The sequence below is a fragment of the Mauremys mutica genome, chromosome 4 (genome assembly GCF_020497125.1).
Source record: "Mauremys mutica isolate MM-2020 ecotype Southern chromosome 4, ASM2049712v1, whole genome shotgun sequence".
NCBI classification, from domain to species: Eukaryota; Metazoa; Chordata; order Testudines; family Geoemydidae; genus Mauremys; species Mauremys mutica.
The window spans coordinates 116,868,229-116,983,699 of record NC_059075.1 but is presented as its reverse complement, the minus strand read 5'-3'; the positions used below and the strand labels follow the sequence as shown (position 1 = coordinate 116,983,699).

The window sequence follows — 115,471 nt, the reverse complement described above, 5'->3', positions numbered from 1 at the left end:
TCCAGCACCAGAACACTTGATTCAGGGGAGCTGCACCAGTTCAGAAGTGGGTGGCTATTGCCCTGTGGATGCTGGTTACACCAGACAGCTATAGGTCCATTGTAAACCACTTTGGGGTTGACCCATCCACTGTCAGGGTTGTGGCTGTGCAGGTTTGTGAGGTAATGAACACTGTTTTACCCACAGGTGGTTGCCATAAGAAAAGTTCCAGCACTACTAGTTGGTTTTCAGAGAATGGAGTTTCCGAACTGTGCAGGGCCATCGATGGCACCCATAGCCCAATACTTTGCCCCCTGCACTGGGCAAGTGAGTCAGTGAATTGAAAAGGTTACTAGTCAATCGTCCTGCAAGGCTTAGAGGATCACAGAAGCAGATTCCTGAATACAAACGTGGGAAAAACTGGAAAGGTTCAAGGCACCACAGTGCTGAGCAGATCAGGATTGTACCTGGAGGGGGGAAAAATAACTTTATTCCCTAGAAAAAACTGTGTGTCTCGGCCAGCTATTTTGGGGGGGAGGGGGCCACATACTTGCTCTTGACTTGGCTCATTAAATCGTGGCTCCAACATTAATAACCCTGGAACATTCAATTATTACATGCCAAGTAGTTGCAGGATGGATGTGGAGTGCGAGTTTGGTGGGCTGAACCATTGGTGTTGCCTATGCAGTCATCTGGATGCCAATGTGGCAAACATCATTCATAGAATTGTTACCTGCAGCACACAACATAACTTTTGTGAGGGAGAAGGGGCGTGCTTCCAAGCAGAGTGGGCTCAGTGCAAGTCTGGTTTACAAACGCTGGCATGTGCACAGCCATCCTGGGTCAAAGCGGGCAGGGGAAATCAGGGCTGCCATATGTGCACACATCCTGGCACAGCAGGGAGGCAGGATGACAGCCAGGCCAGAGCAGTGTCGGTGCAATGGCTCCTGCTCACCAATTCTTCCATATACATATGACCATATCAGGTTTTCTCTTTTTCACAGCATCTAGCTCTCTCTCTGTTTCTTCATTTACATTGACACTGCTCAAGCTGTGGGGGAAAACAAGCCAAGGAAAAGTGTTAGACATAATGCCTGAGCAGAGTTAGCCGCACACCATTGTTTTCAGTGAAATCATCTCTGGAATGGACACAAAAGACTATTGCAGTGAATGTTCAGACATAACTATCTGGGCCCATCTTCTTTCCCCATCCCACACATTTTTGGTCCACACCGGTATTCACCATCTGCACTGGTTTCCCTCTGGAGTCTGACCAGGCCCGACCTTGCCTGCTGAAGAGGCTGCTGTTGAGTGACGTGTGGAACTCTCGGCCCACTTAGAGGGAGGGAGATGCCAGCATGTGACATTTATAGCAAGCAAGAAAACGGACTTCAGCGAATTTATTTGTTTCTGAATTGTTATTAATCTATAAAGTTATTGTTCTAAATCTAAATCATTTTGAAAGCTGCCATCATGTGTTTTGGTTGTAACATCCCAGAACCAAAGGCTGTGTGGGGGAGATCTAGGACTGCATAGAAAACTGGACATTGTTTAAATGTATTTGCTATCCCAACGCTCCACAGAACTTGCTTCCATTTTTTAATTCCCATCAGTCTTTTATCTTCCTTTATTTCTGGTCCTTTTAGTTTTATCTCTTGTATAGATTTGCCTTTTCCCCTTCAGGCCCGTGGTCTAGAAATTTCAAAACATTCTCGTGTAGCTGTGGATTTAAGACTCCTGGCTGTCTGTCTGTGCTGGATTTAAATGCTGCTTAACCTGAAACCCTAGTAGCTTTTATGAACTAAGAAGATCTTTTAAATTGTTTAAAACTGCCTGACATTGTTCTGGAGGAAAAGGCAGATGTCAGTTGGCTAAGGAGCAGATGGACCTTCCAATCCTACCAATATCTGTATGATCTGCTGACTAGAGAGACAACTAAGATGAGGAGAAGAGTGAAGGAACTGGGTTGCCATCATAGATAGAAAAAGAAATTAAACAGAATCAATTAGGTATTCACTTTGTATCCTTTCCCTCTTTTCCTTTGTCTGTTTGGCTTTGTCTAGGAATTATTTCTTGAAATGGTGGTAAATTATCATTTGAAAGGAGGGTTATTTTAATTAAATTGTGAAGCACCCCAGACTTGTATTCTCTGTCCTGCTTCCTGAGTATAATAACTGAGATTCTAACATAACACTATGCTGCCTTTGGAGTGCTCAAACAGCCACTTTATTATTTGTTATTCCAAGCACCTGGAGGCAGACAGAGACTAGAAAAACCCACCTCCTTATGCACTGGAGGTTCAGATTTTATGTCCAGTAACTTCACCAGTAGTTCTGGGAGTCTCCATAAAACATCTCACCTGTCTGCGTTGTTTTCAACTCTTTTTATAAGACTGTACTGTAAGAGAAAGCTGCAGAGGTGCCACTGAGCGTGTAATGGATCTTCATCCAAACTAGCTTAGGACTCTCCCTGAGGCCACTTTTCAATTATGGGGGGGAGGGGTTTCTGTTGCAGTTGTCAGGAACAGCTGAGGTTTGAAAGTGCTTCAAAATCCACTTGTGTAATTTGCTAAGCCTGGAAATTTCCAGGCCAGTAGAAGGTCCAGGGTAGAGTTTGTGGTTCAATTTTGGACTCATTTGGTCAAGGGGTTCCCAATGTTACATCATTCCCCGTCCACCACATGAAAAACTTACTTTCAAAACTCAATAGTCTTCTAACACTTCTTAGCACAGAGCTAAGGGAAGTCCAGTCCTCCACCTGCCTGGTCAAACCCACAAACAAATACCCCCAAACACACAGAGTGTGTATCTTAATTGTTGTGTAATGGAACCTGCATGTGTGTTGTATCCATATGAGCCAGGGAGTGGTTGTGAGGTGTGTGTGTTCACTTGTGTCTTCTCAGTCATACACCAGGCTTAACTATAGCAGCAGCATCTGTCTAGGCACATGGAGCACCTGTTAAGGCTTTTGAAAATACCAGGTGATCGGCCATGTTGTCCTTAACCATCTCTCTGTCCTGCTCCTTTGTTCTCCCCTCCTGGCTGGATAGTCCGGGTCCTTTGTTGTCACTCTCACCACTTTTCGGAAAAAGCCAGGAGCACCCAGAGAATGGGGGGAAAACAACCTCCTCCCCCTTTTAGCCAGCCAAACGGTTATTTTGCCAGCACATGCCTCTGAAAGTGTTGTCTGGAATGGATAAGAAACTGGGACCATGACAAAAATCTCTGTGAAACATCCCTGAGGACTCCCCACTCCCACCCCCCTCAAGCTCTGGAGAAGGGGAAAATTCTTATGCATTAGCAGAAATTCTAAAAGTGCAGCATTATTTCTTGATACGTGATCTTTATTGAACTGCAGCAAAACTGACACAAACACACATCCAGGATAAACTGCTGTTGGAGATGGATACAGAAAATGCTGACTTAATAGCTCTGGACTTGTGTAAAACTACAAAGCCCTTGTAAATATACAGGTAACAGTATGAAAGATTGTAGCAGGACAGTTCCCCTTCAGATTTAGGGATGTTTCTTGTGTCTCCCTCCTGCACTGACAGACTGAAAAAGAGAGGTTACCAGACCCCTCCAACCCATAATCCCACATCTCTCTCTCTCTCCTAGGCCCTGATCTCCTTCCTCCCGCCCTCCTGTCCCCCCTCCCCGAAAACAACTACCCCATTGCACAGTGAGAATAGAGCAAACCCAGCTCCTACTCCTAAGTCTCCTGCCTTCATGCTGGACAGTTAGCCCACACAATCTCTGCCCAGCCCCCTGCCACAGATGTTGACATTTGCTGCTGGAGTCCCTGGGGCTGGCGGGGTTTAATTTTAACAGGGGCAGGTGTTCTCTCTCCCACTGCCCAGCTGCTCCCTCAGCTAGTGACAGGGCAGCCAGGTCAGAGCTGCATTGGTGCAATGGCTCCCGCTCACCAATCCAGTATCTGTATAACCAGATCAGGTTTTGTGTCTTTCACAGCATCCAGCTCTGCCCGCATTTCTTCAGTTAAATACTCCTTCTTCATGCTGTGGGGAAAACAGGGAAGGAAAAGGACGTGTTAACTCTTGCTGCAGACACACCACCTGAGCCCACAGACCCTGAACCCCAGCGATGCTCCCACAGGATCTGTGTCACTGTCACTGCCCTACCTGCTGAGCTCACTGCCAGCAGGTGCCTTTCCCTTGGGGGAGGGGAGGGGAGGGGAGGAGTCTCTCAGTTCATTCCTCTTTCCCGCTATGAAGAATGAACCCATGTATGGCCATCATGAGCACTTGGTTTCTGTGAGCAGAAGCTATAAATGCGAACACAAGGAAAAATTCTTCATCTTTTGACTGTTTGAATTCTTATTTTTATTCTCATTTTAGTTACCACTGGTAAGTGTCCACTCCCACACATGCCTCTTTCCTGCTGTGTACATCCTCCAAAGTTCTGCTCCATTTGTGCTGAATTGTAACGTGATCCAACTGGTTCCCTGTTCTGTGATTTGATCACCTCCATCTCTGCTTCCTTTTGAAATTATAGACTGTAACTCACCTGTACATGTATCTTTACCTGCTTTAACTTCTCAATAACTCTCATTTCTTTTTCTGGGGTATGTCTACACAGGAATGGAAGCCTAGGGTTAGTGGGACTGGAGTCACCTGACCTGTGTCTGGAAATGCTGAGCTTGAGCATCTACTCTGCATTTTAACCCTAGGATAAGAATTTTCTGACCTGTGCTTGAACCTAGGACTCTGGCAACCACACTGCAGTGTGCAGACCCCAGTCAAAGTAACCCAGGGGTCGGCAACCTTTCAGCAGTGGTGTGCCAAGTCTTCATTTATTCACTTTAATTTAAGGTTTCGTGTGCTGGTAATACATTTTAACTTTTTTTACGTTTTTAGGTTTTTTAGGTTTCTCTCTATAAGTCTATATATAATATAACTAAACTACTGTTGCTGGTAAAGTAAACAAGGTTTTCAAAATATTTAAGAAGCTTCACTTAAAATTAAATTAAAATGCTGATCTTAAGCCGCCGGCCTGCTCAGCCTGCTCCCAGCCTGGGGTTCCATTCACCTAGGCCGGGAGCAGGCTGAGCGGGGCCTGCGGCCAGAACCCTAGGTTGGCAGCAGGCTGAGTGGGGCTGGCGGCTGGGACCGCAACTGGCAAGGGGCCGGCAGCCAGAACTCCAGACTGGTGGCAGGCTGAGCGGGCCCGGTACCCCAGACCAGCAGCGGGCCGAGCTGCTCAGCCCGCTGCCAGATTGGGGTTCCGGCTGCCGGCCCCTTGCCAGTTGGGGTCCCAGCCGCCGGCCCCGCTCAGCCCCCTGCCAGCCTGGGGTCCTGGCCCTGCCCACATACAGTGGGTACCTACCTTCTCCCTCGTTCTGGCCCATTCTCTTCCCCTCTCTCTCTCTGCACTGAGCTGAGGGTGGGGGTGCACTGAGCATAGGGCTGGGGGTTGGGCTGCAGGGTCTGGCCAAGAGCTAGAATGAGGGAGGGCGCTCAGGGTTGGGGCAGGAGGTTTGGGTGTGGAGTGCTTACCTAGGCAGCTCCCATTTGGTGCAATGGGTGCAGGTGGGAATGTGGGGGGTGGTGGTGCAGGAGCTCCCATTTGGTGCTCAGGGTGGGGATGCGGGGGGGTGCAGGGTATGTGTGGGGAGTGCAGGAGTCAGGGCAGGGAGTGTGGGGGGGCTGGGTATCTGTGGGGAGTGCAGGAGTCAGGGCAGGGGGTCTTGAGGGGGATGCATGGATCTGGAGTACAAGGGGGGTGCAGGGGTCAGGGCAGAGGGCTGGGGGCGTGAGAGAGGGTGCAAGAGACAGGGCATGGGGTGTGAGGGGGTTGGGTATGTGTAGAAGGTGCAGGAATCAGGGATGGGGTCATGGGGTGGGATGCAGGGGGCTGGAGTCCGGGGGTCAAGGCAGAGGGCTGGGGGAGTGGGCTGGGATCAGGGGGGTTCTCCTAGCCTCCTGCCCTGAGCGGCTCACAGCAGGGGGCTGCAGGGATACGCCTCGCTCCTACCCCCCTTCTCTAAGGCCCCACTTCTGCCTCCCTTCCCCGCCTCCTTATCAGTCTGAGCAGCGAGGGCACTGGGGCTGCTCTTCTCCCCTCCCTCGCAAGGGCCACCAGCGACAGGGAGGGAGAGGAGGTGGGGCTCAATGCAGCACACTGGGGGAAGAGGCGGGGGAGGGGGAAGCTTGGCTGCTGGCGGGACCAAGCTTGATTCCACCCCCTGCCAGAGAGAGCAGTAGGTGGGGGGTGGAGAAGAGCAGGCTGGATCGGGCAGAATTTTTAATGGCACGCTGCTGCCTGCCAGAGTCCGGCTCAGCCTGCTGCAGTGTCAACACTCTAGCCCTACGAACGTGTTGCACTCTACTTACTGCCCCCCCCCCCCGCCTATTTCCTAATGGTGACGGTGCTGTTGATGGGATTCAGGTGCCCATAAGGACACACGAGTACAGAAACCCCATAATTAGCTCCTTTGGTGGCTGTCTCAGTAGCACGACTATAACTTGTGAAGATACTGAACTGTCATCTAATTTGAGAACTGGCATGAATATGCCCAAGTGCTCCTGTTCAGAGGATAATTAGGACGTCAGTCTCCAGGGCTGGTAAACTAATAAATGAAACTTTACAATTGTTAATTTTTAAAGTGGGCCGTTCAATGAAGGTGGTTTTATGTGGTTGTTCTTTTATGTATTTTTGTTTTGAAGTTTGACATAAAATGTAGGTTTCAGAGGAAAAAAACCACACTCCCACCCCAGCCTGGTTGCTGCTGGCTATGGAACGGTGACGTGTATCTCCAGGGCTCGGGGTGCAGTGTGCTCCACCATCCCAGCACTGCCCAGGAAGCAGGAATAAGGGATCCCTGGGAGTTTGTGAGGAAGTTCTGAGGCTGGCTCCCTCTCACTGCCCTCACAGTGTGTGCTGCCTGGACACCTCTGCACACACAGTTCAGGGAGTGCAGGGGGGGCAGAGTGGGGACTAAGCAGCTGCCCTGTAGGGAGGGGACCAACCAGGGTGTTAGGGGTCATATAACCCTCCCTTGGGCTGTTTGTGGAAGGGCACCTGGGCAGCATGCACCAAAATCTAGCTGTGCTCTTGGGACCAGGAAGCAGCTTTCTTTGCAAAAAGCTTCTTCTGATCAGTCTCCATTGAAAACCCTGCAGGTTCGCTGACAGGGTGCTGGCAGACCGCTGTTCAACAGACAATGGGTTAATGCTGATCTGAGCTGCTGCAGTTTGCAAAGGGTGACGTGGCTTCTGTTTGCAATAGAGTGCAACAGACTGCACCACCAATTGTCGGCATAGACAGGACAAAGGTAGTTGCCCCAAGGAACTCTGGGATACATCTGGAGGGACCACGTGCACAGAGGCAAGAAATAGGGCTCGGACCCTAGGTCCCAGCTTAAAACAGGCTCAGATGCTCCAGTCCTGCAGGGTCCTTGACCCTAGGTTTCACTCCTAGATTAACACAATTGATGTGTGGACATAAGGGCAATTAGGCTTGAGCCTGGGCTTACATTCCTGTGTAGATAAACCCTTAGAAATGTATCTCTCAATAGCTTACTATAGGATTGGATGCCAGTGTCTTTGGTGTGAGATCTAGGATGCAAATTGACCTTGGTGAGTGACTTGTCTCTTGGGATGTGCCCATGCTCTTAAGTCCCTCCCAGACAGCTTGACAGTTCTGTTTTAAGGAAAGGGATGTGCTAGCATAACCCACCTTACCTACTATGTCTCTGTCCCTCTCTAGTGGCTGGACCACATAAAAGAGTTGTGGTAAAACCACTAGAGTTTGCAGTACTGACATTTCCCACCCCGACCTGAAAACATGATGAAAGGCAAAAAGTTGCAAATTTTCCCTTATTCAAAATGGCCACCATCGCCTATTACTGCCAGTGAGGCTCAAGCCAGCAATATGGCTTCCATTTCTCTATAGTCCATATGTTTGTGGAAGTGAGGCTGCTCTTGATAACGTTGGCTGTCACCTCCTGCTGTTTACAATGAGATAGAAGCCATGCCCACAGGCAAAATGGCTGCCACTCTGGTTTGGAGGGTCTGTGACAGGGCACAGGGTCTGTGAGGTGTTCCAAGCACAGGGCTAAATGTAGATGGAGCGAGTGAGGGGGAGCAGGGAAATGGGGGAGTGAGAAGGAGGCAAATTTAGGGGTGCAGGAAAGTGGGCTGCAGGGCGATGTGGGGGACAGAAGGGAATATATTGAAGGGGGGTCTGGAGGAAAAGGAGTATTTGCGGGGTGGAGCGCTGTCTAGTCTCTGGCAGAGACGTGAGGGTTGAGAGATCAGGGGTGTGCTGCTTCTTGGAAAAGGCTAAAACAATCCCATAATATGTTTACTGTGAGTTTATCACTTATACCAGGGGCGGGTAACCATTTTTGTATCAGAGGTCACTGACCCACTGAAAAAATGAATGGCGGGCCACACAAATTCAACTCATCTGCCTGAGGGGGCACGGAGGCTCGGGGTTCCCCCCACAGTAGGATAAGCCAGGGGTGCTGAGATTCAGGGCTTCTCCCTCCACACATGGTGAGACAAGCTGGCGCTTGCATCTTCAGGCCCACAGGGCTGGGGGGTGCTGAGACTCGGGGCTTCCCACCTGTGATGAGCCAGCGCTTTCAGCTCCAGTCCTGCGGGCAGGAAGCCCTGAGCCTTGGCACCCCCCAAGGAGCTGGAGCTGTAAACCTTGCCTTGCCCCGCTGCAGGTGGAAGCCCAGAACCTCAGTGTCCCCCTCAGCAGGCAAGTTTAACGTGTGTAGCCCAAGGGCTGAACAAAAATGAGCAAGGGGCTGGATCCGGTCCGCGAGCCATAGGTTCTACATCCCTGGCTTATAGCTTTATATGAATAAGTTTCTAGTTCTTTAATACGTATATCTATAACTCATCAACCCTAACAAGTAGTGTAAGTTGTATGTGAGAGTGGGAGGTCAGTGGTCCTTAAACTATTTACAATCCAGCCTTTATATTATCCAAGGAAACCAATTTGGAGGGGAGAAAGTCAAGACGGTCACTGGAAAGCAGATAAAAAAGTTCCTCTACATTATGGATGAGGAGAAATTAAATGCAGTCTCCATCTGAGCAACCAGGGAGAGACGTGAATTTTTGTGTACATTAAAGATTGATTTTTCAACCTGATATCATCTAACACACACTGGCAAAGGAGTAGAGCAGAGTTTAAAAGTCAACAAGTAGACTAAAAAACCAACCACAGTTAGATTATTTTTTTTAAGTCTAATGATTTTCGGGGGTCTAACTCATGATTTTTGATGTGTTAAAGTTGGTAGTACTGGGTTGTTGGGTTTTTTTGGTCTTAAAATAATTGTGTCTGTAACATCAAAATATGCTGCATCTGGGATTTGCTAAAAACCACGGGACTCTGTCCTCAGCTGCACCAACTTCACAATCAGCGCTGATGAGAGACTGAAGTAACTGGTTGCAAGCCATCTCTGCACTGCCCTGATCCTGGGCCAGGTGTGGGACAAAACAACATCTGGTCTAACACAGAGGAACCTTAGGGCTGACATACGTTGCCCCAGATGCTGTGCCGGTCTAGGAGAGGTGGAGCACTATGCACTCTGCCCCAGACATACACCTTCATGCTCCTCCACACCTCTTAAATAGAGTCAGAGTGATGCAGGGAGTGGGTGGTACAGAGCTCTCTATACCTGCTTTCTACCACCAGAGGATTACCCTGAGTCAGAGGGATCCTTAGCTGCCCCTTAGGGCAGCTGCCCAGCTGCTGTCCCTGCTCCACAGGGGCTGAAGCCTGAGCCCACTATGTGCACTGTAGGATGCTGTGATCCTTCCTGGTACCCTGAGTTTAACTCACAGCATCAGTATTACCAGGCACAGACTAAAAGGAGCAGCTGTTTCTTACCGCAGTCTCTGCAGTTTGCAGTTCGGGTGTTTCAGTCCCTCACACAGCAGCCGCACTCCGGCATCTCCCAGATTATTCTCACCCAGCTGCAGCTCTGTCAGGCTCTGGCTGGCTCTGAGAACAGCAGCGAGAGCCCCACAGCCAGTGGCTGTGACACCGCACTTCCACAACCTGCAGGAGAGAGAAAGGCAGAGAAGGGGGATCAATGCATGCACGCGGTTCATCACAGCTGGTCTGACAGGTGGCCCCGCCCACCAGCCCCTCTGTCTGACCCATCAGCATCAAGAATGAGTCCTGCTACAGACTCTGTCCCAAGTACCACCTCTTGTCCAATGAGAAACCAGCAGTGGGTAGGACTTTCTGTCTAAACTCCACCCCTTGCCCTTTGCCCTTCACCAATCAACAGTGAGAATGGCCTAGACACTTCAAACGTCAGCCACTGACCAATGAGGTTTGGAGTAAGACTCCCTTCCTAAGCACCGCCCCCTCACCCTTTACATTGACCAACCAGAATTCAGAAAGGGTAAAATGTTGCCCTTTAAATCCTGCCCACTCCACACTGATCAACCCTGGGATGGTGCGACCCAATCAGAGCAGCCCCATCGCTACAGGGAGGCTGTAGGGGAGCCCCCTCCCCAGGCAGCTGGGACAGGCTCAGAGCAGCAGGTGCTGGGAGATCCTGCCCGTCCACAACCCTGGCACTAGCTCTGCTGCTGCCCTGCAGGATGCAGCTGTCTCCTATCTCTGCCCCCAGCTCTGAGCCTCAGGCCTGGGGAGAGGAGGCAGCTGCGATGCCCAGCACTGGCAGCATCACACCCACCATCCACTGAAAGCAGAGATCAAAGTGGGGGGAGACAAAGAGAAGAAGATCCCCGTGGCAGGGGGTTCCCCAGGATTTGGAGAGGGAAGAGCCCCTGAAAGGAGGGCGACTGTGTGACCCTGTTGGCAGGGCCAGATCCAGAGTCTCTGTAGGGATTATAAAAGCAGAAGTTCTGCTGGTTTCTGTAACCCCCCTGCAGAGTCTGGGCTCCTGATGGAGCTGCCAGCCAGCTGAGTGGATAACCATGGCAGCAGGCTGGTTATAACCATGTGAACTTCAAGGACCACCTGCAAGTATGGCTGTCTTTGTCCTCCTTCGGGGCCTCACAATGAGCCCCCTGCACACCCAAGCATGATCCCACCCCCACCTGCTAAATCTTGCACACACATTGAGAAACCCCTTCCACCAGAGTTGTCATCTGCATGGCCTCCTTCATCACCTCATTTGCCTTATAATATTGTTACTCTACCCAATGGGGAGGTCTGATGGGACCCCTGGGGTACAGCCTGGGGTACTGTGACTGTGGGACCGCTGTGTCCTCCTTACTCTCTATTTTGGGTTGTCTCTCACAATGCCTTACTGGTGGCAAGCAGCAAACCCCTCCAGGTGCTGCTACCACTCAGCACAACCGCATGTGGAGCTCCATATCCAGCTAGATTGTGTGAATGCTCCCAGAGCCACTCATGAATCACACAGAGAAAGGCATCAGGCAAATCCTCCCAGCTTCAAGAGTTGTACCTTAGGAAAACACTGTGTTGCACTGCTCAAGACCATTTCTTGAGAAATGCAAGTTTATTAATTGGAAATTAAATAGAAAGTGGACATACACCAGCCTTTGTAACCTGAGCTTCCTGCAGCCCCCATTCGCCTGGAGTGGTGAACCGTGGCCAAAGGGAGCCGCGATCGGCTGAACCCGCGGACGTGGCAGGTAAACAAACCGGCCCGGCCCACCAGGTGCTTTCCCTGAAAAAGAGCAGCCCCAAGTTTGAGAACCAGTGACTTAGATAACGTGGAGTCAAGGCTGCCTGGTGATAGCTCATGCCCTTCCAGAATGCTGAGTTCAGCGAAACTCAAACTTCTCAAAACAGGAAGCACAGAGTTAATGTAAATACCCACACAGCCTTAACTCTGCCCCCTTTGAGCAATGGCCCAATGTGCCACATATGTGCATTCTGCCTTTTCATTGTGATGCAGAGACTCTACTTGCACTTGCCTTACACTCAAACACTGGGCATACTGTCCTGACAGAATACCACACTGGTAAAGTTTAACCACTTCATACCCTTTTCCAATCCCTTTACACTTGCACACAGGATACGCCCTAACACTATGCCTTTCCCTACCTATCATTCAATCTACAGACTGGACTCAGATTCCCCACCTCCCTACTGACAATATCCATGGCAAGAAGATCCTAGTGCCCTGCTGCCGACACAACCTCCTCAGTTCTGTACTGAAATGATGCCAGACTGGAACCTCAAGGTACACATACATCTTTTTTCTTTGATAGCACACAAGCAGACGCAGACTCAAATCCCCTCGTATCACAATCCCAGCTATCCTAACTGCTCCGATTTATTCATCCAGCAGTCAATAAAACTTAACGCTATGAATGTTTTGCCAGCTCTGGGGGCGGGGGGGGGGGAGTTTAGGATGCGTCCACATTTACCTTAATTCTAAAATTTGATTTTTGCTGAACTCAACATTCTGAAAAGGCATGAGCTATCACCGGGCAACCATAACTCTGTGTTAATGAAGCTTTTTGCCATTTAATTTAGATTGTAGGATCTTCAGGGCAGACACTGTTTATGTGTATTGTTGCTCCTTCGTCTGACACCAGTGTCCTATTCTGACTTTAGTCTTACTCCTCTGCTGAGCAGTAGTAAGTGTCCAGGGCCTTGCAGATTGGAGGAGAAATCAGTGACAAGGAGTCTGGATGCACTCTAAGTGTACCTGTAACTCCTGCTGCTCATGCAGTTACCTCTTTCCCAAAGCTGTGTTTATACAAAACCCCGCATAACCGAAATGCTGAATGTCTCCCCAAGGCTAAAAGGTTGCTTACAACTTAAAGAAAAAGAACTTGGACACCTGTAACTGCGCCACCTAGGGGCACCTGCCATAACAACATGTCCAGAGCCTAGCACAGTGAGGTCCTGATCTCAGCCAAGGCATTTTACCACTACTGCCATTCACTAATAAATAATACTATAACTACTGTAAATAAAATGTGGAATTTATTCTGCTACCACCTGAGTTGTTGATGGTTGGCTGGATGAATAGAGAAGCTCATTGGAACAACTTTTCACTGAGATATGGGAACCCAAACAGGAGACCCCACCACATCAGCTTAATGTTGGCTAATGAGCTACACCTGGACTATCAAACCGGTGGGTCATGAACCATGACTAAGGAACAAACTTATGGTACATCTGTTTATCAAATCAATACTGCATTTGATGTTCAACAGGGAGATTCACAGAGCTGGGTAAACTGTGGAACAGGTTCTGTAAAAGGGCCACATTTGGTAGCTCAGTGGCCAGAGTGTTTGGCTCCAATCGAAGATTTGATGAAAGACCTCCTCATGCACACTTTTTTCTACTATAAATAAAGAAAATCTGTGTCACACAAACTTAAATCTTTCTGTTTAGTCTTTACTTGAAAGAGGTCACATAAACAAGCAATTCCTGCTGAAATACCCCTATGATCATGCTCTGCTTTGGCTCATGCCTCAAACTTGATATTGAATGTAAGCAGGGTGGAGAAAAATTGATGTTTCTTTTAATAAAAGAATCACAGACATTGTCTGATTCTTTTACTTAAATCAGATTAATTTAAATAAAAATCCAATTTAAATATATTTTGCTTTTAAAAATAAACATTTAAATTAGAAATTATAACATCCAGTGTTAAAGCATAAACTTATTATAATCTGTATATAAATAATTAAATAAAAATGATATGCAAGTAGTATGTGTTTGCTGATAAGCTGGTGGAAGTCACCAGCTGAGCACCAGGAAGCCCTGAGAACACCGGCTCAAGAGAGGTATTGGCTTCTGGCTCCCTGCTGCAGAGCTGGAAACTCTGGAAGCCCCAGCTCCCTACCTCTAAAATTCCTGGCTCAGTCACTGTTCCCAGAGCTTCTAGGTTCGTGGCTCACCATCAATCCACTAGAGCTGATGGGGAGCCAGGAGTTTAAAAGTGATGGGAGCCATGGCTGAGCTAAAAGAGTGGTTTTCAACCTTTTTGTTCTCAGGACGCATTTGTAAACCTTGATGGCCTGTCACAACCCAGTAAATAGCTTTAGTGCAAAAATGTCTGGCTTAGTATATATTTCTAACTCACGATATAGAATATCCACATTAGCATGATATGTACTAAATGCAGCAAATATTAAAATATAGTAACTCCTCACTTAATGTTGTAGTTATGTTCCTGAAAAATGCGACTTTAAGTGAAACGATGTTAAGCGAATCCAATTTCCCCATAAGAATTAATGTAAATGATGGGGTTAGGTTCCAGGGAAATTTTTTTCACTAGACAAAAGACTGTGTGTGTGTGTGTATATATATATATATACACACACACACACACACACACACACACACACACACACACACACTATAAGTTTTAAACAAACAATTGAATACTGGTACACAGTGATGATGATTGTGAAGCTTGGCTGAGGTGGAGGAGTCAGAGGGTGGGATGTTTCCCTTACTGCTAAATGATAAACTAGCAATTGGCTGAGCCCTCAAGGGGTAACACTTTCACTCTGCAAGGCAGCAGGAATGGAGGGAGGGGGTATGTGTGTGAGAGACAGAGATGTGCATTTCCCCTTTAACTACACTGCCTTGTTAATTAGATCAGCTTGCAGAGACCAGCTGCTGCAAGCTCCCTCCATCCTGAGCCCTGGTGTGTCCCCCCTGCTCTATGGAAGATAGGTTAACCCGGGTGCATGAGCACGGGGGAGGAGGACACCCTGACATTAGCCCCCCTCTTCTTTCCCTCCTCCAGGCACAGCAAACAGGAGTGTCGGGGAGCAGCTCCAAAGCAGAGGGCAGGAGCAGCACATGGCAGCCGGTCCACTCTGGTTCCAAGCCCCCACCAGCTAGCTGCAACTGGCTTCTCTTCCTGAAAGCAGTAGTCAAAGCAGGAGGCTGCTGAATGACGTTAGAATGGAGCATTGCACAACTTTAAACGAGCATGTTCTCTAATTGATCAGCAATGTAACAATGAAACAATGTTAACTGGGACGACTTAAAGTGAGGAGTTACTGTACAGCACTTAAGAATTTGTTGTATAAATCCTATGTTCCGAGCACTGCAACCTGCCAGAATGTATCAAAGGGTCGTATGGGAGGCCCTGACCGGGGGGGGGGGGGTGTGAATCACGTCCTGGCCCTGGGGGTGGGGGAATGAGAGGTGCTGGGGGGTGTACAGCCCACCATGCACTCACCCCGCAGCAGCGGCTCCTGCTCCTTCAGTCCTGCAGGGCTGGCTAGCTCTGTGATCTAGATGTAACCTGGTGCATGGGGTCACACTGTCACTCACTGAAATTTGAGTGAGCTCCCTCCAGTTGGGCCAATTCAGTGGCAAAACTTTTACTGTTTTCAAGATGGAGCAAAATTAAGTCTTCAGGGACAACTATTTACAGAGTAACTGATACTCAGTACTATAGGAGGTGGTGAATGAGAGATAGGTCCCCCTGCACTTCCCCTTCCCATGTATGTCAGAGAAAAATCACTGAATCAGGCTTCGCCCTGTCCACAAAGAGAATGGCAACCCCTGCGCTTGCAGTGGAATCATAACTCAGAAAACCTCCCCTCTGCAATCCGATCAATCTGGTTGCCTGCATCTCTGTGCGTCTCTTGCAAAAATGAAATGTCTACTTTTTTCTGGGACAGGAGCTCAAAAAGAGCCCTATATTTTTAACATCCCTGTGCCCACTCATGTTCAGAGAGACACATACAAAAGTAATCCTCAGACTAGTGCTCATCAGAAAAAATAAGAAAAAAAATCACCACATGTTCCTATATTCATTAATTCCCAATGTTTCCACTGGTGAAAGAGACATGTGATTTGGTGACCACTTTATTCATTCTATACCACTTTTGTCTGAAAAGCTCAGACACAGAGACACATCTCATAGTATATTGAACAGACAATAAAAACAGATTAAGATCAGGAGACCAATCTGCCAATTTTACACCACGTTTCCCCTTAGTCTCATCCAGAAGCCTACCAATAGCGTCCGGGCTGTATTCCCCACCCCCCCGTCATGGAGTTCAGGACCCAAAGAATCCATCAGTTTGTTGTCCCTCAGACTCAGAGTCACTACTGATCTTGGGATGTGAGGGGGGGCTCAGAGAGACCAGAAAGAAGGGGCTGCTAGGACTGAGTGGCAAAAATACCTGAGAATTCTCTATGCCTCCAACCAAAGACCAACCCTCAGAAGCACCCACAGCCACCATGTGCTCCCCGACTGCACTGACTTAGTTAATCCATTGGGGCCATCACTGGCTTTTTTTTATTCTGGAGTTTTGCCAGCAAGCCCGAATCCACAGCCAAAGCCATGGAAACCACAGTGACAGGCTCAGCCTCCATTTCTCAGACAGGCTCAGGCTGAGAGTTCATTGAATCAGGAACCACAAAACCAGTAATACCATCTCCCTCCAGGTGTAAAGTGGATACTACCCCCCAGAACCAACATCCCCAGAGATATCTGGAGCCTACTGGCACTCAGTCCCCGCCACAGCCACCCCACCCTGTGCTTTACTCTCAGAACCCCCGACATTCCCAGGCACAGGATACCAGGGGCAGCCTGCCTCTTCTTAGGGCACTGATTGACTCAATGTATCAGACTCCCACAATGAAAACAGGCCATGTTCTCAGTGGCAACAAACATGATGTTGTCGCACTCCCCAATCCTATACTTCAGGGACACTTTAAATACTTTGGAAGTTCTGTTTAATATCAGATAGACCTGCCTACGAAAGAACAAGACTGGCTGAAACTCTGGGATTTACAGACCAAAGGAATCCTCCTAGTAGGGCTAGTGATCTTACCAGGCCTTTGCTCAGATGCCCATTCCTAAAAATGGAGGGACATTAGAAACAGCGACTGTAACAGCAGGTGTTGAGAGGGGCACAACAGGGACAAACACACCCTAATCCCCTCCACAACCACCTGCTCAAGGAGGCTACGTGTGGCAACAATCACAACAGCCTTGCTCATGCGGGAGGCAATACTTCAAGTTCTTAAACCTAGTGACTTTCCCACAGCTAGAACATGCTCCTCCACAGAGGCAGAATCTGGAGGCAAAATCCAAAACCCATAGCCACACATTAAACCCTCAGAATCTGCAATGAACTGCTCTGTCTCGCTGGGCCCTCAACTTGGAGGTAATTGTCGGGTGTGGGTTCAGCTTTACTTAGTTTCCATCTTCCAAACATGTTAGTGCATGTTATAAGCCACTGACACATGCTGGAGACATTGAACTCTCAGCTTCTCCCTGTAGCTGCCAAGAGCAGTCACCAGCCAAGCATCCTGTCGAGCTGTTTACATTAAGGACATCTGTAAACACACAGAGGAACCCAAATATTACTTACGACAGACTCTGTAATTTGCAGTTTTGTTTCAGTCCCTCACAGAGCAGCTGCACGCCGGCATCTCCCAGTTCATTATCGCTCAGCTCCAGCTTTGTCAGGCTCTGGTTGGTTCTGAGAACAGCGGCGAGATCCGCACAGCCAGCGTCTGTGAGATGACAACCCTGCAAGCTGCAGGAGAGAGAAAGGCAGAGAAGGGGGATCATGGAGTGAACAGGACTCGTCACATCTGATCTGACAGGTGGCCCTATGCACCAGCCCCTCTCCCTGACCAATTAGCATTGAGAATGAGCCAGAAATTCTCCCCTAGGCCCTGTTCCAGGCCCCACCCCTTAGCCCATGAGTAATCAGAGTTAGGTGGGTCTTCCTGCTTAAGGCCCACTGCTTCCCCTTCAGAGATAACCAATCAGCATTGAGAATGGCCCAGACATGTCAATCCCCAAAACTCTGCCATTGACCAATGAGGAATAAGATTTGCAGTAAGGTTTCCTCCCTATGCAGCTCCTCGAACCCCTTCTACTGATCAACCAGAATTCAGGATGGGTACAAGGTCCCTTAAGTCCTGCCCACTCAGCTCTCAACCAGTCAGTCTGGACTTTGCACATATGAACCCCAGGATGAGGGGGAGAGATAGCTCAGTGCTTTGAGCACTGCCTTACTAAAGCTAGGGCTGTGAGTTCAGTCCTTAAGGGGGCCCTTTAGGGGTCAAGGGCAGAAATCTGTTTGGGGTGAAGGGTGGGGCTGAGGGATTCAGAATTTGAGAGAGGGTGGGGGCTGGGTGTTTGAAGTGCAGGAGGGAGCTCTGGGTGTGGACTTACCTCAGGCAGCTCCTGGTCAACTGCACAACAAAGCTAAGGCAGGTTCCCTGCCTGTCCTGACACCATGCTGTGCCCCAGAAGCGGCCAGCGGGGGGGCAGGCAGGATGCTTCATGTGCTGCTCTTGCCCACAAACACTACCCCCCCCCACCCCTGCTCCCATTGGCTGGCAACTGGCCCGTGGAGTTGGGGCAGTGTGCAGAGTCTCTTGGTCCCCTTGCTTAGGAGTCAGACCTGCTGGCTGCTTCCAGTGTGCAGGACAAGTGGGGACTAGCCTGCCTCAGCATTGTAGCACCAGTGACCAGACTTTTAAAGGCATGTTCAGCAGTGTTGACCAGAGTTCACAGGGTCCCTTTCGACAGCGTATTCTGGTAAAAAAATGGACTCTGGTCACCCTATTGGGCACACTGCTGCATGGGGGGTGGGGGTGGAGTTTGCTGCCTAGATTCAGGGTTCCAATCCTGGTAAAAGAGTGGGGAAGTCGCACTTGCACAGCGTGGCTCTGCATGCTGGAAGATGATGCTCATGAAAGAATTGTGAGTCCAGAGCTGGATAAAAAGTTCTGCCATAGTTTGCCCAACCCAGTCTACAGTCTTTGATCTCAGTTTTGACACTAGCGTGTCCCTGGATCTCATTTATAGCACCAATTCATTCCAATTAAAAGTGTATTGATTAAACACAAGAACGAACAAGAAGACAAAACAGTAATGTATATTGAAAATCTGGCTGAGTGATTATGCAAAACAAACAGTCAAAACCTTCAAAATCTTTCTTCTTTGGAGGCAAAATATCAGAGACACTTATTTTCAGAACAGCCTTTCCTTGATGAAAACAAAATGACTAAATTTACTATCAGTCCTGATGTATAGAAGGCATTTACTTACCTTTTTTTAAACAGATAGACACAAGGCAGAAGAGAGACAGGATAGAAAAGATGGGTGCAATAAGGGTTTTATGGATATTTTTGGAGCACCGTATTGCCGGTTATTTATGTGTGGATGCTTTTTGGCTGGCAAGTGGATCATGACACCTGCTGCTTGGATCCTAGTTTACAATCTGGTTAGGGATGTTATCTGAACGGATCTTTTCTTCTTCGACAAGGATGATAGTATAGCTGATTTCAGGATTTGATGAAAAGCCAAAAGAGCAAGAGGGAGAACAGAAGGAAAGAAGGGGGCGGGGGGCAGAAAATAACACAATAAAATGAAGGGAGAACAATGCAGGTTCTTATGTGCTTCTGCAGTGCTAGTAGTTACATACCCTACTGCTGGGCTGAGGATTGGACGTCAGTTCACACTCACAGGTGAAAACAAAGTTCCTTGAACAAGTTCAAGGCCAGCCGGCCTGCCTGCCTCTCAGGAAGAAAGTTCTTTAGATGAGCTGAGGTGAGTTGCAGTGCTGGCAGTTTGGAGGATGAGCTGGGATGCAAGGTGGGATGGGAGATGAGAGGGAATGCTCCTCTGAAGCGATCTGTATATTTTTCTCTCCAAAGTCTCTTTTTAAGGAACCCCAAAATAGGAAAAGTGGGCATCATAGTTCATCTCCCTTATCATTTTGTCCACTAATTAAGCCTAATATATGTCATACCAATTTTTGGCTCCACATCATGTGTTTTTCACAAGCATAATTTCAACAGTCCTTGGATTATATGAACATGGCCTTTTGGGTTTAGATTAATCTATTTTCTCTATCTGGTTTTCTTGCACATCTGATAAGATTCAATGTTGTAAATAGCTTGACCTATTTTTTGTGGTTATTGTAACATCTTATGGGTTCTCACATGCTTTTTACATCGGAGGTCACTATGGGGGTACAGCTCATAGGCCTAATAATCACACCCACTCCCATCTGTGACCATCAGGCCTGGGGAGGAGAGGCAGCCGCCAGGCCCAGAACTGGCAACATCACATTCACCTTCCCACTGAGACCAGGGATCAAAGGGGGGAAAGACAAAGGAGAAAAGAACCTCAGAGCAAGTGTGATCCCTGATATTTGGGGAGAGAAGAGCCCCTGAGAGGGCGGCGACCATGTGAAACTGTTGACAGGGCCTGTTTCATACTGTCTGTTGAGCTTATAAAAGCAGAAGCTGTCATAAATATAAAGGCAAGGAAATGCATAAGATTATCTTTTGGCTTAGCTTGTGAATTTTCCCTATGCTGAGAGGGAGTTTTATTCCTGTTTTATGTAACTTTGAAGCTAAGCCTGGGGGGAATCCTCTGTGTTTTAGATCTTTTTATTTAACCAGTAAAGTTACCTTCTATCCTGATTTTGCAGGTGTGATTCTTTAACTTTTTTTTTTAATAAAATTCCTTCTTTTAAGAACCTGATTGATTTTCAGTATCCTAAAAACCAGGGATTTGGTCTGTGCTCACTTGTTACCAATTTTTTAGTATATTATTCTCAAGCCTCCCCAGGAAAGGGGGTGAAGGGGCTTGGGGACTATTTTGGGGAAACAGGGACTCCAAGTGGCCCTTTTTCCTGGATTTTTGTCAAAAGCACTTGGTAGTGGCAGGAATTCCGTCCAAAGGGAAGGAAAGGATTTGTGACTTGGGCAAGTTTTAACCTAAGCTGGTAGAAATAAGCTTAGGGGGTCTCTCATTCGGGTCCCCACATCTGTACGCCAGAGTTTAGAGTGGGGAGAGAACCCTGGCAGAAGTTCTGCTGGTTTTTGTAATGCTCCAGCAGAGTCTGGGTTCCTGACAAAGCTGCCACCCATCTGAATGGGTATCCATGGCAGCAGGGTGGCTATGAGCATGTGCACCTCAGGGACCAACCCCAAGTATGACTGTCTTTGTTCTCCTTCAAGGTCTCACAGGGAGCACCCTGCACACCCAAGCATGAGCCATCCCCACCCCCAACACCTGCCAAATTCTGTACACACATCAAGACACCACATCCACCAGAACTGGACACAGCAGTGACCTCTCCATCACTACAGCTGGCTTGAAACTATGGTCATCCTATTGAAGGGAGAGCAGAGTCCCCAATGCTTGGGAAAGAAAAAGCCATTGAATTTGTACAAGGGAGAGAAGCCCTCAATCCCTGGGTGAGCCCAGAAGTTCTTTAAGAGAGAACAGATCCCCCAAGATATTTTGGATGCAGGAGGAGAGGAGCCCCCAGTGGGGTGAGGGACTCTAAGGTTGGGGTGAATATGGGGAGAAAAACCCCATGGGTGTATGTGGGAAATTGAGGCGCTAAGCCCTAACTTGGGGGACAGAGGCTGGGGACAGAAGAGGGCATTCAAGATAAAGTGATGGAGAAAATCCACATAAAATTTACAGATAAAACAAGAGAGAAGACACCTGAGCAGATCAGGAGAAAGATACCCCAAAGTGGGGAGAGGAAATTTAAGGGGAAAGAAGGACCACAATTGGATTCCAAAGGAGAAAACCCATTCCCCCAACAGTAGCAAAGGGATGTTGTTTTATTTTATTAAATTTTCCCATCAACATTTGTTATTATGGGTGACTGAACCTGTGACAGGTTGGACCCCCTGGGGCATCCCGTGGGGTGCTGAAATACCACTGAACCTACCTTTCTGCCAGAATGGGTGCCCCTTAATGCTCTCTTTCTTAGCCACTTTTCCACAGCTGGGCTTACAACTCAGGTAGGACTACCAGGCCCAAATTATTACTAGTGGGATTATGAAATAACCCCCTTCCCTTTTACCATGATATGTTCAATGGAAGAGATAAGGTTCAGGTGGGGTAAGTAAAGATGCACCATGGCCCGGAGTAAGAGAGAACTTCAGGGAAGAGCAGTGAAATGGGCAATTTGTCTTATGTTAATCCATATAACTAATTACCTGTGATGCTTGGGAGATAGGTCCATTTGGAAGTCTCCAGGATTGCCTATTGTTCATCCAGGACTGAATGGTCAAGAGGCTGCTAGAAAACTGTATATAAAGACCCTTGGGACCTGATCCCTTTTTTAATCTCAGATCTGCTTAAGGTTTCATGCAGGGGAACCCTAAGGCATAAGCAGGGCCTCCAATGCGGGGTGGGCGGGGAAGGCAGAGGGGGAAATTGCCCAGGAGCCAGGGTGACTTAAAAGGGCCCAGGACTCCCAGGGTCACGGCCGCTGCTGTGGTAGTGGCGGCTAGGAGCTCCCTGCCGCTTTTAAATTGTGGTGTGGCGCAATGCGATGGCAGCGGGGGTGGGCCACCCGGGGCTCCCTGCTGCTTTTAAATTGTGGCACTGAAGGGCTACTGGGGGAGGCAAGCAGTGCTGTCTCTTTGCCACCTTCAACTTTAAACCCCATTTCATTGTCAGGCTGCTAAATTCCCATTCCCCACAAACGAAGCTTGTATCACTCCGAGACCCTGGCTTTAGGGATCTAGCAGCTTCAGCACTGCAGTGATCAGCACTGATTAAGATCTGACCCTGAAGTGGCTTCCAGGAGCCAGCTAAGACCCCCAGGGGATTCCAGTGAGTCCGGCTAGAGTCAGGAGAGGAACCTGTCCCACTCAGGCATGAATTCAAAACAAGATGACTTTAGGTTAAGCCAGCCACCACTACAGTGCTGCCACACTCCACCTCAGGACACACAGATCGGGCAGTACCACCCACCTTGGGAAGATGCCAGGGATAGAGGTGGGGATGGAGGAGCTTGAGAGTGTTAGGATGCAGGGGACTGGGTTAATTGTTAATGTTTTTTTCATTATTAGATAACCATAGCCCCTTCCTTCCCCAGACCCTATTCTCCTGTGAGTAATACAGTTCCCCTCTCTGTTACTCATGGTGTGTCCTTCATTTGCTGAGGTTTATTTTATTTACTTTATTGTCCCCATCATCCCCTGTGCACTGGGCTTTACACTCCTTTCCTGTTCGTAGTAGTATTACGGATTTCTCAAGGAATAGCCACCCTGTGCACTGGGCACAGTGAGAGTCTCTTTGAGAGGAGGGTCCAGGGGCACCAAAGATGCTAGCTCCACTCCAGTGTGGTTTCCCCTCCCAGGGGTTCCACTTGACTCAGTCCTTCCTCCACAGCTGCCTACTAGCAGCCCTTTATAAGTTCAGGTATTGCCCAGCCCTCTTTAATTAACTAGACTGGGCTCACCTACTCTGGTCCAGGGGAGCTGGGCTCAGTCTATCAACCCTGTGACATACCCCCCACCTTTCCAGGAGAAAAAATTATGTATTCTTTTCCTTTTTGTAAGGTGCCCCCCCAAGGGCTATTCTAACCCCATACAATGCAAAAACACCTGTCCACCTCAACATTCTGCAACATCAGTTATTACAACCTTTCAGGGGCAAAGTTTTCTTAAACTTAACCAAAATTATTTCCCTCAGTGGTGTAACATAATACCTGTCCCTCCCCATAATGGAGTGTTCTCTGAGTCCCAGAAACCATAGTCAGCTTCCCCCAAGCACAAACTGTGGGTCCCAATAACCCTGAGTTTTATGCAGTAAGGCCAGGTTCACATGTCCAGGATCACTGGGTACAATCTCTAGGTGATCTTATCTCTGTCACCTGGATTTCAGTGTCACTGCATGTCTAGGCTTTTCCATCTCTGCATGAAGAATCTCCACTTTAGTCTCAAGTTCATGAACCATGCAGAGTAAACAGTTTCTCTCTTCCTCAGAGAACTGGAGATCTGTGGCCCATTGTTCTTTCTGGAACTTTAGATCTTGTAAATTCACTTTCCTCCAACTCCACTCACTCTGTAAGCTCATTGGCCCTTAGGAGGGGGGCCATAAAACAGGGAAATGCTATTTCTTTCCCTGCACTGGAGTCCTGTTTCCAGCCCTGGTCCCCTATTTGGGTGTCTACTTATGGAGTGGTCCTGTCTGATTCCCCATGCTAGCTCGTTCAATGGCCATCATGGCTGGGACTCATGCTGATGCAGAAACCAAAGTTGAATATTTCAGCTCAGATAGGGACGTTTACAATTCCTTGGTGTCAAAAGTCATTAAAATGATCTAAAACAGTCTGGTGAGTGAAGGATAAAAGTTAGCACTTTTTAATAAATATATTTTTATTAAGAGAGAGTTTTTAAAACATATCTTTATCCCCAGGGCCAGTGCAAAGATGTTTTGCGCCCTAAGCAAAATTTCCACCTTGCGCCCCCGCCACCGCATCCCCCCACGGCAGCTCCCCCTCCTCCGCCCTGAGGCTCCCCCCCTGGCAGCTCCCTACCCCCCACCCTCTGCCCTGAGGCACCTCCCCCCGCCCCAGCTCACCCCTGCTCCGCACACGAGCACCCCGAGCACGCCGTCACTGCTTCACTTCAGCTTAAGCACCGCAAGCCTGGGAGGCAGGAGAAGTGAAGCAGCCACAGCGTGCTCGGGGTGGAGGTGGGGCAGGAGTGAGCTGTGGCAAGGAGTTCCCCTGCGTGCCACACCCCCTCCCACTTGCTGCAAGCAGCCCTCCCTGTGCTCCCCTGCCCCAGCTCCATCCGCCTAAATGCTGGCGGCGACCGGGGGGGCCGAAGATCCAGCTGCCGTGGTCGCTGCCAAAGAAAATGGTGCCCCCCCAAATCCTAGCACCCTAGGCGACCACCTAGCTCGCCTAAATGGTTGCACCAGCCCTGTTTATCTCCCAAACACCAGGGAACGGTGGAGCCTGCTGTCTGTTGTGGGACAAGCTTTACTTAAGATTTCCATTTTCTAAACAGGACAGGCTGGGTGCATGTTGTGAGCCACCGATGGAGGTGTTGGAGAGACACTTAATGCTTGTCTCCTCCATGTAGCTGCAGGGAGCAGACATCAGACACCAGCCACACACCCTGTCAAGTGCTTTATATAGAAGATACCTGTAAATACACAGAGGAGGCTAAATGTTACTTACCCCAGTCTCTGCAGTTTGCAGTTTGGGTGTGTCAGTCCCTTACACAGACGCTGCACGCCGGCATCTCCCAGATAATTGTAACCCAGGTCCAGATCTGTCAGGCTCTCGTTGGCTCTGAGAACAGCGGCAAGATCCTCACAGCAAGCACCTGGGAGATGACCACTAAAGAAGCTACAGGAGAGTGAAAGGCAGAGAAGAATTATCACAGTGTGAACAGGGCTCATCTCAGCTGTTCTGACAGGAAGCTCCACCCACCAGCCCTTCTCCCTGACCAATCAGCATTGAGAATGAGCCAGAAGCCCTGTCCCAGCACTGGACCAATCCCCACCTGTGTCCAATGAGTAACAAGTTTTAGGTGGGACTGCCTGCCTAAGCCCAACCGCTTGCATCTCACCCTTGACCAATCAGCATTGAGAATGGTCCAGACACCACAATCCTTAAACTTCTGCCATTGACCACTGAAAAATAAGGTTCTGAATAAGATTCTACCCCCACGTTCAGTAAGGGTTGGTAGAGCCCCTGAGATATTTTGGAGGCAGGAAGAGAGGCACCCCCAATGGGGTTAGAGACTCTAAGTGTGGGTTGAACAGGAAGAGAAAAAGCCCATGGGTGTATGCGGGAAACCAGGGAAATACACCCTAACTGGGGAAGCTGGGGTGGGGCGGGAAGAGAGTGTCCATGATGAAGCAATGGAGAAGAGCTCCACAAGATTTAAAGGTAAGAAAGGAGGGAAGACAAGTGAGAAGTTGAGGAGGAAGAGACCCCAACATGGGGAGAGGACACATGAAGGGAAAGAAGGACCCTAACTAAGATAAAAAAGAGGCAATGAGGAATGGTGTTGGCGGTAAGCTTTGGGAAGGAGGTAGCTGTTCCAGCAGTAGGAGAGTTCATTCTTTGCCCTGGGCTCTGACTAGAGTCCATTCTTGAGACAGAGTTTCTCCTTGGGAATTTGTTGCTGGGCTCAGATCTCTTGAAGAGGTGCCCACCCTATGTGCTGTGTGAATATATCATTCCAAAATGGGTGAATAAATGTGAATATGACAAGTTTCACTTAGAGTTTATCCAGACCCCCTGTCACAGATTTCTCCTCTGATCTGCAAGGTGCAGAACATCTGCCACCACTTGGCTGAGGGTAATTCAGGTGTCAGAGCAGAACACTGGTTTTATAAGAAAAAGAAGCAACATAGACACAGACAGTCCCTGCCCTGATGATCCTACGATCTAAACAGACCAGACAGATAAAATGTGAGGGAAAGGAAATATTATTGTCCGCATTTTTCAAATGGAGAGATGAGACCTATAAGAGATTGAATGACTTGCCCAATATCACTGAGAGTCTGAGTTTTGATCCAGAGATTTAATTACACAACCAGCCTTTCTCTTCTTTGTGTTTCTCTGTTTCAGAAGGGCATTTTTAAGGAGGAGCTACTTAACAATCAGGGGCTGAACAGTAGGGCTTGAGCCACTGATGGCTTATATTACTACTTACTATATTGATACCCATTGTGATTTGTTAAAGTGTGTTAGAAGAATTCAGTCTACTGACCAGACCAGACCCAAGGAAACACCTGAAGACTATAAAAAGCTATAGGAAGGGAAAACAAAATTCATATAAGGTTTCCCAAAGGTGAGCAAGGAGTGGGGCGGGGAGTGGCCTAGACATTTTTGAAATGCCATGTGCCATTTCCAGTATTTTAGAAATCTGTCATATCTTTCAAAGGCAAAATTCTATTCAATCAAAATTACAAGAGCTTTCATGGTTTTCATCTGGAATTCTGCACTGGGATAACTGGCTAGAATGACATATTATGATGTACTGTTAAGAGAACTGTGTACACCAAAACCACATGACCCCAAATATATTTGATTATTTGCCAGCAGGTGCATACACAAACATTCTAAAAGCAAGCATCAACTCAGTGAGAGACAGGAACACATGCACAAGTAGTAGCAGCTCCATGCTTACGTTTCCATGCAGATTTATAGCTGAGGCAGGACTGCAAACCCTTTATTCCCACTAGTCTACCAGCCTGGACTCATTTGCGGCACTCCAGTTAACCCACCACCTAGAAAATTTCATTTTTACTACATTAGGCACATGACTGGTGGTCATTACCAGGGTGGAAGTAGATGCTGGAAGTGGTGCAGTTTTTCTGTACCATGTAATGTTTAAAAGTTATTGGACACCCAATCTGAAAAAACAGTTGAGAAGAAGGTAATAACTGGAGATATACCAATCTCCTAGAACTGGAAGGGACCTTGGAAGGTCATTGAGTCCAGCCCCCTGCCTTCACTAGCAGGACCAATTTTTGCCCCAGATCCCTAAGTGGCCTCCTCAAAGATTGAACTCACAATCCTGGGTTTAGGAGGCCCATGCTCAAACCACTGAGCTATCCCTCCCCCCAACAGCAGAAGGAACCTAACCCAACCAGTACAAAAACTAACTCCCCCCCCCGTGCTGTTACTCATACCTTCTTGTCAACTGTTTGAAATGGGCCACCTCGATTACATTGAAGTCATTAGCACTACAAAGGTGATTTTTCCTCACTTCTTGTCAACGGTTGAGAATAGCCCACATCCACCTTAATTGAATTGGCTCATTAGCATTGACCCCCCACTTGGTAAGGCAACTCCCATCTTTTCATGTGCTGTGTATTTATACCTCCCTACTGTATTTTCCACGCCACGCATCTGATGAAGTGGGTTTTAGCCCATGAAAGCTTATGCCCAAATAAATGTGTTAGTCTCTAAGCTGCCAGAAGGACTCCCAAGAATGAAGTACTCTGGCTAGTACTTACGAATCCGTTGCTTGATGCAGCCTGATTTACAAGCTACCTCCTGTGCTGTTCAGTGATCATGCAGAGCCAGGGAGTCTGACAGAGCTCTGCTACATTCACTGTCTAACTGATCTGCATTGCTTAACGGGAGCCTCTGTACAACATAACAGCCAGTTCCGACAGGTTCACCACCCGGTATAATCTGATCTCCCATTTCCGAGCAACCTAATCAAGAAGCTACTGAATAACTGCATCCACGTCACCTGGCCGTTGGCAATATCCAGCCAGATTTTAGGCCTGGTCAGAGAATAGAAATGGCACTACTGAGGCTGAGAGTGCTTCGCTTCCAGCTCCCACACGTTTCATCTGCTTGGTCTCAGAGGAGCACAGACATCTCAGTTCATTGATTGTAATTTCATCTCCTATGTCAGTTGGGCTAGACCCACTAGGTTTGTATTCTCTGGATAACAGTAGTGCCTGCAGAGCAATCAAGAACAGGCCTCCATTGTGGTAGGCCCTGAGGAGTTTACAATGTAATTAGGCAAGACAGACAAATGCAGGGGACAGAGCTAGAAGACACAAGCAGAACGAATGACATGATTGTTTGTCATTTTGTTTATTATTTTGCTTGGTGGCATTTTTTATTAATTTTTTTAAAATTCTTTGGGTGCAGTTTGTTATGCGGGGATTAGCTTAAAGGAAAGAAGAGGAAGGGAAAGGGGATGAGAAAGGGAAGGAATGAGGGGAGAATGGAGGGCAGGTGGAGGGAGACGGATGTGAAGACACTGTGAGAGAGGAGGAAGGAGGAGTTGCAACAAACTAATCAGCACATGAGAAGAATGTCAAGAGTAACATCGTGCAGCAGGCAGCCTGATGACATCAGTGTTCATTGGTCATTTGGTCCATGCTGAGGCTGATTCTGTGTCTGCTCCTACTGCCTGGGAGTCTCTCTGGGCCCAGGCCTGGCTCCTCCTGGGAATTTCATGGAGGATTAAGACTTAAACTGGCAGCAGAAACTGACTGGATGCCAGTGAGGGGACTGGGGTATTGACTTGATGCAGTCATAGCAGCATAAACAATGGAAGGGGTGGACAGTCTCTTTTGTACTATCTGAAATGTAGACATCATTTTTACATTCAGCTTTAGGTGCAGTGAAATAGAGAAATTCGGTCTGGAGAGGAAATGTGGATTGAATAATATGGCTAGGTTCTCGTCTGGGCAGAATGTGTGACGTTTTTGAGCACACTGGCAATTCCTAATTAAACTATGATTTAATTTTAAAATGAGAATTACATAATGAGAGACTTTAAACAAGGTAAAATGACATTCCAGTCACTTGGGACAGTATGATCTTAATCTCATGCACAAAAAAGACACTACAGAGGTAGAAATTAATAAGAAGCTACTGAAAAAAAATCCTAGCAAATGGTGAAACCGAAGAAAAGGAGAATAAGAAAAGAAGATAAAAGGCACTAGAGATGAAAGGCACAGAGAACATACTGGGAATGGCGGAAGTGAAACAGAACAGGAGAACCCAGACACCTGAGGAGTAATCTAAATATTAACCAGAAGGGAATTATTGGAAGTCATCCAGAACAAGCAGATGAACAGTAAATATTTCAACACTGTAAACCAAATAGTCTGAAGTTGATTTAATTGGAGTGGGCGAAACTCTGTGGTAGCTATGTTCCGTATTAAAAATAGAGAAAACAAAGGATATGAAGGAGGAGCACATAAGGGGGTCTCAGAGATGGAGGAGACTGGGAGAAAAGAGAAACGGAATCAGAGGGGCCCTCTGGGGTTCTATGTAAATCCTCCCTATGTAACCAAAATGACCAGATGGTAATTTATCCCTGAGGGTGAAGGTTGATGTCCCATATATGGAGAATGTATTTCCCTTGGATTGTTCTTCTTTCAGTCCAAGTATTATTGGGAAAACACAGTAATTTGGGGACATATTTATATAATATTTTGGTATTTTATTTTTTGATTGAAATGAAGGGGAGAGCAGCAGTATGGAGGGAAAATAATAAAGGGAATAGCTGTGGAAGTTTACAAACAGAAATCAAGATGTAGCCAGGCACACAATTTTAATACAATATAATTGGAAATGAGAAAGATATTTGCCGCACCAACAGCATCTGTGCAGACAATCCTTGGTCATAAAACAGAATAAAAGACTAGCTGAATTGATATCTTTAGTGAAAAGACAGGGAAAAATCTAAACAAAAACAAACCCCTCCTCTCTGTCCCCTTTGTGACAGAATTACCCGTGTCCACAGTTTACACGAGGGGTGAGCAAACTTTTTGGCCTGAGGGCCACACTGGGGTTCCAAAACTGTATGGAGGGCCAGGTAGGGAAGGCTGTGCCCCCCCAAACAGCCTGGCCCCTGCCCCCTGTCTCCTCCCACTTCCCACCCCCTGACTGCCCTCCTCAGAAATCTGACCCATCCAACCCCGTTCCTTGTCCACTGACCGCCCCCTCACAGGGCATCCCACCCCTAACCACCCCCCTGGAACCCCACCCCCTCACCAACCCCCACTGCTCCCTGTCCCATGACTGCCTCAACCCCTGTCCACACCCCTGCCCCCTGACAGGCCCCTCCAGGACTCCCACACCTATCCAACCACTCCCTGCTCCCTGTCCCCTGACTGCCCCCCGGGACCCTCTGCCCCTTATCCAACCCCCCTGCTCCCTGCCCTCTTACAGAACTGGCAGCTGCGCCACCCAGCTGGAGTCAGCCATGCTACTGCGCTGCCCGGCAGGAGCTCACAGCCCTGCCTCCCAGAGCGCTGGTGGTATGGCGAGCTGAGGCTGCGGTGGAGAGAGGACAGCAGGGGAGGGGTTGGGGGCTAGCCTCTCCAGCTGGGAGCTCAAGGGCTGGGCGGGATGGTCCCGTGGGCCGGATGTGGCCCATAGTCCATAGTTTGCCCACCTCTGGTTTATACATTATTCTAATAATCTTTTTCTAAATTGTGTCTTGTGAGGTATCATTTGAGAACTCATGACTTGCTGGTCATTATTGTCCTGGTAAAATGTGCATGGCAACATCGTGTGTGAAGTTATAAGATTCCATTGTATGGTGTTACTAACACATGTTCCAAACTGAGGTTGGCTAACAGGTCAGCCTCAAACAAAGGAATGTGTGCTCTGCACAGTTTGCATTCAGGCAGGAAACAATCATCAAGCAGGAAGGGGAGATAAAGGAGGGTGAAACTGGGGAGGGAAAAGCAGCAGGGGACATCCTTCCATGTAGACATTTTGTCTCTTGAATCCCCGCTGGAAATGCTTCTCAAAGGGGGGAAAGGACTATAAAAAGAAGGGGCAGACACCCCAGGATATCCTTCTGTCTCTCTCTCTGCCCATTGCACCTGACAGACAAAGGAAGCAGTGTGGGACTGGGGGAGGGGTCTTGACCTAAGAGTTTGATCTGTAATCATCTGAAGTATGTGGTAAGAAAACTGTGCTTTGAATCTAACATAGCTTGTTAGGTTGGCATTAGTAAACATGTTATCTTTATTTTTCTCGTAACCACTGTTTACCTTTATGCCTCATTACTTGTACTCACTTAAAATCTCGCTCCTTGAGGTTCAAAAACTTGTTTTACTGATTTATTTAATCTAGTGTGTTTAAATTGATATGACTGAAGGACAGTTTGAAATAGTAAAATGGCATATTATTTCTATTAAAGAAATGATTGACTTGTACTGTCCATGAGAGGGCCGGGCAGTACAGACCATGCATTTTGTGGGAGAAATCTGGGCCTGAGGGTGTGTTGGGGTCACCCTGAAACATAACCAAAGCTGGTGAGAGCCAGAGGGTAACCCAAGTGTGGCTGTCAGGGTGGAGTTACACACACAGACTCAGGGTGTAACTTGCATGCTGGAAGGCTGATTGTGAGCAGTCCAGGTGGAAGCTACTTCAGCAAGGCATCGTAAGGCAACCAGTGTTGCAGGGCAGGGTTGACACAGCTGCTCATTAGTTTGCATTGTACAATGGTATGTCACACGCACAGACACACACACACTTTTTTAAATCTTCAAAAAACTAAATTATTATTATCAATGGTTTTGCCCTTTAAAATAGCATCTTGAATGTCAAAGGAATAATGTCAGAACTGGCAAAAATCAAAGAAAAAAAACAAACAAACCACTTCCAGAACATTTTACTTTAAGAGTCAGATTTTCAGAAGGGGCAAATTATGGGCATGAGAGATAATTAGTTTCTGCAGATTTTTTTTCTTTACCTGAAGAAACAACAAGAAGAAGGGACATAATATTTGCTAAACATTTGCCTCTTTCAGGTTAAAGACTAACTGAAGGAAGAGGAGGGACCTTTTATTAAAGGGCACAATGGCAGGGGGCTGAATAACAGTGCGCCCAGTGTATGCTCCCGGTGGAGTTTAAGATGTTGACAGCCTGATGACTTATCTGCCTGACATAAAAAAAAAAGAAACAATTTAACTCGTTTTTAAAAAAAAATATGTACAAGTTTAGCTATTGACTTTATGTCAGGACATTTTCACATTGCCAAACAAACCAATTTACTCCTGTCTATATCTTCTTGGAGCTTTCTTCTTCCTGCACAATTTCCCTTCAACCAATTGGGAGGGGTCTCTTTCAGAGGGCTCCTGAAGAGTGTCTGTTGTTTCTGTGGAGTCTGCTGGCTGGGTCAGACTTTGCCCACTCTGTTCTAATAGCGAATTCATGCCTGTGACAACTCTTCCAGCATCAGCTTCAATAAATGCATCTATTCCCCTGATACATTATCAGATGGTCGTTATGTCATTCGAGCCCCCAGTGTATAAGCAGTAGCATCTGTGACCAATATGAAAGTGGTTTTGAAACATGGCTAGGCCAAGACAGGAGCAGTCACAAGAGGCTTTTCCAACTCTAAAAAAGCTAAATCACACTCCGATGATCACCGAGATGGTTTTCCTTTCTCACCCAACCTATGCAATGGCTTCCTTCTCAATCAGAATTTACTAGATCCACTGGCTCACAGTGTGCAGCTGTGGTTTCCTCTGTTACTATTTGCTGATTGTCAGAACCATTCAACAAAGAACAGAAATCCTTTCCTGCTTCAGATCCACATGAGTTTTAGCAACTAAAATTCCCTTTCCCCCAGAACCGTGGGTCGCAAAGCAAGTCTCAGCCACGCTCCATCTTTCCCTTGCTGAAAAGCTAGTACAGCATGTAGCTGTTATTTCTGCACCTAGAGGCAGGACAAATTGCTCACTGCAAACCAATTGTCTACAAATCATTTGTTTCAGCTGGGCCACCCTTTAAAAGGAATTTCCACAGACTGTGTCACACTGTCCAGAATAGCTCACAACTGTGAGTGCCTACCCCAAGGCAAACTGTAGAGAAAGGGCAGACACTCCAAACTGGTGGTATGTTCTATAATTAGATTTCAACAAGCCAGTTACAAATGTGAACTCCTGGATCGCTATACCAGTCCTACCAGGGAGTCACAGACAGTCCACTTAGACTGGGGAGTCTATCTTGCCACCCAGACAAACTGAACTGTAGTGAGTCGGCCTGGCTCCCGGCCGCACCTGAGAGAGAGGAACCGGAACAGCCACCTCAGTGGGCGGAGCCACCACCACCTGTCCCCGCCCCCTGGAAGTCAAGGGGCGGGACAGGAAGTATAAAGGCCCGGCCCCAACACTCAGTTGGATCCCGGTGGCCGGAGAGGACAGACGCTCCTGCCCGAGCTCCTGCTAGACCGAGCCTTCCCCGAGCCAGGTATCCGGAGGTGGACGGACCGAGCCTTCCCCGAGCCAGGTATCCGGAGGAGGACTGGCCGAGCCTTCCCCGAGCCAGGTATCCGGAGGAGGACTGGCCGAACCTGCCCCGAGCCCGGTACCCCGAGGAGCTGTTGGAGCATCCCCCCGACCCGAGTCCGGAGGAGCAGCCCGAGCTAGCCGGCTCTCAGCACGGCGAGGAGCCCATGGTGTGGGACCCAGCGCCCGACCCCAGAGACGAGCAGGTACCCGAGGAGGGGGAGATGGAGTGTAGCCCGGGGGTAGCCGACCCCTGTCAGGCTGTAGGCACCGAGGTGCCCATGTCACTGTGTTGCGGTCAGGACCCCACTGACCAGCGGCAGTGATAGCCGCTACTAGGGCCCTGGGCTGGGACACAGTGGAGTGGGTGGGCCTGTGTCCCCCCTGCCACCCCACTCACGGGTGGCAGCCTCCCCCTCAAACCAGCGCTCCGGCATAGAAGCCTACACTTACCTGTGGCTTGCTCAGCTCCTGCCACAAGGACCTGAGCCCTGAACTAATGCTGTAGCTCAGCTCCTGCTCCAAGGACCTGAGCCCTGAACTAATGCTGTAGCTCAGCTCCTGCTACAAGGACCTGAGCTCTGGACTAATGCTGTCTGCTCAGCCCCTGCCTGAGGGTCTGAGCTAGAACTGCTGGTTGTTGCCCCGCCCTGACTGAGGGCCTGGGCTTTCTGACTGTGTTATTGCTCAGCTCCTGCTGCAAGGACCTGAGCCCCTTGAATTATTGTTTGTTGCCCCGCCCTGACTGAGGGCCTGGGCTTTCTGACTGTGTTATTGCTCAGCTCCTGCTGCAAGGACCTGAGCCCCTTGAACTATTGTTTGTTGCCCCGCCCTGACTGAGGGCCTGGGCTTTCTGACTGTGTTATTGCTCAGCTCCTGCTGTAAGGACCTGAGCCCCTTGAATTATTGTTTGCTGCCCCGCCCTGACTGAGGGCGTGGGCCTTATTGACTGCTTGCCTTTTGTTCAGCCCGCCTGAGGGGCGGAACCCCTGGACCTTCGGAGACTGATAACGAACTTAGGCCGTGTAGTGAGGCGGCCTGGCTCCCGGCCGCACCTGAGAGGGCCGAGCCCCCGCACTGGACTGTTACATGAACTTTCTGACCAAAGGTCACTTACACCAAAAATCACACCTCATCAGGTTGCTTCTGGTCCTAAGAGACCAGTCACATACCCCAGAGTATCAACTCATACTCTGGACTTTACATCAAATACAAAACTGGCAGCCAATTTTATAGTAAACTAACTAAAGGTTTATTGGCTAAGAAAAGGAAATGAGAGCAATTGAGAGGTTAAAGCAGGTAAAATATATTAACAGGTGAGTCACAGTTTGTAATTTCAGATTGTGGCCATGATGTAATAAACTGCCAGTTTCCTAAAAGTATTTTCAAGGTACCCAGATTGTCTCTGGGGATCTTGGCTTTGCATCTGGTACACTTCCCTGTAAGAGTCCAAACAGTCAGAGATGAAGGATTGTTCCCTGAATCCATATTTATAGATTCGTCAGTCAGAAAACAGACTGACAGCTTCTACACGCATGGGCTTTTCCTCTCATAACAGTAAGTGAGGAATGCCTGTAGAGTCTCTGACCTCCGGCCATTATATACAATGGTCACTTGCTTTGAAACTAGCATTTCAGAAGGCTTCTTTGAAATGAATGAAATATGAAATCCCTCTGACTAAGAAAAGCTTCTGAGAGATTTGTTGTACATCAGCACCACCTACTGGAGAACCACACTTGTAATTCTCTCTGTGCACTGATGGGCCAAGTGTCCAATAGAAAATCAGAGAGTAGCTCTTGCCAGCAAGCCCTGCAATCAGGGTATATAAGACTGAGGTCACTGTGTGGGACTCCAGAGTTGCTAAATCTATTGAAGAAGCCGCAGGACTGATAAGCGCTACCGGGCACTTGATAACCCCACAGACTAACTCTCCCCATTCTAGGGTTACACAAACTGAGAAAAACAACAAGGAGTCCGGTGCCACCAGACTCCTTGTTGTTTTTGTGGATACAGACTAACACGGCTACCCCAATGCAAACTGACAATAAACTGTGAGATTTAATTTCAAAGATTGTATTTCTTTCAGTGTTCTTTATACATGTATACATCCAATGGAGGATTGGAGCACTGACCTGATGTGGTCATAGTGGCATAAACCACAGAAGAGGTGGAGAGTCCTCTTCTATTGGCTGGAACATGTGCAGTGTTAGACTGAGTGTTAGAATCAGTTAACTACAGTGATCCAGGCTGGAGATGAGAAGTAGACTGAACTATGTGGCTAAGTCCTTGTGGCAGAATATGTGAAGTTTCTGAGCAAACTGGCGATTCCTGTTTAAACTTTCTGTCACAGGTCATATCTCTAGGGCATCCCTGTGAGGTGAAGGTGGGCGCCTCTCTCATCCCTAAGGTCCCTTTCTGTCTGGAGGTGTTGCTATAGCGCTGGTTTGGAGTGCAGGATGTGGTCTCCTGGCGATTAGTCTTTGGGAGGTGGCTTCTCCCCCTTTAAGGCCTGGCCACACTCCAAGGCAGAAAAAAAGCAAACAAAATAATCCTGCAACCCACAAAAGAGTCTGGGCTAACCTCATTGTTCCTCAAAATGTAACAGGCGAATAGTCTCTGAGAAGGGGGCTGGGTTCCTAACACCCTGAGCATCAGAGGCCCAGGCTGAGCACCTGGGCTGTAGTGAAAAGCGAAGCACAGTAAAGATGGGTCCTCTGCTTCTCCAGAGGGCTCAGGCAGCAAAATCTCTTCTGCAGCTTCCCTGTGGAGCAGGGGATTGCTAGTTCTGCTTCCTTCTGAATGCCACCCTGCACTGGCCTTTGATCCTCCATTTTAAGGAGCCACCCCTCTCCATGTGCAATTGGTGTCACAATTGTGCCAGGTTGGGGCTGTGCCCAGAGGAGTTATTTAACCCCTTCCTGACTGGGGTGGGAATCTCCCACATACCCCACCCCTAAAGATGGAAGTTAGGGTCCCCCGATCTAATCCTGATTTCCCCACCAGTCCCAGTAAGGGCTAGCTCAGCCCTCTGGAGCCCCAGGGTGGAGCAAGCTCAGTGAAGAAGGGAACTTTGGAAACTGTAGCTGCAAAGCTGAAATAAGTCTTTATGCAACATCAACACAGAGATTTTTTCAAACTCTTATAACTTTGAAAATTGGGGCAGATTTTCATAGGAACAGAAATAGGCACATCCCTGGTATGAATGCTCCCCCCTGCTAAATTTCAAGTTCCTGCTCCAAAGCATGGGATTGATAGAGCTTCTCACTGAAAAGTTCACCAGAATTACTTGGGGGAAAAGTGTGTTTCCCCAGCCTATGGATGAACAATTGAGGCTAAAATTTCACAAATATCCAGCTTGAAGCAGCATGGAAAATGTAGGTCAAAATGCTTCAGGTTAGTAAAGTTATAAGCAACAGAAAACAGGGTCTACTGATCGAAGTCTCAGGCTACAATAACGGCAAGTAGCACTTCCAGCTCCACTTAAAATATATGCACTCTACAAAGCAAAACACAGCTTTTCGCATTAGCAAATATAAAACCTTTCAAAGGCATGATGCATCCATTGTACATCCTATTACAGGTTGGACAGAGCCTTCATAGTTCTTGTAATGAAATATTCAAAAGAAAGAGAAAGATACTCTATAATACAAGAAAATGTAAAAAGCTAACTGCAGAATTCTAGCCCTGGGTGACATATTCAGTGCTTTCTAACTTGTAAATAACCATGCTGTGCCATCTTGGGTGCATATTTTGAGGCACAACTTCTGTGTAAGGTGAACAAGCTGCAACATTAACTGCTTCCTAGAAAGAGTGTATGTACACCTCCTTTTCATATTGTACTGCTTCATCTTTTATTAATAAACTAAGCTAAACTGGATTATTTGGTCTCTTAAATACTTTTAATATTGAACCGGCAGTGTTGCCAAGCAAGTGGCTAGACATCAGTGACTACTGTTAGACTGAGTGGATCATGAAGAGCACCAGTAGCTTTGGGCGTCGGTGCTTGCAGTGATGAGGAGCTGCATTTTTTTGTATTTAATTAATTTCTTCAGTCATGTTTGTTAGTTTCTTAAACAGAATTTCCTTGCATGGTGTCAAGTATCAGACGGGTAGCCATGTTAGTCTGGATCTGTAAAAGCAGCAAAGAGTCCTGTGGCACCTTATAGACTAACAGACATTTTGGAGCATGAGTTTCGTGGGTGAATTCACCCACGAAAGTTCATGCTCCCACCCACGAAAGCTCATGCTCCAAAACGTCTGTTAGTCTATAAGGTGCCACAGGACTCTTTGCTGCTTTTACAGATCCAGACTAACATGGCTACCCGTCTGATACTTGACACCATGCAAGGAAATTCTGTTTAAGAAACTAACAGACATTTTGGAGCATGAGTTTCGTGGGTGAATTCACCCACGAAAGTTCATGCTCCCACCCACGAAAGCTCATGCTCCAAAACGTCTGTTAGTCTATAAGGTGCCACAGGACTCTTTGCTGCTTTTACAGAATTTCCTTGTTTGTTTAAATTTTGTTATTTTTTCAGTTGTTTTGTTTGTTTAGTAGCTAAACTCAGTTTCTCTCTATCTTGTGTTTTCCTTTGGATGAGAAAGCTCTGGGCTCAAAGGAAGAATATCCTTGGGGTCCTTCATGTAGCCCAGAGAATGCTCACCAAAGCTCTTCCCCATCTGCTATAGTAGAGTCCCTTGGGGATGGAAGGATGGGAACTATCAGAGGGTGATGGAGAACCATGGAACCTGTGTTCATGCACACAAATCAGAGGTTAGTGAAGAGTGCCATGGTGTAACATTTTATGTTTTTGCACAAGGATTCCCAATGCACCAAATATTTTTTTAAGTTGACACATGTTTGAAGTTCTAATGCTATAACATTGTATGTTTCATTCACTGTGTCTTTGTAAATCTGAGGGGTGGGTGTTTGGGGCCAGGCTGAGCCAAGACCAATGAGTCTCCCCTCAGCTGCTCTGAGGCTGGCATGCAGCAGGGATACAAGTGGCAGATATCGCTAAAAAAATGGACAGAATTCTCTTTGGAATATTTTGCTTAATATTTCATGCATTTTTAATCAAAATAATATTTTTTTCCAAATAACTCAAGTGAGTGGCTTGGCAGGTGACAGAATCAGCTTCATAGAGCTTAAGGCCTCAAGAGACCATTAGCTCATCTAATCTGCCCTCCTGCACATCACAGGCCATTATGTTTCTCCTAAAGTTTCCTGTGTTGAGCCTGGTGATTCTGAGTTATCAAAACACTTGTGGAAGGATGGGCAGGGACAATATGGAACTGCACTGGGAGGAGAATCATTGTACAACTGCAGCTGCCTTTCCAGTGCTTGTGCTAAAATCGTGCAGAGGGTTGTGGCGGTGGAAAATATGGGACTGCATTACCTCTGAGCAGGTTAAACACCAAATGTGATGGGATCCCTTGTGCACTGCTGTACGCATGTTTGTGTGTGGCTGTGCAGAGTTGTTACGGAGTTATGCTATTGCTGCCAAGCCCAACCACCTGTAGCAGACAGTCTCAACTGTGCTCCACAGGGAAATCTCACTGGAGACGTCCAGGTTCAGAATCTTGGGCATTGTAGCAGAGTGTTCTCAACAGCTAGAATTCAAAGCAAAATGCAAGATCACTTCTTCGCTAAAGCTCTTACCAGGAACAACATCAGGGACAGCATGAGATGGAGATGGTTTAATAAAAGAAAAGAGAAAAAATAGGAGAAAAGAAAATTGGATTGGTGTGACACAGAGCTGCCTTGGCAAAGGGTCCCCTGTTCTTTGCAACCAGCTCTCATCTCAGGCCTGACAAACTCAATACACCAAACACTTCTTATAGGATATTTATTCATCAAGTATAACATGTAACATATCTACAGAACGCTGTGTTGTCTACCCTTGCCACATCCCAGAATATTCAATGGAAAAATATCAAAGACAATGGCAAAAGATCAAAACCACTTGGCGGTGAAAAGGAACATCACAGCAGGCAGGGGATCACCAGCTAGTTCTACAAATGACTGAGATTTCTGGGGAAAACCTGGTTCATTAGATAAGAAAGGTAACTATTGACAAGTGTAGACCCTGGATCATGCGTTAAGAGTTTTTTTTCTGCATTGTAACCAGTTGTTTCTATCACCTTCTCTCTTTCCTGGATAAATATTTATTCTTTCTTAAATAAACTTACTTTTGTTTTCTTATAAGTGTTCACAAGTGCTGTGTCAGGGGCTGGATATCACAGAAGAATGAATCAAGGACTCAGTGATTATGGTGCCCCTCTTGTCCTCCTACAAGGCAAAGCTGGGGCTGGCATAAGCCCAGAGGAGAGTGCTTGACTGAGTGAAAGGCTGGTGATGTCATGGAGCTGACACCCAGTTACTACTAGTAAGACTCCCTCTAGCTGTAGGCAGGGGGGTAACGAGGTGACTCTCAGTCCCTGAGAAACATCAGACTGGGGCAGAGAGGAAAAAAATCTTCTCCTCTTCACCTTCTCTCACTGTGTAAAGCACTTTAAATAGCGAACACCCGTGAATACACAGAGGCGGCCAAATGTTACTTACTCCAGTCTCTGCACTTTGCAGTTCGGGTGTTTCAGTCCCTCACACAGCAGCCGCACTCCAGAAACTCCCAGTATATTATCACTCAGGTCCAGCTCTGTCAGGCTCTGGCTGGTTCTGAGAACAGCGGCAAGATCCCTGCAGCTAGTCTCTGTGAGACCACAACTCCACAACCTGCAGGAGAGAGAAACACAGAGAAGGGGGATCACAGTGTGAACGGGGCTCGTCACAGCTGTTCTGACAGGCGGCCCCGCTCACCAGCCCCTCTCTCTGACCAATCCACATGAAGAATGACATAGAATTTCTGCTCCTCCACCTCTCACAACCCCCACCCTACTGCAATGAGGAACCAGAGTGGGGTGAAACTTCCTGCCTAGGCCCCATCAGGGATAAAATGTCAGGCTCCTTCTCAGAATTCTGACTGGTCACAAAACAGGAGTCACTGGAGAAAATCTGATCCTCCACTTAGGACTCTGATCCCTGATCTTCTTGACTGGTGAAAGACAGGTCTTGCTGGAGGCCTAGGCATGGCTAAAAGTATGAACCAAAGTAAGGCTGTGGACAAAAGTAGGCCATGTCAAAATAGTAACTCTAGATATCAGATAACCCGGTAAGTCCATTCCTGACCTGTGAGGCTGGTTCAGGAACCCAAAGACCCCATCTGAGATAAGGAGAGAATGGCAGGATAATGGATGAGAATGTTTTGTTCAAACTATCAGGTACAAGGATGGTAAATAACAACTTCTGCAGTGTAATATGTAACTTATTTGTATCAATGTATAAAAGGAGAAGTCATAAGAGGGGTAGCTTTGTTTTGGCCCTAGGGGACAACATTATGTTGATTAAGCGGGTACCCTGTCATGGGCATACATGTGTCAGTGTACCTGTAACCTCTGATAGGGAAATACCCCCCCTCCCCAAACTCCCCTCGCTTATAGGCTCAGAATTTAAGCGTACCTTAACCCCCCTTGCCTCGCAGGCCCAAGGCCTGTAGCTAGAACAATTGCTATATAAGAGCAAAAGGTTTAAACTTCTGCTAAACTTGTTTATCCATACAAGGGGCACTGGGGAAGCAAGAAACCAGGAAAAGGGGAACTAGGGAGAGGGACAAAAGAGGGCCCCATATGTGCCAGCTCAGCTTGTGACAATTAGAATGTGGCAAGAGCCTTTGCACAATGTAACCACAAAGTAGGGGTCATTAGAACAGTCAGACCACCAACTTGACTGCCAAAGAACAATAACAGGAAAAACCTAAAATGGAAAATAGTGAGGTGGCTTGCTTGTTTGCAAATATTAATTCCAAGTAAGGCAATGTATCAAAATATAGTTTGTGGTTTTAGCCTTTATAAGCTTAATAAAATTTGTAAAGGGCACAGCAGCAGCCTGCCTTCTGCGTGAGGTCTATGCTGTCTCTCCCTGCATATATGCTTGTATGAAATAAAGGTGCCTCAGGCTGTCTGATCTAAAATCAACCGTGTGGTCAATTTTCCACAACACCTCTGAGCCTGGGCTCTGATAATGTCGACAACGAACTTGGCTGAGCCTTCGCCAGAGAACCGAGCCTGTGGTCTTTCTTTAAACACTGAGATCTGCTGAATCATGAAGCTGCAAGCTATGCTGGTACAGTTAACACTGGAGCTCCACAAACAGCCTAGGAGCAGCACTGACCCACAGCAGCACAGGGCATCATCATCTGCTCTCCCACTTCTGAGCAGCCTGATTAGGAAACTACTGAATAATTGAATCCAAATTCACCTGTCCATTGAACTATCCAGCTGAGATTTAGGCCTGGACACAGAACAGAGATGGCTCTGATGATGCCGAGAGTGCTTTGTTCCCAGCTCTCACATCCTTGGTCCTGGGCTTTGTGAACTGCAGTGTCCCAGAGGAGCCCAGCAATCTCAGCAGTTCACAGATCAAAATTTGGTCCTTCATGTTACTGGGGTTAGATCCATATTTTTATTATTATTTGTATTACAGTAGAACTCATCTTTATCTGCATCGCTGTGTTCCTCCATTGGAGCACAGCACTGTATAACTGACATCTTCAGGAATCTGGTTTGGAGTCTGGCGTCGATGATGCACCGGTTAGTAGGTTCCCAGTTGAGAAGTGATTTTTCTGCAGAATCTGTCATAATGAGAACTACTCCCTCTGAGTGGTTGTCGTAACTATGCCCTGAGTAAATCAGATGTTTCTTTTCTTGCCTAAAGCACTTCTTATTCACATCTCTCAATCTGTTCCCACCGATACCCAGGCTTTCAAGTCTATAGTTGTCCATAACTCTCATGAACCAGCCCTGAAATGTTTTCTTGCTGTTAGCATCAAACTTTTCAGGGCTTTGATTTCCAGAGACTGGCTTTCATCAGGAGCCTTCCTGAAGCACAAAGGGGCAGCAGTGTTCATTCTTACCGGAATGGCAGCCTGGTTCTGTTTCTATAACCGGTGAGGTGTTCTTAAAAGTTCTTACATGTTTAGCTCTGCACTCAACTCTCTCCACTGTATCCAAGCTTGGGACTGACAGACACAGGCACAAGATGCAGCAATGCAGAAGTGTATTAGTAACACAAACACCAGTCTAGCATAGGTAGACACTTCAGACTGCATTTTGCCCCTGAGGAAAGGGGCTTGATGAACACTGAGGCAAGGTGGGCTTAGGGGATTGGGGTTCCCCAAGGAGGGGAGGATCCTCAGTGTGGGGGCACTGCTGCAGGGCAGTACCCAGGAGAAGGGGCACTGTGGGCAGGGAGGGACATGGGGCCTGAAGTACAGTGGTGGAGAAAAGGAAGAAGCAGGTGGCAGCAAAGAAGACACTGGCCAGCAGAAGGTGGACCAGAGCTGGATGAGCTAATTTCCAGACAGGCCAACAGGAGATGCCGAAGCAGTGATTTCACTGGGACTCATCGAAAAACAGGGCCCCATTGTGCTAGGAGCTGTACAGAGTAGTAGCTAGTCCCTCCCCTGAAGAGTTTATGATGTAATTAGACAAGACAGACAAAAGGGAGGGGACAGAGGCAGAACACACAAACAGAATGAACTGTGCAATGGTGACCTTTTGTTTGTTATTTTGCTGTGGGGGGAAGGTGAGTGAGTCTTTGCATTTGGGTTTCAATTCATTCTTTGAGTGGGAGTTGCTAGGTGGGGATTAGCTAAATGGAAGGAAATAGGAAGGGAGGGGGGAAATGAATGAAGGGAGCATGGAGAGAGGCTTAGGTGCGCAGACTGTGAGGTAGGGGAAAAGATAGGGTTGCAACAAACAGCCAATAAGCACAAGGAAGAGAATGTTGAGTGACAATTTGTAGCAGGCAGTCTGATGACATCAGTGTCCATCAGTATCTGCTACTGAGGCTGCTTCTCTGTCTTCTCGTACTGATTAGGAGTAATCTCTGGTCCTGGGCTTGGTTCTGGAGTTTCATGGAGGATTAAGACCATGGCATTAAGCTGGCAGCAGAAACTGACTGGAAGCCATTGTAGGGATTGGAGCACTGACCTGATGTGGTCACAGTGGCATAAACCACGGAAGAGGCAGAGAGTTCTCTTCTATTTGCTGGAACATATGCAGCATTAGACTGAGTGTTAGGTGCAGTGAATCACAGTGATCATGTCTAGAGAGGAGAAGTAGATTGAACTATTTGGCTAAGTCCTTGTCTGGGCAGAATGTGTGAAGTTTCTGAGCAAACTGGCGATTCCTATTCCAACTCTATTACAGGTCGGATCTCTAGGGCACCCCTGTGGGGTGCGGGTGGGCGCCTCTCTCATCCCTAAGGTTCCTTTCTAGCTGGAGGTGTCTCTATAGCGCTGGTTTGTAGTGCAGGGTGCGGTCTCCTGGTGGTCAGTCTTTGGGAGGCGGCTTCCCCTCCTTTAAGGCATGGCCACAAACCAAGACAGAAAAAAGCGATGAAAATAATCCTGCAGCCCACACAGCAGTCTGGGCTCACCCCGCTGTTCCTTGCAAAGTAACAGGTAAATAGTCTCTGAGAAGGGGGCTGGGTTCCTAACACCCTGAGTGACTGAGAGATCCAGGCTGAGCGCCTGGGCTCTAATGAAAAGCAAAGCAGAGTAAAGATGGTTCCTCTGACTCTCCAGAGGGTTCAGACAACAGAATTTCTTCTGCAGCTTCCCTGGTGAGCAGCCCCTGCTCTGTGGAGCAGGGGATCACTAGTTCTGCTTCTCTCTGAATGCCAACCCACACTGGACTTGGATCCTCCCTTTTAAGGAGCCACCCCTCTCCAGGTGTAATTGGTCTCAGCAGTGTGCCAGGTTGGGGCTGAATGTGCCCAGTGAAGATCGTTAACCCCTTCCTGACTGGGGTGGGAATCTCTCCCACCACATACCCCACCCCTCAAGATGGAACTCAAGATCCCCCGATCCAATCCTGATTTCACCACCAGTCCCAGTCAGGGCCGGATAAGCCCTATGGAGCCCCAGGGTGGAGCATGCTCGGTGAAGCAGGGACCTTTGGAGACTGTAGCTGAAATAAGTCTCTACTGAGCATCGGCACTGAGATTTTTCAAAGGCTTATTACTTTGAAAATTGGGGCAGATTTTTGTAGGAACAGAAATAGGCACATTCCTGGCACAAATGCTCCTCCTGCCAAATTTCAAGTTCCTGCTCCAAAGCATGGGGGTGATAGAGCTTCTCACTGAAAAGTTCACCAGAATTACTTGGGGGAAACAGTGTGTTTCACTAGTCTATGCATGAACCATTTAGGCTGAAATTTCACTGTAATTTCCTTTAGAAGCTAGAGAGGAGGGTGCTGTGGGCCAAAAGGAAGCATATCCTTGGGAGTTCTCCATGCAGCTCCAAGAATGTTCACCGAATTTCTTCCCCACCTGCTATAGTGGAGTCCCTTGGAGCTGGAAGGATGGAAGCAATCAGAGGGTGATGGAGTATCATGGAAAAGAGGATTTAGTTGGGGTGGGGGAGTGCAGAGGGTAGGGTTCATCCAGGTGTTAATTTGTTGACTAATTACCCTGCTCCGTGTTCTCTTAAGCACATCTGAGGAGTGTGGAAATCGCTGTGGATACTGTCAGCAGGCAGTCATTATGCATTGTGGGGCGTCTGCATTCATGCATTTAAATCAGGGGTTAGTCAGCACTGCCCCGGTGTAGCATTTTATGTTTTTGCACAAGAATTCCCAATGCACCAAACCATTTTTTTAAGTTGACGTGTGGTTGAAGCTCTAATGCTATAACAGTGTATTTCTCGTTCACTGTGTCTTTGTAAATCTGAGGGGTGGGTTGTTTGGGACCAGCCCGAGCTGGCCCTCAGCTGTTCTGAGTCTCCCCTCAGCTGCTCTGAGTCTGGTGTGCAGCAGTGATAGGAGTGGCAGATATTGCTGAAAAATGGAAACAATTTGGAATATTTTGCTTAATATTTCATCCATTTTTGAACCAAAACTAAGAATTTTTCCAATTAACTCCAATGAGCGGCTTGGCAAGTGACAGAATCAGTGTCACAGAGTTTAAGGCCAGAGGAGATCATTAACTCATCTAGTCTGCACTCCTTCACATCACAGGCCATTACATTTCACCCAGATATCACTGTGTTGAGCCCAATGATTCTGAGTTATCAAAGGGCTCGTGGAAGGATGGGCAGGGACAGTGTGGAACTTCACTGGGAGAAGACTCACTGCACGACTGTAGCTGCTTTGCCAGTGCTTGTGTTAAAAAGTGCATGTAGTTACACCCAGCTACTACTAGTAAGACTCCCTCTAGCTGTAGGTAGGGGGTAATGAGGTGACTCTCAGGCCCCGAGAAACATCAGAGTGGAACAGAGAGAAAAATAAATCCTCTCCTCCTCTCCATCATCTCTCACTGTGTAAAGCACTTTACACAGAGGACACCTGTAAATACACAGAGGAGGCCAAATGTTACTTACCGCAGACTCTGCAGTTTGCAGTTCAGCTGTTTCAGTCCCTCGCACAGCAGCTGCACTCCGGCATCTCCTGGATTATTAGCACCCAGGTCCAGCTTTGTCAGGCTCTGGCTGGTGCTGATAACAGCAGCGAGATCCCTGAAGCCAGCAGCTGTGAGACCACAACTCCCCAAGCTGCAGGAGAGAGAAACACAGAGAAGGGGGATCACAGTGTGAAGGGGGCTGGTCACAGCTGTTCAGACAGGCAGCCCCGCCCACCAGCCCCTCTCCCAGACCAATCCACCTGAAGAATGAAGTAGAAGCCCTGCTCCACCGCCTGTCCCAATTCCCCACCTATTCCAATGAGGTACCAGTGTGGGGTAGAATTTCCTGCCTAATCCCCAACCCTTACACGTCACTCTTGACCAATCAGCACTGTGAATGGCCCAGACACCCCAATCCTTAAACCTCTGCCACTGACGTAAGACTTCCTCACACAGCACCGCCCCTCAGCCTTTCCACTGACCAACCAGAATTTAAGGGGCAGCTGTCTGGGCACCCTAAGTCCCACCTACCTACCTCTCAGCCAATCAGATTGGACTTGGCACTGATCAGCCCTGGAATGGTGTGACCCAATCATAGGAGGCCCCTCCCCATACACCTAGGCCAGGCTCAGAGCAGCAGGAGCTGGAAGATCCTGTCCCTCCGCATCCTTGGTGCTAGCTCCTCTGCTCCCCTGCAGGACACAGTCGTCTCCTGTCTCTGCCCCCAGCTCTGAGCCTCAGGCCTGGGATAGGGAGGCAACTGCGAGGCGCAGCACTAGCAGCATCACACCCACCTTCCACTGAGACCAGGGATCAAATGCTGTGGGGATTGGATGACAAAGAGGAGAACAGCCCCACAACCAGAGGGACCAGGGCCTGTTCCAGAAACATTGGTGGGGTTATTACAACAGATTTTTTTTTTACTGTATTCTGCATCCCCCCCTGCAGACTCGGCTTCTCGGGAACTTCCAGCCAGTGGAGTGTGGAACTATGGCAGCAGCCTGGCCATGACCATGTGCATCTCAATGACCAGCCTCCAGCATGGCTGTCACATACTGCCACTCCTCCCTCCCTCCAGGGCTCACAGGGAACCCTCTGCACCCATGACAGCTGCCAAATCTTGCACACATGTAGAAACATACTACCCACCAGAACTGTCACCAGCTCGGCCTCCTCCATCACTACAGTTTCCTTGAAAATATGATGTGACACAGTAGGGACTATCTGCATGGGGGATGGGAGAGTAGGGGATGACTTTAGGTGAGGGACAGGACCTGAGCCTGTAACCTGAGCCAGGAAGCGGGATGGAAGGAGTCAACACCTTTGCCTAGGAAGCTGGACGAAGGAAGACAGTCTGCTGGAGAGGTTTTTAGTTTCAGTTTTGGGCTGGCTGGGAAGAGGCAGGGAACCCCAAGTCTGGGGTCTAAGATCCTTGCCCCGAGAGGGACCTGACTGAGAGGTCCTGGTTGTACCTACAAGCCCTGCTTGGGACTGTGTTCCTGTTGTCTAATAAACCTTCTGTTTTACTGGCTGGCTGAGAGTCACGATGAATCATGGGAAATGGGGGTTGCAGGGCCCGGACTCCCCCACACTCCGCGACATATGGTCACTCCACTGAATGGGGAGGAGAGTCCCAATGTTCCAGAGAGAAAAAGAGCCCTGAATTTGTATGAGGGAGAGAATCCCCCACTTCCTGGGGTGGGGCCAGGTTCAGTCAGGATTGGTAGAGGCCCAGAGATATTTTGGAGGCAGGAAGAGAGGCACCCCAATGCAATGAGAGACTCTACGTTTGAGTTGAACCGTGAAAGAAAACGGCTCATGGATATATGTGGGAAACTGTGGAGATAAGCCCTAGCCAGGGGAAGTGGGGAGATAGTCTTCTTGATGAAGCAACAGAGAAGAGCTCCACAAGACTTAAAGGTAAGAAAGGAGGGAAAACAAGTGAGAAGTTAAGGAGAAAAAGACACCAAAGTGGGGAGAAGACACATGAAGGAAAAGAAAGACCCCAACTGGGATTAAAACAAGGAGAGACACCCCCCAAATGAGGAGTGGTGTTGGGGGGAAGCTTTGGGAAGGAGGCAGCTGTGCCAACTGTAGTAGAGGTTATTCTTTGCCCTGGGTACTGATTAGAGTCCATTCTGGAGGCAGATTTTCTCCTTGGGAATTTGGTGTTGAGCTCAGATCTCTGGAAGAGAAGCCTCTGCTGTGTGACCCCCTCATTCCAAAACAGGTGAATAAATGTAAATATGACAAGTTTCACTTAGAGTTTACCCAGACTCCCTGTCACCGATTTCTCCTCTGATCTGCAAGGTGCAGGACATCTGCCACCACTTGGCTGAGGGTAACGCTGGTGTCAGAACAAGACACTGGTGCTAGAAGAAAGAGCAACAATACACACAGACAGTCCCTGCCCTGAGGATCCTACAATTTAAATAGACTAGAAAGACAAAAGGTAGGGAAAGGAAATATTATTGTTGTCATTTTTCAAATGGAGAATTGAGACCCATAAGAGATTAAATGACTTGCCCAAGATTACACAGAGAGACTAAGTTTTGATTTAATTACATGACCATCCTTTCTCTTGCATAGAGCTGAGCTTAGTCCCTCGTGTTTCTCAGTTTCAGAAGTGCCCCCATATTTTTTAACCAACATGACCTCTTTTTTTCCCCTCATAGGCTCTTAAGCAAGAGCCACCTACCAATCAGGTATTGAACATTAGGGCCTGAGCTATTGATGAGGCTTCTCACCATGATACCATATTATGATTTGCTAAAGTGTGTTGGAAGAATTCAAAAAGATCTAACTACTGACCAGACCAGACCCAAACAAACATTTGAAGAGCTGTTGGAAGGGAAAACAAAAATTCAAAATGGGTTCCCTAGAAGTGAGGGAACTCTAGTGTGTGTGAGTGTGGGGGCGGGGAAGAGTTGGACTGACTCAGATGTTTTTGAAATGTCAGGTGCCATTTCCAGTATTTTAGAAATTTGTCATACATTTCAAGGGCAAAATTACATTCATTGTTTTCATCTGGATTTCTGTACTAGGATGGCTTGCTAGTGTGTCATATTATGATGTACTGTTAAGAGATGGGGATACATCAAAACCATGTGACCCCAATAATTTAGATTAGATTATTTCCCAGCAGATGCATACACAGTCCAAGAGCAAGCACCAACTCAGTCGGAGACAGGAATGGATGCAAAAGCATTGGCAGCTCCATGATTAAGTTTACATGTAGATTTACACTTGAAGCAGGACTGAAAACTGTTTATTTTTACTAGATTACCAGCCCAGACCCATTTGGGGCTCTAAGGGGTAACCCATCAGTAATAAAAAATTCATTGCTACCATGGTATCAAGTATCAGAGGGGTAGCCGCGTTTGTTGCTTTTTACAGATCCAGACTAAGAGTCCTGTGGCACCTTATAGACTAACAGATGTATTGGAGCATAAGCTTTCGTGGGTGAATACCCACTGCGTCTGATGAAGTGGATATTCACCCATGAAAGCTTATGCTCCAATACATCTGTTAGTCTATAAGGTGCCACAGGACTCTTTATTGCTACCATGTTAGGCACATATCATGCAGTCATCACCAAGGTGGACATAGATGTGGAAAGTGGTGTGATTTTTCTCTAATGATTAAACATTATTGGTTATCCAATCTGAAAATAATTAGAAAAATCACAAAAATGGCCACAGCTCATAAAAACATTTAATTTTCATCATAAGTGGCAGAAATCTTCTAAATATGACTGATAATGCAACTACGTAGTCAAAATAGCACTGTTTTTTGATAGTTTGGGAAATACTTAGACCCAGGTGATAGATTGCATGTATTTTCCTATACTTTTTTCCTTTGGTTGAAGCAAAAGTCTGTAATAATAGAACAATGTAAGCTTGTAGACTGGACTGATTTGAGAACAGTTTTTATGTCTGCAATTTTTATGAAGATATGCAGATAAGAAGACTCCTACCCCCTAGTTATAAAATGTTTTTGTTATTACCACTTCAGCTCTGTGGCCATCAGGGATAACATGACCCGCTCCTTCTCAGAATTCTGCCAATTCACAAAAGAGGAATCCTAGAAACACTAGAGGAAATCTAAGCCTCCACTTATGACTCTGATCCTTAATTCTTGGAGGCTGATGAAGGACAGTCCCAACACCAAATATGAGCCCCAGGAGAATACAGGATGGGTTGCGGAGGATTGCAAGGACGAACAGGAATCGAGAGGACTTGCAGCCAGTGGGAGCAGGGGATAGACCAGAGAATCATACTGTCACCAGGAAAAGGCAGGTCTACGTGATTGGGGACTCCTTACTGAGAAGAATAGACAGGCCTGTAACTAGAGCTGATCCGGAGAACAGAAGGGTGTGCTGTCTGCTGGGTGCTAAGATACGGGATGTGGACCTGAGGCTGAAAAGGATCTTAATGGGAGCAGGAAAGAATCCGTTGATTATCCTTCATGTGGGAACGAATGATACGGCTAGGTTCTCGCTGGAACGTATCAAGGGAGACTATGCCAGACTGGGGAAGACGCTTAAGGAAATCGAGGCTCAGGTGATCTTCAGTGGGATTCTGCCTGTTCCTAGAGAAGGGCAACAAAGGTGTGACAAGATTATGGTGATCAACAGATGGCTCAGGCAGTGGTGCTATAAGGAGGGCTTTGGGATGTACGGCCACTGGGAAGCATTCATGGACAGAGGACTGTTCTCTCGGGATGGACTTCACCTGATTAAGGAGGGAAATAGACTTCTAGGATGGAGGCTCGCCCAACTGATTAAGAGAGCTTTAAACTAGGAATTTGGGGGAGATGGTTGGGAGATGTCCAGGTAATCTCCATGCCGGAATTTAACACCGAGAGGGAAGAAAACAAAGTAAGAGAGGATACAGCCATGAGCAGAAGAATGGACATAAGGAGGAAGGGTAGTGTAGATACCAATCTAATAGGTGATACTGGTGGTAGAATGTCTGTGCCTAACCAGATAAAGAATGTCAGTGAAGCCAAACGGCAAAAATTAAGCTGTCTGTACACTAATGCGAGGCGCCTAGGAAACAAAATGGAGGGACTAGAGCTACTGGTGCAGGAAGTGAAACCGGATATTATAGGGATAACAGAAACATGGTGGAATAGTAGTCATGACTGGAGTACAGGTATTGAAGGCTATGTGCTGTTTAGGAAAGACAGAAATAAAGGCAAAGGTGGTGGAGTAGCATTGTATGTCAATGATGAGGTTAACTGTAAAGAAATAAGAAGGGATGGAATGGATAAGACAGAGTCTGTCTGGGCAAAAATCACATTGGGAAAGAAAGCTACTAGAGCCTCCCCTGAGATAGTGCTTGGGGTGTGCTACAGACCGCCGGGATCTGATTTGGAGATGGATAGAGACCTCTTTAATGTTTTTAATGAAGTAAACACTAATGGGACTTGTGTGATCATGGGAGACTTTAACTTCCCAGATATAGACTGGAGGACAAGTGCTAGTAGTAGTAATAGGGCTCAGATTTTTCTGGATGTGATAGCTGATGGATTTCTTCATCAAGTAGTTGAAGAGCCAACAAGGGGGGATGCCATTTTAGATTTGGTTTTGGTGAGTAGTGAGGCCCTCATAGAAGAAATGGTTGTAGGGGACAACCTTGGTTTGAGTGATCATGAGTTAATTCAGTTCAAACTAGATGGAAGGATAAACAAAAATACATCTGGGACTAGGATTTTTGATTTCAAAAGGGCTAACTTTAAAGAATTAAGGAAATTAGTTAGGCAAGTGGATTGGACTGAAGAACTTGTGGATCTAAAGGTAGAGAATGCCTGGAATTACTTCAAGTCAAAGTTGCAGAAACTATCAAAAGCCTGTATCCCAAGAAAGGGGAAAAAAATCATAGGCAGGAGTTGTAGACCAAGCTGGATGAGCAAGCATCTCAGAGAGGTGATTAAGAAAAAGCAGAAAGCCTACAGGGAGTGGAAGATGGGTGGGATTAGCAAGGAAAGCTACCTTATTGAGGTCAGAACATGTAGGGATGAAGTGAGAAAGGCTAAAAGCCATGTAGAGTTGGACCTTGCAAAGGGAATTAAAACCAATAGTAAAAGGTTCTATAGCCATATAAATAAGAAGCAAACAAAGAAAGAAGAAGTGGGACCGCTAAACACTGAGGATGGAGTGGAGGTTAAAGATAATCTAGGCATGGCCCAATATCTAAATAAATACTTTGCCTCAGTCTTTAATAAGGCTAATGAGGAGCTTAGGGATAATGGAAGGATGACAATTGGGAATGAGGATATGAAGGTAGATATTACCACATCCGAGGTAGAAGCCAAACTCGAACAGTTTAATGGGACTAAATCGGAGGGCCCAGATAATCTTCATCCAAGAATATTAAAGGAACTGGCACATGAAATTGCAAGCCCATTAGCAAGAATTTTTAATGAATCGGTAAACTCAGGGGTTGTACCGTACGACTGGAGAATTGCTAACATAGTTCCTATTTTTAAGAAAGGAAAAAAAAGTGATCCGAGTAACTATAGGCCTGTTAGTTTGACATCTGTAGTATGTAAGGTCTTGGAAAAATTTTTGAAAGAGAGGGTAGTTAAGGACATTGAGGTCAATGGTAATTGGGACAAAATGCAACATGGTTTCACAAAAGGTAGATCGTGCCAAACCAACCTGATCTCCTTCTTTGAGAAAGTAACAGATTTTTTAGACAAAGGAAATGCAGTGGATCTAATTTACCTCGATTTCAGTAAGGCATTTGACACGGTTCCACATGGGGAATTATTAGTTAAATTAGAAAAGATGGGGATAAATATGAAAATTGAAAGGTGGATAAGGAACTGGTTAAAGGGGAGACTACAACGGGTCATACTGAAAGGTGAACTGTCAGGCTGGAAGGAGGTTACTAGTGGAGTTCCTCAGGGATCGGTTTTGGGGCCAATTTTATTTAACCTTTTTATTACTGACCTTGGCACAAAAAGTGGGAATGTGCTAATAAAGTTTGCGGATGACACAAAGCTGGGAGGTATTGCTAACATAGAGAAGGACCGGGATATCATACAGGAAGATCTGGATGTCCTTGTAAACTGGAGTAATAGTAATAGAATGAAATTTAATAGTGAAAAGTGCAAGGTCATGCATTTAGGGATTAATAACAAGAATTTTAGTTATAAATTGGGAACGCATCAGTTGGAAGTAACAGAGGAGGAGAAGGACCTCGGAGTATTGGTTGATCACAGGATAACTATGAGCTGCCAATGTGATATGGCCATAAAAAAAGCTAATGCGGTTTTAGGATGCATCAGGCGAGGTATTTCCAGCAAAGATAAGGAGGTGTTAGTACCGTTATATAAAGCACTGGTGAGACCTCATCTGGAATACTGTGTGCAGTTCTCGTCTCCCATGTTTAAGAAGGATGAATTCAAACTGGAACAGGTTCAGAGACGGGCTACTAGGATGATCCGAGGAATGGAAAACCTGTCTTATGAAAGGAGACTGAAAGAGCTTGGCTTGTTTAGCCTAACCAAAAGAAGGTTGAGGGGGGATATGATTGCTCTTTATAAATATATCAGAGGGATTAATATTAGGGAGGGAGAGGAATTATTTAAGCTTAGTACCAATGTGGACACAGGAACAAATGGATATAAACTGGACACTAGGAAGTTTAGACTTGAAATTAGACGAAGGTTTCTAACCATTAGAGGAGTGAAGTTCTGGAACAGCCTTCCCAGGGGAGTAGTGGGGGCAAAAGACATATCTGGCTTTAAGACTAAGCTTGATAAATTTATGGAGGGGATGGTATGATGGGATAGCCTAATTTTGGCAATTAATTTGGCAATTGATCTTTGATTATCAGCAGGTAAGTATGCCCAGTGGTCTGTGATGGGATGTTAGATGGGTTGGGATCTGAGTTACTATAGAGAATTATTTCCTGGGTGCTGGCTGGTGAGTTTTTAAGGTCAGGCTTGACAAAGCCCTGGCTGGGATGATTTAGTTGGGTTTGGTCCTGCTTTGAGCAGGGGGTTGGACTAGATGACCTCCTGAGGTCCCTTCCAACCATGAGATTCTATGATTCTATGAATAGGGGACCTCTACATTTTGCATAACACCAGTAGGAAGCCAGTGCAGACAATACAGCACAAATGTGTCAATGTTCCACTTTATAACTAGGCATCTACAGTATAACTTAGCTGAAGTTTCTGAATTGTCTTTTATGATCCCAAACATAGCACACTGCAGTAATTCAATCTCAAGGGGATAAAGACCTCCAGAATTGTGGCTAGCTCTGCATCTGAAAGGAAAGGTTGGAAACTTCTTGACATGTGCAGAGGGGGAAAAATAAAACCCCACATTCTTGACTACTGCCAGATACAGGGATCATCTTTGACACTGACAAATTAATACAGGGCCACAGGCAAAATAATATAAAGCTATTGGCAAATTAATTCAGGGCCACTGATAAAGCTTCTTAGTGGTATTTAAAATCAGAACTAGGGTAAAAGGCAATGTAGGATGTTGTCACAGTCACAGTAAAATTACCCATGGGGTCCCCTGGGTAAGCACCAGCACTGTATATTGCTAATGCTTTGAGATGCACTGGCAAGGATTTCAGGAAGGGTTGAAGGTGTGAGTGTGGAGTGAAAGATTCCTTTGCAGGTTGCAAAAGGCCGAAGAGAATGGGTTAACTTGACGCTCCGTCTAGGTTGGAAGATAAGACGCTGACTCCAGCCCAAAGCCACGGCACACAACCAACTCTCGGCTGCCTGCCAAGAAAGATGGGGGCTTAAATTCCAACCCTGTCCAGCCGTGAGAACAGAGCAGTAAACTGAACAAAACTGCAGGAGACTGCAAAAAAGCTAGTGAAACAGTGAAGGCCAGCAAGGGGGAAAACAAGTTTTGCATTCCTGAAGCTGGTGTAGTTTTGGAAAAGCTGAGGAAGCCACAGAAAGCCGGTTTGGACTGGTACAAAAAGCATGGGGGCACAAAGGTCCCTGGACAAAACGCCCCCCCAAAAAACCTAGAGCTTAAAGCCCTCCCAAAAGCTGAAGCAAGGCAAAAATCAACAGCGGACTCTGGAAGGCCTGTGCACAGGACAAAACTCTCATCCACCCTTCCCCCTCTTCTTACGTTACACCCGGGCTTGGCCAGCCCTGGGTTGCATGTGTGTAAGTATAAGAGTGGGTTAGGGCACGGGCACTAATGCTTCTTTCCTTCCTTTGAGTGATGTGGGATGCACCCCGCACTCACTACTGTTATTTTATTAATAAAGCTTTAAAATTTAGTCAGTTGATATGCTCCGTCATCTCCTCCCCTAACAATCCTGTGGCCTCAGCCTCACCTAACACCTCAGGCAAATTGGTAAGATAAATATGTCAGAATGTGCTATTCTTATCCACTGGCAGATGGAAAGATATTCCCAGGACGGCAAGCTGCACTGACAAATTGTTCTGCTCCATCTCTTCTCACATTTTTAACTTCCCCTTCTTTGATTTAGAAACAATAAAGCACACTGGGAGCTGGATCTCATACTCTTAAGATTTCCTAGAGGCGGGAAATATTGCAATATATCAAAGAAGTTAAAATTAAGCTAATGAAGAGGGCTAAGGGGAAGCAGTCACTTTGGTTCAGAGGCCCATAGTGTTATCTTGTTTTTTAGCTCTGTTTTCACAGCTCATGAAACTCTCTAGCTGTGTTTCAAACATGAAAAACAAATCCACTGCCAGCAGCCTTGCTTTCATTATGAATAACTTGCCACAACAAACCAGTCTCCGTCAGGCAGTCTGCCCTGGGGCTGGGGCTAGAGCTCTCCCCCCAGCCCTCTCCCCACCAGCAGCACAGAGCTCCAGGGGAAGGGATGCTTCTCTCCCCACTGGTAGCATGGAGCTCCGGGGGAAGGGGCCCTTCTCTCTCTGCCAGTAGCATGGAGCTCCAAAGGAGGTGATGCAAATAGCTCCCTGGCAGAATTTCCTATCTAGGTTGCACTGAACATGCTCACAGGAACTGAGCCAACTCAGTAACATTGCTGCTGGTTTTGCCATTACACTGAGATCACGTAGCTCTGGGGCCAGGCTCATGGCAGCCCTGCACACCCCAAATTGCTCCCCTCCCCAGTTCCCGGGCACCTCCTACCTCTCTCCTCTCCAGGTCCTTGCTGTGTTGCCCTTTGGAGCTGCTGCACAGCCATTTATAGTTTGTGGCCGCGCAGTTTAAAACAAATTTAGGTCACTGTCTGCTATTGATAGAATGACCAGGTGTCTGGTTTTCGACTGTACACCCGGTCAAAAAGGGATACTGGCGGCTCCAGTCAACACTGCTGACTGGGCCATTGACTGCCTGGTTGGCGGCGTCACTCAGTGGGGCTGGCAGGCTCCCTGCTAGCCTCCGCAACGCGCAGCTCCTGGGAATCAGCCGGCATGATCTCACTCTGGCTCCTATATGTAGGGGCTGCCAGGGAGCTCCGCACGTATGGGAACCCTGGCCAATAGGAGCGGTGGGGGCGGTGCCTGAGGATGGCGCAGTGTATTGGCCCCTAGGCAAATTCATAAAGTAGCCCCATACTGACACTTACAGTTGTGGGTTATGCATGGCGTTTCTGGCATTTCATATTGTATGGTATCTCTTCCAGTGGCTGGCCTGCAGGGGGTCATGGTATCAGAGAGACTGAGGGAATGGGAAATTGAAACAAAGCATTCTTATGGTACTGGTGCAGCCCGTCACCAGCTCCAGAGGAAAACAGCACTGCTATGTTAGGCCTCTCATCACATTTTGGATTGTATATAACATGGTCTGGCCTCATTCCTTCCAATGCCCGTGATGTTACAAAATATTTAGTACCATTATTGTCTTATGTTAGAGGCACCTGGGATTTTCCCCGATCAGTCCTCTAGAATTACTTTGTCATGCTGTTGTCAGGTTGGGCATTTTTTGTTTCTTGTTTGAGTCTGTCAAACTTTGTTTTTGAAATGGGTAGAATTGGAGCCAAACTCTCTTTCAGCGCCCTCATTTCACTATTTATAGATGCCCTTGCAAGTACAGCTGCTTTAAGAAGCTCCTTTCTAGGCCTTTATGTCACATTAATGAGAACTTTTGCAAAGTCATAATAATTTTCTGCCATATAGGCTGTAGTAACTCAGACCACTTCCCATCTAGTGTCTCATGTCTAGCAGTTGAGGATTTTGGCTACAGGCAGTCCCCAATGGACCACATGCCACTGTAGGCACTCCCATCATACCTCCCCCAACATACACTTATCCAGCTCAGTTTTGAAGTCAATTAGCGTTTTTGCTCCCCCTGCTCCCCTTCAAAGGCTATTCCAGAACTTCACTCCTCATATAGTTGGAAACCTCCTAATTTCAAGCATAAACTTGTTGATGGCCAGTTTATATCTATTTCTTCCTGGGTTAACATTGGCACTTAACGTAAATAACTCCTTTTCCTCCCTGGCATTTATCCCTCTGATGTATTCATAGAGAGCAATCATATCTCCCCTCAGACTTCTTTTGGTTAGGCCTCAGAAACCAAGCTCCCTGAGTCTCCTTTCATAAGGTAGGTTTTCCATTCCAAGAATCATCTAAGTACCCATTCTCTGCATCTGTTCCAGTTTGAATTCATCTTTTTTAACATGGGAGATGAGAATTGTACACAGTATTCCATATGAGGTCTCACCAGTGCCTTGTATAACGGTACTAACACGTCCCTGTCTCTACTGGAAATACCTCGCTTAATGCACCCTAGGACTGCATTAGTCTTTTTCACGGTTACACCACATTGACAGTTCACAGTCATCCTGTGATCAACCAATACATCGAGGTCTTTCTCCTGCTTTGTTACTTCCAACTGATAAGTCCCCATTTTATAGCAAAAATTATTGTTCTTAGTCCCTAAATGACTGATCTTGCATTTTGCACTATTAAATTTCATTCTGTTTCTATTATTCCAGTTTACAAGGTCATCCAGACTTCTTGTATGATATTCCGGTCCTCCTCCATATCGGCAATACCTCCCAACTTTGTATCACCTGCAAATTTTATTAGCACGCTCTCACTTTTTGTGCCAGGGTCAGTAATAAAAATGTTAAGTAAGACTGGTCCCAAGATTGATCCCTGAGGGACACAGACAAGGTCAGATCCCAGTCTGCTGCACTGGACAACACAGTATGGGGAGGAGGTGAGCAGTCCTCGGTGGTGAAAGAACAGGTTAAGGACTATTTAGAAAAACTGGACATGCACAAGTCCATGTGGCCATATGCAATGCATCCGAGGGTGCTGAGGGAGTTGACTGATGTGATTGCAGAGCCATTGGCCATTATCTGTGAAAACTTGTAGTGATTGGGGGAGGTCCCAGATGTTTGGAAAAAGGCAAATATATAGTGCCCATCTTTAAAAAATGGGAAAAAGGAGAATCACAGAAATGACAGTCTGGTTAGCCTAACCTCAGTCCCTGGAAAAATCATGGAGCAGGTCCTCAAGGAATCCATTTTCAAACACTTGGAGGAGAGGAAAGTGATCAGGAACAGTCAATATGAATTCACCATGGGCAAAACATGCCTGACCAATCGGATTACCTTCTATGATGAAATAACTGGCTCTGTGGATATGGGGAAAGCGATGGACATGATATATCTTGACTATGCAAAACTTTTAATATGGTCTCCCACAGTATTCTTGCCAACAAGTTAGAAAAGTATGGCTTGGATGAATAGACTATAAGGTGGATAGAAAGCTGGGTAGATCGCTGGGATCAACGGGTAGTGATCAATGGCTTGACGTCTAGTTGGCAGCCAATATCAAACAGAGTGCCCCAGGGATCGGTCCTGGGGCCGATTATGTTCAACATCATCATTAATGATCTGGATGATGGGATGGATTGCACCATCAGCATTTTCGCAGATGATACTAAATTGTGGGGAGAGGTAGATATGCTGGAGGGTAGGGATAGGGTCCAGAGTGACCTAGACAAATAGGAGGATTAGGCCAAAAAAAATCTGATGAGGTCTAACAAAGAGCAGTGCAGAGTCCTGAATTTAGGACGGAAGAATCCCAGGCACTTGTACAGGCTGGGTCCAACTGGCTATGCGACAGTTCTGCAGAAAAGGACCTGGGGATTATAATGAGCAAGAAGCTGGATAAGAATCAACAGTGTGCCCTTATTACCAAGAAGGCTAACAGCATATTGGGCTGCATTAGTAGTAGCATTCCCAGCAGATTGAGGGAAGTGATTATTCCCCTCTATTCAGGACTGGTGAGGCCACATTTGGAGTGTCCAGTTTTGCCCCCTCCTCTCCCCTCCGCCCCCTCAGAAAGGATGTGGACAAATTGGAGAGAGTCCAGCGGAGGGCAACAAAAATGATTAGGGGCAGGGGCATATGACTTATGAGGAGAGGCTGAGAGAACTGGGCTTATTTAGTCTGCAGAAAAGAAGGGGTGGGGGGGATTTGATAGCAGCCTTCAACACTACCTGAAGGGAGGTTCCAAAGAGGATGGAGCTCGGCTGTTCTTAGTGGCAGCAGATGACAGAACAAGGAGCAATGGTCTCAAGTTGAAGTGGGGGAGGTCTAGGTTGGAGATTAGGAAAAACTATTTCACTAGGAGAGTGGTGAAGCACTGGAATGGGTTACCTAGGGAGGTGTTGGAATCTCCATCCTTAGAGGTTTTTAAGGCCTAGCTTGTGGGATAAAGTTCCTCCTCTATGTTGGTGGGTCCTGCACTTATTGGTGGATTTGTTCACCTTAGAGATTCACCATGTGGGTTGGGGAACAGCCCAGAAACCTTTCCCTCTGGTAGAACCCACAGTCCAGGTCAGTTCCTCCTGTGTCTGATCAGGAGTTGGGAGGTTTGGGGGGAACCCGGTCCTACCCTCTATTCCAGCCCAGGGCCCTGTGAACTGCAGCTGCCTAGAGTGCCTCCTGGAACAGCTGTGCGACAGCTACAACTCCCTCGGCTACATCCCTGGCCTCCTCCCAACACCTTCTTTATCCTCACCACAGGACCTTCCTCCTGATGTCTGTTAATGCTTGTAAGCCTCAGTCCTCCAGCAGCACATCCTCTCACTCTCAGCTCCTTATGCACACCTCACTAACTGGAGTGAGAGCCTTTTTATACCAGGTGTCCTGATTAGCCTTAAATAAGTCTAGTAACTTCTCAATTGGCTACAGGTGTCCTAATTAGCCTGCCTGCCTTAATTAGTTCTAGAAAGTTCCTGAGTGTTCTGGAATAGTCCCTGTTATCTTACCCAGGGAAAAGGGACCTGCTTAACCTCGAGCTAATGTAGCCACTCCCTTGTAGCCATCTGGCCTGACCCTGTCACACTTGACAAAGTGCTGGCTGGGACGATTTAGTCCTTGGGATGATTTGGTCCTGCTTTGAGCAGGGAATTGGACTAGATGACTTCCTGAGGTCTCTTCCAACCCCCGTCTTCTATGATCTCCACTAGTAATCTCCTTCCAGCCTAACAATTCACCTTTCAGTATGGCCCATTGTGGTCATCCCTTTAACCAGTTCCTTATCCACATTTAAATTCTCATATTAATCCCCATCATTTCCAATTTAACTAATAATTTCCTATGTAGAACTGTATCTAATGCCTTATTGAAATCCAGGTAGATTAGATCTTATTGCATTTCCTTTGTTTAAAAAGTCAGTTATCTTCTCAAAGAAGGAGATCAGTTTGGTCTGGAGGGGATGGCATGTTGGGGCTGCTTACAATAGTATGTGTCCCATCGATGACTGCCAGTAGCAAAAATCCCCAACTGCCAGACATGAGACACTAGATGGAGAAGGCTCTGTATTACCACAGGTAATTCCTTCCCATGTATCTGCCAGGCAGGTCTTGCCCACATGCTCAGGGTCTAACTCATTGCCATATTTGGAGTTTGGAAGGAATTTTAGCCTGGGTCAGATTGGCTGAGACTGTGGGGGTTTTCACTTTCCTCTGCAGCATGGAGCATTGTCACTTGTTGGTTTAAATTAGTGTAAATGGTGAATTCTCTGTAACTGGAAGTTTTTAAACCATGATTTGTGGACTTCAGTGATTCATAGATGATTAGGGTTGGAAGGGACCTTAGAAGGTCATCTAGTCCAACCCCCTGCTCAAAGCAGGACCAATCCCCAGACAGATTTTTACCCCAGTTCCCTAAATGGCCCTCTCATGTATTGAACTCACAATCCTGGGTTTAGCAGGCCAGTGCTCAAACCACTGAGCTATTCCCCTCCCCGCCAGGGGGTAACAAGTTGACTCTCAGTCCTGGGTGCCCCGAGAACCATCACAATGATACAGAGAGAGAGAGAGAGAGAGAGAGAGAAACCACCACTTGCTCCCCCTCAAAACCCCACCTTTGGATCAGGGAGAAATGAGATCCAATGAGGATACATGAATGATAAGCAAATAGACTGGTACAGGGCTTAGACACCACAGTGATGGGCACCTAAGAAATACCTAAGATTAAAATACCTGAACATTTCTTGCCAATCTCCTGAGTCTTTTCTCACCTTAAACCACCCCCAGCCACACTGCTTAGCTCTGTCTCTCCTGCTAACCTGTTGCTGTGGCAATTGGGGTTAATGTTGTTGAACCACTAGGTTGCCATATAAGCCAAACCCACAGATATTCCAGCAAATACTCAGCTGGTACAACTTGACTTCAATGGAGCTATGACAGTTTACACCAGCTGAGAATCTGCCCCATTGACTGGACAGTTAAAAAATTCCTAAGCAGCCATGGCGAAGAGCTGCCTGGTTGTGGCATTTCTGGGATAACAGCAGTAAAAAGGGCATTTTTAAAAAAGGAAGGAACAATTTCTTACCTTAGTTTCTTTAAATTACAGTTTGAAGCCTTCAATGCTTGACAGAGCAGGTAAATAGATGAATGATGTAGCTCATCCTGATGTTGTTCCCTGAAAAGAGAGAAAAGAGATTTTCTCCGTTGTTCTCTGGAGACAAGTTTTAATTCTATTTCCAGAATACTAAAAAACAGGCTCTTATCTATGTGATCATGCCCTATGTAGGAGTTATTCTGCCATTTTAATTAAATATATGCATGCCTATATCCTCCAAACCAAAAATATATCAAATACATTAAGATGTACTTTAGATACACAGGTTTCAGACTTTTTTGACTCTGCCTGTTGGTATGCATACTTCCACCTTTTCATGTTCTCTGTATGTATAAATATCTCCTGTCTGTGTGTTCCATTCTATGCATCCGAAGAAGTGAGCTTTAGCTTACGAAAGCTCATGCTAAAATAAATTTGTTAGTCTTTAAGGTGCCACAAGTACTCCTGTTTTTTTTAGATACACAGAGTCAAATAGAATAAGTTCTGTGTAATATATTCCTTTTTGAACCTCGCATGGTGTCAAGTATCAGAGGGGTAGCCGTGTTAGTCTGGATCTGTAAAAGCAGCAAAGAATCCTGTGGCACCTTATAGACTAACAGACGTTTTGCAGCATGAGCTTTCGTGGGTGAATACCCACTTCTTCAGATGCAAGTGGTGGAAATTTCCAGGGGCAGGTTTATATATGCAAGCAAGAAGCAAGCTAGAGATAACGAGGTCAGTTCAATCAGGGAGGATGAGGCCCTGTTCTAGCAGTTGAGTGAAAACCAAGAGAGGAGAAACTGGTTCTGTAGTTGGCAAGCCATTCACAGTCTTTGTTTAATCCTGAGCTGATGGTGTCAAATTTGCAGATGAACTGGACTTGCATCTGAAGAAGTGGGTATTCACCCACGAAAGCTCATGCTGCAAAACGTCTGTTAGTCTATAAGGTGCCACAGGATTCTTTGCTGCTTTTACAGATCCAGACTAACACGGCTACCCCTCTGATACTTGACACCATGCAAGGCACTGCATTTAGCCGTATGGAGTGGAAATCCATCAACCTCATGAAGAAACTTGCACAAATACAGACAGACATCATCTTCCTTTCCAAATGCAAACGGATGGACATCATACCAAATGGACTAAAGGTAAAAAATCCACTGCTATCTACATACTACACAGACCACAGTGAGAGATTATGCCGTACTCTGTCTAAGAAACTGAGGAACCACCTGATCAGCCTCCTATACAGCAAACAGGAAAACATCAAAAAAGAGCTCTCCAACCTGGAGACTCTCATTAATAACCAAACTTCCATACAAACGGACTTCACTAAAATAAGACAGGAGATCTACATCACTCACTTCACCTCTCTACAAAGGAAAAAGGACTGTAAGCTGTCTAAACTCCTACCTGCCACATGGGGCCACAACCGTGGTACCCCTAACCCACCCAGCAATATCGTCAATCTATCCAACCACACACTCAGCCCAGAAGAAACGTCTGTCCTATCTCGGGGACTCTCTTTCTGCCCTGCCACCCCCACCAACATGATACAGTTCTGCGGTGATCTGGAAGCCTACTTTCGCCGTCTCCGACTCAAAGAATACTTCCAGGACAACAATGAACAGTGCACTGATACACAGTTACCCTCCCACCAACAGCACAAAAAGAAGAACTCCACATGGACTCCTCCTGAGGGTCGAAATGCCAGCCTGGACCTATACATTGAATGTTTCCGCCGACGTGCACAGGCAGAAATTGTGGAAAAACAACATCGCTTGCCTCATAACCTAAGTCGTGCAGAACGCAATGCCATCCACAGCCTCAGAAACCATCCTGACATTATAATCAAGGAGGCTGATAAAGGAGGTGCTGTTGTCATCATGAACAGGTCTGACTACCAAAAGGAGGCCGCCAGACAACTCTCTAACACCAAATTCTACAGGCCACTTCCCTCAGATCCCACTGAGGAATACACTAAGAAACTGAACCATCTACTCAGGACACTCCCTACGCTAACACTGGAACAAATCACCATACCCTTAGAGCCCCGACCAGGGCTATTCTATCTACTGCCCAAAATCCACAAACCTGGAAATCCTGGACGCCCCATCATCTCGGGCATTGGAACTCTCACTGAAGGACTGTCTGGATATGTGGACTCTCTACTCAGACCCTATGCCACCAGCACTCCCAGCTATCTCCGTGACACCACTGATTTCCTGAGGAAACTACAATGCATTGGTGACCTTCCAGAAAACACCATCCTGGCCACCATGGATGTAGAGGCTCTCTACACCAACATCCCACACGCTGATGGAATACAAGCTGTCAGGAACAGTATCCCTGATGATGCCACAGCACAACTGGTTGCTGAGCTCTGTGCCTTTATCCTCAGACACAACTATTTCAAATTTGATGACAATATATATCTCCAGATCAGTGGCACCGCTATGGGCACCCGCATGGCCCCACAATATGCCAATATTTTTATGGCTGACCTGGAACAACGCTTCCTCAGCTCCCGTCCACTCACGCCCCTTCTCTACCTACGCTACATTGATGACATCTTCATCATCTGGACCCATGGGAAGGAGACTCTGGAAAAATTCCACCACGATTTCAACAGCTTCCACCCCACCATCAACCTCAGCCTGGACCAATCTACACGGGAGGTCCACTTCCTAGACACTACGGTGCAAATAATTGATGGTCACATTAACACCACCCTATACCGAAAACCTACCGACCGCTATGCCTACCTTCATGCCACCAGCTTCCATCCCGGGCACACCACAAGATCCATTGTCTACAGCCAAGCACTGAGGTACAACCGCATCTGCTCTAACCCCACAGACAGAGACCAACACCTACAAAATCTCCACCAAGCATTCTCAAAACTACAGTACCCGCACGAGGAAATAAGGAGACAGATCAACAGAGCCAGACGTGTACCCAGAAGCCTCCTACTGCAAGACAAACCCAAGAAAGAAACCAACAGGACTCCACTGGCCATCACATACAGTCCCCAGCTAAAACCCCTCCAGCGCATCATCAGGGATCTACAACCCATCCTGGAGAATGATCCCACACTTTCACAGGCCTTGGGTGGCAGGCCAGTCCTCGCCCACAGACAACCTGCCAACCTGAAGCATATTCTCACCAGTAACTGCACCCTGCACCATAGTAACTCTAGCTCAGGAACCAATCCATGCAACAAACCTCGATGCCAACTCTGCCCACATATCTACACCAGCGACACCATCACAGGACCTAACCAGATCAGCCACACCATCACCGGTTCATTCACCTGCACGTCCACCAATGTAATATATGCCATCATATGCCAGCAATGCCCCTCTGCTATGTACATCGGCCAAACTGGACAGTCTCTAAGAAAAAGGATAAATGGACACAAATCAGATATTAGGAATGGCAATATACAAAAACCTGTAGGAGAACACTTCAACCTCCCTGGCCACACAATAGCAGACCTTAAGGTGGCTGTCCTGCAGCAAAAAAACTTCAGGACCAGACTTCAAAGAGAAACTGCTGAGCTCCAGTTCATCTGCAAATTTGACACCATCAGCTCAGGATTAAACAAAGACTGTGAATGGCTTGCCAACTACAGAACCAGTTTCTCCTCTCTTGGTTTTCACTCAACTGCTAGAACAGGGCCTCATCCTCCCTGATTGAACTGACCTCGTTATCTCTAGCTTGCTTCTTGCTTGCATATATAAACCTGCCCCTGGAAATTTCCACCACTTGCATCTGAAGAAGTGGGTATTCACCCACGAAAGCTCATGCTGCAAAACGTCTGTTAGTCTATAAGGTGCCACAGGATTCTTTGCTGCTTTTTGAACCTGTGGTTCTCTGGGCATTCACTTGCAGTTCTAAAAACTCACACAAATGGGAATGTCTCCAGTGGTTTTATGCTTTTCATAGAATCATAGAAGATCAGAGTTGGAAGGGACCTCAGGAGGTATCTAGTCCAACCCCCTGCTCAAAACAGGACCAAATCATCCCAAAGACTAAATCATCCCAGCCAGGGCTTTGTCAAGCCAGGCCTTAAAAACAACTAAAGATGGAGATTCAACCACCTCCCTAGGTAACCCATTCCAGTGCTTCACCACCCTCCTAGTGAAATAGTTTTTCCTAATCTCCAGCCTAGACCTCCCCCACTTCAACTTGAGACCATTACTCCTTGTTCTGTCATCTGCCACCACTGAGAACAGCAGAGCTTCATCCTCTTTGGAACTCCCCTTCAGGTAGTTGAAGGCTGCTATCAAATCCCACTCCCCCCAACTCTTCTCTTCTGCAGACTAAATAAGCCCAGTTCCCTCAGCCTCTCCTCATAAGTCATGTGCCTCAGCCCCTAATCATTTTTGTTGCCCTCCGCTGGACTTTCTCCAATTTGTCCACATCCTTTCTGTAGTGGGGGACCCCAAAACTGGACACAATACTCCAGATGCAGCCTCACCAGTGCCAAAGAGAAGGGAATAATCACTTCCCTTTATCTGCTGGCAATGCTCCTACTAATGCAGCCCAATATGCCATTAGCCTTCTTGACAACAAGGGCACACTGCTGACTCATATCCAGCTTCTTGCCCACTGTAATCCTCAGGTCCTTTTCTGTGGAACTACCGCTTAGTCGGTCAGTCCCCAGCCTGTACCAGTACCTGGGATTCCTAAATGCAGGACTCTGCACTTGTCTTTGTTGAACTTCATCAGATTTCTTTTGCCCCAATCCTCCAATTTGTCCAGGTCACTCTAGACCCTATCCCTACCTTCCAGCATATCTACCTCTTGTCCCAACTTAGTGTCATCTGAGAACTTGCTGAGGGTGCAATGCATCCCATCATCCAGATCATTAATGATGATGTTGAACAAAACCAGCCCCAGAACCAACCCCTTGGGCACTCTGCTTGATACCAGCTGCCAACTAGACATTGAGCCATTGATCAGTACCCATTGAGCCCAACAATCTAGTCAGCTTTCTATCCATTTTATAGTACATTCATCCAATCCCCTTTTAACTTGCTTGCAAGATCATCATTTATCACTATCCGTTGATCCCGACTATCTAGCCAGCTGTCTGTCCACCTCATAGTCCATTCATCAAATCCATCCTTTTTAAATTTACTGGAAAGAATCCTTTTGTGTTGGCCAATTGTTTTTTAAATTAGTTCTGGAGATATACACAATCATTCCTATTGTATCTAACCAAGAGAGTTGACTTTAATTTACCCACTAAAGTAAAAAAACAAAAAGATGAATATTTGCTTACAATTTTAAGTATCATTATCACTCAACAATGTGTGATTGGTGTTACACTTTGTGAAGTGACATCACATAACTAAGCAGAAATGGTGGCTTATTAGATCCTTACACCAAAGAGCATATGAGGGCAAGTTAATTTTAAGGCAGCATCTGTATAAGAAATAGTGCTGGATTATCATCATGGAATATCTCAAATGGACATAGCCTCCTTGCAGATCAAGCACCACCGAATCGCTACCTGAGAATCCAGCCAGATCATCATAAAATCCCAATCTATGTACATTATTCTCATTATTATTGCACCACCAATATGACCACTGTTTTGCTCCCATATGACCACTGACCATGTAGCAGCATTCTTTGGTAAACATATTTTTGTAATTCGTGAATCTCCCATCCTAATAATGTGTCGATGCCAAGAAAGTCGCCAAAACCAAACAAGTGCTGATGGAAGTGGTTGCTGGGTTCAGCTATGAATATCCTCATTGCTGAACTTGTCCTGCCACTTAATATGGAGCAACTGACAGAGACAACAAGAATCAAAAATGTCAATCAACCCCTCTTCAACCTTCCTCAGTGGTGATTTTACAAATGTAAATTGGTGAGACTGATACTGGAATGCTGTGTCCAGTTCTGATGTCCACATTTTTAAAAGGTGGTTGAAACACTGGAAAGGAGCCTCAAAAATGATTTGAGGGCTGGAAAAAATGCCAGTGAGCAACTGAAAAAGCTCAATTTTTTGTAGCTTAGTGAATGTAAGATCAAGATATGAGTTCATTACAGCGTCCAAGTACCTACATGGGGAGGAAACAGCAGGTACTAACGGGCTCTTTAATCTAGTGGAGAAAGGCCTAACAAGACCCAATGGCTTGAAGTAAAGGCCAAAGTCAAATGAGACATAAGGCACACTTTAAAAAAACAAACAAACAGTGAGGGCATTAACCATTGGAACAAACTACCAAAGGAAGTGGTGGATTCTCCATTTCTTGATGGCTTCAAATCCAGACTGGATGCCTTTCTGGAAGAAATATTTTAGCCAAATACAACCTATTGGACTCAATACAGGGGTAAGTGAGTGAAATTCTACAGCTTATATTATATATGAGATCAAGAGTAGGTGAGCTATTGGTACCTTCTGGCCTACAGAAATGACTCCTGGGGAGGGGCCCGCAGGGTCATGTGTGCCCCTGCTCCCCGATTTCTGCCAGGATTTTGCCAGCTGGGCCCCCTTCCTGTGCAGAAGCTCCCTGGATCTGGCGAGCTGCAAACTGTGGCTGTGGGGGAGAGGCAGCAGGAAGCAGCTGGGAGCCACAGGGAGGGGCCACTGAGGGTAAGGGGAGAGCATGCCTGCGAGGGGCATGACTCAAACTGGTGGGGAGGTGAACCTTTAAATGTGTATTTGATCCTTTGACCAGCCCAATCTTCAGGCAAAGACAATGAAGGCCCATTTTTACATATCAAGTGAACAAAGATATCAAGCATCTATACCCAGCAGGCAGGGGCGGCACCAGGCACCAGCACGCCAAGCGCGTGCCTGGGGTGGCAAACCTCGGGGGCCTCAAGGTATCCTTATTCCTATGGAAGGACCCTCCAAAGCTAGTTGAGACTGTTGATGGGTCTCTCTTCTCCTCAGGACCTGTAACCTGCCATGTCATGCCAGTAACAGTTATCACCCTCTGGGGGCATCAGGAAACCCTACAATTTGGATTAATGTGGGCCCCTCATGTTCCTATTATCCTAGGTATGCCCTGGCTTACCACCCATGACCCTCACATTCACTGACAGAAGAGGACCCTATATTTTATTTCCAGGCATTGTTGGCTATCCTGCCCCCCAGGATCCTAGAAACACACCGTTGCAGTCTGTGATTCATGTCATCCACTGGAAGATCCTAACCCGCAGGCAGGAGGACCATCAAGAGCCTCAGTGTCCTGCATGGCCCCACCTGCTGTGGCCAAGATCTCCCACAGATACCGTGACTTGACTAATGTTTTTGACAAGGGGAATGTGGACATCCTGTCCCCACATCAGACTCATAATTCCCCAGTTGATCTCCAGCCAGAAGCCAAGACCCTATTCTATTGGATGTCTGCCCTCTCCGAATCCAAACATTGGGCTCTCCACCTGTATTTGTGGGAGAACCTTCAGAAGGGTTTCGTCTTCCCATTCACATGCCCAGCAGGTGCTCCAATCTTTTTTAGTCAAGAAGAAATATGGCTGCTTGTGTCCATGTATTGACTATCAGGCCCTAGACAAGGTGACTATACATAACCACTACCTGCTCCCCCTCCTCCACCAATAACAGTTCAGGGCCAAGAAGAAAACATGGTTTGGCAGATTCTAGATTCTTGTCGGGCCCAGGGAAAACTACACTGTCTAGTTGACTGGGATGGGCATGGCCCAGATGAGTGGAACCTTTTTTCTTTTACTGGGGTATTGGTTTTCATAACCATTCATTCCCATAATGAGTGGCAGTGGTGATGGTACTGGGAAACTGGAGTGTTTAAGGGAATTGCTTGTGTGAATTGTGGTTAGCCAGTGGGTAAAACCGAAGTCTTCTCTGTTTGGCTGGTTTGGTTTGCCTTGGTGTGCAAAGGAACCCCAGCCTTGGGCTGTAACTGCCCTGCTATAAGCAATTTGTCTTGAACTGGCACTCACAGTTGGGTCCCACCAAAGCCAGCATCGTTACAGCTTGTTTTTGTTGTTTTTTTCTTTTTTATTAATAAATTATTCTTAATTAATAAGTTAAGAACTTTTGCCTTTAATCATGGGATCACCAAAACCACATGTGACTAAGTCTACTTGTATTTAAAATAATGAGAGTCATATCCCTGAATTGGAAGATAAAGACACAATTATTATTATTTGCACTACTATTGACTGTTTCCATAGACTATGGTTTTCAAACAAAAAACAAACAAACCCCACTCAGCTCTCAACACTTCAAACCATCCCATTTTCACCCACAACCCCTTGGCAATGGACCTTGGGTACTTTCAGAATTTCCAGGGGAACAAACAAGTTGGGGTGCATGCAATGAATGTGCATGGTTGTGTAGTGCAGGGGTTCTCAACCTTGGGCCATGACTTGTTCAGGGTAGGCCCCTGGCGGGCCACAAGATGCTTTGTTTACCTTAGCATCCACAGGTACGGCCACTCACAGCTCACAATAGCAGTATTTCGCCATTCCCGGCCAATGGAAGCTGAAGGAAGCGGTGGCCTGGTGTAGTGCACAGCTCAGTTCCCCAGAAAGCACATATCTGCCAAGTATGTACTCCTCCTGTTCAGGATCTCGGCCTTAGGCAAAAATCTTGCTCAGCTCCTCATAGTATGGACATGCATTGGCACATCACCAGAGCCCTCATTCTTGGTACTTTTATACTTCTGCTGCTACTCTTTGGCTTTGTCATATTCATGTCTCTGGAACTCAACCCAGCAGTATCCTTCTCTCCCATTTGCTGCACTAGCTGCTGGTAACTTTTGGCATCCTGGTAACTACTACAGAGATGAGATTGAATATGCTCCTATGCCCAGAGAGAGGGGAAGTCCAGGACCTCAGCATGGGACCATGCACAGAGCATGGCTGTGGCAATGGTCTCAGGATCCATGTACTTGCACTGAACTCTAATTGCAAATGCATGCTGTTAATAGTTCTGCATTTAACTGCCCTGTGCTCTGCTTTCAAAATGTGCACAAGGTAAGGCATTCCTGATTCTGGGTCCCCTGGTGATGAAGGCGACTATTGATTAGAGGAAGCTTTCTCACTGTTCATAACAAAACAAAAGTCACTCCACTCTCCCTCCAAGCCATCTGAGAGTCTCTTGGCTTTGCCCTCACATATATTGTGAAAAACTCAACAAGCACTAACAACACGAGTCAGATGTCTCCCAGAAGCATCAGGCCCTGTCATGAGACACCTACATCTTCCTTTCAGGCTTGTACGTGCACAGTCAGGTTACATCGACGCTTGGAGACAGAGGTCTGATTCCCAGCTCATATAGACATACTCACGCTAGCTCAATGAGAGCTATGTGAGCTGGGAATTGCACCCTTAGTTCCAAGTGTAGATGCAGCCTTTGTGCCAAGGACATTAATGAAAATATTAAATAAGATCAGTCCCAAGACCGATCCTCAAGGAACTCCAGTAGTAACCTCCCTCCAGCCCATTAGTTCACCTTTCAGCATAACCCATTGTCCTCTCCTCTTTAGCCAGTTCCTTATGCACCATACAATTCTTATACTAATCCCCATCTTTTCTAATGCAATTAATCATTTCTCATGTGGTACCATGTCAAATTCTAAACTGGAGTCCAAATATATTAGATCTACTGTATTTCCCTTATATAAAAATAGTTATCTCAAAAATAATATTAGTGTAGTCTGGCACGGTGTACCTTTGATAAACCGATGTTGTATAACATCCCCTTTCCTGTTCACCTCCATGAGTGTAACTGTTCTTTCCTTCAACATTTGTTCTAAAACCTACAAGTCTTTCTCAAAGTCTTATTTCCATGCTTTTAAGGCTTGGGGTGGATGGGGCATGGTCCTTCCCAGTCTTAAATGTCTGTCACTAAATTTAGTCACTTTTATGGTGGGTTATTTGGCCATTTGAGCTATGAAAACCTACGGGGGGTGGTGGAAATCAATGTTTAAATTTTTAAGAAAATAAGAAGTTACATAGGTATTTTTAAAGCTCAGATAACACTCACTGATGTGGCCACTCGCGTGGTCCTGGGGAATCTTCATTCAGGTCTTCAGTTAGAAACGTACTGTTCTCTAGACAAACTGACTCCAGTTTACAGCAATTCTTTATACAGAATTGAAGAACAATTTGATCCATTTTGGTAAAGGTATGATGAGTTAATTTTAGCTCAGTGAAATGATTCATTGCACTCTGCACAAATTCAGTTTCTTCAATTTCATACAAACAGTAAAAATAATCCAGATAGAAAAACATTGTCTCCTTATCAGAAGGCAATTTATCATAGTTGAACAACAACGAAAAGGGTTTTTCTTTAACCCATGTTAGTAAATTATTTTTAACTTTGGGTGAAAATTTGCAGCTAAGATTTTTCTCCATCTCCTCCATTCTCTTTTTATTTAAGAGACCAAACAGGAATCGCACTGTTAACATTAAATAATTCCTAGATTTTCCACATTTTTCAAACAATTTTTCCACAGGTTGTATAGCAGTTGCTGACTTTTTCACAGTTTCTTCTTGCTCCAACACATAAAACAAAGCTGCAAAAAACTCTTGAAAACTCAAGTGAATGAAGCTGTAAACACGTTCACAGCCAATGCCTTTTTGAAACATGTTCTCATTCAGAAAGAGGGAATCAGGTTTATCTAAGCCATGTTTCTTGACATCTTCTTCCTCAAACAGTATATTCTTCCTCCAGATTCCATCTGCAGCCAAGGAGCTAAGTTCCTTTAAGTTACCTTGTACACATCGCTTTGAATTGCTGCTGTGACCCTCTAATAAACTGAAGAGATAGAGCATGTAGACTCCAGTGATTGTAGTGGAAGTTTGTGCAAGATCTTCACCTGCTTCCATCTGCTGTTTCAGAACCGTACAGATGATCCAACACGCAATGGGGACAAAGCACATGGTGAACAGCATTTCATTGTCTCTTACAAAGTTAAAAGCTTTGCTTGCTTGTTCTTCCTTCTCAAAGAACTTGTAGAAATATTCTTTTCTCTCATTTTCAGAAAATCCCAAGATCTCTGCATAACGTTCATCTTTCAGACACCGCCCAAGTTTCTCCAGGGCAATAGGTCTTGTAGTAATTAGTAAGTAAGATTTGAGAAGCACTTTTTTCCTAAATAAACTGCTCAGTATGATTTCCACTGACTGCTTCTCACAGGGATCAGAGCACAGATTACTTGTTGGTTGATTAAAGGAAAATCTCAGTTCATCAAAACCATCAATTATGAACAGGAGTTTTTCTGGAGTCATCAGAATCTCTTTAGTTGGTGCATTATGATCAGGACAATTTCCTAAAATCAAATCTTCCACACTTCTCTGCTCTCTGTCAAAGTTAATTTCCCGGCAATTTATGTAGAAAACATAATCAAACCTGCTCTGATACAGTTCTTCATTTGCCCAGTCCAACATGATCTTTTTTGCGGTCAGGGTTTTTCCAATCCCTGCAGCTCCCTGCAGCACGACAATTTGTGGTGACTGTCCATCATCATCAGATTCAAATAAATCGCCTATGGTGATAGGAGTAGCGTGCTCAGTCATGATCTCTGCATGTCTCCGTCCCAGGGCCATTATTTCATGTTCTCTCTGCATTTCATGACGATGTTCATTTGTAATGATCAACTTTGTGTATCTGCTGTTTAGCTTCACATTCTCTCCAAGACGAGCGTTCATGTCTTTTATTGCACTGTATTCATTTTTTATATGTTCTCTGTACTTCACGGTGTAAGCTGAGTTAGTGACAAGAAGTATTAGATATTATTGTAATGTTACAAAAAAGCTATTTAAACAGTAATACTGGTACTGTAAGTCTGTAGTGCCCCTTGCATCGTAAAGTGTCCCCAAATAAATTAACTATGGTCCTAGTCCTTACTCACATCAGTGGTCCCATTGAAATCAGTGATGTGAGAGAAGTGTAGGCTCAGACCTTCTGTGCATATACATAAGAATCACTTCACCAGTTACTGAAATGCAGCCACCTCTAGGGTGAAACCTGTCAGATATTAACAGTGCACAATGAAACTCTGTAACAAAGTAGGGCATGAAGGGATGGAGAATGACAAATATAATGGAAACAATAATGGGAATTTAGGTGCAAAGAATATAACTAAATAGAACCTAAAATTTGTGCAGGGCCCCGAGGTTTCAAAAAGTGCCATAGCACCTACAGGGACTACAGATGTTGACCTCTAGTTATTTTGCCTCATTTAAAAGATGGCGTCCCTAGCAGGAGAGTGTCTTCCAGCATCATGCTGCTGCACTGGTTTATTTCTGCCTCTGAGACAAGAGCTCCACCTCCTCACCAGCACCATGTTCTGCAGCACCTGATTCTTTCCTGGAGATCTCCCCATTCGTTTCCTCATCTCCCATCCAACCCTGCATAACCTGTGTGATCTGATAAGTTTACACTCCTGAGGTGTTACTTATTATTTCTACTAGTAAACCAAATGACTGGCTGATCTATCCTAACACTGGTAATCACTGGTAATTACGCAATGCAATTCTTTATTGGAATGTCACATACCATTTACTGATCTTTCAGATGTTTGCTGAGGACCCAAAGCTGAAAGAGAAATTTCACATGAATGTTAGTGTAACAAAAATCAGTGTCACGCAGTTCAGGACATTGGGACAAATCATTCATACATGGTTCTCTGCAGTAATAAGCTCCCTAGAAAATCCGCAGCTGAGGCAGGCAGAGAGACTTTCTTTGGAGACACTAGTTCAGTGACCTGTTGAAAATGGCCATCAGAAGCAATACTCCTTTTCTTTTAAACCACTAGAGTAGCCACCTTCAAGTATGTCTACACAACAGTGTAAGCCTGGGCACAAGTCTAACCCCTTGTGTGCTATGCAACAATTGTGCTAACCTAGGGCCAAGATCTAGGGTCCCAGGACCCTGCAGGTCTGGAGGATGTGAGCCCATGTTAAGCTGGGACCTAGGATCCAAGCCCTATTGCTTTCCTGTGTGCACATAGCTCTGGCTTGACTTGGGTCTTAGAAGCCCTCTGGGTGTATCCCAGAGATCCTGGGGGCAGAGGAGCAGCGCTGTAGGCAGCCAGACCAACAGCTGGAAGGACCAGTACTGCCTGGCCAAACACGATCCCTGTTCCTGCTCCTCTCGCAGTGGCAGCAGCTCCTGCTCTGCCACCTCCTCTCTGCTGCACAGAGCTTCCCTGAACCAAGGAGCAAAGTTGTCAGGTGGGAGGCAGCTCCAAGCCACTGGGATGTTCGGAGTCATCTCTCTCCTGGCCATGCTGAGCCGGGAGCCCTGTTGCTCCCCGTCCCTGCAGGACAGCTGCTTGGTCCCTATTCTGCTCTCTGGCCCTTTCTCCAGCCCCTCTGGGGTGCATGTGTAGGGGTGGCTGGGCTGCAAGCACTGTTGTGGAAGTCAGCCCCCAAAATTTCCCTACAGCCTCCTTCTGTGGTGGCAGCAGGGCCGGCTCTAGACCCCACGCGCGCACTTATTTTGCCGGCAGGGCGGCAGGCGGCTCAGGCGGACCTTCTGCAGTCATGCCTGCGTGAGGTCCACCGGAGCAGCGGGACAGCGGACCTCCCGCAGACATGACTGCAGAGGGTCTGCTGGTCCCGCGGCTCTGGTGGACCTCCTGCAGGCATGACTGCGGAGGGTCCATTGGTCCCGCGGCTCCGGTGGGCCTCCCGCAGGCATGACTGCGGAAGCTCCACCGGAGCTGCGGGACCAGCGGCCCCTCCGCAGTCACGTCTGCAAGAGGACACCAGGAGCCGCGGGACCGGCGCCTGGCAGCGCGCCCCTTGCGGCGTGCCGCCCTACTTGGGGTGGCCAGATTCTTAGAGCCGCCCCTGAGTGGCAGCTCCAGCTCCTCCTTGCTGCATGGCAGTTGCTTGTTCCCACTGTGCTCTCTGACCCTTGCTCTCAGGTCCCCTGGGCCTGCTTGTGCAGGGATGCCCCAGCTGTGGCACTGTCAGAGTGGCAAGTGGGAATCAGCCAAAAACCTTCTCCGCAGCCTCCTTGTAATGGTGTGGCACCCACCTCTAACAAGTGTTCCTTCTGTTTGGGTGCATCTTCAGTCTTTAAACAGTCTCAGTCCTAGTGTGACAATGCTGCCTGTGGGAGCCAGTTGAGGTCACTCACTTAGAGTGAACTGCAAACAAAACGAGGCAGGCAAACCCCAAATGCTGGTGGATATTCCAATACTTAGATTTACCAAACCAGAACAAAACAGCTTCTGTAGTACCTCACTGGGTACTCAGAAGTCCAAACAACACAATTCCCTTAAAGTACCCAGCCTCAGGCCTCCATCCAGACACACCTGTCAGATATGATGATGATTACTGAAAATCTTATCTCATCATATAAAAGAAAAGATTCTTCCAACTCCAAAGGATCAGCCCCAGACCCAGGTCAAATGATAACTTAGATCTTACCCAAAATACACGCTTATAGCCAATTCTTATTAACTAAGCTAAAATGTATTAGAAAAGAAAAGAGAGAGAGAGTTGGTTAAAAGATCAATATACATACAGACTTGAATTCAATTCTTGAGGTTCAGATAAATAGCAGAGATGAGCTCGTAGTTGCCAAAAGTCCTTTTAGAAATAGTCTATAGGTTATAGTCCAATGTCCATATTTAGGGTGGCTCCAGTCAATGACTGGGGATCTCAATCTTTGTGGCTTAAGGTTTCCCCCTCTTGAAACCCAAAGCAGATCTGAGATGAAGAAAGATTGTGTCCCAAGGTTCTTATACATTTCCAGCAGCCTTTTGGTCTGATAAAACAATCGGCTTCCCTTCCCTTCTCCTAAATATCCTGGCAATTAGCACAGGGTAATTTATCCATTAAACAGTTCAGATACAGGTTACCACAACCTTCAAAGAGAGATATAGACAATAATACTATTTCCCTCAAGTGTCATCTTAAATACTGATATTCCTTTTTTGATCTTTGAATCAAAGCTATACTAATAGACAAGACTTGCTTGCTTATATCACAAGAACTGAGCAAACACCTACCCTTCTATCTCTAACAATGTAGACTTGCATTTAAAAGCTCTATTCGTTTACATATTTTCCTAAACAGTTTCTAAAGTTTGGCCATGGGTCAGGTCAGTCTGTGAGTTAGTTCACTCTTTCTGCCCCTGTCACCTTCCAAAGAAATATTATTTTACACTCCTAACGTCACACCCTGGTATCAGGCCATAGCCCAAGGGCTTCTTCCCTGATGACAATGGATTCATCCTCTCTGGTCCCTTCTGGCCCCAGCTCTCCAGCTGGGCCACGAAGTAGTTCAGATCCCCTTCTGGGAGGTTATTGCTGTCCATCTGTAGGCCACTTTCCCAGTGGCCTATGGGGGGCACCCAGGCCAGCCCACCACTCTGAGTCCCAGGCTAGGGACCCTAAGAATAGTGGCCACACACTGCTGTGTTCCTTTAACTAAGCTGCTTTCAGTTCCCTAGGTCATTTCCCCTCAGCCCCATCCTTCACCAGTGCTTCACCCTTAGCTCAGGGCTCTTCTATGTTCAGGCCCAGCAGCCAGCCAGGAGCTCTTTCTTGCTCCCTCAGTCCCTGCCCGCAACGAGCTGTCCATGGTGCTGCAGTTTGGCCAGCCAGGAGCACAATTTGAACTCCTCTGGCTCCAGCAAGAAACTGCCTGTCTCTGGTTTTGCAGCTTCTTTTATATGGTCTTCCTGGGCCCTAATTGGCTGCTTCCCCTGCAGTCACTCTAGGCTGCTTGGAGGACTCTTCTACTGCTCCTTTCCTGGGACAAGAGTAGCAGGGGCCTGTGACATTGCACTACATATGCTTTATGAAAATATGCTGATGAATATAAATGACAAAACTGGAATATGCTTTATGCTAAATATGCCATGGAACATATCTTTGCAAAGGTTAGGATCTACTGAATATATTCATCCTATTTGTATGCATGCATCTTTTTTATATCTGAAGTTATGAGAGTTGGCTCTATGCTTGTATTTGAAATGTTTGTTGTGGGGAACACATAAGGAAGGTTTGGCCAACATATTGTGAAGGGACTATTCAAGTAACTGGAAGTACTTAACTAAGATGCCCCCAGATGCCTTGTTGTTATTGTTAAAGACTAACAGATGTATTTGGGCATAAGCTTTTGTGGGTAAAACCCCACTTCTTCTGATGCATAGAGTGAAAATTACAGATGCAGGCATTATTATATTGACACATGAAGAGAAGGAGTTACCTCATAAGTGGAGAACCAGTGCTGACAGGGCCAATTCAATCAGAGTAGATGTAGTTCACGCCCAATAATTGAGGAGGAGTCAATTCCAGGAGAGGTAAAGTTGCTTTTGTAGTGAGCCAGCCACTCCCAGTCCCTATTCAAGCCCAAATTAATGGTATTAAATTTGCAAATGAATTTTAGTTCTGCAATTTCTCTTCGAAGTCTGTTTCTGAAGTTTTTTTTGTTCAAGTATGGCTACTTTTAAATTTGTTATAGAATGTCCAGGAAGATTGAAGTGTTCTCCTACTGGCCTTTGTATGTTACTGTTCCTGATGTCTGATTTGTGTCCATTTATTCTTTTACGTAGAGACTGTCCGGTTTGGCCAAAGTACATGGCAGAGGGGCATTGCTGGCACATGATGGCATATATCACATTAGTAGATGTGCAGGTGAATGAGTCCCTGATGGTGTGGCTGATGTGGTTAGGTCGTCTGATGGTGTCCCTAGAGTAGATATGGGGACAGAGTAGGCAACAAGGTTTGTTACAGGGATTGGATCCTGGATTACTTTTTCTGTGGTGTAGTGTGTAGTTGCTGGTGAGTATTTGCTTCAGGTTGGGGGGCTGTCTGTAAGTGAGGACTGGCCTGCCTCCCAAGGTCTGAGAGTGAGGGATCATTTTCCAGGATAGGTTGTGGATCACTGATGATGTGCTGGAGAGATTTTAGCTGGGAACTGTATGTGATGGCCAGTGGTGTTCTGTTATTTTCGTTGTTGGGCCTGTCCTGGAGTAGGTGATGGGTACTCAGAAGAATTTGGGCTTGAATAGGGACTCCTTGTTGGTTTTTCTGGATACAGACTAACACAGCTATCCCCTGATACTTAACTAACAATGAACTTTGGGAGATATCTGAACTTTCCTGGGAACGTTCAAACCAGCATGTAAACAATGGCATTGGCCTGCAAATAGCTCAATCATTCATGGACATGTGACTTGCCCATGTGTCTACAAACTTCATCTTGTTGCTGTGATTTTGCACAGAAGAACAAAGGGGTTTCCACCCACGAGAGAGACTATAAAAGGCCCTGGAAGCCACATACCCCAATCTGTTCTTCATCTGTCTCAAGAGATGGCCTCTCCACCCCAAAGAGATATTTGAAAGCAATTGGAACGAAGGACTGTAATTACTGGGTTCTGAGTGATTGCTTGACCCAGGCCATAAACTACAGCTTTGGTCTGAAAATAATTGTACCTGAGATAACAGCTAGGGTGAGAAGTTAGTAGCTGTAACTAGATCCTTCGAATATTAAGTTAGCCTTGCATTTATGATTTATTATGCTTTTGTGACTTACCATGTTCTGTCTGTTATTCTTTGAAATCACTTAAATCCTCCTTTTTATACTTAATAAAATCACTTTTGTTTATTAATAAATCCAGAGTAAGTGATTAATACCTTGAGGACCAAACAGCTGTGCATATCTCTCTATCAGTGTTATAGAGGGCGGACAATTTATAAATTTACCCTGTATAAGCTTTGTACAGAGTAAAATGGATTTATTTGAGGGTTAGGCTCCCAGAAAGACTGAATAATGAATGCTGGGAAAGTCCCTGTTAACTGAGAAGCCCCTGGACTGAGTGAATCTCAGTCTCTGTAAACTGAAGGGGGGCATAGCCCAACCTCTTGGTCTGTGGTGAGGCTGACTGGAGTGTCTTAACTCAGCAGGACGGGAGCGAAGGGATTTTTGGGCAGAGGGGTTGTTCTCAGTTGTATCCCCAGCACATCGAGTTACAGTCTCGAGGGGGTCTCTGTGACTGAACCTATCACAGGCCTCTGAGCTTAGTCCACCCCATCACACTCCTATGGTGTTAGCGTCCCCCCCTAGTGCATCCTTGCTCCTGTGCAGAGCTTGCCAGGAGCAAAGCTGACAGGTGGGAGACAGCTCCCAGGTGACAGGATATTCAGAGTCATCCCTCCCCTGGCTGTGGTGAGCTGGGAACTCTGCTGCTCCCCCTCCCTGCAAGGCAGCTGCTTGCTCCCATTCTATTCTCTGTCCCTTGCTTCTGGGCCCCTACTGCCCTCCCTGGGGTTACATCTCTAGAGATGTGTGGGCAGCATGCACTGTGAGGGCAATGAGTGGGAGCCAGCTCTAAAACATCCCATAGACTCCCAGGGATCCTTTATCCTGGCCTCCCGGGGTGCAGTGGGGCAGGGATAAGGAATCCCTGGTGGGTTCTGGAACACACTGCACCCCAACCCGGTGGAAACATTGCACCACTCCGTAGCAGGCAGCAAACAGCGTGGGGTGATAGTGTCTTTCCTTCAAAACAGACAAAATAATAAAAAAAACAGAAACAGCTGAATTCAAAAGTCCATTTTTTAAAATTAAGAATTGCAAAGTTCCGTGTTACTAGCTGGGCAGCCCTGGAGACTGACGTCTTAATTATCCTCAGAACAGTGCACATGGGCATTTTCCTACCACTCTGACACAGCCTAGAGGTGCAGAGCCCAACTCTCAGGTTAGATGGTAGTTCAGTATAAAGCCTTTACAAACTGCAGTCATTCTACTGAGACAGCCACCAAAGGTGCTAATTATGCAGTTGTGCTCCTTATGGGCAGCTGAATCCCAGTAATAGCACCCTCACAGATAGGAAACATGGTGGGCACTGGGATGCAGGGGAGAGGCACCAGGCATTCTGAGATAGGGTTACTTTGATTCATGTCTGTGCACTACAGTGTGGAGGCTAGAACCCTAGGTTCAAGCACAGGTCCAAAAATCCTTAACCTAGGGTGAAAATACAGTGTAGATGCTCAAAGCCAGGGTTCCCTGACATGGGTCAGCTGACTCAAGACTCACTAACTCTAGGCTTACATTTCTGTGTAGACATACCCATAGAATCTTTCTTTTTGATATATGATCACTGAGATCTGCAAATGAAAACTCCTATATTAGAGCTGGGTATTATTATTAAAAAAAAACAATCTGAAAGGGTTGGAAGCAAACTACCAAAGAACAAAACAAAAAATGTTAATGAAGTGGTGTTTTTCTTCTTTAAAAAAAACACAAGAAACAGCTGCATTTAGTCATCCCCAATTTTGGCAGGGGTCTCACTGCAAGCCCAGATAAGTGGTGTGGAAGCTTTCTCAGCCCTATAATTAAAGGAGCAGATGTTTTAGAATCAGAATATTAGGGTTGGAAGAGACCTCAGGAGATCATCTAGTCCAATCCCCTGCTCAATGCAGCACCAACACGAGCAAAATCATCCCAGCCAGGGCTTTATCAAGCCAGACCTTAAAAACCTCTAAGGATGGAGATTCCACCACCTCCCTAGGTAACCCATTCCAGTGCTTCACCACACTCCTAGTGAAATAGTGTTTCCAACTATCCAGCCTAGACCTTCCCCACTGCAACTTGAGACCATTGCTCCTTGTTCTGTCATCTGCCACCACTGAGAACACCCTAGCTCCATCCTCTTTGGAACCCCCCATAAGGTAGTTGAAGGCTGCTATCAAATCCCCACCTCACTCTTTCTTCTGCAGACAAAATAAACTCAGTTCCCTCAGCCTCTCCTCATAAGTCATGTGCCCCAGCCCTCTAATCATTTTTGTTGCCCTCCTCTGGACTCTCTCCAATTTGTCCACATCCTTTCTGTAGTGGGGGGACCAAAACTGGATGCAAGTGCCGAATAGAGGAGAATAATCACTTCCCTTGATCTGCTGGCAATGCTTCTACTAATACAGCCCAATACGCCGTTGGCTTTCTTAGCAACAAGGATACACTGCTTGTTAGGATATAGATATTCAAGCCTGTCTGCAAAGGCCTATACTTTAAGAATTTAGGTCTATTTTTATTACTTAGTTAGTTATAGAGGTATAAAAGAAAGCCAATGATTTTAATTCTATCTGTGTAAGGGCCTTCTCTCACTGTGACAGTCTGAGGCCCTGTTTAGTTATATTGAAATAAGGCAATCAGGGGCTGTTAGGAAGGTGATCTGATCTATCACCTCCAGAAAAAGAGAGGAGCCCAGAACATGTAAAAGGAAATTTAGTTTGATAGTTTTCTGTCTGGTAAGAACTCACTTATCAATAGACACAGCTGGAAAACCCTTATGTCTGTATAGATGTAGTTGTAAAACCCTTATGTCTTTATAAATGTAGTTGTGAAATCCTCACTTCCGCATTGATTTGTATGTTTAATTGCATGGTCTCTGTCTGGTTCTGTAATTGTTTCTGTCTGCTGTATAATTAATTTTGTTGGGTGTAAACTAATTAAGGTGGTGAGATATAATTGGTTAGCTAATCATGTTACAATATGTTAGGACTGGTTAGGTAAGTTTTAGTGGAATGATTGGTTAAGGTATAGCTAAGAATATTACTATATAAATTAGGGGCAAACAGGAAGTAAGTTGGGATTTGAAAATAAGGAAAAAGGATCTTGCATTTAAGCTTGCTGAAAATTCACCCCAATAAACATCAAATTGTTTGCAACTTCGGACTTCGGGTATTGTTGCTCTCTGTTCATGCGAAAAGGACCAGGGAAGTGTGAGAGTGAAGGAATAAGCTCACTAACACTGCTGACTCATATCCAACTGCCTGTCCACTGTAATCCCAAGGTCTTTTTCTGCAGAACTGCTGCTTAGCCAGTTGGTCCCCAGCCTGTAGTGGTTCATGGGATTCTTCTGTCCTAAGCGCAGGACTCTGCACTTGTCTTTGTTGAACTTCATGAGATTTCTTTTAGTCCAATCCTCCAAATTTATCTAGGTCACTCTAGACCTAACCCTACCCTCCAGTGTATCTACCTCTTCCCCCAGCTTAGCGTCATTTGCGAACTTGCTGAGGGTGCAGTCCATCCTGTCATCCACAGCATTAATATTTTTAAGATATCTTTTCTCACAACCATATATAAGAAGCTTAAGTTGAACAAAAAATACTTTAAACACTCAAGTCTTCTTTATATATAATACAGCAAGACAGAATTTTTTTAAACGTCTATTTCGCCCCTTCTCCCCTCCACTCCCCCAGGTAAGCAGCTCAAGAGGATGAATGCATTATGATACTTCTCAAAACTTACTTTTGGGCTGTCACACAGCATGAGGAATTTAATCCCCAAATAATATTTTTATAGAACTGAAAACAGGGAGCCTGGTTCTCCACTGCCCTGCACCTTGGGTAGCCATTTGCACCTGTGCAAATTGCACCACATCATCAGCCTTGATATGGCTCATTTGTGCTCTTTGATGATGCAGGAGGACCATATAGCCATTGTAAGCAGCCTCCTGGGGATTTCCACTGTGTGGTGGAATCTTTGGGGAGAGGGACAGGGAAGGCCTATGTAACCAGCAGTACCCACTGCACCTTGTGGAGATCAGCGTAGGAGCTGTGTTGGGGGCATGGCTGGGGAAAGAGTGTGTGCCTTGCCAGCTGCCTGAACGGACCCTTATGGTTCCGCTGCCAGAATGGGCTATTGTAAAATCACCTTCGCCTTCCTGCCATCAGCTCCACTGGGTATTGCTCTCGCACAGCTGAGGATTGAGCCCAGTGAGTGCAAAAGAGGCTGCAAAAAGCTACAATATCAGAAATCTCCACTCAGCTTGTAGTAAACGTAGCATTGGACATCCACCGAGTGCTCATTTTACACAGAGATTAATGACTATACAAAGTATAAAGCAGTTTAGAATCAGGCCCATTAGTGTGCTCCTAACACCACATTATCCTGGAATGTTGTGTGGCTAACACAATACTATTATTTCTGGATGGAGTCCGTGGCCTTAGGAACTGCAGTTCTCCAGGATTGCTGGCTGCTTAACTCAGGGGAATAAAATACCCTCTCTCTCCATCTCAAAAATAAAGACAAAAAAAGTGCTGGCAGTTTGTATTTCACTGAATTTGTTTCTTTAATTAAAAACAGCCTTGGAGATAAAGTTCCTGCCTGAAACCCCAGAAAGGTTTCATGGGGCCAGTCAGCTGTTTGGGGAAAACATCCTGGGCCAGCCTCTCTGCTGTGATCAGCTTCTAGTTACAGATCCTTGATTCTGCATCCCAGCCCTAGCACAGTCTAGAGCAGCCTGGGCGTGTCCCCAAAGAATGGTGCTGTGGCTGGACATGAACTCCAGTTACTTCTCCCCACCTCTCTCTGCCCATGACATTCTGCACTGCTATGTTGGCTCTGCAACCACAGGGGACTTCCCCACACTGGGGATATCTTCAGATGGTGAGTTACAGGCTGACTCTGCTCCGCTTGTCTCAGCTGAATGGTGAAAAGGGAGTGGAGCAGGTCAGAGAATCTGGCCCACTCTGGGCATCTCTGCTCTGCATCCCCCTGGCTTCCAGCTGGGATTTAGAACTTGCCATTTCTGCCATCAGCCTGTTTCTCCTTTTGCTCCTGGCGGGGGGCAGACTCCCAGGTTTTACAGTAACTTAGTTTCTTACCTTTCTCTCTCTCTTCTCTGAGTTTAGCAGCAGCATCTCTGAGGTTGATCTGAGTGAAAACATCTGTGGTTACTTCTACCGCAGCAATTTCACCATAGAATTGGATCAGGAGGTTCTTTGTGTCTATCCTGTCAGCATTCTCCAGCCGACCTCGAGGGATGTTACCTTTCCCCTCAAAGTCAGAGTGTGATAGTTTGTCTTTAAATCTTTTGAACTCTTCCTGAGAAAGGTTGTCGAGGGCTCGTATGAGCAGATCACTTCTCATACGAGCAGTGAGATTTCTGCTGCTTCGGTTTCCCATCTATGGGTATCAGGAAACAAAACTAAAATACAAAGTAAATTTCTGTTAATAATTAATATGGAATAATCACAATACTGTATTTCTCATGTAGAAAAAAAGCAACTCAATACTGGGGCTCGTAACGCCTCACAAAGGACTCACAGAACTTCTTGCATCCGACGAAGTGGGTATTCACCCACGAAAGCTCATGCTACAAAACGTCTGTTAGTCTATAAGGTGCCACAGGATTCTTTGCTGCTTTTACAGATCCAGACTAACACGGCTACCCCTCTGATACTTGTCACTGAACTTCATCTCTCTCTGTGCCTCAGTTTCTCCCTTTGTAAAGTGAGGATAATCATACAGCTCTAGAATACCAGGGAGTTGTGCAGCTTAGTTAATGTATGCAAAGGTGCTAAAATAATATTTATCATTAACATGGCTTTCAGAACACAGAGATGGGACCCCCCCCTAATTTAAAATATTTCAGAAAACAACCCAATGCACTCTGGAATCTGTACATCACAGTCCTGGAGTATGAGGACCTGTGTACTGAGACCCACTGTTAGTTTTGCATGGCCTCAGAAGAGTTTTAGATACCAGAGCAGAAAAGTGTGTCCCTGCCAGCAGGTATATGGGATCTTGGGGAGCAATTACCACACAGGTGGGGTGCAAAATAAACTTTATTAAGCAAATGCAAAAAACAGGGAAAATTCAATAGTGAGGGGTATGGGGTTGTTAAGGTAGACAATTGGGGAGGGGTTTCTTTTTGGTGAACAGTAAGGGGGTTTCAATAGTGGGGTACAACACAGTAGGATACAATACAGTGGGTAATCAGTTAACACTGAGGTATAAATGTAACAGGTAGCTAGCGATTTCTATGTAAAAAGGTGTGTCACAGCAGCATATAACCAACTAACAGTTACGGATAAAATGTGTTAAATAGCAAACAATTTTAGGTAAAAATGTGTCACAGTGGTGTAAATGTAGAATGTGAGAGGTATCAGTGAGAAAAAAGTAACCAATGGGGTTTTGTGCTAGACTTCAGCAATACAATCGAGGTTTGGCAGTAGGAGCACAGACACACAGAGAACAAGCAGGCTATAAGTTTAAGCAGCAAGGAGAGTGTAACAAGGTAGAAGGACACAGAGAAGCTGGGGGCATGCAGTGGGAAGACAGACTTAATTACAATTATACAGAACACAGCAAAATCTTATCTATGATCTAACTTAACCAAGACTACACAAATTAAAACACAATGCAACAATTCTCTAAGCCTAACTTACAAAGTATAATGCTAAACTTAACTTAATGGGTGCACCTTATGCTAAGGATAGTTCCAGAGGGCTGAGTGGTGTGTGTCCAGGACACAGCTCCAAAGAAGGGGGGTGGGGTGACTGCAGCAGTGGATACAGCTGAAAACAGTCCAAGGCAAAGCCCACAGGAGCAGAACTTAGCAGCAGCACAAACTTATTTTCAGTGGCAGAGTGTCACGGGGTTTAAGAGAGAGGTTTTAAAACACAGACCAAGGTTTAGCTTGAGTCTGTGTGCTGGGGAGACAGAGCCAGCAGCCAGGATGGGGGTGGGAGGGTTTGTAAGAGAGGTTTTAGGACACAGACCAAGGTTTAGCTTGAGTCTGTGTGCTGGGGAGACAGAGCCAGCAGCTAAAATAATAAAATAAAAGTATAGAAAGTTTCACAGAGGGATTCTTACCATCCCCCAAGGTAGCAGTAGAGGCAGAAACAGCAAGCACATCAGAAGGCTCGGTACAGTCTTGATAATCAGGAGATCTCTCAGGCAGCAATTCATTCTTCGGGGGGGGGGGGGGGGGGTTCAAAAACGGGGGTACGCTCAAAAATAAAATGAGAGCGGAGAAAGGTCCCCCAGAACCCCTGGTTGATCAGACCAGGCAGCAATGCAAGAACCTTTCTGAAGTCTGTTCAAAAAATGTCTGTTTATAAAGGCAAACCCTAGCAGCTTCCCGCCAGTAACTCTGATTGGCTCCACCTCTTACAGGTAGGAGAGAAGGCAGAGAAAAAAAACTGCAGGCAGCCACCAAGATATGTTTGGACTAGTCCTGAGCCCAGAGGTATGACTCATGCCCAGGATCTTAAAAACACAATAGTCTTGCAGCTCTGGACAGAGCCTACCCTACACCAAGCCCAGGTTTTAACAAGGTGATAACAGGACTAACCCTTTGAACAGGGCAGTGGTCCCACTTAGCACAAGTGGCCATCCCTTTGAGAAGGGCAATGGCTTTTGTTAAACAACTTAAGGGGCCCTCCCTTTGAGAAGGGCAGAGGCCCTGGTAAATAACTTAACAGCCAGAGGGCTGCCACAGAGGAGAACAAGAACAAAATGGAGTAAGGGGACAGCTTTAAGAAACAAAATGGAGCTGTAACAGACAAGGTGAAGGGTAGCATTGGTAACTTCTGATATACTGACTAGCGCCCATTCTGACAGGTCCCACAACCTGAATGTATAAACTGTAACATGTTCAGATTAGAATTAGCCTATCCCCAGAGAATGATGTATTTACCGTTAGCCAGACAGCTAATGGAAACAACAGCTGGTAACCCTCATTTGATTTGTTCTCTCAGTCTTCTCAATGCTGAAACACAGATGACTAGAGAATGTAGAAAGAGGAACAGGAAATGATTTGCTCAGTTTATTTCTGCAGTAAAGGAAAAGTAACACATCTCCAGTTAAAGCTGACCTTCAGAGCTCTCTCAATTTCTATAGCAGCCCTCATATTTTTTTCAGACTTCCTAGTACTAATTGCGTGTGTGACTGTCATAGGTTTCACCCCCACTCTGGACTTTAGAATACAGATGTGGGGACCTGCATGTTGTTAGGCCTGAATAAAGATGCAGCACAAAACCCAGTTATGCCAACCTGACTGGAATCAGGCTAACAGAGGTTTCTGGGTAATCCCAGAGTGGAAAATACTGAGAAGCAGCATTGTCTCACAAAGCCCTGGGAAACAGTGAGATCAGTGAAGGGGCTGGGACCAGCTGTGTTATATTGAGAAACAAACTGTCTGAGGAACTGATAAGAAATACAAGCATCTCACAGTTCTGACTCTTACTCCTTGGTTTAGTGTTCGGTGTGTTTTTAACTCCCTCGCATTCCTAACCTTTGGCGCTTGTTGAGATATTAACAATTCAATATTGTAGAGACTAGGCATGTGTATATATTAAAAGGTGTCTAATTTCTAGTTGTTAGACAAAGGGGGTGGATTGTTCTAGTGAATGATCTATGACGTAATAAAACTGTCTATATAAGCTAATACTAAGCTGTAAAGGGGGGGCTGGTTCTCTTCGGATACGAGCTGTTCTTTTACTGACACGTGCACTTGTCAATAAAGAACTTTTCATCAGACCTTGCTGGTGTTGCCTGTCTCTCTGCGGTCAGACAACGAACTTCGCTGTTGGGGTTTGAATCCCCGACAATGTGAACCCCAAAACTGAATTACCAGTTTAGATCTGGTCTGGCTGCCACCACCCAAATAGTTTGAGTCATTTGGGAAACTCTGTCTTCCCCCCCAAAACCTTTCCCTCCCTGGGTAGCCTTGAGAGACTCCACCTATTCCCTGCTGAACACCGATCCAAACCCCTTGGATCTTAAAACAAGGAAGAATTACTCATTCCTTCCACAACTTTCCTCCACCATTCCCTGGTGAGTCCAGATCCAATCCCCTTGGATCTAAAAACAAGGAAAAATCAATCAAGTTCTTAAAAAAGGCTTTTAATTAAAGAAAAGAAAGGTAAAAGAAAACCCTCTGGGAGATAGCATACAAGCTGATCTCACAGACAACAGATTCAAAACACAGAGGATGTTCCCCTGGGCAAAAACTTGGTTACACAAAAAATACCCATTTGATTATTCCCTAATGCCCAAGACAAGTTACAAAGAAAATAAACATAAACCTATTTATTCCCTTCACTAATACTCACTACTTGATAAGAGGCTGATTTCTGGAGCTTTCCCACACCCGTCAAAACTGAAACTGACTCTAAACAAAGGAAACTTCTCTTCTTCCTTTTGAAACATCTTATCCCCTCATTGGTTCCTCTGGTCAGGGGTCAGCTAGGCTAGGTGAACTTCTTAACCCTTTACAGGTAAAAGAGGCATTAACCCTTAACTATCTGTTTATGACAGTGACACACACACAAATCTTTTTGTCTGTTTTTCATTCCTCCTAGAAGCTTGCCTTTTGGATGCACCCTTTGGCCTCAGCAGTTTGCACAAGTGTTTTCTGCGACTAGTGACATCACAAACTCCATAGATGTTTTCATCTCTTTTCCCCTCCCACACACCCTGTATTGGAAGAAAATAAAATACACAGATTCAAAGTAGTGTAGAAGCTTTAACTAAGACAAACAAACAACGTATAAAGTATAGAGTGTGATAGAGAATGGGGAACATTCTCTGCATCTGCTAGATACGCAAGTATTAGTGATATCAGTAGGAGGTGGGGTGTACATCCTTCTTACTCTCGTTTTTCTGAGGGGGCAGAATCATTATTTTAAATTACAAATCATGAAAACAGGGTTTTTAACAAAAATAAATTGAGCAGAAGTGGATCTTCATGTACCAGGAATTTCATGAGCTTAAAAAAAGAGCATGAAACAGCTTTACAAGTCACTTTTACAATTATACAGGAGTTGTTGCTTGACAAATGGAGGGGGAGAGGAGGCATTGCTGATACACCCCTGTGAAATTCTTTATTGCCATTGTCTTTCCAGGGTAAACTCCTTTATTCCTGAAAGATTTGCTCCTCTTCGGGTGCAAAGCCCCCAGAGATGACTCCTTGCTCGACACCCTGCACCATTTGGGGCTTTGTATTCTCATTTTGGTTTCTGTTACAATAAGAATTTATCACATTTGTTGTTTTCATTTGCAGTCCCCAGAAACTCCTGTCTCTACTGAGAAGTGGAAACAGGACATTTGCATCCGACGAAGTGGGTATTCACCCACGAAAGCTCATGCTGCATAACGTCTGTTAGTCTATAAGGTGCCACAGGATTCTTTGCTGCTTTTACAGATCCAGACTAACATGGCTACCCCTCTGATACAGGACATTTGCCATTCATTTCAGCAGAACAATGAGAAGAATGGTGACAATGAATCCATGGGTCCCGCTCCGCTTAGGAGGGGTCCCAGAATAGGGGGTTTCTGCCTGGTTAACAGCTGGGGCACGATCCTCCCCTAGGGTAAGTCAGTGCAGCTCTGCTGACATCAGTGGAACCATACTCATTTATACCAGCTAATGATCTGGCCAAGGATAGTGTCTCTGCTGAAAGGGACGGAGGGGCTGGGAAGAACGCCAGGAGGTTGACTGTACATGGCTCCCCACATGAGGGGCTTCAGAGGAGGCATACTTGCATTTATCCAAAATCCTATCATCTGAACCATAGCCCTATCTGAATTTCTTCCTTGTCCCCCAGCCTGAGATACACCCCCTCTGCAGCATGTATCTCAGAGGTTCGGGTAATAGTGCAGAGACCTTCTGCCTGCAGGGCAGTGGGTGTCACCAGCCCCGTGGCACTGCAGGGAGCCCTCTGTAGACCCATTGTCATGAGTGAGTAGGACCATGACAGCAAACCTGCAGAAAGCTCCCTGTGCTGCCACAGGATCATTGTCACCTGGTCCCTCCAGGTGCAAGGAGAAGAAAGGAGGCTGTGGTACTAGAAGTGCAGAGCAGAGAACCCCGGCCAGGATTCTTCTCTGCCCTGCCAGGACTGCAGCCTTCCCTGCACCTTGTGCCTGCAGGGATCAGATGTCACTAGGCCTGTGGCAGCACAAGGAGCCCTCTGCAGTCTTGCTGTCCCAGAAGTGAGCAAGCAGGGCCATGCCCTGGCGTCTCAGTTATCTGAACTCTTGATTATGCAAATAATCCCTGTGTCCCCCATGCTATTCAGATAATTGGGAGTACACTGCCATACACCCAACAAGTAAACCCTACGTTAAAATAGTTATGTTACAAAGTCAAGCTGTCAAAAGGCTGAGTTCTGCCCACTTGTGCGTCTGTACCATGATACAGTCTTTCGTCACAAAACATTTTCCCACAGGACCCTGCCTCATTCACTGAAGGAACAGAGAGTCAATATTTCTTTTCACCCTCCCGATTCAATGTGTGGCCCCAGGTGTTGTTCCACATACAACACGCAACCTCTGCACTGAACACAGAATTATTAATTTCTCCCAGGGCCTTTCTAGGATGCTGTAACCTTACTGAGTAATTAACAACCACAGATGGATTTATCTTCACAACATCTCCGTGTGGGGTTATTGTTACCCCCACTTTACAGTGGAGGAACTGAGGCACGGAGATTAAGGCTGAAATTTTCAAAAACATCCACTCATGTGGGGAGCTCAACTTAGGTTAACTGGGGCCTGAATTTCCAGATTATTTAACATTTTAAAGCACATTAGCTGTTCAAACCATGGTGTGACGTTATATGGGAATAATATAATATCTCATTGAAAGGTAATGCAGGGCCAGAAAGAGTTAACTAATTAACTGACATGACCCATGGCCGAACTTCAAAGACTTGTTAGGAGGATATGTAAATGAAAAGTGGGGTATCGCATTAGGTTAGAATTGAGCTTTAAAATGCAAAGCCTGCATTGTTAGAGATAGAAGGGTGGATGTTTGCTTGGGGTCTTGTGATGTAAGCAAACAAGTGTTCTTTGTTTCTATAGTTTTGATTCAAAGATCAAAAAAGGAATATTAAGATTTAGGATGACACTTGAGTGAAATAGTATTATTGTCTATATGTCTCTTTGAAGGTTGTGATAAACTGTATCTGTACTGTTTAATGGATAAACTACACTTTGCTAATTGCCAGGATGTTTGACAAACAGAAGGTTAAGCCTATTATTCTCTAAGGCCAAGAGGCTACTGAAAAACATATAAAAAGCCTGGGACGGGATCCTTCTTCATCTCAGTTCTGCTTTGGGTTTCAAGAGGGGGAAACCTTAAGTCACAAGAATTGAGATCCCCAGTCATTGACTGGAGTCATAGAATCATATGACAGACTATCAGGGTTGGAAGGGACCTCAGGAGGTCATCTAGTCCAGCCCCCTGCTCAAAGCACGACCAATTCCCAACTAACTCATCCCAGCCAGGGCTTTGTCAAGCCTGACCTTAAAAACCTCTGAGGAAGGAGATTCCACCACCTCCCTAGGTAACCCGTTCCAGTGCTTCACCACCCTCCCAGTGAAAAAGTTTTTCCTAATATCCAACCTAAACCTCCCCCACTGCAACTTGAGACCATTACTCCTTGTTCTGTCATCTGCTACCACTGAGAACAGTCTAGATCCATCCTCTTTGGAACCTCCTTTCAGGTAGTTGAAAGCAGCTATCAAATCCCTCCTTATTCTTCTTTTCTGGAGACTTAACAGTCCCAGTTCCCTCAGCCTCTCCTCATAAGTCATGTGCTCCAGCCCCCTAATCATTTTTGTTGCCCTCCACTGGACTCTTTCCAATTTTCCCACATTCTTCTTGTAGTGTGGGGCCCAAAACTGGACACAGTACTCCAGATGAGGCCTCACCAATGTTGAATAAAGGGGAACGATCACGTCCCTCAATCTGCTGGCAATGCCCCTACTTATACAGCCCCAAATGCTATTAGCCTTTTTGGCAACAAGGGCACACTGTTGACTCATATCCAGCTTCTCATCCACTGTAACCCCTAGGTCACCCTGAATATGGACATTGGACACCTCTGGCAGGGGTGGGCAAACTTTTTAGCCTGAGGGCCACGTCGCGTTTCTGAAATTGTATCTAGGTCCGGTAAGGGAAGGCTGTGCCTCCCCACACAGTCAGGCATGGCCCAGCCCCTGCCCCTTATGTGACCCCCCTGTTTCTTGCCCCCGATGGCCCCCCCGGACTCCTGCCCCATCCAACCCCCCTGTTCCCTGTCCCCTGACGGCCCCCTCTGGACCCCTGCCCTATCCACTCCTCCCTGTCCCCGATTGCCCCTGGACCCTCCACCCCTGACTGCCCCAAGCCGCCCCATCCAACCCCTCCTTTCATTCTTGACTGCCCCCTCAGGACTCCTGCCCCATCCAACCACCTCTTCTCCCTGAGCACTCCTAGAATCCCTGCCCTTGACTGCCCCCCGCCGCCCCATCCAACCCCCTCTCTCCTTCCTGACTGCCCCCAGTGGATCCCTTCCCCCATTCAACCCCCCTGTTCCCCGCCCTCTGACTATCCCAACCCTATCCACACCCCCACACCCTGACACCCACCCCAAACTCCTCTGCCCTCTATCCAACCCCCCCACTCCCTGCCCCCTTACCGTGCTGCCTGGAGCACTGGTGGCTCGCGGCGCTACAGCCATGCTGCCCAGAGCACCAGGACAGGCAGCCACACCCTCCAGGTGGAGCCAGCCATGGCACTGCACAGCACAGAGCACTGGGTCAAGCCGCAGCAAGAGCTCACAGCCCTGCTGCCCAGAGCATTGCACTGGCGGCACAGTGAGCTGAGGCTGTGGGGGAGGGGGAACAGCAGGAGATGGGCAACTTTTGGCAACTACAAACTCATCACCTCTGTTAAGTATCTAAACCTCAAGAATTGAACTCATGTCTGTTTGCATATTGATCTATTAACCAACACTCTCTCTCTTTTCTGTTTTAATACATTTTAGTTTAGTTAATAAGAATTGGTTATAAGTGTCTATTTGGGGTAAGATCTAAGTTATAATTTGATCTCGGTGTGTGGCTGATCCTTTGGGGTTGGAAGAACCTTTTCTTTTATATGATGAGAAGATTTTCAATAATCATCATCATATTTGATGTGTGTGTCTGGATGGAGGCCTGAGGTTGGGCACTTTACGATAACTGTTTTGTTTGGATTTCTAAGTGAGGTACTATAGAAGCTGTTTTGTTCTGGCTTGGTAAATCTAAATATTGGAATATCCACCAGCATTTGGGGTTTGCCTGCCCCGTTCTGTCTGCAGTTCACCCTAATTGAGTGACCTCAGCTGGCTCATCACACATGGCTCCAATTAACTTCAGTTGCAGACATGAACACTCAGCACTTCTGCAAATCTGGCCCCAGGTGTCTCAAACCGTCAGGCAGCCAGAAAATGAGGATCACACAATTAGTGGCCAGTTGTGAACATTTTGGTTTAAGTGATTTGTGCAGCATCACACGGACATTCTGTGGCAGAGGCAGGGATAGAATCCAGTTCTCTGGGGCACCATTCACCTGCTTTTACTATGAAACCGTCCATTTCTCTTCCTGCAGTCCCTTGCCCTTGTCCACTACACACCATTTGACTTCTGCAACAAAAGAGGCAGGGGTCCTACAGGCAACAGCCTCCTTCACAACACAGCCCTGATTTGGTCTGTGCACTGAATAAGGCATGGTCTTATGAAAAAAAACCAACAACAGTATGTAATCATATAACTAAAGACAGTATAATAATGCAGATGCACAAGGGGGCTGAATTAAGATTGCACAGACAGCCTTCATTTTGGCATTTCTTAACTTTTGAGTGCTTGATTTTACAACCTTAATGTTCCTTTAAAATAGGGTTGGTTTTTTTAAAATAAATATTTATAAGTTCAGTTCAAATGGCAGGCAATTAAACTACCGAAAAAGAGGTGTAGAATCTATATTTCCAGAATGAAAGAGTAATAAGCAACTATTTAGGCAGCATGTCTTAGTTTTGGAATCATGATACACGAGCAGTAAGATCTGTCAAACTTCTGTGATACCAGCCAAACTGTTGTACATATTCAGGGTCATATTCTTCCATCTCTACTAATGTTGATTTTAGTGGGACTACTTGTGAGTAAGGTGAATTCAGGTGAGTAAAGGCGGAGGTGGGGATAGGGAAGGAAATCCAGCCCTAACAAATTAAACTACGTTTTGGTGAACAACGATTCATCCCCAAGCCTCTAAAAAGTTCCACTATATTTAGAGACAAACGAAAGTAAATAAAGTCTGACAGATCCCTGAAAAGCCTCTCAAAAATGTGACAAATGCTCAGCTAAATAAAAATTATCCCCAGGCACCTAATTACACCCATCTACCAGCAACAGATTTATGACACAGGATCAGAAACCGAATCCATTTTTCTACCTGTAACCAGCTGCAAGTGCAATTTTGTGGGGGCAAATCATTGTAGGCACAACAGGTGTCAGGCCCTGAGCCTGGGCCCACACTTGCTCACACAGAGAAATTCCTTTGCAGTTTCGTGACTTTAGATGACTAACTGATGACAGCCCCAAATCACACCGAGACCTAAATGCCATCATTGGATTATTTGCACTTCCAAAACTGAGCACCTCCCCTGTCATGAAAGGACTTTTACTTGCAGGAGAGTGCACTTGCCCTTGGGTATTCTGATGTGAGTCTCAATCTCTCCTATTGAAGCTGTTCTGCTTTGTATAAATAGTCACTGGGCCAGAGAGTGAAGGTGAGAATGACTCAATATTTAGGGCACTCACCTGGCAGGACTGGGAAAGGAGAGGATTTATACAAAGCTCAGGGAACACGCTACGCCCCATGGATGGAAACACATTTGGAGACACTACACTGTAATTACACACTGATCTATGTCCATGTCTTGATAACAACACTCTTTGCATAAATAAAAAGCATCTAAACCCAAAGAACAGGATATCTCCTGCAGGAGAGCAAGAACAGACTGTTTAGGCAACACCATTAACTGAATCATAACAGACCTAAGTATCAGGGATATAGAGGAACCAACAGTAAAAATCAGTCTACAGCCAAATTGTTCCACACGTAAACAGCCATGTGCTGCCCACCCATATATAAGTTGAGTTTCTTCGGTTTAAGTGGGACTAGTTCCACTCAGCTGATCCAGAACAGCTTCTCCAGTCCTGGGAGAACACTTCACTTAGTTCTCTGGGATCCAAAACACTCAGTTCTACTCTGGATTTTGTCATTCAGATTCCTTCATTTGGCATGCAGAAAAGCAACGCTGAGTTGGTCAGACTCACACATTGTTATGCTTATATGAAGCACATGGGATCTTTTTCAGAGGAAAAGGCAATACGCCGCATTTATTGAAAATACAATTAGCATATGCATTCAAACACACACATGCACAGAGTACAATAATTTCAAAAGCAAACTTCTAACAGGAGAGAACAATTCTATCAAGGCAGAACAGAACAGAGCAATCTCCAATATTACTGAATCAGTATGGAACATTAATCTATAAACTTACATTAAAGCAATTTTATTAAGTAACCTTATCATAAAGACCAAAACAATTTTGTCCCAAATCAGTGTTATCCTTCAAGAAAAATTCTTGAATGGATCACATTCAATGTAGCTATTTTAAAGCAATGTACTGTGTAACAATATGGCCTTGAGGCTATTTAACAGCACAAACAACACATTATAATAAACAATATTATTACAGAAAATGTGGGATAAATTATAGTATTCAGGACTGACGTTTATGAGGGGGACCAACCTTTAAAAATATTGTTTGTTTGCCATTACTTTTGTGTTGGTAGCATTCAGTACTTCCAGCTTTTCATTTAATTTTTGTTTAAGGGAAGGCTGTCTCCCTTTCCTGGCTACCAAGCAAATTTAATAACTTTTAATAGCTTTTATTGAAATAATGTTTGGGCAGCTATACTTTTATTGGGCTTTTACTATACATTAACACACTGACCATAATTTAAATTACTTTTTACTTTTATTTTTACATGCTTATGTACATGGGTTTGAAACACGTGTTTTAATTAAATTAATTACAGGTGGTTCTAAAATTTACACTTTTATACCTTTTGGCCATTCTACCAATACACCATATAACCCTTATATCACTAAAACATTGTTTTATTTCTGTTACAAATGTTTTGAGCACCCAAGTGCAAGGCAAAAGGGCTACCCATGCCCCTCCTGGTATCCTTATTTGTAGTCTTGCCTATTTTAAGCTTTTTGCCCAATGCTTAGGAGTGTTTTAGCTTAAAATGAATTGTCTTTTCCGCTGGTGCTCTCCACTTTGGGATGTTATTTATAAACAAACACAAAAAGGGGTTTACAGGTGGAAAAAGAATAAAAATATTAAACTAAAATAGTTACCAATTTTCAGTCCCAAAGTACCATATTAGTATGGGTTTGTCAAATTTGTTTGTACTAAGGAAATTCTTTGTTCCAGAGGGATTTTTTGGCACTTATGTTTGTTTGGTTTTTTTTTACTGTTTTGCAGTAAAGTAGCTGCTAGTGTTACATTAATGAGTTCCTGTCTTTCCATTTTTTCTGGAGTGTGTTTAGGGCTGTGTGTTGTGTTAACCGGTGAGTGAGAAGTGCCTTTGCTCGAACCCTTTTTTCGGTTCGTGGTAACAACAAATATTTTATATTGTTAAGCTACAGTATTTGCTTGATTGTTCCAGGTGCGTTTGGCACCTGATTTGCTGTTATGTGACTTTATTACCTGTGGATGCTTTTTTGCTAACAGATTAGCATTTTTTTTATTTTTACCTTTTTGCATCATTTGTAAATACAGTTTAAACGCTTATTCATTTTTTTTTGCTTAATGCTGCATCCTTTTGTTAAACATAATACACAACAATGCTAGCAAGAAGACAAACACCACAAGACAACACAAAACATCAGACATGAGACATAGAAGGCCAAAAAACACAATCTTTGTCGCAACAGTAGATCCATGATATTTTGAGTTGCTCCTCAGTTGGTCCCAGAGTTTTGGGTTTTGTTGGGGTGCAGGAGGTTGTTTCTTTGAAGCTCTGAAAGACAAGAAGAACATTTTCCTAGCGCTTTGGAGAGGGGGTGGCAGATTATTGCGTAAAATACTTTTTGGTTTGGGGTTTGTTTTTTTTGCTAATTGCAGGCAAAACAGAGGAATTACCCCTATACTTTCCTGTGGTTTTGTTCTGTAAGCAGGCCAGGTTTTGATGGCTTCTGCCCTGTAAGGGTTTAGAGTGAATTATCCTACTATTTAGTTATTAAATTAATGAGGTGGTGTACCTTAATCTCCTTATACACAGACCAAGTTTGTAATAGTTTCTTTGCTATGCTAAGCGTTAAATTTATTTACAGGTAATAGCCGAGAAGCATTATTACTGGAATGTTTTGTGGGGGTTTTTTGTGCTCACAGTTTTTAATGTACTTTTATTAAAGTGACAGTGACAGTCTGATTACTTAAAGCCATCTTAAAGCTCAGGTTTTTTTAACATGCATACTTTCCTGCACCTTCCCCCTGCTGTTGCTCTAGAGGGCACGGTTTCTTTTTTTATTTTTACTGCAGCTTTTGGCTGCCCCTTATTACATTCCCAGCTTTGGTCTTTTTAAAAAAAATAAACTTTATAAAGCATTGTGGTACCTTAAGGGTTAAATGCTAAATACTAAAGCCAACTAGTACTAGTTACCTGTGTCTGGCAAAAGTGTCTATTAATTTTGCAACTTTTATAACTTTGAATAAACGTTGAATAAAAAAATGTCAAATGGATTTTTAGTGGCATTATTTAAAAACAAACCAACCAACTCAAACCAACTTATTTTAAACCTACAAAACAGGATTTTACAGGAGTGTTGGTTTAGGTTTTTATAATTTTTACATATATATAAATTTTACACACATATATATTGCTTTGCACTGCTTTAATTATTTTACACAGCTATAAATAGCACACATTCCCTTTTATACATTTGGAGGCAATTAAATCTCAATAGAAAACCCTTATTTTCTTTTAGTGAATTTGACTAAATTGTCCATGGTCAAATGATTTAACTCAGATTGTTCCTCTGCCTGCAGCTTTACAGACCATTTTTTTTTAGAAAGGGGCCCATTTTTTTTCAAATGGCTGCAAAGAAACATTTTTTTTCCTATAACACCTGCCTTTAACATTTTTACAACATTCAGCTGCTTACTTCCCTTTAGCCTCTGCAGAGTTAACTTTTTACTTTTTCCCATAAATCACTTGCTTATTTTCCCAAATGACACCTCCATTAGCTCAGATATCACCATTCCAAGTATTGTCCCAGGGATCTGCATTCTCCATGCCTGTACTTACTGCTTCTCTTTCTCCTGCTACTATCCCCTCAGAGCTCCCAACCTGTCTTCCAATCTTTTAATTTGTTGCCAGTCTGCTTGTCTGGGCCTGAGCTGGCTTTTCTTGCTGAACTGTTCCTCCTCCTGGGCACAGGCTTTTTTTGTTATTAATTTAGCAAAGAGGAGGAGCTCCTCAACTAGACCCCACACCTCCTGGTCCCTTTTCTTTTCCTTCTACTTGTTTTAACTTTGGGTATCTGTAGTAGTTGTAATTTTTGTTTGTGTTACCACTGCAACAGCATTCTGGCTATTAGAGAGAGAATCTGCCCAGATATCGCCTTCCCAATTTTCAGTGGGACCCCCAAAGTCTACCCATTCAGGGATTTCAGTTATGCCACTCACTGATGTCACAGCTGCAACTTAACTGATTGCAAACCCCAGTTTTTGTCTTAAATGTTTAATGAGTGATTCACAGTGGTTATGGTCAGCGGGGGCTCTCCCTTGCTCTAAAGGTAACTTTTTGACTATTCCCTGTAAAACCTGATTCTATTTTTGTATTTTAAATTTTTTCTTTATTTGTTTAGACAATCCCTTTTCTTTTATGTTGACTTCTCTTAGGGTATCTTTGAGAATGTCTAACTGACTTTGGACCCCGATAGCCAGTATTTTTTATTTATTAATTTCTTGTTTAGATATACTATGTTTTTCATGCAGTACGACATTTTCCTCTTCATGGTTAGCCAAGTGGAAGAATGCCTCATTGCATGCTTTCTACCATAGCCAAATTTGCAGCCGAGTCCCTTTTTATCGGGGTTGATGGCCTATAGACCAACAGGTATTTTGCCAATCTATTTTCCAAATCACCTATAGTATGAACATCAGCTAATGCATGTTCAGTTCATGGGCTGTGCCCAAATTTTTGCAAAATGTTCTTAAAAGGAGTAGTTTCCTATATGAATGGTAATTTGTTTAAAATAAATAAATACTATAGAGAGGTGAGAAATAACAGACCTCAACCCTATTGCCCTCTGCAAATTTGTGTACACAGAGTGAATCCCTTACCTCTCTCTAAAAGTGCAAAGTTTCAAACAGTTCAATGAATAAAAGATTGTTGGGCGTGGAATAGATCTGAAGAAGGAGAAGACGTCTGGAGAAATGCGAGTGGGGAGGGACAAGCAGTAGAAACAAAAGTGAAACTATTTGAGCAGCAATATTCCAGAAGTCTTGAGGTCTTTCTGAGTGTAGCCTTCATTGATTTGAGATCTATCATACCATTCTCTCATTAGAAGGGAAAACCTATAATGGCAGCAGGCCACAAAAGAGACACAGTTTGGGAATATTTTAATGAAGTTCCTCTACCTGTGTGTAAGACAGACAGTGCAACAAAGAAATGCAAGGCCTGGTTGTCCAAATGAAACAACATCATGAGAAGTGTTTCTCCTCAAGAGGAAGCTACGTTGAAAATGATGAAAGGGACATGTCTGAAGATGCAGGATCTTCAGGTTGGTCAACTTTTTTATTTCATACTTCTTTCTTAAGGATTACACTGGTCTACAATTTTTGAGAAGTCGTCTGCTTCAGAGATAAAATGTGCTATTTATTATGTATTTTGATGTGCTGAATTCAAATATGACAATTAAAACAACTGATTGGCTACTGTTTCTAAGATATTTAAGTTTTTACATTTTATGTCTATGTATATTGTGTAGATAGTAGAGTTTTAATCATAAATTGTAAACCTAGGTCTTTTCATGTGTTTATGGTTGCTTTACATGATAATATTTCACCTGTCCTGTTTATGTAACACTTTAAAAATCAGCAAAAGGGTTATCTAACTAAAATTTATTATAAAACAAAAGGCAAAAAAATATTATGTACATAGTTTAGGCCTATTCAGTGTCTACTCAGCGCTTCTTGGCTTGTCTCTTGTATTCATTAAATGGAGCATCTCTTGTCACTGTCCAGCAACAGTCTGCAAGCATTGATGGACTCCATTTGCCCTAATTGCGTTTCTCCATTGTTGCAATGTCCTGGTGAAATCACTCGCCGTGCTTATCGTTCACTGCTCTGCAGTTCGGTGGAAAAAAATCTAGATGAGAGTGCAAAAAATGTCTCTTTAGTGACATGTTGCAACCAAGGCTTTTGTATGCCTTGAGGAGGTTTTCCACCAACAACCTGTAGTTGTCTGCCTTGTTGTTTCTGAGAAAATTTATTGCCACTAACTGGAAGGCTTTCCATGCCGTCTTTTCCTTGCCACGCAGTGCATGGTCAAATGCATCATCTCGAAGAAGTTCACGAATCTGAGAACCAACAAAGACACCTTTCTTTATCTTAGCTTCACTTAACCTTGGAAATTTTCCACGGAGGTACTTGAAAGCTGCTTGTGTTTTGTCAATGGCCTTGACAAAGTTCTTCATCAGACCCAGCTTGATGTGTAAGGGTGGTAACAAAATCTTCCTTGATTCAACAAGTGGTGGATGCTGAACACTTTTCCTCCCAGGCTCCAATGACTGTCGGAGTGGCCAATCTTTCTTGATGTAGTGGGAATCTCTTGCACGACTATCCCATTCGCAGAGAAAACAGCAGTACTTTGTGTATCCAGTCTGCAGACCAAGCAAGAGAGCAACAACCTTCAAATCGCCACAAAGCTGCCACTGATGTTGGTCATAGTTTATGCACCTCAAAAGTTGTTTCATGTTGTCATAGGTTTCCTTCATATGGACTGCATGACCAACTGGAATTGATGGCAAAACATTGCTATTATGCAGTAAAACAGCTTTAAGACTCGTCTTCCATGAATCAATGAACAGTCGCCACTCATCTGGATCGTGAACGATGTTGAGGGCTGCCATCACACCATCGATGTTGTTGCAGGCTACAAGATCACCTTCCATGAAGAAGAATGGGACAAGATCCTTTTGATGGTCACGGAACATGGAAACCCTAACATCACCTGCCAGGAGATTCCACTGCTGTAGTCTGGAGCCCAACAGCTCTGCCTTACTTTTGGGTAGTTCCAAATCCCTGACAAGGTCATTCAGTTCACCTTGTGTTATGAGGTGTGGTTCAGAGGAGGAGGATGGGAGAAAATGTGGGTCCTGTGACACTGATGGTTCAGGACCAGAAGTTTCATCCTCTTCCTCTTCCTCTTCCTCGTCTGACTCAAGTGAGAATGATTCTGGTGCATCAGGAACCGGCAGTCCTTCTCCATGGGGTACTGGGCGTATAGCTGATGGAATGTTTGGATAATGCACAGTCCACTTTTTCTTCTTTGACACATCTTTCTCAACTGGAGGCACCATGCAGAAGTAACAATTACTGGTATGATCTGTTGGCTCTCTCCAAATCTTTGGCACTGCAAAAGGCATAGATTTCCTTTTCCTGTTCAACCACTGGCGAAGATTTGTTGCACAAGTGTTGCACCATATGTGTGGGGCCCACCTCTTGCCCTGATCTCCAATTTTGCAGCCAAAATAAAGGTGATAGGCTTTCTTAACCATAGTGGTTATACTGTGCTTTTGTGATGCAAAAGTCAGTTCACCACAAAAATAGCAGAAGTTATCTGCACTGTTCACACAAGTACGAGGCATCTCTGCTCACTTTTGCTAAACAGAAATGTGTCCCTTTGCAAAATCAAACACTGACAAATAAGAGAGCATGACACTGTATGTTTCTAGAGCTGATATAGGGCAATTTGTTCAGCAGAGTGATGTAAGCTTCATTATGATTGCATCATCCATAACTTCTAGGAATAACATGATGCAATTCATATCATGTATGATGCAATACCAGCTTCAGATTGCATCATTCATTGTTTTGCCTAAAAAGCAAGTACTGTCCAAACCCAGTCATAGATTTATTCATAGATCCAGTCAAAGATGTATTTTAGTCATTTCTGGTTTAAATTGAGATCCCTTCCCTTTATAACTCACTTATCCTCCGCTATTCCCACGTCAAGGGTTGTATATACTGATCCAATAGCAAATCTTGAAAACTAGAGCCAATCAACAATTTGAAGCGTCATTTTCGTTCTCAGTGACCCTGAATTAGTAAAGTTTGACTACATTTATTTCAGAAGCATTTTGCCTGTAGAGCAGAGTAATTAATGTTGGAAATGGAATAGGGCTCATTCATCCACAGTAAACTGATGGCCCACTTCCGGGGCAATATGAATTCCACAAATTTTAGTTTCTTCCAAAGTCTTAGATTTGTAGTAATTTGTGCATGTGGGTGGTTTTTATTTTTCTTTCTTACTGAGGGCTGGTCTACACTACGGGGGGAAATCGATCTAAGATACGCAACTTCAGCTACGTGAATAGCGTAGCTGAAGTTGAAGTATCTTAAATCGAATTACCTACCATCCTCACAGCGCGGGATCGATGTCTGCGGCTCCTCATGTCAACTCTGCTACCGCCGTTCGGGTTGGTGGAGTTCCGGAGTCGACAGGAGCGCGTTCGGGGATCGATATATCGCGTCTAGATGAGACGCGATATATCGATCCCCGAGAAATCGATTGCTACCCGCCAATACGGCGGGTAGTCTGGATGTACCCTTATACAAATGCCTTAAAGTATTCTTTGTGAAAATTGGCAGTTTAACTGTAGAAAACAAGGAAAGTGGTAAGGACAGAGTAATCTGACATTATAAACACTCCTGTGTCTGGCATAGTTTCTGCTGCACTAGCACAAGAAAATGCAGGAACAACCTGTTATGGGACATTTCAGAATTTTCTGCTTCTAGTAAATATAGAATATACACATTCTACTTCTCTTATGATTGCTCCCACTCCAGCTCATTGGAGCCTAGGGTTGCCAACTGGGTCAGACCGTCTGCCATTGCCACAAATAACATCCGGTTCATCCAACCTGACCAAGTTGGCAAACCTATGGGAACCAGAACTGCACAGAAGGGCTTTTAGGGGATGAAGGGAAGGAAGAGAAAGATGGAGATATGCAAGCGCTCCTCTCTTCTTCACTCCTAGGGCTGGGGCATTTGATTCAGTCATCCCTTCACTTGGGGAAGCAGAGAGGAATATTTCACACTTTATACCGTTACAGCTCCTACCCCCTCTGCCCCACTCCAGTTACTTTCTTTTACTTCTTCTAACACAGCTCCAGAGATCATCATAGGAGATATACCAATCTCCTAGAGCTGGAAGGGACCTTGAAAGGTCATCAGATCCAGCCCCCTGCCTTCACTAGCAGGACCAAGTACTGATTTTTGCCCCAGATCCCTAAGTAGCCCCCTCAAGGATTGAACTCACAACCCTAGATTTAGCAGGCCAATGCTCAAACCACTGAGCTCTTTCAAGACATTTTGGAACCAGAGCAAATGGAATCTGTTATTCTCCCTTCTGGCTTTAATACAGATATATAAACAAACTATACAAATATATGAATCTGCAAACATACGCCCTCCATTTCCAGGAGGGAGCCGAGAGCTTGCCACACCCATATATTCATTTGTCTATTTGCACTGAAGATTCTGGCTTTCTCCATAGAATTTGATTGACTGTAATATGATCTTAGCTCACTAAAAGTATCATTCACTGTGGACTCACCATGAGGCACTGGAAAGAGCTTGTTTAGGCTGAGTTTCAGGTGTTTTCTTCCACTCAGAAACGGAGGACACCAGTTCTCTGAAATCTGCTGTGATCAGAACATAGTTTCACTTTTGCATGTGGCCCCTGCCTTTCCTGTCTCTTCAAAAGCCGGGTTAGCCCTGCCCTTTTCCCAGATGGGGAAAACATTCTTAAATTGAAGCTAAGGTTAATTATGTAGTGACAGCGGGTGTCCATAGTAACTGGTGGGCCTGCAGGTAGCCAGGCACCATCCCCAGCGTGCACACAGCCTTCTATTCTCATTGGTTTTTTGTGGAGGGGTTAAGTGAAAACCTGGGAAGCTGTTTGTCGGGGGTGTCACAGGGAAGACTTATGTTGGGGAAGTGGTAAGAAAAACAGGAACCCTCTCCCCACCATGGCCTCTTTCAGAATGAAAATCTAGCACTTTACAGGAAAGGGCTGGAAGGGAGAAAACAACTAGAGCTGCAAACTCATTAATTTATTGTGAATAGTGTGATTTTGGCGCCAGCTTTAATCCATATTGTGATGTTGTGAAAAGCTGCAGCCTTCTCACAGGTTTGGGAAGCAAAACAAGAGACCTTTGTTCTGTAGCCTCATGGACCGTACACTAAACTGCAAAGCTAAAAACCATGAGGTCTAGTCCCAGCTCTTTCATTTATTGCTAATATTTCTGCATCCTTTACACAGAGATCACTTGGACACGCTGCCACCCTAGCACAACTTCAGTGTGTTGCTCCCATCCTGCACCCTAGAACAGAGGATCTCAACCAGGCAAGGGGGTGTGTGGAGCCTTCTGATGGCTCAGTGGTTATGGTAGAAGGCAGGATGAAAAACAAACACCAGGTCGCAGCACCACTTGCTCAGGTGTGGCCATGATAGAGGGTGACCTAGCCACATTTGAGTGAGCAGCCCTGCAACCTGCCGCACAGGTTTGAAGAGTCACTCAGATTTGGCTTGGCTGCCCCAGGCAGAATCCACCACAGTAGACCCCTGCCTTGTTAATCTACAGCTAGAGTGGCCCCTGCCTTTATAACCCTTATTCTAAGCCAGGGGTCTCAAACTCAAATCACCACAGGGGCCATGTGAGGACTAGTACATTGGCCCGAGGGCTGCATCACTGACACCTTTTAATATAAAGATACAAAAGCCCCCCCTCCCTGACCCCGCCCCCACTCCACCCCTTCCATGAGGCCCCACCTCTGCCCCCCTCTTCTCACCCCTTCCCCACCCCCATTCCAACCCCTTCCCCAAAGTCCCCACCCCAACACCACCCCCTCCCTGTCCCATTCCAATCCCTTCCCCAAATCCCCGCCCCGGCCCCGCTTTTTCTACGTCTCCTCCCCTGAGCGCGCAGTTCCCTGCTCCTCCCGCTCCCTCCTGGAAATCACTAAGCACCGACAAACAGCTATTTGGCGGTGGGAAGAACCTGGAGGTAGGCAGAGGAGCAGGGATGTGGCACGCTGTGGGGGAGGGGTGCCACGGGGAAGAGGAGCTTGGCAGCCACAGGAAATAACTTCAGAGGAATGGAGGGGGTGGGGAGCTTGGCGGACTGCAGCAAATAACTCCATGGGCTGCATGTTTGAGGCCTCTGTTCTAAGCCAAGCTCTCATACCTTGGAGGTTGTGATGATGCTGCCTGTGGGAGCCAGCTGAGGTCACTCAATTAGGGTGAACTGCAAACAAAACAAGGCTGACAAACCCCAAATGCTGGTGGATATTCCAATACTTAGATTTACCAAACCAGAACAAAACAGCTTCTGTAGTACCTCACTGGCTACTCAGAAGTCCAAACAATGCAATTCCCTTAAAGTGCCCAACCTCAGGCTTGCATCCAGACACACCTATCAAACATATGATGATGATTACTGAAAATCTTTTCCCATCATATAAAAGAAAAGATTCTTCCAACCCCAAAGGATCAGCCACTTTGGCTGATCCCAGGTTCAGTTATAACTTAGATCTTACTCAAAATACACGCTATAGGCAATTCTTGTTAACTAAACTAAAATTTATTAAAAAAGAAAAGAGAGAGAGTGTTGGTTAAGCGACCAATATACAGATTTGAATTCAATTCTTGAGGTTCAGATACATAGCAAAGGTGAGCTTATAGTAGCCAAAAGTCCTTTTAGAAATAGTTCATAGGTTATAGTCCAATGTCCATATTTAGGGTATCTCCAGTCAATGACTGGGGATCTCAAGCCTTGTGGTTTAAGGTTTGTCCTCTTGAAACCCAAAGCAGATCTGAGATGAAGACGGATCGTGTCCCAAGGTTTTATACATTTCCTGCAGCCTTTTGGCCTGAGAAAACAATAGGCTTAACTCTCCTTCTTCTAAACATCATGGTAATTAGCACAGGATAATTTATCCATTAAACAGTTCAGATACAGGTTACCACAACCTTCAAAGAGAGATATAGACAATAATACTTTTTCCCTCAAGTGTCATCCTAAATACTGATATTCCTTTTTTTGATCTTTGAATCAAAGCAAAGACAAGACTTGTTTGCTTACATCACAAGACCTGAGCAAACATCTACCCTTCTACCTCTAACAATGCAGACTTGCATTTCAAAGCTCTATTCATTTACATATCTTCCTAACCAGTCTCTAAAGGGACCCTAACCCTAACCCTAATCCTAACCTAACCCTAACCCATGGGTCAGGTCAGTTTGTGAGTTTAACTCTTTCTGGCCCTGTCACCTTTCAATGCCAAATTATATTACACTCATAGCGTCACAGAGGTCACTATCATTTGTCAGTTAGGGTATGTCTAAGCTGCACAGTTCACCCAGGCTCTTACCCAGGTTTGAGCCGTAACCTCCCCTGCCATCCACCTAGTAAAACATTTGACCTCAGCTTGGAGGTGCTCTAAGCCCGGGTGAGCTCACCCAGTTTGGGGATGGAACCCAGGCTCTGCTTTAAGTCAGGCTGGAACCCACCCACTTTCTCGTGAGGGTGCTGGCAAAAATCACTTGAGTGCTGATAGTCCTCCAACGCCCTTCCCACAAATCCCCGGAAGAACAAATAAGTTCTCCCACAATTGACTAGGAAAGAATCCTAGAGTGTCTCTGCACAGAGAGCCCTGGGATATCCCCCCAGATGCACACGGGTGAGTGCAGAAACTGAGAACACGGTAACACGGGTAGGACTTTACTGTGGGGATGCTCACTCCCAGGCTAGGCTAACCCAAGTGCTCAGACGTGGGTGCCAATCACCTGAGTCCACCGTGCAGTGTAGACATAGACTTTGATAAGTGACAGCTTGCACAAGGCCACAACAGAGAGACCTGGGAATAGAATCCAGATCACTAAGGGTATGACTACACTGCAATTAAAAACCTGTGGCTGGCCCATGCCAGCTGATCCAGGCTCATGGGGCCCTGTTTAATTGCAGTGTCGACGTTCAGGCTCAGACTGACCCCTGAGATCTGGGAACCTGACACCTTTTTTAGTCTTGGAGCATGAGCCTGCATCAGCTGACCTGGGCCAGCCGTGGGGGTTTTTGTAGCAGTGTAGACATATTTTAACTCACTTCCAGCTGCCACATCACACACTCACCACCCTGTTTTGCAGTAGACTGTGCACTCTCTAGGGCAGTGACTGTCTCTCATTGTGCATATATCGAGTGAGTAACACAATAAAGCCCAGATCTCACTAGGGTCCCCAAGGGACCTGCAGCTGGGGCCAAAATTGGCTGCTATCAATTAAGCATGTATTTGGATAAGATCTGAAATATTCATTAACCTGGGAGGTAATATGAACAATCCGTCCTCCGATTCTCTTCTAAGAAACCTACACTTTCCTTCATCTTTCTCTTGTTCCTAATGTATTTAAAGAATCTCTTCTTATTGCCTTTTATGTCCCTTGCTAAGTATAACTAATTTTGTGCCTTAGCCTCTCTGATTTTATCTCTGCATGCTCATGCTATTCTTTTATACTCCTTCTTGGCAATTTGTCCATGTTTCCACATTTTGTAGGATTCCTAACAATCTTTCCCAACTAATCTATAAACCAAGTAATTTCTCTTGACATGGGGTTTATCTGAAATATAATCCAGAATCAAGTTATTTCTGTAGCTCCCCAAACATGCTTGATACCTCAAAAATGTATATGAAAACACAGTCTCTGCCTCAAAATGCTTGAAACCTAATTATTTTGACCTTGTCTTGCATTCTTTACATACATTCCAATCAATGTGAACAGCAACAGGAATAAGGCTGCATAGTTAAGGCTGCATGATGTAAAATGATTTGTGTGTTTTGATCAATAACTGTTGATAATATTTAAATGTACATAATGTCATGTAAATGTGATCTGTGTTGCATAGTTCATGGAATTGTTACCTCCAAAAACAGTTATGTCCACAAATAGTGTGAATGTCCAGAAAAAACAAGTTTTTATCTGGACTAGAACAGGCTAAGGATTGGGAAAAGGGGAACGAGACACTCTGATAAAGCAAAGTCACTGTAAAGCCATAATAGATGGCCATCCTAGGATTGCCCCAGCCAGCTGGATTCCCCAAGTCGGAGATCTATACCACCACCACCCCAGCCCCAATATAGGACATAGGACCAGGAAAAGAAGGTACATCTGGAGAATTGTTGTGCTCCCATAATCTCTGGTTAGCAGTGGGACATAAACATGGCATACAGCTGCTTTTGACACCCCTTAAGTACTGTGACAACTGGAGCTGGGCTAGACACAAAAATAGGGCTCAGCTGCAAAGCATGACTAACCTGAACTACATGAGAACATGATCACTCTCTAGAAATATTGTAATGGAAAGTCATACTCCAAAGGAGAAGGTTTGTTTAGGCTGGTCCAGCAGAATAAAACCAGGAGTATTGGGCTGAAATTAAGAAGGAAAATACAGACTGAACCTCAGGAAAACTCTCCCAAATGTGAGAACTATCATATACTGTAGCAAAGTCTTCAAAAAGAAGCAGTTTTAGGATGTAACGAACAGATAAATGTTGAAAATGGAATGGAGCTCATTCATTCACAGTAAACTGGTATCCCCACTTACAGAGCAATATGAATAGCCACAAATTTTAGTTTCTTCCAAAATCTTAGATTTGTAGCAGTGTCTGCATGTTTATGGTTTGTTTTTATTTTTCCCACTTATTATACAAATGCCTTAAAATATTCCCTGTGAGAATGTGCAGTTTAATTGTGCAAAATAGAGGAAGTTTAAGAGTAGAATAATTTGACATTCAAGACGTTCATTTGATATTGTGCCTGCTGCACTAGTGAAGAAAATGAAGGAAAGACCTTCTGAGGGAGCTTTCAGAATTTTCTGCTTCTAGTAAAAGTAAAATAGACATATTCTACTTTTCCTTTAGCTAACATTTCTTGATGAGGAAGCTTAAATTGTAGGAAATATTTTGCTTTCTTCCCTTTACTATACTGAAGCAAAATCTGACAAGGTTTATTTTGTGAGATTACAGTGGCCATATCGTAAGCATTATAGGGGCCAGTTTACAAACTCTACCAATTCTCAGATGCACAATGTTTAACACAGTGGAATGTGAAGCCGACAGCTCTATCACATGTGCGAAGAGAAAGCTGAAGAGATAATTTTGCAAATCAAGCAACTCTAAACATAAATTACTTTATCTGCAAAACACAAAGCTAAAAGAACTAACTAGGGAGCCAATTCTGGAGGCCTCACTAAGGCAAAATGTATGTGTACATGCCATTGTTGCCCCCAGTCCCTGCAAACATTCCTCCAAAAGGGAGGCATTACAGGCTCCCTGGTAGGTCTGGTGAATATCACAGAGACGGGCTATTTCCCTCATCACTCATGACTGCTCCCACTCCAGCTCGCTGGAGGGAAGGAAGAGGAAGATGGAATATGCAGGTGCTCCTCCTTTCTTCACACCTAGGGCTTGAATGGCTGGTTCAGTCGTCCCTTCACTTAGGGAAGCAGAGAAGAACATTTTGCCCTTCATACCATTACAGCTCCTACCCTCCATATGGCTGCTGCACCTCAGTTACTTTCTTCTTCTAACACAGCTCCAGAGATCTTCCAAGACATTTTGGAAGCAGAGCAAATGGAATATGTTATTCTCCCTGCTGGCTTTAACACACATATATAAAAAAACTATATAAATATATAAACCTGCAAACAGGGCCGGCTCCAGACCCCAGCGCGCCATGTGCGCGTGTGGGGCGGCATTTTCCCGGGAGGGCGGCAGGCGGGTCCGGCAGACCTTCCGCAGTCATGCCTGCGGGAGGTCCATCGGAGCCCCAGGAGCAGCGGACCTCCTGCAGGCATGACTGCGGAGGGTCTACTGGTCCCGCAGCTCCAGTGGACCTCCCGCAGGCATGACTGCGGTCAGTTCGCTGGTCCCGCGGCTCGGGTGGACCTCCCGCAGGCATGACTGCGGAAGCTCAACCGGAGCCACCGGACCAGCGAACCCTCCGCAGCTGCGGGAGGTCCACTGGAGCCGCGGGACCAGCGGAGCCTCCGCAGTCATGCCTGCGGGAGGTCCGCTGGACCCGCGGCTCCGGCGCACCTCCCGCAGGCATGACTGCTTGGGGCAGCCAAATTCCTAGAGCCGCCCCTGCCTGCAAACATATGCCATCCATTTCAGGAGGGAGCAGAGAGCTTGCTACACCCATATATTCCTTTGTCTATCTGCACTGAAGATTCTGGCTTTCTCCGTAAAACTCGACTGACTGTAATATGATCTTAGCTCAATACAAATATCATGCACTGTGGACTCACCTTGAGGCACTGGAGAGAGCTTGTTTAGGCAGAATTTGAGATTTTTTTCCATCCAGAAATAGAGGACACTGATTCTCTGCAATCTGTTGTGATCAGAGCATAGTTTCACTTTTGCATGTGGCCCCTGCGTTTCCTGTCTCTTCAAAAGCAGTCACTGTTAGAACTAGCCCTGTCCCCTGTGGGAGAAAAAACACTCTTAAATTTAAGCCAGTGCATTGACAGTTGATGTCCAGAATAATTGGTGGCCTTGCAAACATCCACATTCCCCTCTCCTCCCCCCGGTGTCCACACAACCTTCTGTTCTCATTGGTCTTATTTTTAAAAGTGAAAGCAGAAGACCGGAAGTCCAAAGTGCAGGCAACGCAATGTTTACTGGGGTTAGTTCCTTAGCCAGCAATAGCTCTACATGCCAGCAGTCGGTTTCCCAGTGTTCTGTTCCCAGCTCTGATGCCACAGAGAGTTTACCCATGTCCCCACTCCCCAGCTCTGACCCCGCAGAGCCTGTGTCCCCGTTCCCCATTCCCACCTCTCTTTCTTAGCAGACCCAAATATACCTGAAGTACACGCCCCTAATCCCACCCCTTACAACTTATGGTCATGTTCCCATTCGGAGGCGCGTGAGTTTGGGGTCTTCATCCCACCTCTTCTGTATCCCATGGGAGGGGTAAGGAGTGAGGTCATGTTCTGGCCAAGGCCAGGCTTTCCTTTGGCTTTTAGTGTTTCTTATGCCTGGCCCCCATTCCCCCGTGCCCCTCCTAACTGGTTGCTTGACTTTGGCTTGAGAGAAAAGCCAGGCAGCCTTCCAGTGTATGCTCATATATTATACTCCCACCATACTCTGTAACACTTTTTACTCCATCTCTTATCACTTTTCACCCCATCTGCTTGTGGGCAGATGTAACACATAGTGTCTTTGTTCACACACATTAGTATAAGATATAAGAGTATCAAAAGGTCAAACCCAAAATTCTCTCTCAGGCTAACAAAGAGGCCTATATACCAACATCCCACCCGCTTTTGTTTTTCTTCTGTGTTCCACCTGCCCAGGTATCCCGGGAGAAGCACGGGACATATGGCAGCACGTTTCCTGATCGGGCCATGGATCCAGATGGAATGGGTCAGTGCTCCATTTGCCCCACTGCCCCCTGTGCAGTATAGTGTCCTGCACCTTCCCTCGTATGTCCATGCTGCACAGATATTCCAGTTTGTGTGTCAGACTTCCCATGGTGATGGGCCCAAAAAGGTTGGGTCCATGTTATCTGGTACACTTCAGTGGAGGACTTGGTATATTATTTATATGTTACAATTAGTGGTTGTGCTTTGTAAGTATGTGCTCCCTGTAACTGCCACAGTGTACATTGCAGGATTAGTATATTCAATAATAGGCCAACAGCCATAACAATTCTCAGTAACATGGAGAGCCCTGACCATTGTAATATAGTCCAACATCCAGGCCACCACCAAAAACACTGCTTCTCCTCCTTAGACAGGATTAAGATTTTTTTAATGCCATTCTGGAGAATTTACTTTAAATGTGTCCAGTTGTTGGCAGTTGCAGCGAGCTGTCCCTGCAGTGTTCATGTGTTTTTGTCCATATTTTGAGTCCACTGGATAGTCACAGAGAAATGGGGCACTGTTCAAGTCAGCTTGACTACTTGGTATGAAATTAGGTAATATGTGCCAGTTTGGTTATTTACAGCAATGAGTTCTACTGATGCATTCGTGCATCGTAGTTCCAATGGCAGCGTGTGGATGTGTGTAACTTGGTCATGTGCTAGAGTAATTGCACCCCCTAGTATTGTGTACATTCCCAGCAAAAGACCCCATGCCCTATATACATCACCCTTGATCACCCCCATTTTTCAATAGCCCATTGGTTCTGCCCCTCCATGGACACTGGGAGGCACATACTTGAATATATTTATGGACTGTGACAGTGTCAGGCTGGATGGCTACAGGAGAGTGATCCTGTTGGTATCCAGGAAGTGGGTGGGCTTTGCCCGCCCACAGCTAAAGGACCTCCCCCCAGCCTAGAGGGGAGGATCCATAGGTCTGTGATACCAAATAATTGTGCGGGACAACTAATGAAAGAACAGAAACACAGGGCTAAACGAAGGGAACCTGATGGGGACACTGATCAGAGAACCCCGGACAGCGCCCACTGCTCCTCGAAGGCATCAAGGGAGCCCACAGAAGCCGCCCAGAGGAACTCTGCCCGGATGTGTGAATGGACGGAGGAGCGGAAATAGGCCCCACAGTTGCAGGAAATCCCGTCAGCCAACCTCCTCTCCCTGATTTTGTAGATGGCCATTTTGGCCAGGGCCAGAAGGAGGTTGACAAGGAGGTCCTGCGACTTTGTGGGCCCATGGATGGGGAGCACGTATATGAACAGGTGAGAGGAAATGTGCAACCAAAAACATAATAATATATCCAAAAGCAGCTGGAATAGGGACTGCAACCTGGCACATTCCAGATACATGTGCGCCAGGGTCTCCCTCATGCTGCAGAAGGGGCAGGTGTCTGGGATGGGGGTAAACCATGCCAAGTACATGCCCATGTTCACGGCCACGTGAAGGAGCAGCCAACTGATATCCCCGGCGGGCCTCGGGACCAGAGCAGAGTATACGCTGGCCCACCAGTGCTCCTCTCCCTCTAGAGGTGGCACTTTGTGTTGGGGTGGGACACGAGGGTGAGGAAGTGAAGGGTGTGCAGCACGAGCATGTATAGATGTTTCCTTTGCGCGGTCTGGAAACAAACCAGCTGCAAGTCATGCAGCTGGCTCACGGTGAAGGGGCTGGGGGGCCAGTTGGGTCCACGGGGCAGGGGCCCGACAAAAAGGTCTGAAGGGCCCGGGGTGGAGGGTGGGCGGGTCGTGCCGTCGCACAGGACCCAGTTGAGGTAGGCCCGAGCAGTGAGCTGTAAAGTGCCCCTCACCTCCTGAAGTGCCCCCGGGAGGGGAATGTTCCACCTTGTAGCCGGGGGGACACCCCAGCTACTGACTGCCAGGAAGTTGCAGATCAGCAGGGGGCAGGGCCTGCCCTGGGGTACATAGAGATGTGTCCTGAAGGTGGAAGTTGAGATTCTGTCACCGCTGTGGTGGGAACAGACCCCAAGGACTCTGTAGCTGGAAGCAAGCCCAACCTGAGTGAAATGGGGGGAATTTTGCTGGCCAGTGAAGAGTCTGTCAAAGCTGGTAGCTGTGAGCCCATAGCCGGACTGGGGTCACCTTTTCTTTTGGGGGACACAGGAGTATCTGACCCAGAGGGGAGCCCAGAGAGGGAAGTCCAGACAGAAGGTGAGGGGGGACCAGAGAGTCCGCCCACCTTTTGTAGGGAGGATCTTTCCCAGGAGGAGGGTGAAAAGTCTGCATTTAAGATGCCAGACTCCTCTCCCGTGGATCAAGTTTTAAGGGAAAATTGGGGGTCAGATATCCTGGAGGGGGGAGTCCATCCAGCTGACCTGTTGGGAACAGAAAGTGCGGTGTCCAAAGGGGTCTTACCAATCCAAGGCACGCCACTGAAAGATGTTCCTGCTATGCTTGTAAGAGATAAAACTCTCTCCTCAAGGCAGGAGGAAGAAAAACTTTGCCTTATTTCACAAGTATGTGGGGTCCAGCCCAAAGAAATTCCAGAGGGAGAGGCTGAGGGCAGGCATGGTTGCAGTACACCCTTTCCTTGCCAGAGCCTCAAACACATGCCTGAATTAAAAGCCTTCTCCGAAGAGGCAGAAGAAGCTTCATCAGAGTGCCTAAAGAAATGGGAAAATGCAGTAAACACTAAACAATTTAACTAAACAAGGTAAATTGTGTGAACAAAGCCTGTCCATCATAGATTTGCTGTTAACCTTATGTCTTTTACTACTTCATCTATGGGTCAAGACAAAGGAGTCAATACTAGTGGTTAACCCTTTAAAGAGGTGGGACATACCTGATTGGTGGAAGAAACTGTTGTACATGCTAGGGATGGTGACAAGACAGCCCCACAAGCATGTTACTTTTCAGCCTGTACCTGTAAACAGACTGGAAGCTTGGCACAGCAGCAAAAACAAAACAGGCCCATGCTGCTGTGTAGCAAGGGAAACTGAGGCACACCACCTCATGGCATTAGTGGCTAAATGCCAAGACAGCTCCACTTTAACAGATATTGCTGTCTGCATTCTGTTAGCAATATTACACCCCAACGTGTTTTCAGGCACCTGGGGACCTGGAACCCCAAAACTTGCTAGAACACGTATGAATGACATCATATGGTTTAAAGGTACTGAAAGGGAGTGTGACCAAAGACAAACAGGGATTTTACTGCCTCTGCTGTGGACAGTGTCCAAGTCTCTGGCAGTAAGTTGAGGAGGAGGATGTGATGGTGCAACCCATAAAACTTCATGGGAATATGCTTATGAATGTATATATGATATAACTGGAATATGTTTTATGCCATATAGGCCATGTAACATATCTCTGTGTTTGTGAAGGTCAGAACTATAACTGGGTTCAAAGAAGAATTAGATAAGGTCACAGAGTGTAGGTCCATCAATGGCTATTAGCTAAAGTGGTCAGGAACACAATCCCATGCTGTGGATATCCCTAAACCTC

General features: G+C 45.9%; 1 protein-coding gene across 1 annotated transcript; it reads right to left on the bottom strand.

Moving 5' to 3' along the window:
- Positions 1 to 3,304: 3,304 nt before the first annotated feature.
- Positions 3,305 to 114,429, bottom strand: LOC123368732 (NACHT, LRR and PYD domains-containing protein 3-like). The gene is made up of 13 exons (XM_045013792.1): positions 114,383 to 114,429; positions 110,884 to 111,059; positions 104,136 to 104,223; positions 84,281 to 84,603; positions 74,206 to 74,244; positions 71,689 to 73,411; positions 61,689 to 61,778; positions 45,878 to 46,048; positions 40,003 to 40,173; positions 24,875 to 25,045; positions 17,273 to 17,440; positions 9,846 to 10,016; positions 3,305 to 3,997 (listed from the first exon to the last, which is right to left on the bottom strand). The coding sequence occupies exons 4-13, from the start codon at positions 84,579 to 84,581 to the stop codon at positions 3,901 to 3,903; spliced, it is 3,102 nt and encodes a 1,033-aa protein (XP_044869727.1). The 5' UTR covers positions 84,582 to 84,603; positions 104,136 to 104,223; positions 110,884 to 111,059; positions 114,383 to 114,429; the 3' UTR covers positions 3,305 to 3,900.
- Positions 114,430 to 115,471: the final 1,042 nt, after the last annotated feature.

Excerpts from the sequence above, each read along its gene's own strand:
- LOC123368732 (XM_045013792.1), bottom strand. The coding sequence starts at position 84,581 with ATGGGAAACCGAAGCAGCAGAAATCTCACTGCTCGTATGAGAAGTGAT. Across the intron at positions 61,779-71,688 it reads CCACGCGAGTGGCCACATCA|GGAACAACATCAGGATGAGC; the intron begins GTGAGTGTTATC and ends CTCTCTTTTCAG. Across the intron at positions 10,017-17,272 it reads TGCAAATTACAGAGTCTGTC|GTTGTGGAAGTGCGGTGTCA; the intron begins GTAAGTAATATT and ends TCTCTCCTGCAG.